The sequence below is a fragment of the Anser cygnoides genome, chromosome 1, assembly GCF_040182565.1.
Source record: "Anser cygnoides isolate HZ-2024a breed goose chromosome 1, Taihu_goose_T2T_genome, whole genome shotgun sequence".
Taxonomy (NCBI): domain Eukaryota; kingdom Metazoa; phylum Chordata; class Aves; order Anseriformes; family Anatidae; genus Anser; species Anser cygnoides.
In genome coordinates, this window is record NC_089873.1 from 93902241 (window position 1) to 94046419 (window position 144179).

Here is a 144179-nt window from a genome sequence, read left to right on the forward strand (position 1 = left end):
ATATTATCTATACATTAATAGCTTGCTGATGTGACAAATCACTGACAAAGCCAGCGTGTCTACCCATACAAAGCTCCATTTTCCTCATGACGCAACAATGAAGTAAATTCAGTCAATCGGGTGATATTAGTCCTTTCTGTCTGTCATATTAGTTAATCAGCAATTGCAGGATAAATTCTGCAGAACAGAAATACTTTCTAATAAAATTTATTTAATCGCATATAGAGCACCTATATACTTCAAGTTCTGGAGGCTTTGAGTTTTGAAAGTCTTTAATAATTCATGCAGTAAGTAGGGCTTTCTTTTTAATCCAAACAGAAACGTACTAAAAATGTTTCAGAAGCAAATGATAGTATTATCAAACCCAATATGTATTTACTCATTTTTTGAATTATAATACCACTCAAAAGCCCCAGCCGTACCATACTTTGTTAGGGGTTGTGCAATAAAAAAGACGTTTCCTTGACACAATACATGGGAAATAATATTTTCTATGAATGAGAGACAGTCACCAAATTTCACAGAACATATACATTCAGATACTCAAGTTGGCTTTTAAGCATTCAGGTTACGGTGAAATTCTGGCCTGAAGCCAACAACAACAAAAACATAAAAATAATAGTAAGGAAGCTCAACAAAAGAAGGATCTCGTACTTTTTTCTGTCCTAATCCTACTTTTCACTTCATAATACAGCTCTAGAACGTCTTACAAAGGCACCCGGGGTCAGAAGATTAAGGCTGTTGAATTTTCTAAATCATGGAATACACCCCAGAGTTAAGCCACAGGAAAGCATTAAGATGACATCTGCAGAGTCTACAAAGAGACTTCTTGGAACAACAACTGCAACAATTGCCTCTTCAACAGTCTCCCAGCCACGTTAGCGAACAAGGGCAAAACCTTCATCCCCTGACATTTAAAGGAACTTGAACAAAGGCCAGATGAATGTGTAAAACCTATGTAGTGTACAGTTTGGATCTATCCCACCTGATACACCTCAGTGTACCCTGGTTTAATGCACTTCCATGAAACAGTTAGCAAATATGATGAATGAGCTCTGGAAAACAAGAGTCTGCAGTTTGCTTCTGAAGACATTTACTGACTACCTGCTCTTAATGAGAGTAACCAGCAGTAAAGAAAAAAAAAAACTTTCATGTATTTACATTCACAATGCTAGTTTCTCATCTTTCAATCCCATAGCATTATAATCAATAATGGTACTTGATGACTGTGTCAAAATTCCAACCCAGCAAAAGATTTTCAAAGACATGTAGATAACCAAGAATGAAAAAAAGTCACACAGGACTTTTTCAATGGCATTTAAGGCAGACAAATTTCCTAATTTAGCTGGGTTTACAACACGTCTATGTGATACTCTGGAGAACGTCATACACCCAAACAAGTTTATGGCTGTAAAGAGTTGCTCTGTACACAAAAGCAAAATAGCTACTTCAAGTAGCATAAGACAGTACCATTAATTACCCTTAACAGATTTCTATTTCATAGCTCTCACTGAATTGCTACTGAAAGAGTCCTTGCCATCCTAACAGGCATCTACTTAGACCTTCAAGCAACTTAGCGTTTTTTAAATTCTACCCCTTAGAGATCAAGGAATGGAAGCTTTGGCATTTTTGGCTCACATATTTAAAAATAACGTGTATTTGGTGTTTATATTACCAGAAATAAACATTGTCTCAAACTTTTATTAATAACTTCTCTAGTTTGAGATTTTGCAAAGAAAATTGTAAACAAATAAATAAATAAAGCACAATGAATTGACATGAAATAAAACCCAGCTTAAATTGAGTTTTATCTGCTATTTTAGCCTAACATTTTTACTTAAGGAAAAGAACTTCAGACGCTGTCAATAGAAATGATTTTAGTTGCAAATTTTGAACAAACAAATTGTACAGGAACTTTAATTATTTCTCTATTAATTATTTCTCTAATGGTTTACTGAATATTTTAAAAAGGAAGCTAAGAAAGGAAGAAATAAAAAAAGATTTACTAGTTCCAAACTGTGATGAAGAAAGTACAATAAATACAAGAATTTAAGACTTGCAATCCTAATGTTGCACATATGCTGGCCCCATAGTGAACTCCTCTGGGGAAGAGATAATAGGAAAACATGCATAATCTTGAACACTGACATTCCCGGTGATCCAAATATCTTTAGTTAGAGGATTTTAAACTCACACCAAACATTAATAAATAACAAAATTCTTCCAAAAGCCTGTACAATTGCCAGAAATTCAGTTTCGGGGATTGTAAGGGTGCATACACAGCCTTCACTTTGAAGGGACTGAGATCCAAGTTTATGCTTTTTATGCCTCTCCTGTTCGCAAACCATCAGTTCTGTGTGTCTGTGGCTTGTCAGTACCTCTAAAAATTAGATCACTTAGAATTCAGTGCCTAGATATGAATTTAGAAGTCCAGCATTAAGCCCACAGATATGAACATTCTGGCCAACATCCCCATAAATGTTTTTTGATTTCTCCTTTGTGCTTGACATAACATATTGCAAACAATGAACCCATTTCAAATTGATCAGCATAAGATATTCACTGCAGAGGCCAACTCTCGACACGCTACCCGGTCTGTTTTTTCTTGTACAAATTCAAAAGCTCACTCTCAGGTCAAAATAAGGATTGCCAACATAACCTGGATCCCCAGGTGGGGAGAGCTCTTGGATGATTTCTCATTTCACATAATTAAGAAACTGATAGATTGCAGCTGTAAGTCTCTGTCTAAGACAAAAAATTTGTGGAGTGCAGAAGCACAATACCCACATCTTTGCAGTAAATCCAAGAAGATAAAGGGCCCAAGAATCTCCTTATTTCCTATTTTAGCAATAGAGAATGCAGTTGTCTTTTTAGCTACATTATCACCCACCTGTAACAGTATTCCTTTGGTAATCATCTACTTAAAGAGATGAACGAATGATGCTAAAGAACATCACTGCGCATCAAGGCTATACTAATACCTTCAAACTCTACTTGCTTCATACTTCATCAATCAATATTGCTGGACATCACCGCTGTCATTTGCTTCCAGTTCCCTTGAACTCTCCAGTTTACCAGAATAGTCAATAGTACTGCTAGCCTCAGTAATTTATGAATATAGCTCTGTATTACTGACAGCAGCCAATAATACTATTCAATTGCAATATGTTGCCATGGTAAAGCAAGGGTATCCAAACATCTTATACACAATAAACACATTAATATGCAGCTATTGCCGTTTTTACCTCTTTATCCTGACAGAGAAAAGCAAGACTGCTAAAAGCAATCATGCCTTATTCCAAAAGAGTGACAGATATGTTAAGGGACAGAAGTGTCAGAATAGTAACTGGAACTCCAGAAGGCCATGATATATATACCCTTATATATTGTGTATGCATACATGTGTATATACACACACACGCATGTATATATATATACACACACTTTCTACTGAGATCGCTGTATCTCAAAGTTAAAAAACTTATTCTTTCTTTTTTTAAATGCAGTGTACGTACATGTATGTAATGTATAAAAATAGTCTACCCTGTTTTAATCCCATGTAATTAGACAAAGCAATAATTAGTATCAATATGTGACACTGAACTGTTTAATTTTTATGAATTTTTTCATGCAGGTTTTACAACAATCACATTTCAGTGGTGGTGACCTTGGACCACAAGACCTTGGCAGGGGAGCAACACTCCATAAATTAAAAAACAAATAATTCAACTTTGAAACTCTATTCAAGTCCTAACATCAAGCAGAATTTTTCCCCTCCTCTCTGTGCCATTTTCTTGCTCTACTCAAAGAATGCATTTCAAAAATCCTGTTTCATCAAACATTTTGTTCCATTGATAGTTAAAAAAAAAAAAAAAAGCCACACAGAGAACTAACAAATATATTAGGGGAAAAAAAATAAATTCACGCATTAATAGCAGCTGCCTCTACTTCAACATGCAGTAATTCTTCCTACACTGACATCCAAAGCCAACAGTTTGCCCTCTTGCACTGCCTCAATAACAAGGCTCTTACAAAGATAATTACATACACTTAACACATTTCTTTAAATGCCATTAATCCTTCCTTTATTTATCTGCCACAACTTGAGTTTATTAGAATTTTTTTCCCATTATTATTACTGCAACATTCCAGAGCAGAGTAAAACCTTTTACTGACATCTCTTAGTTTAACAGCTTCTCTACAAACTGACTTATTCAGAGGTAACAGTTCAGAAAGAACCGTTCAAGACTGAGTACTGGGGAGTCTCTTACTCTCAACAATCCATTTGAAAGCAGACTGAACTAATTTGGAGCATGGAACTGGCACTTCATATTTCACAGAGTCAGTGTCTTATCCTTAAAAATCACAGTAAGAGCATCCATCGAAAGAGCTATTTCAAAATAAGTTTTTGGTTTTCCATTCATACCCTTCAAAGTCAGAGCCTTTTCAGCACCTTGTTTAATAACCAGAAAAAGTTGGTGGATATGGGAGGGCAAAAATTAGATAAATAAATAAATTAAGCATGACATTTAATATGGTAAAACTTTCAAAAATTTAATAGCGTTGGAAAGTATGACATATGGCTTTCATAATACAGTACAAAGAAGGAATACAAATAAAAAAAAAAACACAGGCAGCTGAAAATTTCTCAACAAAATAATCTGATGTTCCAAAATCATGTTTTTCCTTTTACATAGAATATCATTGTTTCAACCTTTTTTTCCTCCCTCAAACTAGATGAGATATATTTTGAAAGCTCATGCTTAGTTAGAAATACTGTCCCCACATTTGAAAGCATACAGGCAGACCAGACTTGGAATTCTTCATAAGCTATTAATATCAATAATGGCAAGTGCTCTGTAAGCTTTCAGAGAAAATCCATACACCCTTGATTTTAGTTATGCCTATATATATATATAATATATATATATATGAAGGGCATTTTAAAATCATATTAAAATATTCTATTTACAGGATAGCTTTTATTATATTTTACATAAGAGAACAATCTGATAAATTGTACTTTACTTGTGACAGTGAAAGTGGCTAACCCTTTTATTTCCAAGTTTTTCTAGAAGAGAGAACTGACTCAAACTTTATATATATTATATATATATACACACTTATGTATATTCCTTTCACCTTTCAAATGTGTAGCCAGTTTTTCTAAGTGCATTTATGCCAAAAGTCAACATACTACCAATCAACACTTGGTAGCAATCATTATTGCTGTTGACAATGGAAGAAAAATACTTTGTTTTTAGACTGACTGATTTTCAATTATTCCAGCTCCAAGCAACCGCTTTTATTTTCAAAAAATATATCATGGGGGGAAGATACTACTACTATTATTATACTGTAAAAATAAATTCAGTCGACAACACTGAAAAGTAAATCTTTTTATATTTGAATTTTGAAGTTTCGTTTTCAATAGTTTACCTGTATACACCGGTCACGAGTGGTGTCACCCAGGGTCCAGTATTAGGGCCACTTCTCTTCAATATCTTTATCGATGATCTGGATGAGGGGATCAAGTGCACCCTCAGTAAGCTCTGCAGGAGGATCTGGATAGGCTGGACCGATGGGCTGAGGCCAGCTGTATGAAGTTCAACAAGGCCAAGTGCCGGGTCCTGCATTTGGCCACAACAACCACAAGCAGTGCTACAGGCTGGGAGATGAGTGGATGGAAAGCTGCCTGGCAGAAAAGGACCTGGAAGTACTGGTTGATAGTCAGCTGAATATGAGCCAGCGGTATGCTCAGGTGGCCAAGAAAGCCAACAGCATCCTGGCTCATATAAGAAAGTGTGGCCAGCAGGTCTAGGGAAGTGATTGTCCCCCTGTACTCGGCTCTGGTGAGGCCGCACCTCGAGTACTGTGTTCAGTTTTGGGCCCCTCGCTACAAGAAGGACATGGAGGTGCTCGAGAGAGTCCAGAGAAGGGCAACGAAGCTGGTGAGGGGTCTGGAGAACAAGTCCTGCGAGGAGCGGCTGAGGGAGCTGGGCTTGTTCAGCCTGGAGAAGAGGAGGCTCAGGGGTGACCTTATCGCTCTCTATAGGTACCTTAAAGGAGGCTGTAGAGAGGTGGGGGTTGGTCTATTCTCCCACGTACCTAGTGACAGGACAAGGGGGAATGGACTAAAGTTATGCCAGGGGAGGTTTAGTTTGAATATTAGTAAGAACTTCTTTACAGAAAGAGTTGTTAGGCATTGAAATGGGCTGCCCAGGGAAGTGATTGAGTCACCATCCCTGGAGGTCTTTAAAAGACGTTTAGATGTTGAGCTTAGTGATTTGGTTTAGTGGAGGACTTGTTAGTGTTAGGTCAGAGGTTGGACTAGGTGATCTTGGAGGTCTCTTCCAACCTAAATGATTTTGTGATTCTGTGACCAAATCCTTAAATGATACTGGCAAATTATGTTTAAGTAGTATGATTTTTCAGAGTTGTGTTGTGCTGTTAACATCAGCTAAAACAGCTGTTTTCCATGAAAATTGATACCAGATCTGGTATTTGTAATGCACGATAAACCAATTCTGTATTTTAAACCCTGGCCCCAGCAGGGACAGCACTTAAGCATAACACATACATGAACATAAGCCACCTGAAGATTTTGGTTTTTATTTTGTTGAATTGACAGTGTAGCTGGACCTAAAATTGTCAGAAAACAAAGATTTGCTCAAGTTAAAGACTGTGATAAAGCATACAAGAACACATACGTGTGCATTATTTACTCCAGTCTCCACATTCACCTTTCCTCTGTGTGGGACAGCACAGGCTCATACAGAAAGCTCTAGCATTGCTTCAGTTTTAATGAAAATCAGCTAGTCCACACAGATAAAACACTGCCTTCCTTTCAAGAAGAACACATCTAATTTTCATTTTTTCATAAAATAACCCTATTTTCCTTTTTGCCAGTATGATGGATCCCCAGCCACCTCACTGTAGGATTCTGGCACTGGAGCTGATGTGAGGGGTGCCCAGCTAGGCCCTCCATGTCTGGCTGCGGCACTTAGGGGTGCCACACCCAGACATGAATGGGGGCAGCAACAGGGTCCCATGAGGGCCTTGAGATGATGCCCAGGGCATCCAGTGACAGCAGCAGGACACAGACACCCCCAGTGCTGCTCAGAGCAGGTCTGTGGGCACAGTGAAGCCAAAATGGTGCCCTCAGGCCTGGGGGTGGGGCCACAGCCTGTCAGTGCCAGCAGGGCCTGGCTCCCAGGGAGACCCAAATCCACTCAGGGTGGAGGTAACCTACATGCGCAAGGAAAACAGGCCATAAAATTAACATATGTCAGCAGCATAAAATGGCTTTCCAGAAAGGACCTGGCCTGGGTTGGGCCCACAACTACAGAAAGGGCGTTCTCCAGTCAGAAAGCCATGGCAGGTTGCGGGCTGTGGAGGAGGAAGCCATGAAGCGCTTGCCATGCACCATATACAGCATGGCATACCCCGGAACACCCAGCTAAGCTCCCTTACTGCTTTCCTAAATCATGCGCTCTCCTCCTTTGCTTTGACCCTCACCATTGAGAAGCCGCTTGTAAAAGTTAACATTTTAAAGACAGCCCGACAGTTCCTCCACCTAGCAATGGCTCCATAGAGCCCCTCATGGGCTGTGCATGCAGCACACAGCCAGGCAATGGCCAGGTCTCTTCCCTGGTAAACATCACACAGGTGAAAACATGCTCCAATGATTTTTGGAAGCATTGTCACATCCCTCACATGTAGACCTCAGAAAACAAACAATCCATATATTAGGTAATGCTGTTTAAAAGTATCCACTAGTAGATTTTGATGGAAAAATCTAGTTTCCAATGATTTTTGAGTAAATTTTCAAAACCACTTTTTCCAAAACTGTTTGTTTCAAAAAGTATCTGCCTTCACTGATTTTTCCTCAAAAGGACAGTCACTGAACTCTGAAGTATTCAGACATTTAAATGCCACCCAGATGTTTCTCCAGGAATTAGTTTTGAATACCTTCTGCCACCATTCACATTTCTAATAGAGTTCATTTTCTGTCATTAACTGCAGATGGATGATTGTTTTAATGGCAGAAAGATGAGCTGCCTCTTGTGGGTTGGAAAGCCCATTCAGAGACCCAACTATAGAGAAGTGGTTGAAGAATTACTAGGAATGTGCTCTGATCTGATATTTCACTGGCCTGCAACCTGTATAATCACTCAAACAAGCATAAAAAGGAGTTGTTGTTTTTAATTCTCTACCATATTTTTCCCACTTTTATCACAAGAAACATCTGTTTTATTTACGTGGCTGAATTGGCTGTAGTCTCAAATTTTGATGCAATTTTGTTGTTGTATTTTAATGAAAATTACCTTTTTCATTTCCCTTTCAAGACTATAGCTTTCTCTGAGATTGCCAATAACAAATGTCTCCTGCAGTGACAAGAAAATGAACTGGAGTGCTTGGGAACTACACTTGCAGGTATTACAACATTTCAAAATTGTATTTTTTCTAAATCAGAACAGATGCACAAGTTTAGAGATTACCTGAAACAAGAATACTCTTAAAAACCCACAATAACCCTATTATTTCAACTTTTACATTCTGTCTCATTACAATAAAACTTTAGTGAATGTTGCTGCGTAAGAATTTAACACACAAAATAATGGATTTATGAAGACAGTTTTAGTCACTAGTATTTACTGATCATCTGTACAGTTTTCTCCTAATAATACCAAATAAAACAGAGGTATTCAGTGTTAACAGACAGTCATAAACAGAACATATCCAGATAAAACCAATAAGATAAAAACTTCAAAGAAATTGAGTTGTTTCTTCCAATTAAAAAAAAAAAAAAGATTTGAAGTTTGTAGCTACTACGCCACCTTCCACCCCACATCCACTTTTTTGGTTTTTAAACCATCAAAATGAGCTTTTATTTTGACCTCATTGCAGTGCTTTATCACCCCTTCATCTGTTCAACCTGAATATATAAAGTCAGGTCATTTTGATTTACTGTTAATCATACCATTATTTGTACTAAAAAGCCAAATGATTAAGTCAAAAACATTGTCTTAATCATTCTTTATCAGCAACTGGAAGAGAGGTGCATGCCTAAAACAGTCTAGATTAATTCAATCATCTTTTTTTTTTTTTTCCCCCTCCCTGAAACAGAAGCATTTCATCAGGCTAAATTAGCCCAATTTTAACTAGTGTGAAAACAGAAATATAACTGTTTCTTCTGTTTCATGGTCAGTTGTTTTCCCCATATGATCAGTTACTGCCTGCAGAATGAGAAATGTGACCTTATGTTTATCTTTCTGTACTTAATAAATGCTGTTTGATATTTTCAAATCCATGTTGGGGATTAGAATATGCATTAATTCTGGTTTTAAATATAGCCTATAGCTCTTCATCACTTTGAAAACATTTGCTATTTGTAGTAGCAAACACCATTTTGTTTTCTTATACAAGTACGTATTCTCATACATTGTCCATTTTAAATTCTCATGCGGTGCACATTTTAAATTTTGTCTTTGAAAGTAAAGCATGCTTTTAAAAAAGAAATCAGCATATATTGGATATTTCTTTTGTCTGTAGCTGAAAATTTAAATTAACGCAGTCTTTCATTTTTGATTAACTCCATTCTGACATCACTTTTTTTTCTAAACAAGTCCTTATATGTTACCAACATTTGCTCTGTTAAAAAGTGTGCACGTGTATTTGCATCCTATATGAAGATATCTTTCCAATCCAGATTTAATCACTATGCAGTCTTCAACTGATATAGCTAGATATGATGAGAATGATAACTAGCAACACAAAACTTGTAAACCACTAAATATTATGCATTAGAAAGAATATCAGTAAGTCCACAGAAGGTTAGCCATTAGGTTGACAATGTCGCCATGGATTTTTTTGTCGTTGTTTGCTTTGTTGTTGTTTTTGGGGAAAAAAAAAAAAGGCAACATTATTTATTTTAAGAGCAATCAGAGTTGCACTAGCTCACCTTAGCGTAAAGGCAATATTTCCAACTCAGAGTTGCAACCTGAGAATGCCATTAGAATCCATTTTGGCCCAGCTGTTATGACTGACAAAAATTGTGAAGGAATTGGCTATGTCACAAACTTGGAATGCAACACGTTGCAAGTTTCATGGATTTCCAAAAGGAATCATATGTTGAGGTAGGTGTGCACAGCAGCACAAAGAATAAGTAGAGGAAAATGAAGACTCCTAACTAGATTCAATAAGAAGACAACAGAATGTAATTGGAAGTATTCTCGATGGCAAGGAAATGACAGAAAACTCTGAAATGCATTGTCAATTTTATATCCTATGAGAGGAAAACCAGCAACTGAACACGGATTCAAACTTTTGAATACCTGGTAACATTTTGGTGATAATTTCAACAAATATGTAAATAAGCATAACTTTAGCAAAGAGGAGCTACTAAAGTATCTTTTATTTTGAGTTGCCCTGCAAAATCTGACCTTCATAGACCCTAGGCCTGATTCTACTTAGCTTGCACAACATGAAGCAATCACTGCCCAAAATAGCAAGACAATAAACTGGTCCACAACTAACATCTTTTCCACCATGACTTTGAACACCACACATATATTTTTGTTCTGTGTTGGAAACAAAACAAAGACCAGAGTAAACTGCTTGTAGAGACCATAGACGACTTCAAAACTTTCTGAACAGGTTGTGCAACATCTGTCAGGAATTGTAAGCTTTTAGTTAACCTTGCCTTAGAACTCAGAAAAAAGATGGAACAAGATGAACACACGCTTAAATGTAGATTATATGTGCATATGATATTAAGTGTACCAATAGCTGATATTAAAATTTTAAGTCAAAAGAAAATGAATCAGTCTTGTCAAAACCTAACATTTCAACTTTTTCCTATCAAAGTTTGTCAGAATCAATACATTTCCTCCAACATTTCAACTTCAATAACAGTACATTTTTGATGAAAAACTGTCAAAAATTTCATACTGTTCTTACAAAGATTATTACGTAGCACAGTTCACACCTGGAACATTTTCCCTGTCAGCCAAAGTGCAAATTTCCTCACCGATACACATTCAACAATATCGTGGCAATTTATAAAAAGAAAGTAATTATAATCAGAAGAAGAGAGCATATGGCTGATCTCAACGAAGGGATTAACATCTCCATCTCAAAAGTGGCATTACCAAGAAATCCATGATGAAGGAAGATGGAGAAAAGTTGGTAATCATCCCTAATAATTGGGATAATTACTAGGGATGCTGAGCGTCCCAAATATTTTAATGCAAAGGCAAAATACATTGAAATCATGCATTTCTTTAGTTAAAGTTAAGACCACAATAAAGCGGCCACAAGCACATGGTAAGGAATCTGATACTTAGGGACAGAGAGAATAGCAAAGTTTGCAGAGTGTTCCAAATTAAACACTCAAAAGATGAATTTAAATGAAAACTGCATCCCCACGACAGACAAACCATAATTTACATGAACCATAAAGACACTAGTTGGGAAGCAGCCTTCTTGGCTGCAAGGACTGTGTGTGTATTCAGGCATGGAGCAGCTAACACCAGCAAATTCAACCCGTTGGTCAGGATGGAGATAATGTTGCTACAGGATACTCATACCAACTATGTGGCTATAGAAGGTTTTTAAACATACTCTGAAAATATACTCAGAACTCCATACATATAGATGAGAGTCCACATGTAAGAAAGAGAGAAGGGTAAATACAGATCTTGAGTCGGAGCACTTGCATGATTCAAAATAGGAAGAACCAAAAAAGAGCAGAAATTCAACTAATGCCTTTGCAAGTGGCATTTACCTTTAAAGTGCAAAATTCAGAAAGATGTTTTATTTTCATTCTGCCTTTTTTTTTTTTCTCCACATTTCAAAGTTGGACATTTTAATGAGATTTGAAATAATCAGAGATGAGTATTTGTGTGCAAGTACGTATGTTATGAGTGGCTCATGCCAGGAAGTGTTTACAAAATGGTAGAATTTACTTTGAAAGAGTTTCAGCAGAGGCCACATTTAACTGAAATGCAACAGCAAGACAAATAGTTGAAACTACACTTTCCAAAATGATAGAAAACTCTGGTTCTGTAGCTATACAAAGTGTGTAATAATGAAGACACTGAACAGGGAAGTCCAGGCAATATTTTCAGTAAAGATTAGACTGTAGCCTCATCACAAGAGCAGATGATATGATCTGCACAAAAAGCAAGCGTTTTGAGAGACTTATCAATATCTCATCTTTTTAAAGATCTAACTAAATGTAGTCTGGAAAGATAATGGAGAGGACTGACATTTAAGTTGGGATAATGTCATTAAAAGAAAGAGAGAAAAAATCATGTAGTACTACCTGACAGGCACAAAGCAGGTAGAGTCATTTTACTCACAATGAAAAAGGAACGAAAATTCACTTCTCCCTGCCCCCCTCCCCCCCCCCCCCCCAACAGAAATCTGTCATCAAGGAAAAGAATCAGCCTATTCAGTCTCTCATGTAAGCTACAGAAAACAGAATGACCTTACGGATTTATCCAGCTTAGCCTGATACTATGGCTCACCTCAGAAGGAGTTATAACTTCTCAGTTAAGCAATGAATGAGAGGAAGACAATAAAAAAAAAAAAAAGTGAACCACAAAAAGACATGGTTTTAACCTGCAGAAAGTCTGTAAGTAATATTCCTCCGAGGGCCAACACATACTATGCAGTAGAGCAAAGCAAGATTAACTTCTCCAGCAAACATAGATTAAAATTGTCCACATGCAGTCTGAACATTAGATATGCATTAAAGAAACAATGGTTTAGCTTGATTACAAAGAAGCTTTCTGCCCTTCTATCCTTTCTGAGCTCAAGTATTCATTGTAACAGATGACAGAAGTTCATCATCTTGTCTCCAGCCTCCAGCTGAGCCAAAAACAAGAATTGGCCTTTTGCCTTCCAGAATCATTCCTACCAATGCAATGCAACTGTTTCTTGCTATAGTTGGAGGTATTTTGGCATTCAGGATGTAGACAAGCACCCAACATATCTCATTGTTAGTTTGTTTCTAAAGTAGATGAATAATATGCATACCTTGCCATTGTATTTTCCAGTCCTTGATTAAAATTTTTAACAAAATGTGCCTTTGACAACAACCTTCTGAAAATGCCCAGGCATCCAGATTAGTTTCCATATCAGTCAGGATCAAGTGACCAAATTCTTCACAGGGAGAATGAAACAATGAGGAATAAATGGAGTGGAAAAAAAGTCATGTGAAAGTTCAAATAAATATTCCTGGATAATGTCCTGCCTTCCTCTGCCACTTCTAATGACAAGTAATTCTCAGCTTCACAATGCTGCTGGCCACCATCATTTTCACTTCTGAAAGCAGCTGACAGCAAGTAGTAAGAGCTGCTTTGATTAGGAAGTGATAGGATAATAGCTGATGTCCTTACAATCTGCCAGGCTTGTCTAGGTGGATAAGGAGGTGCAGAATGAAAGAGGTGTCACAAGGTGCTAGAAAATCTACGCCAGCTTGAGACAAGTGCATTAATGTGCTCCCATGCACTCTTTTTTTTTTTTTTTTTAGAATTTTTTTAACAAAATACATCTCAGAAATGAATGAAAGGTTCTAACTGAGGCAGTTTATGCTTAGAAATCCCTGAAACTGCTACTCAGACTGTAAACTGGACCTCAACCCTCTACTACAAAGCATTAACAACACACCCTTCAAGCCTAAAATAGTTTGCAACAGTGTACTCCTAAATTACAAAAGCTGACCCCATTTCTATAACCTAAACACTGCGGGTTTATTTATGCTAATTTCAGTTGATGGCAAAATCTCTCATATGCACACCAGTGCTTTACAGAGGTAGGATTAGCCCAGATATTTTCCAGGATCCAATAAATACTTGTAGTGAAGAGTCACAATGAACAGTTCTTTATGTCCATCTAGGCAATACATTTTCACAGAAATATTCACATACTACATCCACTGAAATCCTTCATAAGATATTAGTAGTACCTCTGCCAGAGGAAAAAAAGAATCCATATACACACAGTGTTGCCTGCACTGGCAGAAAGGAACTTAATTGTTCCTGATGAGTTACGACTGTGGATCAACTAATAGATATCATGGACCTAAGTGCCACAATCTTTCCTTAAAATAGCAAGTTTATGGAATTTCATATTTGAATGATGGAAAAGTTAGGAGGATTAATAACAATGGTCTATTTTTCCATTCTCTCTGCAATGATTTACACAAGTCTTACAATTTTACCTGCTCTGTAGGGAATTCCTGCTGGGCAAATTCCTTTTTCACTTGATTTGCTTGTTACCCTATTCTTATCTAGCCCCACAACACATAACTTATGGCAGCTCAGAATGTGCCTTTGCATGTCAATGCAAGCTGACAATTTGCACAACTTGACTCACTTGGGAACCCATAATTTGTCTTGCTACATGCACCCTTAAATTGCAGTTTGGAAAACATTAGCCTTTCAAACATAAATAAACTGGAGAATTAAATCACATCACTAATGTATACACTATTTGAATATGAAATTATCACTGAATGGAAAGGGGACTTATCTGCAATAAGCAAAGACTCAAATATGATGTGCTAATAATATATTTCATGGGAGAAAATGAATGAAAATAAACACCCTATGGATTTACAACCAGTGATGAGTTTAGCTCATTTGAATTAAGGATGAGGTGTAATACAATCAAAATTAATCGAAAACTGGTACAAGACTATTTTTCTTTTAATAATACTTGGAACTTCATTGCCTTTCCAAATTCCCAGAGTCTTTTCAGCTTGAAAAGTCATTCAAACAATGGCTTTATTCTGAGTAAACCAGTGTGGTTTGAGGCTATAAATACATCTGCTTAGACACATGGTTTGATTCTGCCAAGTCTTCTGCATGTGTTTACATTTTGAAGACAAATACTTTGACTCCACAGACCTTAGAAATTAAGCACCTGCCTACATATAGACATCTTTGCAAGAATCAACAGACATGGGTATTATTATTCATTTTCATGTCCTTAGTGAGAAGGAAATGACACAAATGAGCTTCAGCATATGTGCTTAATTTTACATGAATAATCCAGTTAACTTCACTGTTAACATTCATGTGCATAAAGTTAAGTACACAGATATTTGCCAGATGGGGACCTCTGTGACTGGCTTTCATCTGGATCCATTTGTATTTAACTTTTAAATGTTGGTATATCTGCACCAGTGCTCTGAGGAAATTCATCTCAAAAGGCTGTGATGCACATTGGTTCACAACACTGAGAAGCATGTTTTAGATTTAACTAATGTCCCTCCAATTTAAGTGATTTGTTTTACAAAACACATGGTTTAAGTGGAGACCAGGCTGAGATGCATACCAAGATCAATTTGGCCCTTTTATTTTCGTAAAGAAAATTAATCCTGCATAATACTAATTTAAATCATACTAAAGTTCAACTACTTAACACAGTCTGTATAACATCTTGAAATTATCTAAAAAAAAAAATAACAATTTTTCCAGCCCCCTCCCTCCCCCCAAAAATTAAAAATGAGCCAGTAGTTATCTGGGGATACTGTGAGGATTTGTCTCTAAGACATCTATACAGTTAAACTTGAAGCATCAATGCAATACAAACATCATCATAACAACTCTGCTGATACAAGACTTCTCGACATATTTTTTTTTTTCTGCTCTAGCCTAGGAACATTTTCTTTGACAAGAAAATTCAAACCTTTTTGTTACACTGGAAACTAAATTATATTCAAGCCTCAGCTAAAAACAAACAAACAAAAAAAGGATCCAAAATCCTTACTCCATCTCATAGAAACAATTTAGTTTGCTCAACACCCTGTCAAACTCCATTTGACATGAAATTCCAGGATACTTAAAAGTGCTTTTTCCTCTAATTTGTTTCTGTTTATTTTTACAGTACTAACTGTTTCGATCCCTCTTTAAAGTACTTGGGAGGTAAGATCCTCTACTTCATAGTTGAAGGAAAAATACCAACTTTGAGAAGTATTTTAATGACTCACATACACTGTTGAAAGAAAACACTTTCATCTTCAGAATTCCATGCACACGCAAAATCTCTAGATTATTTCCCTCTTGCAAATTTCCCAGAATATAAGACCTCAGTCTATCTACACAATGTAGATGAAACATTTTACCCAAACCAACTCATTTCTAAAGGGTTGAAAATGTACCTAAAACCAGACAACCTGAAAAAAAACGGATTTATTTTTCAGTGCTAAAGGCAGAAATATACCTAAGTGGCACAAATCATTGTAAGTATCAAGTGATACACCCATAAGGGAAAACACTTTTTCAAGAACCTGTTTTGTCAATGTAAAGACAGTAAGAGTAGAAACTTAAACGTTGTAGGTCAGAGCTCCAGTCCTACAACAATATTGTGATCTTATTATGGTCTGCTGATGGCTGACTGCAAGTGGAAATGAAAACAATCATCACAGCAGAGCTACTGCAGCACACCTTCTAATCTGCAGTCTACCTGTTTGAGACAAAAACACAGGAACAAGAAGCCCAATAGCTTATACAGCCCAATGGTAAGGAAAATATTGTTTTTTTTCTTTCCTTCTGGTAAGCACTAGCCTTTTCTGTTACAAAGTCGTGGTGCTCCTCCTCCCCATCCCAAAGACAGTCTCAGAGCTCTCTTCGATGCTGCAAGAGAAAGTGTTCCGAGATTACTTCTGAACCTATTAAATCTTTTGCTTCTCATTTGCCTTTCTCATGGTATCAAAAATAACAACATATGAACATCATTAGCCCAAGTTCATATTGCTGCCAGAGTGGCAACACATTCACTACTAGGAAAACCTCAGAAATCCCAGAGCAGCAGTGACAAGTTTGGACAGAACAACAAACTTAGGCTGGCTGCAAAAGGCTCTCTGCCCCTTAAAGAAAGAACTAGTAGAAAAGAACTAGTTATAGGAATCAGTATGAACCTTACTAATTACATGATCACAAATACCCACCCCACATAAAAACAAAAAAACTACATAGGCAAGAATGCATAAGTTGTTTCTTAAATTTCAGGGTTGTCGTATTATGGAACATTCTCTATTTATGTGCATGCAGATAATTATGCATACACTAACTTTGACCATGAAGACTCACGTTTAAAATAAGAGAAAACAAATGTATAATCACAATCATTGTAAACCTGTTTCATGCTGTCTGAAAAATGTAATCCTCTGAGAGGAACTCTTTAAAATGTTTCAAATAGAAAATCCAAAACCATTACTCGTTTGGTATCAACATGACAAGCATTTTTTTTTTGGTGAAGTTAATTTTTTAAACAAAACCAGAAGTGTTTGATGGGTTACCTGTAATCTGTAATGCAACATGTGCTTTTCTAGAGAAAAACGGTGTATACATAAAATAAATTAGGTATAAAATACGTTCAACTCTTCATTTGTTAATTTACGCAAATGTACAAAGATTTTCTTTTTTTTTTTTTTCTCCCATTTTCTATCCTCTAACATACCCTAAGGCAAAAGTTCATTTATTTGACAAGGGTATATAAGTACTTCCAAGCAGGAAGGAAGGGAGGAAAATGGAAATATTTAGGCACTTTAAAAACAGAACAGCACATCCATTTTGAAACTGACCTAATTTTAAAAGCTTTAAATACTTTCAAAAGATAATTACTTTAATTTTGTACTGAGCATTTTGTGCTGCCATAGCATTTGTATCTGAACAGAAAGGCATGCTACAGATCTTTGCTTTCCCTGAAAACAAACAAGTAAAACCCCCCACAAACCTCAGAACCTTACGCTTTGAGTCAACATGAACCCCCACCACAAAACACACGCACACACACAGCGTAAGCTCAGACAGTAGACTTGTGTAGTTCTATTCCCCTGTAACATCACAGTGGGTTCTAGTTTCTGCCTCAAGAATGTCTGGATACGCTCCCGCTGAGTTACATATTGTGCCTAAACTTGGATCTTTGTAATTCCTAGTGTTTTGACCTGTTATCTATTGCCATTTGTTGGTATTAGTTCTTGTTCACTAAGTCTATGTCTCATTCCTGCAATCCTAGCAATAGTGTAGGAAAAGGATGTTGCTTCACAGAAATTGCATCTCCTCCCTTTTCTTGTCCAGGATAATTTTGTCCCAATATGTCCTTAAGTTAAGAAAGTACAAGAAACCCTCTTGTGAAAAGCAAACGCTTCTTCCAACAGGTGGAAAGATGTCATCAGTACTATCATCTTAAGTTCAGTCTTCAAACATCAAAAGAAAACAAGCGTGCCATGTGCCCACATCATGTCATATTCTGCACATACATTTATAAAAGCAAATAGGAATTCTACAGGCACAAAGTAAGTTTTATATACCACAGAACTAGAGGGCTTCTGGTGAATACATAAGAAAGCTTGTTTGAGAAGGACCACCTATTGTGGAAACGAAGTCTCAGTCACCTCAGGATTAGGAAGGACAGAAGGGAAAAGCCATATCAAACTCAGAGATCCAAGCCAACCTAAATTTAGGGATTCAAAGAAACACCCAGCAAATCCCACTAAGTTGCACATGAGCAAGACTGAGGAAGAGACAGATGGGAGAGACTTTATTTTTTGTCTCAGTGGTGCTGCCAATCTGCTACTCTTCAGATTTCTCAAATCATATTCTTTGTCCTGTAGTTGCTACTCCAGTTCTGTTAAAATTTACATGGTTGAACATTTGGAGAAGCAGAGGCAAGCTTTTTTAGAAAACTAACCTTCTGCATCACAAGCACTTATTCAGTATTTACTCTCTGCCACTGAGTGAAACTTAAGGGTTGTGAAATTACATTTTTTTAAACTGATTTGTCACTGAAGTTGGACAAGACACTGCAGATAACTTAATATTTGTTTACATTTTAGCAGTGTCCATTTTTGTAATAGGAATTTGAAAGAGTAAATGTAAAGAGTGCAAAGCAAATCTTTCTATTATTACAATTTTCATGCTTCCCTGGACATAACAGTCAGGCAAGACACACAGTTTGCAAGAATATTTTATTAAGAAAGGAACAATTTCAGCCGTAACTTGTGATGTGGAATAGATGCAGAAAACTGCTAATGTAAAGTCTTGAGAAGGGAGAGGTCACTGAGAAGGTAAACTATCAATTTAGGTTTTAAGAAAGTGGAGAAAGAGGAGGTCACATTATTTTGAGTAAGTTTATTCTCTTTTGAGATAACGCTTTCGGAGACTATCTTCATTTTGAATTAAAATTGTATTCTGAATAGTTTAATGGATAAAAAGCAGTGATTTAACAAAGCTTTCATGATTTAACAAAAGATTTGATGATGGCAAGGTACACTTGATTATTTACTGCATACAGGGCAAGGTAAGCCAGATGCACCAGAAAGGCCCTCCTGATGAGTCACAAGGTTCATAGAGGACCCTCTTTCTTTCTAAATTCCTACTTTGAGGAGTGTAGGTGAGGCTGGACCCAATTTCTTTCCCAAACTTGGTCAACAGTTTGTGTTTGAAGGGTTACATGTGCACAGTTAAAGATATAACCTTAGCGAAGATTACAAAGTTCAACAAGATATTAATCTTTCACCAGGGATCTACTGCAGCAAGGAATCTCTCAACAGCAAGGAGCAAAGGACCTCTGCAGCAGGCATAACCTTGAGAGGCATCATGACTCAAGGGGAGATCCTGCTGTGTAGCCTGCTGCTGTGTAGGAGAGCTAAAAGGGCTCTTGGGCTGCTCACGATTTATGGGGTAAGATGATTTACGTAGTCATATTTGCATACCAACTGCAGACGTTAGTTTCTGCCAAATTTGGCTTGAGTGGGACATTGACCAGCACTGTGGTTAGGTGTGTGCATTGCCCTTGGCTATTGTGTTGTCATCTGTCTCCCTCAATTCCACTTTGAGCCAAATGCAGCCATCACAACCAGATGCAGCCCTTAGGACCACCATTGAAGGTTAATGCTTGAGCAGGGTTATGGGAAATAAAGGTCAGTTTGGAGGGATGGTGAGAGGAGGGAGGAAGTACAGTCATATCCCACCTGGAGCCCTGCATTTCACTTTAGGGCCTGCAGCATAAGGAGAACATGGACTTGCTATTGTGTGTCCAGAGGAGATGATCAGAGAGCTCGAGCACCTCTCCTATGAAGACAGGCTAAGAAAGTTGGGGTTATTTAGCCTAGAGTAGGCTCCAGAGAGACCTTAGAGCTGCCTTTCAGTATTTGAAGGGTGCCTATAGAAAAGATGGGGAGGGAGTCAAGAGATAATGGTTTTAAACTAAAAGAGGGTAGGTTTTGATTAGATGTTGGGAAGAAATTCTCTACTATGAGGGCTGTGCAGCACTGCAACGTGTTGTCCAGAATGACACCTCTCTCTGGAAGTGTTCAAGGCCAGGTTGGATGGGGCTTTGAGCACCTAATGCAGTGAAAATTGTCCCTTGCAGGTTGGAACTAAATGACCTCTTAGGTCCCTTCCAACCTAAGCCATTCTATTATTCAGCATCAACTAAAGACAACAGAACGTCAACCATCGTAGAAAATAAAAATCTGAAAAATAAACTTTTGTCAGAGGACAAAGTTGTCCCTCTCACTCATCCACTGCTCCTGTAGGCAGTTCTGGGAAAAGTGTAAATTGGGAGTGGGGATGGTGGTGTCATGGGATGGGAGGAAGAGCAAGAATTACATGTACCCCTTATTTTCTTGGACATTTATGCTGTGCTAACTATGGTATAAGGAGCATTTATATGAAGTTCAAGTTTATTTTAATTCATTGATCTCTGTCCTTCCTCTTCTGAGGCTGAAATAGAACTTAGTTTTTTTTAAACACCTGTTACTAATGCTTTCAACTTCACAGCTTACACATGTAGCTGTTATGAATGTTCACAGAAAGCAAGAGTTCCATGTAGAGGCAGGATTATCAAAAATATTGTATATCACAGTATCACAGATTTCTAGGTTGGAAGAGACCTCAAGATCATCGAGTCCAACCTCCGACCTAACACTAAGTACTCCACTAAACCATATCGCTAAGCTCTACATCTAAACGTCTTTTAAAGACCTCCAGGGATGGTGACTCCACCACCTCCCTGGGCAGCCCGTTCCAATGCTTAATAACCCTTTTGGTAAAGAAGTACTTCCTAACATCCAACCTAAAACTCCCCTGTCGCAACTTTCGCCCATTCCCCCTCGTCCTGTCACCAGGCACATGGGAGAACAGACCAACCCCCACCTCTTTACAGCCTCCTTTAAGGTACCTGTAGAGAGCGATGAGGTCGCCCCTGAGCCTCCTCTTCTCCAGGCTGAACAAGCCCAGCTCCCTCAGCCGCTCCTCGTAAGACTTGTTCTCCAGACCCCTCACCAGCTTGGTCGCCCTTCTCTGGACTCGCTCGAGCACGTCCATGTCCTTCCTGTAGCGAGGGGCCCAAAACTGAACACAGTACTCGAGGTGCGGCCTCACCAGAGCCGAGTACAGGGGGACAATCACTTCCCTAGCCCTGCTGGCCACACTGCTTCTTATGCAAGCCAGGATGTTGTTGGCCTTCTTGGCCACCTGGGCACACTGCTGGCTCATATTCAGCCGACTATCAACCAATACTCCCAGGTCCCTCTCGGCCAGGCAGCTTTCCATCCACTCATCTCCCAGCCTGTAGCTCTGCTTGGGGTTGTTGCGCCCCAGGTGCAGGACCCGGCACTTGGCCTTGTTGAACTTCATACAGTTGGCCTCAGCCCATCAGTCCAGCCTATCCAGATCCTCCTGCAGAGCCTTCCTGCCCTCGAGCAGATCGGCACACGCACTTAGCTTGGTGTCATCTGCAAACTTACTGAGGGTGCACTGGACGCCCTCATCCAGGTCATCGATAAAGATATTAAAGAGGACCGGCCCCAGTACCGAGCCCTGGGGGACACCACTAGTGACCAGCCTCCAACCAGATTTGACTCCATTCACCACAACTCTCTGGGCCCAGCTATCCAGCCAGTTTCTAACCCAGCGAAGCGTACGCCAGTCCAAGCCCCGAGCAGCCAGTTTCTTGAGGAGAATGTTGTGGGGAACGGTGTCAAAAGCCTTACTGAGGTCAAGGTAAACCACATCCACAGCCTTTCCCTCATCCACCAAGCACGTCACTTTGTCATAGAAGGAGATCAGGTTCGTCAAGCAGGACCTGCCTTTCATAAACCCATGCTGACTGGGCCTGATCGCCTGCTTGCCCTGCAAGTGCCGCATGATGACCCTCAAGATAATCTGCTCCGTGAGCTTTCCTGGCACTGAGGTCAAACTGACAGGCCTATAGTTCCCCGGGTCTACCCTCCGGCCCTTCTTATAGATGGGCGTCACATTGGCTAGCCGCCAGTCAACTGGGACCTCCCCCGATAGCCAGGACTGCCGATAAATGATGGAAAGCGGCTCGGCCAGCTCCTCCGCCAGTTCTTTCAGTACCCTCGGGTGCATCCCATCCGGCCCCATCGACTTGCGCACATCCAAGCTCCGTAGCAGGTCGCCAACCATTTCCTCATGGATAGCGAAGGCCACATCCTGCTCCCCACCCCCTTCCACCAGCTCAGGGCACTGATTAAATCAGAATCACTTTGGTATAAATGCTCTGTGTATGCCAGACCTAGAGAACTCATACAGACTGCTTGTGCATCCCTAGGGAGGTTATGGTCATCACATATAGATTTTATTGGCATCACCATGTTTCTTCACTGATCCACGAACACATACGTTGTGGCCCAGACACTTGTCATTTCAGATTCAGAGGTTTCTGTGCTAATTCTCCAAAGATTACTTATTCTCATACTTAATTCTCCAAAGATTAATTTTAACAAGACTTCCTTGGAGAGCCCTCAATAGAAGATTAAAACCCACACAATTTATTACAAGTATCTGACAGGGTCTCAGGGGAGGGGTTTTTTTTTTTTCCTCTTTTTTTTTTCTCCAGTTATCACAAACAACAGCATTTTGCTTATGCAAAACAACGTGTATTTGCTCAGAAAGGATCTGTACACCCATCCATGCAATGAAAGAGCAGAAATTGTCTAAATAAGCTAACACAACCACATGAACTAGCCACTATTTGAAAAGGAGTTTGTCAACAGTGCTTTACATCATTTCACCATTTCTAGCCATAACAGTACTGACAAAAGACGAGACCCTTAAATACATTCAGCTCCCTTTGTGGAAAGAACAGGATACAGGGTATAGTCCTCACCTGTATATTTTCCTCCAAAGTGTGTATTTGTGTGCCCAGTGGGATGACATTTTTTGATTTAGCTGTCAGCAAATAGAACTTCATATTGCACTCCTGTCTTTTTGCTTTCTTAGCTGACAGACTGCAGTGAATAAGGGTCATTCTGTCCTTTTTAAAAGCTGTTTGTTTGAATCAAGGTATTTTTCATAAAACCAGACCTGTTCATTATTCATAGGAAGCATATTATAAAGTCTGGCATCATGTTTTGGGACCATCGGTCTTAGGGCAAGCAGATTCATCTCTGCCTCTCATCCTGCCTCTGTACCTCTTCATATCCCTCAAAGCAGAGCAAGGTGCCACTGCTGAAAGAGTGGGAGTTAATAGGGTGGGTCAGTTAAAGGACTGCTGTTGACAAACCTGTTCTTCATTTTTAGCAGTCATCTCTAGTTGCTAAAAAAAGTACCCTGCACTGAATCAGGAGGAAAAAGTATACACTAGAAATGAAAGCTACCCATTAAAAAAATATAACTCAAATCCTTGCCTGTAGAGCATCCAGACATATATTTCTCTGTACCTGAGAGCCAATCTATTGCTTTTTCACAACTTGTCAACAGTGCTCCACACAAAGAGGAGACACGAGAGGAACTTCAGAACATCCAGTCCTGATGGATGCTGTGAATACACAGCCACCCCACATGCACTGTTTAAAAACCTCTTGGATGTGAACTTCAGCAACACTGCAGCAGCTAAGACTGCTTCTGAGGAAAGTTCAAGTTCTTAACAATTTTCCCTTGTAAAATATGTATTATCAGGATTGATTTCAAAAGACTTGTGAAGTCTGGTAATTTCAGTATTTGTGCTGTACATTTTTTGAAATATTGTAAATTTCCTTGGGGGCAATTATTTTCATTTACTTACACTTAAAGATACTCCACTTTTCTGTAAAAATAAAGGAACAGTATTTATCTTAATCTTGCAAAATGTAGTTTGAGCAGGATGATTCTGTTGAGACACTGATAACAATCATAATTCTTAAGATATACGTACATCTGTAAACCTGCAGATAAACATCTATCCACATGTTCTTATATATCAATGTTCATTTTTCCAGTACAGTAGTTTTCTTTATTGCTGAAAAAAAGCTTCACAGCATTTTAAAATGGTTTGTGATAGTTCAATTTACTTTGTTACTTTTTATGTGACCTGCTAGTTTTCATGGGTGCATGTACACGCACATGTGATAATCTCCCTAAGGTTTTCTAAGGGCACTGTCTGTAGAAAAACACTGCTCAGAAGTCCAGGCTTAAAAAGCCATAAACATCCAGCTTTATCATTTTCCTTCTTGCCCAAGGGCTTCCCTTGTGGTTGATCAAAGCAGTAAAGATCACAGAATTTAACAACCAGTCTAGTCAGGCCTTAAAGAACAAGAACAAAACTTTCAAATAAACAGATCCAGACCATCATCGCACAGACCATGCTACCTGTTCAGAAAGGAAGCCCTGCAGGCAGCTTATATTCAACACATCATCCTTGGAATAGAGAGGATTTAGTATGGAAACGCTTGGAGAGTGTTAATCCCAGACCTGACATGCAAAGAAAAAAATCTCTAGGTGTAACTAGAATTATTTGGACTATATTCAGTCACAAGAGTTCCCATCAGAAATGTGAATGGAATAAAAAGAACCCATCAAATTCCTGGGCTGAAGAAATGTAGAAACAATATGCTTTGATTTGGTATTACCCTGGGAAATCCTTCTTCATGCCAGTAATGTGGCACAAACTGCCCGCAGTATGGTGTGGATCCTCAATCACCATTTTCAACAAGTCCATAAGCTAAGTTAGCAAGGAAACAGTGAACTTGGAAAAACAACAACAAAAAATTGTCAAAGGACAAGTTTTCAACACGTCAACAAGTTAGTTACAGAGTTGCTGTTTATCAGACCTTTAGAAGCCATTCTACAAAATAATTCTTGAGCTTTTTCCAATCAATCGCAGATTGGGAAAAATACCAATTAATATTCCAAAAATATTAGAAAAGTTCAAATATACCTTGAAGGTATCCCTCTACCTTGCCAGTCTCCCAGGTTTTTCTTTTTAAATCACGATGCACTTTTTGCAGAAACAGGTTTAATTCTTGTGCCATGCAGCCTTGACTCCATCTCTTGAAACAGTAAGAAGATAAGAAAGTTTGACTTTTAATCAGCTATTTTTCCCTAGACAGGATACATCAAAAATATATTCTAGCTTTTTTATTCATTCTCCCTGCTTTATATTTCCTCATGAACTATGCTAGATTGTCTGCCTTCTGTCTTTCTCCCCTCACTTATATTGCATTTGCTCTTTTTTCACACACAAATCTCATCTTTCCCAGTCTAGCTGATGTATAGAGTTCCAAAAGAAAGGCAAGTAGGACTAGAAAGAGAGCGATAAGCTTCAGAAAGCAAAAAGGGGAGATGGAGTCTCTTCTAAACTGCATGTTCAGTTTCCTATAAGAGACATAAAAAAACCCTACAGCCAGAAGAGTTCTTCAGGCATATATGTAAAAAGATTTGCAAGTCCATGTCCATGGCGCACTATATCATAAGAAGCACCACAGCTTTGTAGTTGCATGACAAAGGCAAATCTTTTAATGTTTCTGACACAGCAACCTTCATGTTTCAAAGGCACCTATTGGTGGTACCTGTACTGGGGAAGGAAATAGAAAAACCCACTGCCTGGAGCTAAATCACCTCCCCTTCCTTCTTATTCACCTCCTCCTCATGTCATCTAGATCTGAATCACTGTACAAACAGCCTGTCTGCCAAGGCAGCACTGATACAAATGTTTTTGCCACCATCTCAGATGCACTCATTCTAACATTTCATCAGCCTCCTGCTACGAGAGTTCCCCGCGTCTTTCACTACCTCCCACCACATTGGCTTCTCCAGGGTCTGAATTCACATCTTCTTACGTGTCTGCCAGCAGAGCGGTGCTTCCTGTATCTTGTCAGTTACCTCGCAAAATTTGACTTCCTGCTTAGTCCCTTTTCTTAAAAAAAAAAAAATCCTTCAGATTATAGCACAGCCTGCCTTGTTGGCATACTGTCTTTTGCATCCTGGGCGTTATGCCATGCCATACCCCCACTGGTAGGGAATTATTTCCCGGAATCTAGAACAAGTTCAACAAGCTAAGAGAATTACAAAGCTGATATCATTTTTCTTAAGGTACATGTAGCAAAGACAACTGAATAAGTTGCAGGAGACACTTCTACTTACAAACATATACATATTGATTCAGTCTTGATCTGAGACAGACATGATTTTGAACAGGTAAAACTCCACTGTCACAGTATTTATCCTGACTGATTATAATGAAAGCTGACAAGAAAAATAAATACCAGAGGCCACAGGTGTAACTTTATTGCATCATCAAATGGTTCTTATCTCACTTGCTCTACTTTCATATTCATGCAAATGGACCAGCTCCTGTAGACTACCCATGATTTACACCTGAACAAACATCAAAATCAGGCCCAATAGGAGGACAAATTGCCTCTTAAAAGGTGATTTGAAGCTGTCACAGGAGCTAACACTTTTAGCAAACACAGCTCTTTCTATGACTCTTCAATCACAAACTGAAGAAATAACAAGGGAATGTTTCCTGTTGAGCTTAAAAAAATAGTACCTTTAGCTTTTACTCACAAGCAATCTGTTCACAATCCCCTCCCTTGCAGAACACCGCTAAAGGTAAATAACATGAATTGAAAAGCATATAAAAGCACTGCATTATCCAGAAAAAAAAATGCAAAATGTGTTTTAATGATGCCAGTACAATGGATACATGACAAAATTCAACTTTTTTTTTGTACCTAGTACCATCAGCTTGCTTCTTATCTTCAGAATATTGCTGTAATAGCAATCTCTCATTTTACTCTCCAGTACTTGCTTGCAGATCTCTGCTCACCAAGGTTTGGCTCCACCTGCCTGTACACAAGGGTCACAGATGTGCGAGCCTTTGAGAGAAATGAGGGAACTACACAAACTGTAGAGTGCTTGTTTACATCCATGATTTTTGTTTAAGCTTTGCAAGCCCGTAAGAGCTCCACACGGATCATCAAGACTTGTGGTTGATTCATGATTGATACAATTTCCTTACTGGGACAGAAAGGCAAGCTAAAGCCTGCAGGAATTTCATGCTGAGTCTTGACAGGTCTGCAAAATGTCTGATAAAATCCTCCACGGAAAATTAAAGCCTGAAGAAGGATGACCTCAGAAATACAGCAATGGAGCCTGAAAGTTATAAGACCTGTACAAAACACCCTTGCCGAAGTCCACAACAGTGGGGGGAAAAAAAAAAGTGCAAGAAAAAAAAAAGGCTAAACATTTCTCCAACATGCCAGAGGGTATACGTACAACAGATAAGCCATTTGAATCATTAAGAAGAAAGAAAGGTGTGTTAAGACTTGCCATAAACAAGCGGGTTAATTAAAGCATAAAAAACGTGGAAGAATGGGGCAGTAAGGAAGAATGAAGTAAGTGATGAAGATGATGAAGCCTACACCACAAGACAAATCTTGAAAAATTTCATATATAGAACTTTGTATGAACTGATGCACCTTTGGGTTTCACCTATCAATAGTAATTTCTGTGCTGATATAACTCAAATTAAACTTTTATTAAATGTGTTCAGAACTTTCTATTTTTGCACATACCAGGCACATCAGACTTTCCATAACTGTCATCTAAAGAAGTCTCAGTCCTGAAGTACAATGGGAGAAAAATGCGCACTGTCTGTAGATATATAATACATGATAGCTGATCCCTGTTATAAGATTTATCTTGGACTTCTGGTGACAAGAACAAACCACTTGAGTTTTACTTTTGTGGGTTTTTAAGGTCAATGCATTCCCCTCTGACAATGGATACAGACTTGCTAAGGATAACACAAACTATCAACCTTCTTTTGCCCTTGAATAGATTATGGTTACCTGCCAACTTGTGAATGAACACAAAGTACCCTTCACAGCACACACAGCCAGTATGCTGAACACATGCCCTCTAAAAAAAAACAACTCATTCTAAAACATCAAGTAATTTTATGTCAATATAACCAAGAGATTCGACCATAAATTGAATTTTTGGAACTCTGTCCATAGCTATTTGATATAGATAACTGATTTCATATAGGGAGAGAGAAAGCATTTATATAATGTTTCACAGAAGATGCAAAATACCACACTATATGTATATACACATATTTTTGAAAATGACTTAAAATGTCTAGTTATGAGCACATACCGAAAATTCTGTGCAAGTCCAGAGTTTTTCATTCCTTTTATGTTTTCAGTTACAACATAGTTGTGGCCAAATACCAAATAATCAGGATTGGAATCCTAAGAATTTGGTTTCATGTATTAATTCACCTGAACTAGGTAACCAGTGCAATTTAGATTTTTGACCACTGCTAGGAGTATCATACATCAAATCCCAATTTATCAAAACATTGCAATGCAGATTTCAAAAATCCTGTGGATAATGTATATTTGACAAGCATGTCTTTGAAAGTACTTTAATCATACTTAAATATCTTTAGACGTTGTGCATTTATAGGCCAAATACCTTTTTCTGTGTGTATTTTCTTTCAGATAATACTGAAAGCATATGTTGTGAAGATTTAGCTCATATTTCTACCTTTTAAAAACACTTTTCTAGAGCCTTTTTTTTTTCCATTATAATTTATACTAAAAATTGAGCTCTCTGCTTAAAAGAAGTAGGTAGGAGGTGGGACTGAGCATTAGGTTAAGTCAGAATGAAAGATCAGCTTTCCACATTGTAAGGAGAACTGAATAAAGGAAATTATTATAAATTATTTACATTACAATCGCCCCACAGAGCCAGCATGACTGAGAAAACATCGTTCAAAGTTGGCTTTTAGGATTAGAAAACAAAATCATAAGAAACAAATAATTCACAGGATTTGTATATAACATAAAACAAGCTGATGGAATCCCACTTACTCCATTTGCCAGTCACCAACAAGGCTTATATATGTAAAATCACTCCTTAAACAAGGCCTCAATCAGTTGACTTGCTTGTTAATTTTTGAGGAAGGTCAAAAAATGACGTTCAGAAGCAAATATGGTGAGCCTGCAGAGGAACCTAAGTGAAAAAAACATAGGATCAAAGTATTTCAAACTGCAGAAACTCACACACACACCCTGGTTGGAAAGGAACAAAATGGACTAGTTGGTGATAGCAGAATCAGGACAGCCCCAATGTGCAATATAGATCTGTCTGAATGCCAAAAAAAAAACCAAAAAACACTCAAGTCATTTATTTAACAGCCAACAAGAAAGCTTGAAGAGATTTTCTATGATGAATATTATTGAGCCAAATATAAAACTAGTCAAATAATGAAAAAAACATTACAGATAATTTCATCATCAATTGATTAAAACAGCTTAGACTGATTTTGTTCATAATTTTTTTTCTGTTCAACAGTTTTGCTGTTCCTTTCATTCTTTGAGCCATGTGTCTTCTACCAAGAATCAAGCAAAACAAGGCAAAATCATTCCCAAACTCTAAAGCTAACATACTAAAAAATGTTAGGAGGTATTTGTGAAAACTGATATAAATCAACTAGTACAAAATCCCACAAGGATGCAGGGCCATACAATTCCTTTCAGTGCATGGGGTAACAAACGTACTTTTAAACTCAACCTCTGTGGAGTTAACACATGTCCTGGATTTTGGAAAAATAAAAATAAAAAAAAAAGGAGAAAAAAGTTCCTAAATTCACAACTTTCATATCTGTGGCACAAAGAAATGTAAAGACTCTTGCTGCAAAGGCTTTTAAAGCTCACAAAATGAGGTGCCACACAGTTTCTACCACAAGAAGACATAAAAGTCATTCATGAGTGACTGTCGCGCCTTGTGAGAAAGTACAAAGCACTACAGACTTCAAACCAGAAAACGAAACAGAGACCAAACACTCAAAATATTTTTTGCCAGTTAACAGAGACCCAGTGTGACCCAATGCTTGCAAACAGCGTTCAGCTGGCTGCTGGACCTACTATTAGTGCTACAGGATTTTCAGGAATAAGTAGGTGTTCAACAACTTCAGGAGGAATCTGGTCCCAATGATAGAAAGAGTTGCCAATTACTCCTTTCCTTCAGGGGACCAACTGAAAGCTTGCAGAGACACAAAAGCATTGGGCTGACAGGTGCTGAATACTCAGGAACAAGGGAGAGGCTTGAGAGGCTTACCACCCATTTTGGAGAGATCCACATCACTCTCAGCCAACCCTGTGCTCCAGTTCTGGTGGCTCACAGCAGCCCACCCTGCCTCCCAGACCCTGCGTTAGGCTCTGCAGCCTATCAGAGGGACTGCCCCCAGTGCAACAACTACTGTCTGGCATCGGCTCCGTGTGTCCTCATTCTCTACATCCTCTGATTTATTTAGAAAGTTAGTTGGAAGGAGCTACATCACACCAAGTATTGACCATTAAAGGGTTATCTAGGCTCCATCTATAGCTAAACGAGGAGACAAATTTAACACAAATGATAGGTGACTTGCTCCTGGAAGTATTTCTTGCTTTCTCTAGACTAATAGAGGGTTGCTGAATGATTAACTTCTCAATAAAGTCAAGTGAATTGAATGGGAAGTGTCCTTTTGATTTTTTTATTTTATTTTTTTTTAACCCAAGGTGGGGAGAAGTAAATTAGTTTTCAAATTAGAAACACAGCAACACAGGTATCCTCATTGTTCAGACAAAAAGGTTTATACACATACATGGAGACAACACACACACACACACACACACACACACACACAGATAGACCCACACACAGAGAAGCCTTTTGGTTCAGGGCAGCTTTGTAAAACTCCTATGTAGCAGCATTGGTTAGATATACAATTTCTGGCAATATTCCTGCATCATCAACAGCTCTTGTTTAGATGCAGTTATAGCAATCTAACTGAGTTTTTGATGGCGTCACTGCCTTTGTTTAGCAATCAAACATAAATGACTTTAATAGTAGGGGTTTTGGCAGGTATAAAGTGCTTTTGCTACACAGTGCTGACACTACTGCTATGCTGGTATGTATTTTATCCTGAGATTATAAAAGACAGAACCAAAGAAGTAGGATGAAAAACTGTATCACAGTAGGGGGAAGCGGATCTGGACTCATTCATGGGACTAATTCCTTCTATTTTTCTTTTGTGACTTACATTTAATGATAAGATTTCTTTCTGAGGAGTGTCTTCTACTCCCTTTCTTTTCTTTGATTCTGGGAGAAAATCACAACCACACATCTCTTGTATGAAACTCTGAAAGAACATTTTAAAGTTATTCAAAATAAAAGGGAGTTGCTAAAACAGCCAGATTGACAGTGTTAGTTTTCAAAGACTTTATTTTTTATTTCATTTTTGCCCTTGAACAGACAGTGATTCAAGTTCCTCAGCACTAGCTTACAAATTCAAAGATCTGCCTGGGCCAATTGAAGGAGTAAAAGACAACTGTCTGTTTTGCAGCAGCTTTTACTGCTGGTGCAATATGAACAAGAAGGAACTGGAAAACCACCACCACACACCCTGCCTCACACACCAGCCTGGACACTGTTCAACCACAAGACCTCATCCTGGAAAATGTCATCGTCCTATTCTCAAGTGTCTTACTAGCAACAACCCTGGCACACACTAGGCCTCTTGCTGGTCATTCAAAGACATTACACGTACACCAAAATACTTTCCTTGGGAACGTCAACACAACAAGAGCGGGCAGGAGTGAGGAGGGACTAGGCACTCTCCTCCCACCTGGAACAGGGCTGCCTGTGCCACATCAAAACCTGAGAAGTATCAAGAATGTGGGGTTGGGGGGCGGGGGGGGGGGGGGGCGGGAACAGCAACCTACTACAAAGACATTACACAATGAAAATTCAGTCCAGAGATGCCAGGAGACAGTTGCTGTTAGGAAGAAACTTAATGCCTCACTTTCCGGAAAACCAATGGTAAAGTGTTTGTCATCTTCCTTATCTTTGCAAGTGGGTTCCCATGGGATTCATTTCAGTGGCTAATATGTAGGATAAACTGAACCAAACCAAAGTTTAGGTCACAAGACCCACAACCAATGGACTTTTGTTTTCCAGATAGTTTCCCAGTTTCATCTGTGAGTAAAACAGGCACTCTGCAGAGCACAGCTGGCAAAGGACTACTTAATAATGTACGTAATTAATAAAAGTGCAATAAAAGGCCCATGGCTGTTTTCACTAATGAAAGTAGTCCAGCTTGCTTCAAGAGCAAGAGGCCGTCTTCAAGAGACAAAAACATCCCCTAAAGATACCAAATACAATTCTGGCTGTCTGTTTCGTTTGCACACAAATGGATGAAAGATAAAGGGGTTGTTCATTCAGCCATGAATTATACACCCCCCACCCTTCACAGAACTTTAAATATTTTTATTAAATTGACTTTCAAACAATGCAACAAGGACTTAAAAATACCCTTTTTCTGAAGGTTTGCACCAAAAAAAACCAAAATTAAAAATAAAAAAAATTGGAGAAGCAATCAATCTAGGCATCTGCTAGAAGAGCAGCAATGAAGAGCCTAGCAGATATTAAAGATCCAGGTAATCTAGTCCCTGCTTTTGTGAGCCCTGCAAGGTACAGAGAACACTGCTGAAATCAATTCTTTATTCAACAGATGTTTTTAAATCACAAAATAAGTGGTGATTATATATACTATGTCCTTTTCAGAAAGAAGTTGATTTTTTTCCTCCTTATTTCCTTTTTACAAAGTGGGTACAAAAAGCCTAGCTCCATCCAGTTTTTAATATGACACATCTGTGTACTCAGAAAGCTGAAAACATTTCTTGCAAAGCTACACAAAGAAAAAGCACAGAATCAAACAAACCCAAGCTGAAACAACATAACAGTTTAAAACTCAGTTTTGATTTATTTTTCCTGATTGCTCAGGCACTGAGACGTCAGCACAGAGACAGATTTCTGGTGGAAACTCGTTCACCATTAGACAAATGTTTCTAAATGCATATAATCAAGATTTTCCACAAAGGGAGTACTTGCTGGACTTACAGGAGACTATTTTAGCAGTCTCTCCATTTACAGTCAAAGAAAAAAGAGCAAAAGTCAGCTCCCACATTTTTACTCAGAATCCTGCATTTTACTTTGGAGTTTGTCTTCCTTTTGTGCACCTAATCTGCAAATGATTTCCATTCTAATGAACAAGCTTGGTCTTCAGGGTATCTTCATCTACAACTTGTGGTACCTGCTAGAGTGGAAAACATGGATTATTATCAATAAGCCTGTATTTTGCTATATTCCTGGCTGTGACCCTCACCTATAACTTTATATGCCATGAGAAGCTTGTGAAATCCTGTGCAGAAAGGATGGGACATGCATTTTAAATTGTATGGTAATTAGTTCGTAATACCCTCCTTTGGCTCTTCTCAGTCATTGTTTCCTTCCAGTCTGCTACCGTTGTAAGTGCTCATCTATTAAAATTCAAATTAGTGAAAATTGCTTCATGAATATGTTTTTTGTTGTTGCTGGGTTTTGTTTTTAGTATAGAGAGTTTCCTTCACTGCCACACTTTCCAGTAAAGCATGGTTATGCACAGTACCGCACATATTTGGAGTTCACAGGAACTGTGCTGTTCACAGGAGAGGTGGGTGCACTTTTGTGTTTGAAAAATATCACACCACGTGCCTTTTTCCTCGGTGCATTAATCAGGGGCCTACAATCAAATTCCAATTTGGTCACTAAATCAAAACACACTTTGCTGGGACTCTGGGCAACAGAGATTTGAAAGGTCAAGCACAGAAATTCACCTGCCAGGGTTGACCTGATGAGCTACATGTAATGGGTATACCCAAACCACTGTCTTTGCGTCCCCTTTACCGTCTTATCCACTGACAATTATTTACAGATTAGTTATAGGTTTGTCAACTGGCTACAAAGAAGAATCCTAGATAATAAGTGAAGAGAAAACACTGATCAACAAATTTAAAATAATTTTTAAAGGAGGAGACAAACCTTTAATCAGCAGTCAGACCCTCCTGTATTGACTTACTAACATTCTTTATACTCCTGAAAAGAAACATTTTTATTTCTCTAGTAGATCATAAAGCTAGAAAAGTAGCAAATTGTTATGGCTGGAAAACAGTAGAGGAGGAGGCAAGAAAGGATTATTCCCCCCCATCCCTCCTTCTTTTAGACATCTTCAAAGGAAAACTGAATAAACTTTGAAGGGAAGGGTACTCTGAATATCCTGTAACAAGAATACTTCCAATTCTTTTGGTATGTAAATATTTCCAGTATCAAACAACATTTTCTCACAGGTGTTATTAGACTCTTTTCCAAAAGACAAATTGTAATTCTTAATCTAACACCAGAATAGTCAACTTTAAGATTAAAGCATTTGCTTTGCTGTCATAGAGGCACACTTGGCCCCATTTTTGCTTATGCAGTATTTTCTCCACTACGCATAATGGAATTCTGATTTATTTTACACTAAGTGGGAAGAGAATAAGAGCAATTAAATAAAAATGCAGCTTGGGTCTGTCCCTCAAAACATGGTCTTACCTGGACCAGGAAGATGCAGGAAAAAAAAAATCAATTGAAAAACCGTTTCAGAAGATCAAAAACTATCTTTGAATGTTATTAAGACAAACTTTCAAAACTCTCCTGCACTTCATCCTACTCAGGGAGCAACCAGATAGGATATTTTGTAATACCAGTGATCTTTACTATGGGTCAAACTCAGAACTAAACTTTCTGATTTTTAGAGAAAAGGGATGTTGTGGGAAAAAAATGAGGTAAACATACAAAGGGGTGGAAGTGCAAAGAAGGAGGGAACACATGGCAGAAAGACAAAAGAGGAAAACAATTTTAAGTAATTTTAATTTAAAGACAATGTCAATTTTAAGACATCAAGTGGTAAAATCAAGGTGAGCCCCAAAATCTCCAAAGCAAGATTCTCGATCTATCAAAGACTTACTAAGAATAAAATAAATTAAACCACTCTTCTCCCACCTCTCCCCTCTGATTTAATCCTTCTTTGCTCACTTCACAGCATCTCAAAAAATTAAATAACCAAATAAAGATCCCTGTCAGAGCAAGGCTCTGTCTTCAGTCGTAGTCTAGCACAACTGTGATTGATTCAGGCCAGCTCCCTACCACTCCTGCCATAAACGAGGAAGAGACGGGAATGGCTCAAGGTGCATCTTAGAGCAGTTCTTGTTCACTATGTTCTTTCATGACTTTTAGGCCAGCTAATGAGATATTCAAGAGGCTGGTAAAGAACCTCATGCTGTATAATGTGAGGCTAAGATGGAAATTAAAATTGTGCTGTAGAACAAACTTACAACATTATTAGTGAAACTCATCTGAGCTTTGGCACTTTATTTCTAATCCTGGAGGTTAAAATAAGTTTTCTGATTTCTAGAGGGAGCAGGTTAGGGAGGATTTTTGTTGTTGGTTGGTTTTCTTCTGGTTATGATTTTTTTTTTTTACTGTTACAACAGGAGGTAGTATCTGATAGACGAACTGGGGGAGGATATTACTTTAAACTACGCCCACAACTGCCAGGAAGAAACGCAAAGGCTGATTCCATCTGGCAGGGTCCTCATCAGCCTACTTTTAACTTGGTTTATAATTAGCTTTAAGCAGATTTCACAAATTAGTCATAATTTTAACTCCTGCTATCCTGATAACAGAAGGCAGACACAGGGAGTAACATGGGCACCATCTAGCTGTATCAAAGTACTTAATTACAGCAATTCTTGGAGCCAACCTGCCATTCAAAGGACCTTCCCAAAGCCCAGTCCCACAGCTGTATCAGCCTGGGGCTGCACTGAAAGCAGAGGTTTTTGCCTATAGATTTTACCTTTCAATTCAGAGATTCCACATGTAATCATAGGAATTAAAGTGGCAATGGATTGAATGTATATTAAAACAATGCTGATAAAACACGTAGCTCCTGCTGAGCATCTGATGCTGTTGTTTAGAGTATAATAGTACAAGAGCATCTATGAGCCACAGTTGCTTCAGAAGACAACACAATGAACACCCAAGTGAGCAGGTATCAACTTGTAAGAAATTAAATATTTATTTTCATTTCAAAATGAAGAACACAAAAGAAAGGAAGAAAGGCATCTTGAGGCTGAAGAGAAAGAACACTTCTTCCTCTTAAATTTAGTATTTCACTAAGGTTTCATTTATATGGTTTCTATGAGCTGTACCTTCTGCCCCAATATTATAAAAAGAAGTGAGAAATGTTTTTAAAGTGTGTGCAATGAGTAAAAAAAGGCCAAGGTGAATAATTTTTATAAGATTTTTGATTTCTGTGTCACAAAACAGGAAAAATGAGGGAAATCTATTATTTTATATCACTTAAAACCCATTCAACTTATGAAGTAGAGAGATTCTTGACCTAAAGCACTGCAGGGAGCTGACAACATAACACCACTATGCTTACTGAGGTGGTCCTTGAGTCATATAACAGGTATAGCATCTTGCAGAGTCTACAACATAAAATGAAAATGGAGAAACTCAGATGTCATTAAAAAAAAAAAAAACAACTATCAGTTCTCTACATCTTCATGCCTCAATTTACATACTTTAATTTCACAAAGCCAAAGAACTCCCAAGAGACTGGCTTCACTGTATCAAATGCAAAAGAGATTCAATCTTCAGATTTTGGGGAAATTTAAAGTTACAAACACCATTAAGCATAGGTCTGCATGCTGTCTTGTATTTATATGTTTGCTCATTGATACAGAAAGTTCCAAACCAGAACTGCTTTACTTTATTTAAATGAAAGGTAGATTGGTATAATCCAATTTATAATTCTTTTATTTTCTCTACTCCTATGCCCCATATTCATGTACGTTACTTTTATACAAGCTTGCAGTGCTGTTTAGATGTCTAGTGTTCTCCAAGAACATTTCAGGGCTGCATGTTTACATCTCTCAGCAGCAAGCATCTGAAGAACTTGCAGAGCAAAAATACAGGGAATACAGGGAGTCTGCAGCCTTCTTTTCCACAACAAAACTTGAATCTTCTCAGCCCTACAATAGGCCATACTTAACCCCTGAAATGTACACAACCAACATGAAGAAGCACTTCACCTAGGGAATGACTATTGTATATTATAGAACTTTTTCCCTGGGCCAATTCACAGGCAAAGTTGAGACCGATGAACATGCTAAATCTGTCCATCTTCAATATACACAGCATGGTCCTGGGCCTCTTTGAATACCTCATCACCTGCAGCACTCAAAAGGGTAAGGGTAAGCCACATACCAAAAATGATATTGTATGGAGCAGACAATTTACATTCTTGTTCAGTAAACATCATAAATATGTTTACAGCAAGTGACTCTCACCACTCTAGCCATGCTTGCAAACTCAAGTTTAAACATAGGAGAAAAACACACCAACCATTAAGACTTAAGCATGGCAATAGAACTCTACAGGTGTCTGTATGAATCAGAGCCATATGTCTCAACACTGAAGCCAAAAATTCACTCTGCTAGTGAAGACACTTACACCCTCTGCTTCTACTCAAGTTCTTTATGTGCAGAAATTCTTCCCTCCCCAGTTCCTCAACAAGAGGGTGGTCAGGCAATGGAACAGGCTCTCCAGGGTAGTAGTCATGACAGCAAGCCTCACAGAGTTCAAGAAGCATTTGGACAATGCTCTCAGACATACGGTTTTTAGGTGGTCTTGTGTGAAACCAAGAGTTCGGCTTGATGATCCTTGTGGATCTCTTCCAACTCGGGATATTCAACGTATTTACAGTGACAATAGCTATTCGTTTCCTTTGCTTTTATTCAAAGTGTGCATAAAAATGTGTTTACTGTTGTGTCAGATAAGTGGGGGAGGAAGGGAGGAGAGAGGAGTCAGACTGAAAGAATATTCCCCCCCCCCCCCCCCCCATTTAGTTTTCTTTCAGATCAACTGTCAGACTTGGAAAAAAAAATTAACACTATCATTCATATAATCATATATATAAATATAAAAAATGCAAAAAATAAAACAGATACAATACATAACAGGAAAAAAAGATAAAGGTCTGGGACTAAGGCACAATGTCCAAGGCAATCAAGGACATACAGAACACACAAAAGGTTGTGTGACTTTAAAGACATTTAACTTCTCCTTCACTTAGCTTCTCTGTATGCAACATAGAAATACAACAATTTGTCCCTACTATCCCAATTGTTCCCCTGATTAACACAAACAGTTAGTAGCAACAAAACTGGTGTACTAGTTCTGGCTTCTTTTTCATATATCATTTCATAGAGATTTCTGTTGTGTATATCCATACTTAATCATTGTCAACTCTTTGTTGTACAAGACGAAATATCACTACAAAATTTTCCACAAAAACTGTCTTTTGTCCAGTCCTTTGTATGTGGGGATTCAAACTACCAAACAATCCTTAGAAATCATGGAGTGCTGCCACATGCAATGGCCTCATGACATCTGGCCATTTAATCTGAGATTCAACACAAACAAGGTGCTGCCAAAGTATATTGAGCTTTCTGCAGGACTACATAATACCTTAATTTCAACTCCAGCTGCCATATCTTCATCTCGCCTTTCCCACTCTGTTTCTAGAGCTTGGGAGAGGAGACAAAGAATCTTGGTGTGAGGTTGGGAAGAAAAGGAAATTGAGAAGAAATGAAGAAAGATGCCAGCAGAACTCCATCAAGTCCCAAACATTTTTCCCCTCCCCTAATTGTTCGACAGCTATTTACAAAACATACAACTTGATTTTTCACATACTTGATACATAAAACATCCTGGTGTAGGTGCCTTGCTGAGGTCAAATATAATGGGTTGCGTGACAAGGGACCCACCAGCACAAGGGCAGAAGCAGTGGCTGCACAAAACATTCACGTGGCCAAAGAGCCCTGGCCACATTTGTTTCTGCCAGCACCACTGTGTCTGCACCCCAAGGAGAGCTGTGCGGCTGCCCTGGCAGCTAGGTCTGCACGTGGCCACAACTGCACCCCAATACACCAAGCCTCCATCCCTGGCAGAGAACCTGTCACATGGCAAAGCAGAAGTGGTAATTAGGGCACATCAGGCTGAGGGTGACCCGAAAACTTGCCCTAAGACCCAAATAAGACGGATGCAGAGACCCACAGTAAAGAGCTCAGCTACTGAGACCTCAGGGATGTCACTCTCAACCCTTTCATTTTGGAGTCTTACAATAAGAAAAGTCAATACAGTCTTTCTACTTGTTTCAGATTACTGATTCCAATAATCCTTCCACTTAGTCCACAGAAGGGATTGCCACAAGCAACCTCCTCAGCATCTCCATCCCTTTCAGAACAAAATAAAATATTTATGCCCTACCATTGCAGGTCATGAAGGAGAAGGGGAACAGGAAAGAATCAGCTCAGGTGTTTGTCCTGCTACCATTAAAGTCAACAGCAGCCCTGGGAACTGGCATCAATAAAAAGCAGGAGAAATGAGACAACGATGGTTGTTGCATTGCTTTGAGTAAAGGGAATTGAAATCTAAATATTGATCAGGAGCAGCTCATAGCATTCTACAGGAAGTAATCAAACTACCCTAAAAATTCAGAATGACAAGCGTGCTAAAACTTCCCCAGTTTGAATGAGGATATTTGGAAGTGAAACTCAGACCTCTGCAAGTTAAACAAATTGCTACCTTTAGACGTTAGTGGTGATAAAATTGTATCCTCTACCCACCAGCCAACACATTAGGACAATACAATATTCTTTCCGAGCTCAATAAATTCAAAGTACCAATAGGTAACTGAGGGTCTCAAATTTTTCTTCATAAATAAGATGAACACACATAGTGAAAGCATACTTAGGTTTGAGACTTTTTTCTACGAATCTAAAGTAATCTCAACTCACAGAAGGTCTACCTGTATACGTTATTGCTAGTATGTTTTGCCAGTATGAAAAGCAAGAGAAAAATATCTTCATGCACTAATAGCTTTTGTTTCACCCATATCCCAACATGTTTTTCCTTTTTTCCCCACTCAGTATTTATGAGAATATTGGCGAAAGTCTGTAATAAAACATTAAATTTTATCATTTTCATTTCATTGAATGCAAAGATTTTATTTGTACAAAAGCTCGTTTCCCCAGTCGCTCCCTGTAAAGCAAGAGTTACAATACCGTCCATATGTATAAAATCATGTGCATGAAGAACATCTGAAAAAAATCAGAATCTCCAGGACAGATGTAACAAGGGTTTTGCAGTAAAAGCTATCAACATTAACATACTAGTTCTAATTTACTTTACTTCATGCATTTAAATTTATTAACTTCAGGCCATATGTTGGCTCTGGAGTTTGGCTCTGCATTCATGAATCAGTTGACAATGAACAGTTAAGTTCCAGTAAATTGGAAAGGTGAAATAGGGTGAGTCTAACTAATGGAAGAAAATGATACAAGCGTAAATCCAATACACCATAGGAGAACAGCAGCAGCACAAAAATATTCCACCATATGTTTCAAGTGCTGGCTAAAGCCTCAATGCAGAAGGCTTTGATGTTGCAACTGTAATTGAGAATGTCAATACTTCCAGGGTAGAAAACTCATCTTCACTGATTAAATACTTGATTTCTAGCCTCCACGTTGGAAGAGTATCAGCTTCCTCAAATTCACTTTGGTAAATGTTGTGGAAGATTTAAGAGCATGAGAGACAGAGCCCTCGCCACTGTTTCATGGTTTTAGAACAGTGTAGTTTTAGGCTGAAGGGCAAAGTGGGTATTCTGCAGTTCTCTAATTCAGAAGCCATCTGTGCTCTCTTTTCATCAACACAAGTGGAAGAGTTGCTTAAGATTCAGATGGATCCCAAACATTTTGGCAAACAAAACAGAGTGTATAACTAATCCAAAATAAGCACAAAATAAGGCTCTTGCTGTGGTGAAGCAGCAGCACACCATATAGTAAATGCTGACTCACAAGACTAACAGGAAAACATGAGCCATAGCTGCTAAAGAGAAAATATACTCCTGGGGTTGGTGGCTACTCTTCCACTTGGACTTCCTTTGGTCCAACAAACACTATCGGCCTGCACGCCTTGGGGATAGCATGCTCTTCTTCAGAGGAGCAGAAGGGAAGAGTTGACGATTCATGAATACCAGAAAATACACAGCTCTAACATTCTCTGCTCACACTACCACTTGAAGAACTATGCAAAAATTAAGCTGCACAGAAGCTGCCTGCAGTACTTCAGGCATCAGGAGCAGAAGTGAGGAGATGAGCATGGGGAAGGTCAAAACCTTGGTTACTTAAATGTGAAGTGACTCAGGATTGAAAGTATTTTGGAGCTCTATTGCTTTTAAGAACTTGGGACGTAAATACACATTCAGGTACTGAAACTAAAAGCAGCTTCATTTCTCAGAAGCTGCTAAGCACATAGGTCTTCCTCAATGAAAGAGGGGATGACTGCATCCTACTGTTGGGTAACGCTTAATAGGCAGACATGTTTTGTGGGAGTCCAAATGCTTGGACACCTGCTTGAAAAGCTTGGAGCGTCCCACACGGCATACATAAGGCCTTACAATGACTCTGTTTTCTGTCAGGGCACTACAGGGGCTGGGACAGCAGGGCACAGCCTAGCAGCCAGGGCCCATCCCCTCACTCAGCCAGGACCAGGGCAATGAGGGGGTACCAGGCACCTCCCCTGGGACAGGCCCAGACCAGGATGTAGGCCTAGGGGTGGGCCCAGCTGGAAGACCCAAGGCCAGGCAGGGCCATGAGGCTGTGTTCACAGGGCCCAGGCATTTCATTTGGGTGCACCTAGTGTGTGTTTGTTTTGTTTTTAAATTCAGGAGGAGTGTACTTTGGAAGCAGATCCAATCCCCACTTTGGTCTGCATTATTGAGCAGTATAACCATGAGATCCTTTCCCCAGTGAAGTCAAGCTCAGAGACACATCTACATCACATCAATACACTGCTGCTGCAAATGGCCTTTCAGTGTGTGGGCCTAGACCAAAGGCAGAATGGGACAAGCACCCCTGCAGACATGTACAACCTACATAATATGCCTTCAACACTGTTTGGATCCATAGATCCTCCCGTTTGTTTATACCACAAACCACCCACAGTAAACCTCTGCACAGTGCACAGCCCTTCCTTTCCCTTCTGCTTCCCACGAAGTGATGGATAGGATGTGTCCTAATTTTACAGCTTCTTGACAGATGGGAAAAGCCTGAATTAAAGTCCATAAAGATCTGTAGCTAATGCTTGTGATATTAAAGACAAAACTACCGCCTGCATATGTTAACATAGTTTTACTTTGCATAGTTAAAAATAGAAGTTAGTCTGACTTTAGGGATCTGAACTTGGCCGTATTGTGTGCACACACTAATTTCTATTTTTGTTAAATTAAAAAGTAGTTAATCTGCGCTACTACATTTCAATCATAAAAGATACAGGGACAGCTATAGTGGAAGGATTAAAGGTAAAAACCATCTTGAGGCAGAAGTCCATTATTATTAAGACAGTCCAACTTCAATCAGAGGCTCCCAGGACCCCGATGCAACACAGAGAGAACAAGAGAGTCCTGCCTCAACACCTCACAACATAAACAGATATCCATGAAAACTGAGAATCAATCCAGTAAAAGGGAGGATAAAAACAAACAAACAACAACAACAACAAAAAACACTGATACAGCCATAAGAGCATGAGGAGTGCCCAGAGTATTTCTCAGTGCTGGTCCAAGAGCTGTGGTCAATATGCCTCATAAACCACAGCATATGAAGGCACATGTGTATGCCCACTCTTCTCCCTACCCACATTCTCTTCCCACCCCTCCATTCCCACCCATCCTAGTGCAAGAAAATTACACATGTATGACTGCCACAAACGAATATGGTAGTGGCCAGTTTTGCAGCTAATCAAAAATAGTGTCTTCCTGCTAAATTTACAGCCCCATCCTCTGCTTTCCTTTGCAGGGTTTGGGACTAGCAACAAATACCTACTTCACTTCACAGGATCTGACAAGCTGAACAACACCCACATGCGACTCACCAACAAAACTAACTTTTCAGTTAGGTTTCACATCCATTGCGCCCTCAGTTGAATTTTACACAAAACCAAACTGGTATTTAAATAACAGACAACTCACCAGGATTTGTTGTTCCCATATCATGAAACAATGTATTAAGAGAGAAAAGTTAACTGCCAGGATAACTATCATTGCTGCAAACAATCTTCTGCAAGATTAAGTTAGCAAGGAAAAAACACAGCTCATTTCCATGTCATGGCTATAATTTTCGCAACACAGAAAAATGTCAGTGTCAATTTAGCAAAGCCTATTACAAATGTGCAGTTGCATTAGGTCATACAGTTTGTACCATTTAGACTGCTCAAGTGCTTGCAAAGCCTAGTCTTTATTTTTTAGATTGTCAATATATAGGCAGCAAAACATAGAAAGCTAAGAACACAGAAAAATCCCAAACCAAGACTTGCATATTTTCCCACCCATTAAAAACTGTTAAGGTATTGGCATGTTGTGACCATCACTTAAACTTGCAATATTTGATCGGTTGTTTCTAAGAACTCCTGCTCTTAAGTGTTTTGTCAGACTCTGGTTTCATTAAAATGGAATTACAATTCCAGATCTCATGGCTGCAAATAAACACAGGAAAACTCTACATAAACCTCAGACACAGAAAAATCTTGATTTAAATCTACATTTTCACAATTTCACATGATTTTTAGTGGCAAAATATTCAATAGTTGGCCAATAATTCTGTTCATATATTGAAAATAATCTAGAAAGGAAATTAGGCATAGATTCTTAAGAAAACTAAGAGAATTTTGAATTGCCTGTGGGTATATACACATGCACACATGTATATTTTATACCCAGACATAGGTTTTTACATCAATTTCATTCTTGCTAATTTTTGCCATAAACAGGGTACTCCATATAATTCTGAAAAATCCCAGGTGCTAAAACAGTCTAAAAATGGGAGAAATAAAGAAACATGAGTTAGAAAGCCTGCAAGTTACATACCGGTTATGCATACTTATTTATATATATATATATATCTATTTTCTTTTATAGAGATTAATGTTGTGTTATTTGAACACTGTAGCATATTTTAAAAAATTAAGGCTAGAAGCCTCTTACTTTGATGCTAGGAACAACATTTCTTACAAGCCAGTCCATGAAGAAACACTTTTCCATAAGATCATTATGTGAGGAGCATGCTTCCTTTAGCTTTGGTGAGCATCCTGACATTAGATAGACAAGTCAAAGGTTACTTTTGATGAGTTTTTTCCTTGTTAACAACATATTTGAAGCCAGATCTAGCCCACTAACGTATTTCAGATCAGGCAAAACAAGGTTCTGAAGAGAAGGACTTTCAGTAACTTCTAACTTAAGCTGCAAATGAATCAAAGTAGACTGGAGAGTTGGTGGCTAGACAGCTTGACTCCTCTACAAGACTTTTGCATGCTTTAATTTTGCAAAAATTAAGGGATGATTAATACAAGAACTATCAGACGAACTATGCACTTCGTTTTAGATATATGTGTCAGCCTTGATGGGAGTAAGGATTTCTTGTTTTGTCTTTGGAACCAAAACCAGAGATGGACATACATACCACGCAGCCTCACATAGTACACTACTAAAACAGTCATTTTTAATTTCACTATCATGCCAAACAATCACCAAACAAAATAGCTTTAGCATACAACTTGATTTGAACAGTTGATTCAATGTAATACGTAAATACCAAAAAGAATTCTAAAAATGGCAGATTTTTATTGGATATGTTATAAACAAATTCACATACAGAGAGACGCAACCTGTCGGTTCACTTAAAATGTGACTACTTTATTTGTCCAGTGTTCAAGAATGTGCAGTCAATATTCTTTTGTTTCATGCCTCTTGACATATTAAGGAAAGAAAATGAAGAAAGGGAGAAGAGTAATTTTGGGCTGAAACCCAGAAAATATCACATTGCCCTACTTGACTAACCATAGCTGCCACAACGAATTCTACCCTACAGAGACATTTTAGTACCTGCAATCTGGAGAATGACTAGAAACAAGGTGGGTCAGGAGCACCATTGCAGGAGATGGACTGTAGGAAGGGCAAGTGCTGATGACTTCTGGCTTAAGAAATCACAAGACTCCAAAACACCTCTGTGCAGTTTCTCTGCAAACCCAGGTCACAATATAAAGGACAGGCAGTAAATCCTGATGACCCACAGATATGGTACAAGATGGAGAGACTGATAAGTACCTGCTCTTAAATGATACAAAAACAGCATATTGAGGTGTTAGCAAGGATCCAGTAACTGGTGTCCCATGTTTTATGTGTCATCACACAAAGCCCCGCACAGATGACTTGAACACATGCGTCCACATGCCAGCTGGGTGGACAGGCTACTTGGTCTCACACTCCTCTCACAAACTCAAGTCCAAGTGTGCAAATGGATGTCCAAGTGTTAAAAAAAAAAAAAAAGTTTTGTTTTAAAAATAAAACCATCTTTCCTTCCTGCAAAGTCTCTGAGATTTGCTACATTGACGCAATAGGGAAACATTTTCTCAGTCTTGAAGAGCAAAACAGATTTTGCAGGCTCTGAATTTGGCTTGGACATAGAGTCATCAACAAAAGCCTATCAGAAAGAATTAGATGTGACATGAGGAAAACTTCACACAGCATATGTTTGAATGTGCTAATACCTGATCTCCCAGAAGAGAAAAAAGCAAAACACCACTCAAAATTCCCCAAGTAGTTTAGAACTCTAAAGCATTGAAGAAACTCCAGTAGACTTATTAGGGACTCTGCCCTGTCTTATGCTCCCTACAAATAGGTTTCCAAATCAGAGAAGAATGTAGCCTAGAAACTTCAGACAACATTATTTGTAAATTCTGGTGAGATAAAATTTACCCATTCCTAATTAAAACAAAAGGATATGTTAATAGAACAGTATTCAAATCTGTCTTGTAGATCAATCACGCTTGTACTTTTTCTTAATGTTTCTAGTGATCTTAGTCCCTAGATCTAATGTTAAACTTAGTATCTTCTATTTACTGCAATGTCTAATTTTACGTACAGCTTTTTTTTTTTTTTTTGAAGAACTTAGAGTTTTCTGTTTGTTATGGGTAGAGAAACAAAACTTTCTGTTCTGGGCTGCTTTCAAAAATTATATGAACCATTGTCAAATCTGCTTTAAAAAGATTGATTTTTTTTCCAGTTTTCAGAACATCATCATAGAGAATTGATTAGACCTAGATTTCCGACTTATTAAAACAAACTTTACAGTTTGATATTTTTCATTATAGAAGTAAAAAAACAAACAAAAAAAACAATTCCTCACAAAGTCAGATAAAGGAGAAAGGAGGGAATAATAAAGTACAAAAAATATTTTCTTGCACAAGTGTTTTACTTCAATTTATTTTTTTGCACACATTTCAATGTATTCAATATGAACACCTCACACATCTTCATTTCAATTTCTTACACTTCCTCCAAAAAGGAAGAAAAGAAATTAACAGAAATTAAATTTTGACAAAAACACTTTCCCAAATTAGAATTGCTACAAGGTAGCTGATTGTTAACACAGGGCAAATTAAGTGAGGTGAAACCAGGAACACAGTCCATAAGCACATACTAAAGTCATGTTGCTCAAAAAAAATAATTCTGAGGTCTAATATTAAGATTTTTTTTTTTGTAATGTTTTTTTTTGCTATAGGAATACTACTAAATAAAAAGAAAGTTTAGCATAACTGATTACCAAGCAAGAAGCTATTTCTCACTATAAACCATTTAGTTCACCAGGTAAAATACATATAAATAATACATAAAATAATATAAAATTTTTAAAATCTGTAAACACCGCATTTAGAATTAAACAGAAAAATAGATGCAAAATGCAAGTAAAACCAAAAGAACTGAAGAAGGTCACAGAAGAACTAGGTCAACCAACAGCCAAGGACAAAAAACGGGCAGAAGTTTCTGCTCTTCTACCGATTTTGTATAACCAGTTACTACATTTTTTTTTAATATATAACCATGTTTGCAATGTGCATGAGAATCTGTTGGGGTGAAGCTTTATATGATTTCTGCTGAAACAGGGGACATTCTGCCCTTCATCTGCAGTCACCTGTGGCACGTTTCTACTTACTTCATTGCTTTAGCACAGATGCTTACATGGCCCCCTGCAAGCTGGGCAGAGAAAAACCCCTGCTGAAAACCACCCATTCCATTGGAATAGTGTTAATTTTCCTCCAGTTTAGAGACCTTAGGTAAGTGTACTGCACTGTTAGGCCACACATAGCTGGCAGATATGAACTAAATCCTCCTTTCCATAGGCAGCCTACAATCACTTTGGCACAGTGGTGCTACCATAGTGCAGCCTGCAGGGCTGGCATCCTCCACCTCCTCATCCTGCTGGTGAGGCTGTGACCTTCATCGTGCCCCAGCTTTTCTCCAACACTGCTGCTGACATGACTGCAAAAGCCCTGATGTCAGTCAAGAGCAGTCAGATTAATTAGTAGGCTTACAATTACCCCATTTATTTCGCACAAAATTACTTAGGGAATTTCTCACACAAAGGCTTCCTGGCTGTTTGGTGGGAATGGTAACCTTTAATGCTAATTTAGCAGTGAGATTAAGGTGTGTAAGAGATTTTACTTCAAGTCATCATATCTTCAGTCTTGAAGAAACAGAGACATAAATAAGAGACCCGTAAAAAGAAGAATGTCTTTCCACCCGTTCTTTCAGAGGTGTTGTGAGGATAAACGCATTAAGGATTATGAGGTGCTTAGATACTACGGTAATGGGGGGGACATAGAAGTATCTAAGATAAACTGCTATAAAAAATGCAGAGAGACTTTAAAAGGAAACAAAATCCAGCTATGTACAAAGCACAGTACTTTTGTAGTTACTATTTATGTGCCATCTGTGAACAAGGAAAGTACTTAAATCAGCTTTGTTCATGCTTGAGCTGGGCAAATAATGTAAAATAGCTACTTGTAAACCCTTGTCCAAATGTAAATTCTCCTTGATTGCCTGCCTGTTCTGTTGACCCACTTCACACAAACATTGAAGTACAGGTGTATTTCTGTCAGTCAAAAGAGTCAACTGTATGGAGGGAACAGATTTCCCAAATATTTGATAGCTCCTTTGTAGGTCTGGGAGTCAGACAGTGTGGGTGGGAAGGGAGGAAGCAATACCACCTGACACGAGACACCAATCACAGAGTGTAAATAGCAAGTCAGGTATAGGAAATAACTAACAATAGTTATTGCTTCAGACAGCTACGTACATCTAGTCAGACAGTCAGCCAAAGCGTTATTTCTAAACTATTCTCATTATTTTTAGCAACAAAGACTTGTTTATGTGAGTTTCTACATAGATAATTCATTATTGGGATAAGAGGACCATATTCATTGAGCTGCTTGCTTTAAATAGATTTTTCTCCAGCTCCAGTTCAGAAACAATACCACCTACAATACGGAGAGATCATAAAGAGACAGTAAAACGCTATAAACCAAGGCTTGATTTGCTTGTGTTGTTGCTGTGCTGTTCATACAGCTTAAGCAGCTCAATGACAGGGTGTCTTGTGGGAAATAGGAAACAGTTAAGCTGAAGAGAGATACAAATCCTGTTCATTTAAATGACATGGGTATTTTTTACAGAGGGTGTTGAGTCAGAAAGCATCCCTGCTGTTTGGGAGGGAATTCTCAGAGGCCTGCTCTCTACCAAGCAAAATAAAGCTGGAGTGACAAAACTAAGAGATTACAATCACTTAATAAGACACAGTAAAAGCCAATACAATTTACTTTTCAATAATGAGCTAGGAATGTTTAGATCCCAGGAAACTTTTCTTTTGTTTGGCATTTCTGTTCTCAGACTACACAGAAGTACACACAGAGCCCCAGGAGCTCTATTTCTGCCCTCTGGACATCACAGCCACCATCTTCACAAAGGAGAATAGTACCAGTTTTGCGTGCAGGAAGAATGTTTTTACAGAAAAACAAGAAGTCTCTCCACCTGATCTTTGTGAGATACCCTATATCAAGTGCCATTCTCTCATTAAATGACCAGACCAACATCTTTCAAGACAATCATGTGGGGAACAGTGTTGTTTTTTTTTTTCCCCCTCCATTGAAATTTTGAACAATTACCAATGGCTCAGGTGGATAAGTTAAACAGAAAGTGCCTTTAAACACTCACATTGTCTCTCTCTTCTCTTCCCCCCACAGCTTGATTAGGTTGGTAAGTGCTTCTTTGTAATTCCCATTTTGTCAGCACTACAATATCACTGCAGTATCTGCCAGGCAGAGACAAAAAATGAGTAGGAAGGAGAGGAAGGAGCTGTCAAATAAAAAAGGATCTTAAAGACTGTAAATCACTATAGTATGAAGCGTATGGTGAGGGTAATCATTAAAAACATATCAATCAGTGGGAGCGGTTTCGTTAAAGAGAGAAAAAAAGGAAGAAAGCAGCAGTGAAGAGAAGATCTGAAGACCCTGAACACTCTAGTGCCAGATTCCTCTGAAAACAGACCTGACTACACTGGGCAAGGTAGCCCAAGGGCCTAGCCCAGCACAGATTTCTTCAAACACCACACATTTAGGCTTTTTCTTCGCTGTAAAAGCAAGACACTGATTCAGAGTTCTGGCTCACGTGGCACAAGAAAGATTTTTATAGTATTATGCACTTGTTGGACTAGAAACGCTCTAGGGTGTGTGCGCCTTCTAGATAGATGGCATGTCCTCCACGCGTTGTTTAGTCTGGAGAAAGGGAGGCCCACAGGAGACCTTATTGCTCTCTACAACTACCAGAAAAGAAGGTGTGGGGAGCTGGGGGTCAGCCTCTTCTCACAGATAACTAGTGATATGACTAGAGGGAATGGCCTCAAGTTGTGCCAGGGGAGGTTTAGGTTGGAAATTAGGAGACATTTCTTCTCAGAAAGAGCAGTTAGGCATTAGAATGGGTTTGCCCATAGAGGTAGTGGAGTCACCGTCCCTGGTGGTGTTTAAGGAAAGGTTGGATATGGTACTTAGGAACATAGTTTAGTGGGTGACAGTGGTGGTAGGGGGATGGTTGGACCACATGGTCTTGGAGGTCTTTTCCAACGTTAATGATACTGTGATTCTGTATTTCTCCAGCTCTTCTAAAAGCTGCCTGTCAGTGTTGTTCAGTCAGGAAGTTTCAGTTCATCTGAGCACGAATGTAGAAAGTTTTAACTTGGAAATACAGAGTCTGTATATAAGGCAGAAAAATTATTTATTCAGAGAGGACTATTCTTACGATTCATGCAAAAGCTACAGTACAGGAATAGAGCTGGTAATCTGAAATGAAGTTGGGGACAGAGGGGCAAGAAGGGGAGATACGTAACCATTGTGTTTGGACACTTTTTTTCCAGCAAGCATTTAAGATTTTATTCTAAATTTAGGTAACTGGAAGCTAACATGGCCAACCTGTTCCTCAGTACAACGGTGTCACAAAGAGAAAAGAGGAGAATATTTTCCCTGAAGGGGCTCAGGGAACTCCCGCAGCCCCTGATTCAAAAGGAAAGAAAAACAAAACACAACAAGTTTATTCAGAACTAGAGACCAGCAGCTTGCAGCTGATTCCTATCGAGTCTACCCCATAGCTGTATGGGCATCCCTTCACACTGCTATGAAAGTTCTAATGCAAGACGTTTTGAAGACTGGCTAAATTAGAAACATTGTTCCATTATTCAGATTTTCCTAAGTAGGATACAAGACAGTGTTAAGCAACTCACTGAAGTGTTTTATGTCAAAAATGATACAGGAAGGAACAATATCCAAATGCAAGCTACTGGAGTCGGTCAATTTAAAATAGCATAGATTTATTCATAAATATCCATGAATCCTTGTTTATTTCTGTAACTGTCCAGTTTATTTGCTGCATTATCATATAAACAGTCAAAACGTCCATGAAATTCTGGCTTCCTGGAGAGGGAAGATGCAATCTTTTCTATAAAGAGAGCTAATACATGATGCCAGTAGTGATACTTGCAGCATCTAAAACTGAGCAATGAATATGCTCATCCTGATCAAATTATACAGAATATCAAATAGCTTCAGCAATAACCTTCTTATTCAATAATAACCTTCTTCAATAACCTCTAAGTGTTCCTCCTTATCCTTCTATATTTTATTGTACAGTTATGTACAAACTGTAAAGAAAAATTAGAAATACAGAATAAAGTACAAGAATTGCCAGCAAGGAAAATGCCTTTTTTTTTTTGTGTTGTGTTGCAAATCTTTACCAATATTTACAAACTTGCTGGAAAAGGAAAATGGAAGACAAGATGTGGGTTACATGGTTTGGTTGGAGCCTGCTAAAAGATGAAGGCAAAAGTGAATGTGCACTGAAGTTAGAAAGACTACAATATATGTTACTCTGTTCAGAGTTACAGGACAGTAGTAAGTGAAGCAAAATTACTAAATGCATTAACGCTAGTCACAGGTGAACAGAAACTGGCTTTATAAAAATATTTAGTCCATTAAATAAACAGCAGGAAACAATCAGTGGCAACTACAAACAGCTTATTTAAGTAGTCCTTAGTAAGCTCAGTGGCCTGGGCAGAAGTTTCTTTAGAAGTGATAAAAACCAACCTCTCTGTTGGGTGACTTAGTTAATAACCATCTATAAAAACCCTGAGGAACAATTCAGTCCCACTGAAGTAAGATTTTATCAGTGACTTAAATTTCACCCTCTAAGTATCAGCTAATATTCATCCACTTCTGAAGGAGAAGTCATAGACCCCAATAGAGAATTTTGTTTTTCATCCTGCAGTTATTATCCTGGGGAGGTTAGTGCCTGGTCCACTTCTGCTGGAATCTGTGAACTCACGAGGCTCTCAGTGAAGACTTGCCATGACACGCAAACTGCTCGAAGTGAACTACTATGAACAGAACAGTCACAGATCTTGCCATTCTCTTGGTCCTGAGATTAGCTCTGTAAAGCACAGAGCTATTCGAACCGCCCAGTTTAAAAGGTAAGAAATCTAACTGGGCACTAAGCATCCTACCACCTCTGCGTACCCACAGACTTTGTTGCACCTCTAATAAAAATATGATGCAGTTGATGCTGTAACTAGTAAGAAAACTGGTCTCAAAAATGCAAAGGGCACTACCTATTGATGACTAGACCAAGCATTTGGACATTTTTACAACATTTGATGCTTGCAACTTTTGAGACCTTAAAAAAGGCACCACATGCCTTCAGTTGAACTTGGATCAATCCAGTCCTCAGAGAAGCACCCAACAAATGTATGGATCAGTAAACTCACTTCTCAGAAAAAGTCACAGAAGAAGGGCCAAGAGGGGAGAGATGGGAAATGTTATTCTATTAAACACTATATGCTATTAACTGAATACAGAACATCTTTCATACGGTAAGAGACAGTGGTGGTGGAAAACCATATTTTAAGTTTCCATATTTTAAGTTTTAAAATAGGAAAGGATATCAGAGAACCAAAGCTGGATATCCTCCATCAAAACTTTTCCTGCTTCCCTTATTATGTTACCCCATTACATAGAAAACTCCAAGGAAAAGCTTCCCTAAGCCATTCTTAAGGATGCTTCCACATACACACCAGAAAAAATGATCACAACTGTTGCTGTCTTTACTGCTTGTCATTTCATACAAGCATTTCACTTATGCTGTGTACCACAATGAATAAATTGCACTCTCACTTGCTGTTTACACTTTGGCATGTTTCCTCTGTTCTCTCTCATACATCTACCTGTCGGCCTGTCTCTCCCACGTACGAGAGAGTTAGATCAGAGCGGGCTATCGCAGATAAGCATCAGGAGTGCAAACAGGCTCAGACCACCAGCTGGGAAGAGAGTGCCTGTAACAAACCACCAGGCACTGTGAAGCAAAACCCTTGGCATCCCATCACTCAGCCTGACCTACCTCCTTATTTCCAGCCCATCTGCAACCTGTTTTCTGCTGATTGCTCCCTTTGCATTCACCCCCCACCCCACCTCACACACAAGACTCAGAGAAATGCACTCAGTCCAATTCTGGATGATACAGGAGAAGAAAATTTGAAAAAAGAGTAAGTTAAAAGTATTATGGCATACAGCTCTTGCTTTAACTCTTGTGCTGGAAATCAGCTGTCAGAGCTAGAGACAGGGTATCTGCCTCTCTGGCCTGCCCTCCCAAGATGACTAGGTTTCCCTTTCTGAATAGCCTGCATAACTCTCTCCCCCAACATAATTCCAACTCTGGCAAACCTAGCAACATGGCAAACATTTTTCAGTAACAAGCTGGAAAGAGCAGGGAAGAAAAACAGAAGTGTCCCATGACTTCTACCAGGGTTCCAGGCTGAGGACAGACTGTCAGGGTTACTCCTAAGTGTTTTTTCTTCCAACCTTCCATAAAATTCCTGTCACAATACTGTCCAACACGTGATTTCTCCAAAAAATCTTTTTCTAGCTGCATACAGTTTCAGCATACTGATCCGCTCCTTTCTTATGAGTGATATCATAATATCAGACATTAAAATAACTTTCGCCAAGAAACCAAATTGTGTCAGTTAATTAAGATGGAATAAAACCTGATGGGCATTGTACCTGACCAACAGAGAGTAACCTGTATGAAGAATATCCCATGACAACCCCCTTCCAAATGCTAACCAAACTCACTGTGATATTCCAAACAGTGGCTAGAAATACCAGCAGCTGGCAAGAAGAAACTGAAATCCAACACTGAGGGTAGAACAGCTTAAGGGGAAGAGTTCCTCCTAGTCAAAGCCAGGAGAGTCATTTTAATGGTTTCAACACCCCCTATGCCTTCAAATACAGCCCTCTCACCCCACCTGGATGCTCAAATTGTCAATATGAACCGGAGGGGCACAGCTCCTGGAAACAAGCAACATTATTTTTACAGCCTGCCTCATTAATTCTGTCTTCTCGCCTTTTCTTCACAAGCCCAGGCAGCGAGCTGATGCTCAGGGGTCGCTCCCCCCTCTTGCACACCAGACATGGCAGTGTGCACTTACTGCTTCCTCTCTAAAACTCTGCCTCCCGCTTCAAAGTCTCCAGGTAGTCAGACAGCAGAAGGAATGAAACCACAACTGAAACCGCAGACTCAGGGAGAAATGTGTCAGAGAAAGCAGGAGGGAAAAGAAAACAACACCAAAGAGGAAAGCACTGACAGAGCTCAGAGAAGGCTTTGATTAAATGTGGTATCTGGATTTGGAAACCCCAGACAAAAACCTGGCCAAAAGGGTCACCCTTTATCTGGTTCAATTTAAGTACTGTGCTGTGAGAAGGTTGTATTCCTTCTTTATTAGTGAGGAAAAGGTTCAATGAACACTCCAGAGGAAGTGCTTTGTAACACCTCAGTTCTTTGCTCCTTTTACATCCTTTTTCATTACTTGCAGTACCAGGCACTCCTCTTCTGCCCAGTGAAGAATTTGTTACATCCTCTACTGAGCTCTTCCACCCCCAAACACCATGATTCTGGGTACCCTCCCACTACGCCACATGCCATGAACTCCCATGGGTCACATCCCCTAGCAAGGGCCACTGATACATTCAAGAGCTATCTGGCCATATCCCTCAGCACATCCCCCCTCTCCCTCCCAGCATGGAGGAGAGCAGTGCTTTCCTCCTAAATGCCTTTCACCCAGATTATCTGAAAGGATCCAAGTCGCCCAGTTAGAGAAAGACAAGCAAGGAAAGGAGGGTGCAAAATATTGCCATGTGACAAGGCTGGTAGGTGTGGGTGTTGAGGAGGACTGACAGGAAGGGGTAATTGGGCACATCACAGCTGAGCAAAGGTACAGCTCTGAGAAGAATTAACCTGCAATACCAATACAATGAACACAATTTACATTCTTTCTTTAGATCAATTTAACCAGAGCAGACACTGGTGTAATTATACTGTGACTGTTGTACTCCTCAAGGTAGGAGCTTGTACCTTGAAAAAAACAGTAGGAAAATGAAACAAGTGAGCAGATGTCACTGGAGGAAAAGATGGAAATAGAACAGCAAGTTCTGCTCCATATTTAAACTCTACAGTCTCTTCTTGCATATCTTTATTTAAACTGGTTGTAACAAATATCTTGATGCATTTAGGAAAATTGCAGCAATTTTTCCATACTATTGTTGTATAACTATTTGTCTTCTTTTACTAATGCTGGCAGGCTTACATAAAACTCTGAAGAAAGGAAAAAACTTGTTCTGAGAAACACCAGCGGAAAATCCATTTACTTCAAGTGATGTTTCTATGGGCTGATACCACTATAGCCACAGGACAAATTTGTATCAGGCAGCAAGGCAAAAGAGGAAAGAGGAGGAAAGAAGTAGGGAAGAGCAGGTGCTTCCGTATCCACTCTGCATAACAGCATCAAACCTTGCTGTACCTCTGGCTCGTATTGCACACTCCTCTTCTCACTGGAAAATGTAGAGACGTAAAAATATCTGATTTCTGGTTTTTCAGCAATTCTCTAAGTTCAGAGCTACCATAGTGCTGTCCACAACACCAGTGCATCGCCATAATAAATGAATTTCTTAATGTCCCTTCCACAGCTTCTCGCAATGTCTTGATGACAAATAGGGTGACGGTAGACATTATCCATTATCACCTGTTTAATTATTCACACACCACCTACAAGGACTTAGTAAATATAGATCATGAAGAATGTGGAGATTGAAGAGATGGAAGTCAGACATGTAAGTTCACTAGACACGGCTAGTACTCCTACTCAGACAAATTAGACCCTATTGTGAAAAAAAATGTTGTTCAAAATCTAAAAGAATGGAGACATCATGAAGTAATGCTGCGATAGTCCAATGCCATGCAAAATAATGAAAAAGAAATGAAAGAATTAGTTATCAAAAAAGCTATGCATGAATTCTCTCTGCATGGATTATGCATAGGGCCATAGGTAGTGGGATGACATTTAAAGTGGCCTATAAGAATGGCATCATGGAAATTTAATGCCTCCTCCACTACATTAGATGCTGAGCCTTTTCCTGGTCAGGAGGTATTGTTTTCCCTAAAACATTCCTGGTTCTGTCCCTCAGAAAGGAGGCTCAGGGCCTATTCTAAATAAAAGGTTTCATCAGCAACTCATTGATAAAGGGTTAAATGGAGAAGTAGTTAATGAATATTAGAGTGCAGTCTCTGCTTTGCTTTCCTAGCCAAAAACATAACAGTTTTGTGTGCTTACACTTCATACCTTTGTTCAACATTTTCTAAAGCTTTCCTAAATCATTTAAAAAAGCTTCTGTATACAAAGTGCACACAATAAGTTACAGACTCAGTTCCAGTTCTGACAGTAAAAGTGGAGAAATTTCTGCAATCAGTTAACAGCAAAAAGAACAGATCCTTAAGTTGTAATTATTACAGAAGTCTTGCTGAGGCACAAGACATGCTCTGTCAAATGAGACTATTGTGTTAACTAGATAAAAATTCTCAGGAGTGCTCTACCTTAAACCTGACTTCAAGAAACTCTGAAAGTGTTACTATTAATAGTATCATCACCTTCATAAAGCACAAATATTCTACCCTCCACAGTCAGATAATCAAATATACAATATTTAAACCAGCATTTGGATTAGGCATAGACAAGTATGAGTTCAACAGCAGCAAATCACCCAAAGCAATGGGTCTCTGGACATTATTTAATTGACACTGGGGAAAACATCACATTCCCAGTGTTTTCCTCCAGCCACACATGGTAAGCAGGCTGGCCTATCTCCTTCCCTAAGGGTAATTTTTTTTTTTTTTAATTTTATTACTTCATTTCTAAATCAGGCTGAAAGCTGTATGGAGATGGAGAAAGTAATTTAAATAACACCTGCCAATTTTCCACAGCTAAAATACCTGTGCTCTTGAAGAAAAACTGAAATCCTTCAGAATTATTAGCTAGAATGTGGAATCTGGTATCAAGCAGAAAGAAAAGTGCTGCATTTATTTACATAATGTATCATTTTATAATATATAAATGTACTCTTACTGCAACATTATATCAATTATTTACCAAAAAAGCTTTAATAAATTTAACTGTTTCTCCCACTTATCAACCACTTTAGAATAATTTAAAGCTCATTTCCTGATGCACTGAAATTATTCTCAACTGTGCGTGCTGGCAAACACAAAAACCTTTTTACTTCACATTTGCAGAATGACATCTGCTTTATTTCCATCTTTGTTTTCAGATGCAAGATTACTTGAGCATTTATTTCTTAATCTGTCAAATAGCATTGTCAAAAAACAGGGAGTACACATACTCCTCAAACCCCCATAGATTCAAAGTTACAAAAGCTACATTCAACATTTTTCTGAACTTGCCTATCAGATAGAAATCATATTGACTTACTTCTATAAAAGTGTCCCCTCCGCTAAAAAGTCTGCAAACGTTTACAACACTGAGAAGGGAGAAACCTTAAGATTTATTATTACAGAGTGACTGCTACATAGCTAAAGTGGAAGGTAGTTTTCCATTATTAGCTGAATTTTCAACCAACCCCATCTTTTGTTTAGTGTAGGGTCAAGTCGTATTCCAGCCTCAGACACAAAGAATCAAACTCAAAATTTCTGACACCTCCTCTAGCACCAGAAGTTTTAGCAGTCCAAAGTTAACAACCAAAACATAGTGGAGAAAAAGATGTTTTATTTACTTCCTTTATAGTCATGCTACACATCAGAAGCAAGGACAAAAAAGAGGCCTTGGAGAATGCCTAAAAAAGTATGTGAATACAGACCCACTGCATTTATTTCATCATCTTGCATGGTCTTGCTGCCACAGCTTCACACTTTGCCTTTCTACACTGATCTTTTAAAGGCTTATTCACCTGTTTGTCTTAGAGTCTAAAGGAATATGCTGCACACAAAATTAAATATGTACAGCTAAGATAAGAAGTCAAGGTGGTTGGTTTTGTCTGTTAAACATAAGCAAGGTCAATAAAACACATTAGTAAGGTGAAGTACAATGTCTTTTCCTAGATAAGTGATTATACCCAGGGAACCTAGCTTTCTTTATTTTTAAGTGATATCCTTCTAATCGTTATTCATTTGGTTGAGATTTGCATAGATTTTTCTTTGTGGTTGCTGTTGCAAAACCTGAAGGGGCAAACATCAAGAAAGAAAAAAAAACAGATCTTAACACATGAGAAGAAGGGCAAGAAAGTTAGCATAGAGGGTTGTGTGTGGAGGCAAAGGATGGGTGTGGGAGTTCAATGCAGATGTGTATGACAGCAGACAGAACCAGGATCTGTATGCAAAGAAACTAGGACAAAGGGACTCTGTCAGGGTACCAGAGCCTGCATAAAAAGTTTGGGCAGAGTTGATAGTAGAGGATTGAGATGGCCAGAACCCCAAAAGAAGATGGAGACGGACTGGGAACATGAACCAAAGACAGCAGAAAGAAAATGTTAGCACAACAGTATTGTATCACTGGCCAAATGGTCACAGGAAGCAGTGAAAGAGGAAGGTGGTGAGAAACAGTCTATGATGGGGAAATCAAGTGACAGTGACAGACAGCAGAAGGAGCCAACTCAAGAAAATTCACATTTCTTTAAAAAGATCAGTTTGATCCACGAATATAAAAAGCAAAATACATATTTTGTAATGGCATGGTTACCATATGGCATCAACTCCTCAGCAGAAGTATTCATATACCTTGTGAGAATGGTTCCACAGTTTAAAATAGCTGTGTTTCTTTAACTTCTGTTCTGGATTTCCTGGTACTTACAAAATTCTGGCTTGAGACAACTACACCACACCTGTAACACAAATTTCTACCATCACCCACTACTTCTGTTGGTGATACTTTTTTTCATCAGAAGATCTCAGGGCTCATTTACAAAACAGGTCAGCATCATTATCCCCATTTTACAGATGAAAAATGAAGGTGCTGTAGATCAGCCTGCATTATTAATATGAACTCTCAACCCTAAATTCATTTTACTGTCATTTTCCTTGAAATATTCATTTGTACTTTTGCACTAAGGGTATTTTTGTCATGTACTTCTGAATTTTGACAAAAATACCTGGAGCATATTATGGGGCATTTTTAGCATTCTCAGGACTCTAAATAATATAGCACAGACCCAGACTCCCACACTACTCAAGAGAAATCCATTCCCTCAAACCAACCCCACAGTCTGAACAGGTTCTACCTTCACTCCAGCATCTCTAGGGAAAGATCCTGTTTCCCCATGCTTCAGCCTAATATCATGCTCCAACTCCCTTCAAGTTTTAGTCACATCTTGCATTCGAAACTTCTGATCTTCAGTGCCTAGAGGAAGCATTAGTTACAATTGTTTGGGATGTCTGCTGTGTTCTGTAACCCTTTCAGAAGAAAGTCTGGGATCTCTCACCTGCTTCTTTAGATATTTGTACAGGCTTTTAAGTTTTCTGTGAAGTTACTAAGCAGGGCAGAATGTCAGCAGCTGCCTTAAAATCAAAAATGAGTTAGAGTACAACACTGATCTCCCTTCTGGTTCCCTATTTTTCCCCACCTCCAAATGTTAACTCTTAAAATGAGGCTTCTTTTCTGAAATAAGAGAGTTCAGACTCCATGGCCTACAAGCAACAAAAGCAGGGTGCTTTAGCACCCTGTTGGATGATCAGCTGAACTTTCTCTTGTGAGGACCTTGAGGCCTGGTTCCCTCCCCCTTTTCCACCCTCTCCAAAGGAAGAGCATCTACACTCTTCCACTTGGCACACAGGTGCCTAATTTTACTACCTCTGGAGAGTATACAATTCCTATCCTCATTCCTAAAATGAGCATCAGTGAGCTTCCATAAATTATCCAAGATACTAACCAAATGCCAACAGGGAAGATTTAATGCTGGCCAGAATGATTTCATAATATCAGTCTGATGTCAGAGTTAAACCGTGGAAGACCTGAAATTCAATCCCATCTTTCTTGCACAGGACCAAAAAGACGTGCAGTAGCTTCAATTGCTGCTTTTGCTAGAAGAACAGTGAGGCTTGGCTCTACACCTATTTAACTTATTATGAAAAAGGATGCTCACTGCTAGTTCCTCTGCACACTGGGGTGTGCCTGATTCTTCTGAGACAAGATCAGCCCACCTTCAGATACCAATACCCTGCTCGTACACAAACTCACATGAAAAATTAAAGTTATGATGCCCTTCTTTTCAGTGATTGCATGGGAGACCAGGATGTTGTTACTGGAGAGCATCATCCCGCATGGAAGCAGTGAAAGGATGGAGGTTATAAACAGCACACAGAACACTTAAAAATATTATCCAACAACTATAACATTTTGACAGGTCACAGAAAAGCTGTGATTTTCCACAAGCTTCTTGCCAAGCTACACTTCAGTAGAGTTTCATAGGATGGCAGAGGCAGAACACTAACAAAAGTCACCTTCTTTTAAATATCAAGTCCCTTCTTCAAGGCCTGACCATACTAGAGAATTAAGCTGAAGATTTTTTTTTCTACTAGCATCATTCTTAAACAGATTAATTTGTCTGAGATTCTCAATGGTACAAAAACTAGATTTCAACCTGAAGTTCAGCCTGGGGTTTACCCACCCTTGCAGTAAATGTTTAGCCTAATGGAAATCAAAGTCATACTGCATCAAGAAACTGGTGATTCTAACAGAGTGCTTCTTTACAGTGTGTGGTTGTATGACTGTTTGAGGAGAAAAGCAAAGGTCATTTAATTATATTGTCTCCCTCCCTCATCTCTACCATTTATTGTCTCTCATCTAATCTCAGTCTACGTCTACTACAGAAACAGATGCTAGCCTTTCAGTATCCTTGTTTTTAAGAACCTTCATTCCAGGAGAATTTTCTGAAAACATATGGTGAGCTATATATACTGAAGATTTTCTCAGCTGGCTTCGTTTACACAGGAACATACCCCTCAGGTGAGCTGATCAGAATACCCAGCATTCAAATCAACTGGGTAAAACCCCCAGGCAAAAGGTACCTCATACCCCAGAAAGTGGGATAGGATTTTCCTTATTGGAAATTCTCCTTACTTGTCAGTCCTAGAAGTCTGATTGCAATTCATTCCTCATTGATTTTATAGTGATACACCACTGCACTCATTGCAGCTCATTCTATTATCTGACACATTCATTTAAATCATGCAAATCCTGACACAGGCTGCAGAACACTCCATGTTTAAGAACCACAGCGTTTAACAGATGACCTAAAGTCAACAAGCCTTCTGTGACATCAAGAGACACCAGAATTCAAAGAGTTTGACCGCAGTTCCTTTCAGCAAAAGTAAATAAATCTAACCTCTCAGAGCAACAATGCCCCACAATGGTATTCAGCCTCTCTCCTGACAGTGGTTCTAGAGAACAGAACATTTCCCCTTCCAAGGAGCATCCTCTACAGATCATCTAACCATAAGAAGGAGATCTCTGATCCTTAACTACTGAATAAATATTGAATTATTTTTGCAGCAGCAAGCTAAACATAAAAGCAAAGGATGCCTTAAGTAGGTGGGATCAAATACTCCATGTTGTCTTTGGTTCTCAGTCTTAACAAAAGGATTTTAGCAGATGACTAAGCACACTAAGTGGCACAGTCAGTTGGATAAAATTAAACAAGTAGAGTTGCGTCAGCAACATTAGGCCCTTAGCTATGTGTGAAGCACAGTATTAGAAGTGACAGGGAAAAGTGTTCCAAATAACAAGTGAAATCTGTTAAGCCTGCCTTTCTGCTGCATCCTTAAGGGAGCAGGAATAAGGACCCAAACATATACCTCCTAATTGTTTCACTCCATCCCTTAAGGAGAAACCACCTTGGATGCTACAATCCTGAGCAACAAGCTAGAAGAAAGCCATACATTACCACTCAGAACAAAAATGCAGAATAAAATTCTGCTTGCAGCATCTTGTTTGTACAGACTGAAATAACCATACTGTTCTGAATGGAGATGACACAGGAAAAGCTTCAGAGACAAAAAATAAAGCGAATTCATTGGAGAACATCAGGTATGGGTAGTTCAAATCCCTTGGCCTTGGGCCTTTTTCTCCACAACTTTCACAATTCCATCAGAGTAGCCACAGTGCACTCCTTTTTCCTAAAGGAATGGTAAAAGGCTTATTAAAACACTGGAACATATACAGACCAGTTGAATGTTATATACCAAGAGCAAGGCAGAATGCAATACTGTCCCAGTCCTCTCTGACCAGACTTCTTGAAGTAGTTTCTGGCTCCATTTGCCACTGTAATTGCTGGGCTGACTTGCTGACCAGAAGCTACTGCAAAGGGTTTTAAGAGAGGTAGCGCCTCAGAGTATGTTTTCACCTAGCAGAGCCCCATCCTCAAAGACATCCACTAACCAGCTCCGTCCCCAGAAGTCAGCAGCACCTGCCTCATCACATACCACCACATGCATCACACATTAAGCCATCTGAGAGGCCTGCCCCTGCCCTCAGATCTGGTGTATTTTCTCTCACTGACATACCCATGTCTTTCTAAGAGAGAAACACCAACCCAAACAAATTGTGACTGTGAAGCAAAAGTGAGTTTATTAAATCATTAGGCTTGTCCTACATTGCAGATCACACTAGATTCAAGCTAAAAAGTCTAATTCTGCAAGTCTCATTTTTTAATTCCTGTAGTCTTGATGCTTTTGGTAGTGAAAGTACAGGTATTACACTGCATGTATTTCATACATCTAAACTATCATTATGTTTTACCTTCCTTTTCCAATTACAGCACTAAATTTCATTTTATCGGCTCAGAAGAGGTAGAAAAAGGATGGGGGAGAGGGAAATGGTAACCTGGTGATAGTCACCAACCAGCAACTCATTTTCCCTCCTGGCAAGCTCAGCACTTGGAAAAGGCCACATTCTCTGCAGCTAACTAAGGTTTTCAAAAAAAAGTTGTAGGGGAGGAAGGTAGGCAGGCACATAGAACTTTCTGCTCTTTTGCTTTTAAGTTTAAACACTCATGAGGGAGAGAAGGAAGAATTAAAAGTGATCAGAATTTTTCTTTCCTTCAATATTTCCTGACATTATTCTGTTGCTTTATTAGGTCAAAGAGGGTCAAAGGAGCTAGGATAAGAAATAAGTAAACAAAGCTTAAGATACTTTTTTAATTTAAGCAAAAGCAGTTTAATTCTTACCACTTACAAAACTGATGATCCTAAAACCCATGGAGTTTCCACAGGCCACATTAAGTAGAACAAGGTTATAACCCTAAATTCACTTAATCTGAGATCAATACCTTACCTCCTGTAAAATGCAGTCTTTAAATTTCAAGAGATCACCTCTTTGTTTCCTGAGATATTTCCAGTTTTCTCCACCCACCAGAGACCAATATACTCTTTTGCAGCTAGCTGGAATTTCCTGTTTTGAAGTTCAAGTGTAGAAGCGTTTGGTGTTACAAACATTGTCAGAAAATTAAAAATTATTCTGACATTTTTACAAACCAAGCTTGATCATTTTATGTTCAGCTCTAAAGATAACCAGGCAAAACAGTCAATTTCTTTGTGATCAATTCAAAAACAATTGAAGCACAACTAAAATGATCAATGCAAAGAATATACTTTAATACAATTACTAAAGAATGCAATTATGGATCACTAAACCCATTAAAGGAAGTTCAATCTGAGTTAGGCAACTCCATAGCTGTAAGTGTATCTCCATATTAATCTTATTTACAGCCTGGTAGACCTCATAAACACAAATCAAACTGCAGCAATTTTAAGAGCAGTATTACACAGCTGAGCAGAAAAAAAAGCTCCATCTAGGCACAGCTCTGAACGGGATTGTGTGCATGGGGGGGGGGGAAAGAAAGCTTTTGTTGTAGGAAGATATTTTATTTTTTTTTAAACCATGAGAACCTGGAAGGCTGTGGAATAGATTCAGTAGGTGCATGCAGATCCTCCATCACAGCAATGATGACAGCTTTGATTTCTCATACTTTGGCCCAGAGTTTATATTTCTATGCTTAAAGTCATAGAATGACAGAACAGTTGAGGTTGGAAGGGACCTCTGTAGATCATCTATTTTAGCCCTCTCGCTCAAAGCAGAGTCACCCAAAGCTGGCTGTCCAGGACTATGTCCAGTTAAGCTCTGAATACCTTCAGTGACTGAGACTCCATAACTTCTCTAGGTAGCCTATTAGTGTTCAATCACCATTACAGCAAAAATGTTCTTATGTTCAGAGTGTTGTGTTTGTTTGTGCCTCTCTCCTCTTGTCCTGTCACTGAGCATGACTGAATAGCCAGGCTGTTTTCCTTACTCCCTGCCACAGATACTTATAAATATTGATGAGATACCCAAAAACCTTCTCCTCTAGAGGCTGAGAGTCTCAGATCTCCTAACATTTCCCCATGTGAGATGGGCTGACCCTTTAGTCATCTGTTTAGCCCTTCACTCAACTTGCTCCAGTAGCTCCATGTCTTTCACTGGACAGCTCAGAGCTAGACATAGCACTCCAGATTATGGCCTCACCAGTGCTGATTAGAGGGAACAGAGCACCTCCTCAGTCCTGTGGTGACTTTTTTTCTAAAAGAAACCAAGAATTTTGTTAGCCTTTTTGGCCATAAGGACACATTGCTGCATGTTGACCATCAAGGCCCATCAGTTCCTTTCTGCAAGGCTGCTTTCCAGCCAGCCAGCCCTAGCCCATACTTGCACATGAAGTTCCCTGTATGCAGGACTCTGTGCTTCCCTTCACTGAACTTAAGATGATCTTCCCCACCAAGGTTAAGTTTTTCTTGCTACGGACTTTTTTCTGCTCTCAGAGGCCTGGGATTCCTGAAGGTAACTCTTACATGTGAAGACTAAGATGACGATAACATGGAGCATCTTTGGCTTTTTTCATGTTCTTTGCCACCAGAGCCCCTTCCCATCTAAACAACAGGTCCACATTATTACTTGGCTTCCTCTTACTGCCAAGATATACTGGTAGAAGCCCTTTATGTCACCCTTCAAATCCCTCACCAGACTCAGTTCTAGATAGACTACAGCTTTCCTATCTAGCCCTCTCCCTGCAAACTTGGACAGTTTCTCTATGTTCCATCTGGGGCACCTGACCCGGCTTCCACCTTTTTGTGCTTGAGTTTTGTCAGGAAGTCTCTGCTCAACTATGCAGACCTGCTGCTGCCTGTGCTCAGTTTGCTGCTCACTGGGATAGACTGCTCTTGAGCTTATTGAGTCCATTTTCTCCTGCTTGGTGGAGGTTTAAAAAAAAAAAAAGGTTTTCAAGGAGCTAGAGCAGCCATCCTGACAACAAGATGGAGTGGAAGCGGGCCAAACAGAGCATGCAAGCTATGAGGACCCTATGCTATAGTCCCTCTACAACTGGCATAGATTGCAAAGCTCAGTGCAATTTCAAAATGCTCTGAAGCTGCTCTAATATTTTATCTAAGAGCCGTCAGTTGTTCCAGAATACAAAGGTAGATTGCAGCTATCCTTCTTTCTTGTTAACTTGTATTCTTGTTCAAAGAAAGCAACTGAGAATTGGGGGTCTCAGGAGCCAAAAGTCACACTTCCTTTTTCTGACCCAGGGCTCAGGGAGGCTCTCCTCATACTTTTAAGCTATTCACCATCTCTCTTCCTAAATTACTGAGACTTTACTACCTGATCCTTGAGAGAAACCTCTGCTGTTTCTCACTTTAGTATCTCTGACCTGCCGTACATTACTCTCTCACTGCAGCTTATTTCATTAAAGTTAGAAATGTCTAACTTTGCTTCACTATCTCTTCAAGCTTGATTTTCTCAACTCTAAAAAAATGTCAAAGGTGTCATCAAGGTCTGTCCAAAGAACACCTCAAAGATTAATGGTAATGAAGCTACAGCAGCTTAATGAAGTTGCTTAACAAGTCAGATAGCATTATAGGTTGTTTAGCGCTAGCAAGGTTATGCCTGGCAAAAGTTTAAACAGGAGCTTGCTTTGTTGGCCTGTGAAAAAGTACTTAGTGAACTCACCAAGTCTGATGCTGCAGGACACCTCCTGCTCACTTATCAGCTCTCTGCAGCTGTATTCCAGGTCACACTTGCTGCTGGAGAGAGGCCAACCACAGCAAAAGCTGTGCCACTAACTGAGGTCCTGACACCCACCAAGCCTCCAGTGGAGCACAGGCACAGGACCCCCGCACACTGCCTGCCACATGCCTGGGGAGGCACATCCTGCTCTAGGTTCATCACTCCCAAAAACAGTTAGTGAGCCTCCCTCTACCAACTGACCTAAAACCTGGATTTCCACTCATCAGCATCCAGATAACCTGGGCAATCTGATGTCTGTGGCTCTTTGGCCCAAGCAGCTGGCTAATACTCAGAGTTCTATGTGCATCAGAACACAATTCAGTCACTGAAATCAAATTAACAGCTGCAAATTGGTTTATTAAATGTAAACATGCTCAGAAAAAATCTACCTATCTTTCAAACATCAGGAGTAAAGAATTGGCAGTTTCCTACTTCAGAAACTTCAAGTGTCTCAAACTCTGGAGGAGCTACCTCTCCAGCTACTGTCAAGGCACAAGTCTCTTGTTGCTTCTACATGTGCAGCCTGAAAGTGAGAAACACTTCTGTTTTTGCAACCAAGGCTACCCCTCAGTGCATATACCTTGGATGTACCTGCCACCTTAGGCAGGCATGTTATCCACAGCTAATTTCATTACAGCTAAAACAGCTTTCTTACTTTTCTGGAATCATTAAAAGATTATCTTCAGGCTCTTTAGAGATATCTACCACCTCCAGCTGCCAGTTCAACAATAGGTTGTCTGGATTACTTCCATAAAGAGGTCAATTAAGTAAATGTATGTATACAGATCATATTTATATCAGAATTTGTCAACAAGGAAGCAAAGGCCTTGCTTGTTTGGGTGTTATATACAGCTAGAGTTTGTCCTTCTGTTATCTGAACACTTGGAAAAAAAAATCAAAATGAGACTTTTAATCAATGTTACCTTAGTCAATCCTGCAATAAAACCAACCCACAGAAGACTACATCTGAAATGACTGAAAATTAAGTCTCCTAAGAGATGAAAGGCTACACAAGACTTGAGTTTTGCAAGCACAAAATTGACACTGCTGTTTGTTTTTTTTTTAATCAAAAACACTAGAACCACCCTACCGCTGAGCAACTACATTGGTTTCAAGTCACCAATGCCCTGCTCCACGCTGCATTCTGGGTCTGCACCCCAGTCAGCTTACCTCAAGTCCATCACCAGTGGAAGTAACTCCATATCCCTGCTGATCTCAGGTTCAGCAGACCTTTACCAGGGAGGCCTTTACCAGGAAGGCTTTACTTTCACATCAGTCCCACTATGCTGGGTTGGAATCCTACAGAAAGTCTACCCACAAAACAGCCAAAGCCCTGACCAGGTGCTCGCTTCACTACAGAGAAGCTATCACACCAAGGACTCATTTCTCCCACATGCCTTGAGAATTTAATCCTATAAGATCCAATGCACCCTGAAATAAATCCTGCTCTCTCCCAACACCTGTCTCCTGCTTTTTGCATTAGACACAGCTGCAATACAAATTCCATGTGAAATTACCACTACCTGATTGCTTGATTCTCCTCTTGCACTCAAGGAAAGGAATCCACCCACTGCATGCAGTATCATCAAGATACTGCTAGTTAGAGAGGATGCAGTTCAGTGGTCAGTCACAGGGATAGCTCACATGCATAATGCAAACCATTCAGCAAGGGAAAAAAAAAGGATGTTTTTGCAACACAGATTAACCAAATAGAGAGGGAGGGAGGAGAAGGTAATGTGAAGAACACAATCATCATAAATCAGTTTCCTGTTTCCATTTTATTTTGGGTCTGCTTTCCATTTCTTAAATGAGTGTTTTTTACTGAATGGGCAGACGCAGATGTTTCCCAAGTTTTTATCTTAAGAATTGACAAGGTGCCAATTGTGCACACATATGGCACATGCAAGAAGGATACTTCTTCAGGAATGAACAGCTAGAATAAAAGATGCATCTATATCCTAGTTTCCTACAGATGTTAGGAGACATGTTAATTCACCTTGTACAGATTTAAATCCTAGGAAAACTATTGCTTTTGCTCCATTTTTTCCTGAGATTAGGATTTCTATCAAAACAATAACAGAATAAAGCACCTTAACTCACTGATTTTTCTACAAGTTTTTGTAAATTAATAGACTATTTTTCTTTTGTCTCCATTTACTTTTGTTTTAAGAATGCAGTTTTAGAAATACTCTTGGTTTCCAGAAAGTTCCATGCTTCTCCTCCAAAAAGCTCTGTCCTTAACGTATTTAGAATTAGGCACGTAAGATCTTTGTCTCCTCAAAACCATTCCCTCCTACTTGAAATGGTGGTTACACTATTATAAAAAACATCTAACATCTAAACCCAAGTTTAGGGGAATTTACTCTCAGGAATTTACACCATTTTACTAACAGCCAAAGGCAAACTCTACCTGTGAAAGCTACCAGCAAGTTCTACCTACAGCCACTGATGCTTCAGGAGTCATTCCTAGGTTTTGTTAAATGCCATTATCTTGACACAAATCCTGCACAGAAGATCACCAGAACAGCAAGGGTCTGCTTACTAGCATACTTATACGAACCAGACTTGAAACTGATAAGCTTCCTAACTTCTAAGAGACTTCTCCAGTGCTGGCAAGTATCATAACATTCAATATGCCCTACAGCCTCACAATTAACTTCTGCCACCAGCACCAACTTCTTATCTATGCAATAAAAAACACCAAACAAAGCAGAAAACTTGCAGGCACCATCAGAGGACATGCACATGTACCACGGCACCAAACAATCGACCTCTGCCTTGGATGTAAAGCACTACAAGAGGTGTACTCTCACTCCATGATCAGAAATCAAGCTAGAGAGTCTCTTGAGAAAGACGCCACAGCTTTGGAGTTTGTGAAGGATCTACTGGCCCATTTTAAAATGGGCTACAGAGAAATACAACAGTGATACTCCCTTACACTTCCTGTGCAGGAGCAACTTTAATTCATGATCAGTGAACTCCTTAGCAGTGACAACACAAATCTGGAGTATTCAAAATAGCAAATAAAAGAAATCATGTTATCTCAGAAGCAAACGAGCATCTGAACTGCATCCTCTGCTGAAGGAGAAAAGCCTACCAAACACCAAGCTAGTTACCCAAGCAGAGGATATACATTGTGAGCTGTAGCACAGGCTCCCAAGGCAGAGAGATGTTTGATGCGGAAGAATGTAAGTGAAGAGCAATGCTTCATCCATGTTTCAAGGGCAAAGCTGAAATCAGTTCCACACAGGGCAAACAGATCACTGAAGGGTACTCATACCTTCTGGTGAAGGAAATCAGCCAGTTACAATCTTGCCTTTCCAAGGGCAGGTCTCCACATCTACCCTGTTCTCTGGTAAACATGAAGAGTAGAAGAGTAGTTTAACAAAGATCGCCACCTTTCATTGTCTTAACAGGATACTAATAAGAGCAAACCAGAGAAAGCTTAATTTTTTTTGAGTGCTTTCTGCATCAAACCAACTCAATTAAAAACATACATAACCTTAACTTGCCACAGACTCAGGCGAGCATATTTGCTCAATGATCAGTACTGATCTGTTCAAAGGGAAATAGTCTTTTTTCTAGGAAAAGTGTGACCTAGTTCTTAATGTCTTATTTCTATACCTAAGGTTTCCTTAACACTCAGTTCATCTGTTTTGAAGTGAGAGCAGCTACTGCATAGTACTGCATAGGCAAAAACGAAGCATCTTGACTCGATGCAGGTCAGAAAAACATATCTACCAAGCCACGAGAAAACAACTCCAGGAAATGCTTTGTGAAAGCAGGATAGATACACAAAGATGGAAGTTCAGCGCCTCTGGTAGCCAGATATCAATGGTCTAATTCTTACAGCTCTTAAGCCCTCACTTCACCCTGCTAAAAGCTCTGGGCGCTAAATTTTTCTAAGAAAAAAACGGGTCAGGTCCAAAGCAAATATAAATTCCAGTAAGTCCTGCAAATACCAGTGTGGTGCCTGAGGAGCATCAGCTGCATGGTCTGCTGCTGTAACATGCACAAGGACGCTACACAAGCACTTAAAGTAGAAATAACACCCCTGCAACAACCTTGCAGTATTTAACAGGAGTCCGTTTATTTTTCACCCCTTTGGAAAACAGTGAGATGTGTTTCACTAAGACCGATGATCTCAGAGCTCACCCAGAAGGGCTTAAAGTGAGGGCAGAATTGGGAAAGAGGTAACTAAGGGCACGTACAATAGAAACACATACAATTGTGTATACCACAAAGATAAAATGATTAACAGCTTCCAGATAAAAAAAGTAAGGAGTGGGGAAGACATGCAGCATCAAGAGAAACTTGGAGGTACAAGTATCAAGCCTAGGGAGGCATTTCTTGAAGTAAAAAGAAATTAAGCTATAGAGCTCCTTGTTCCAGAATACCGCAGATAAATTTTCATAGGTCAGAAATAGACTGGATGGAGTTACAGAAGAAGAGTCTACTGAGGGCTGTTAATTACAAATCACTATTTTGGGGTGCCCCTGTCACAAATTGTTCTGTCTAGGAGAGCATTCTGGAAAAATATTGCCAAGTGCTAGACCAGTTCCCATGCCTCTTACAAAACGTTATTGGCCATTATCAGAAAGGTAATACTACACTACATGTTCTGTCTGATCTGGTAGGATCATTCTTGTGAAAGCACAGACTGCTTGGGTCATGGGTCTGGACTAATTACAAACTATGGTTATGGTACAGTGACATGGGCACATACAGCCCTGGCTCTCTATGACAGAGCATCCAGCATTGATGAAGATTTGTTACTAAAAGAAAAAATGTTATCAAAGAGATTCATACTCAAATAACATAGGGAGCTGAATTATCAATCTCAAAACAACATCTCATCCATTTTGATTATCACCACTCCTCTTAACAGTACAAAGAGACAGTGAGGAAGAAAGGCAGTATAAAGGACAGAGTACGACAGAGGACATGCCTTGCCTGTTAACACCAACTACCCAGTAAAAGGGAAAAGCATAACCCAATTACAGGAAGAAAGGCCACAGAGATGTACTAAAGCTTTGGTCAGGAAAAATCTACTGATATGAGTGGAAAAAGTGAGGAATAGGAGAAGTCCAATAACTTTTGGGTCATGCAAATTTATGCAAGTAGATATTTTTAAAGAGACTCCATCTCAAAACATCTAATTCATTAATTCCTTTTGGAAGCACACCAACTATTTACGATATATTGGACAAGACAAATACCTAATAATTGCAAGAGCGACAAGTCCAAGACGGTAAAGATTATTTGTTTTTATGATCTGTTCCCACCACTTCTCACCTTTTTATTTCATCATACAGTGATGATACAGATAAGACAGGCTACTTTTGTAAACAGAAAAATGTGTTTTCACCCAGGTATTTTAACCTTTTCCACCTAAGGGACAATTAAAAAAATAATTTAGCTTTCTATTCTTAGCTCTTAATACAAATAAGCTTAGGAACAAACAGGGTGCAGCCTTCAAACATGACTACACAAAGTCAGGCACTAAAATCCACACGTACATACCACTTAAATATGAATTGCAGCATGTGACCAAAAAGCATCTCATCTTTACTCAACTGTCCTTAGAAAATAAGCCTCCTTAGTCAGAGGAACAGAAGTCTGAAATGCTCATCTCAGTATTTACTTCCTACTTTCTAACACACGTCAGCTGTTTTCCGTGTTGTTTTCACATTGGATTGGGCTTTTATTCTTTAGTTATGATAAAAAACTCCGTGATCACTTGCTATGAACTCAATCCAAGCAAATTCGGGCAACTGGCAGGTAACAAATGCAGCTTGGCTACTCAAGAGAGTATAAATCAGTTTTGCTAGACAGTGTGAAGCCAGAGAAAATATGGTTTTAATACATTTATATGATTATTTCCCTGCATTGGAAGAATGGACTTAATTATCCCAGGCTTTTCCAGTTCTATGTTCCTACAGCCTAAAGTTAGCATATGGATGACCAAATTCACTATGAAACCACAGAACTGCAGAAAGCTTATCCAAGACCATCCATCATGTTGATTCTTTCAATAGCTTCATTTTTTCATCCCTACTTCCTTCACAAACACTATTAACCTGCCTTCATAGGATAGCTACACTTATATTTGCTTTGCCTTTACAAACACAGGAGTAGCTCATGCAAAGCCTGAGTGGTGCATATTGTACTATTCCCAGAATTTTCAGAACAACTTATGTGAGAAAAATAAGGATGACATTGTGACACAAGGTCTTAACTTGCCACCCTTTGGTATATGTAATTACTATATTTTAAGGAAAACAAGTTCTCACAAGCCAACGTTGCTGATGTTGCTAGACCTAAAGCAGAGTAGTGCAAGTGTTTTATTTTTTGAAGTTGACAGATATATAGACACTCACATGTAAGATAGTCAAAACATTTGTGTAAATTAAAGGATTTTTTTTTTTTTAAATAACAGGTCTACCATCATCTACATAAGGTAAAAAAATCTACTTGCAAAACAAAGAATATCACAAATCTATTTCTTAAGTCACTAGAAACACAAACAAAAAATCAATTAGCAGATAATGGGCCAGAATCTGACCACAGAATGCAGCAGTCTCTGCTGCTTCCTCTTCACCAAAGCAAAAAAACACACAAGGTGGAGGCATTTGGGTTATCTGCTCTCAGCATGGGTACAGGGGGCTTGGAGGGGAAGAGCTTGTGGACTCAAGTTTTTCTCTGTCCACCTATGGCAACAGCAAGGTCTTGTGAACTGACCAAGCAGTGATGTTTCCGCAGTACACCCCCTTTTGTTCCAGCAACCTGCAGCCCAGGGATCTCCTGTGCTGGGTCCAGTATTTTGACATTTCTGCCCCAAACAGATTTCTTCTTGAACTGATCCAACCATTTCTGTAACCATGTGAACTGTGGCACCACCTAGGGCTCTAGGAGCGTGCTGTGTGAAGTGCCTCTTACTGCTTCAGTTTTGTCATCAGTGAGTTGTATTCACTGCCCTGATTCTTTGAGACACTGAACAATCCCTCCTCATTCACTATTTCTGCACATCTTACAGTAAGCCTGTTACACACCCCCCAGTCACCTCAGAGCCCTGGTTTACCTGTAACACCTAATTGTCACCATCTACCTCCCATACCCTTACTTACCAGGAGAAGCACTAGAGGAAAAGGGACTAAATCTGTGCCTGTGACAGCAGGAAGGACACCGTCCATGGAGGGCTCCTGGCTTTGAGTAGCCACCCTTGACACATACACAATTGGTGCACAATATTTCATTCCCATTGGCATCCATGGTCTAAGATCAAGTTCTTAGCTCAGCCAAAATTGCAATGACCTTGGCTACAGCAAAATCAAATAAGGTTTTGTTTACGTGGTATTTTTTGAACAAAAAGTTTTGATTAGAGTGCCACTAGCCCTCTTTTTGCACTAGAGACTACGTGTTCACAGAGGAATGAGAACAGTAAACAGACTGAAGCATATCTCCAACCTTGTTTTGCTGTAGCGAAACCATCATGTATCCCTTGAAATACAGGGTCACCACGAGTAGTTTCTACTGTCAATCATTTTCAGAGACAAGTCAGGAGCTCCCACAACACCAGTGCTCTTCAGCACCTTACTCCTACTGGACAAAGAACAGGAGAAGGGTAGGAGGTATAATAAAACTCCAATGGGTAATACTGAAGAGCAAACGTTATTTCTATGTTTTCAAAGATGGGAATTCGAACCTTCAGAAATCTGTCTACATCTTTCCTACAGCTAAATCAGATTCCTGGGTCGTAGTCTTGTTAGACCTGCTTCTAGAAGAAGTTTAAAAGGAGATGGTTTTTCCATCTTCCTACATTTAAGAACCTGTTGTCTACATGGATAGCCAGAAGTCTCCATAACTGCATGTCAGCCTTACACAACTCATCTTCAGTTGTCTGTCCTTACAGAGGACAAATAAAACCTCATGCTACTAGCCAGTGTAAACAAGAAGCATCCTTCAGTGTAATGTGATACAACTTGAAGAGATGGTATGTACAGTAGCATATCAGCCTCCATCTCATCTGCAATGACTTTTTCCTCAACTTGTTCTTCACTTTTACTGTCATTACTTTTTTTTTCCCCCCTCTTCCCCTTTACCCTCTCAGATCACTAGAGTCACTTTGGGTTCACTTTGAAATGCCTTACAGCTCTGAGTAAACTGGGTGGACTCAGTCATCTTTGACCATGCAAATCAGAGGTAAGCAGAACTAGATGGTGTTAGAGCCAACCAGAGAAGACTATGCTGAACTGATGCCTCTGAATCAAATTTTCTCCTCTGTAAAGATTTATCACTCCTTTCCCCTTACTTAACAGAAGGCACGTAATCTGGAATGGTGTTGAGTTGTGTCTGGCTGAAAATAAAGAAAAGAAAGCTAACATTGTTTTTGTGAAAGTGCTTCTGCCAGCATTTGGACCACAGCCAGCCTATCAAGTGCAAGTTTACAGAGGGTTACAGTGCTTTGCCCAGGCATTTGATGAAAACTGTATAGCCTCAGAACACAAGCTTTTAGGTGTGAATGTTGTATACAGAATTACAATGAGGAGTTGCACTGACTAACAGTGCAGAAAAATGGAATTTCTCAGAATTTTCTTTCCCCATTCTCACCCCTCCAAAACATGGATCTTCGGATGTCCCATTAATATTCTGCTCCTTGAAAAATTACATATGTAAGAAAGATTAATGTTATATATTCACTCTTCTGTAATAGTTATTTTCTCACTTTGGGAGAAAAATCCTGTCTTGAAAATAAAGAGTTCATTCTTTTCTCTAATTCAGTGTTAAAATATATAGGCATCGTTATCATTTGAACTACACCTACTAGTGCATGAGGAATTTCCCAAAACCTCTCAGATATAAACGCATTTTTCGCCTCTTGAGGAGTTATAAATAGAAAATAATTCTCTCCTACTACTTCTAGCATAAAAGCTTTCAGGACTGATGTTAGATGGAAAGAACTGCAAACCAGCCACAGACAAAGCATACTGTGGCTAGCAACTGCCTTGGGAGACTAATAATACACGACTTTCCACTTCAGAGTCCCTCAGGTTTGAACCTGCCCTAGGTACAGGACACACTTCAGTGAAACAGAAGTGTTGCAATACATTTAACAAGGAAGAAAAGATAGAAAACAGTTGATCTACACAGAAATAACAGACACAAAGCCTGAATATCTGGACAGAATTGATGTCAGAATTTAAGTGTTTAATAGACAGAAATCAAGTTTCATTTGGCATTCAAATAATATTCATCTTTGCAAACTAAAGTACCTCCAACAGTAAAGTGCCATATGTGAGCACTTAAGGGAAGCCTAGGTTTAAGGAGTGAGTCAGTAGGGCCAGGTGATAAGGCGGGTAAACTACGCTGGTAAGAATTCCAAGAAATATGGTGTCCTTGTAGCCCAGGCTGATTTAGATTCAGGAGGCAAAGAGGAACACAGTACAGATTATAACAGAAATACACACAGATAACTGCATTTCTGATGCATCAATGAATCAAAGATCACCATTATCAAAGCAATAGGATGTGTTTGAATACACACTGTACAGCAACTGTAAGCAAAGGGGACAATCCTGGGATGAAGATTACCATGCTTCAGAGAGAAGCAAAGTTGTCACACTGTATAGCAGATACTCCAGACCCAAAACTTAAGAGAAACAAGATGACTGAACCACTGCTGTTCATTTGCATAGCCCAGACTCCAATGGGAATCAGAGGCTTCTCCAAATCAAATGTTCTGTGTGGAAAAGGTTTCTCAAAGCAAGGAGTGTGCATAAAGGAGCACCGTCTAGTCCCTCATCTGACTGGAATGCTGGGAGTAAGCCATTTTGTCCTTTGAAGTTTAAGGGGGCTGTTTCTTTGTATACTAGGAGTCCAGAAAAAAAAAAGTATCGTTAGAGAATTAAGCCTCCTAGTGATTAAAATTGAATAGCTAGAACTCAAGATAGTTTTCACGTCACATCTAGTTACATACAGTAATTTCAAAAAAAAAGAATAGTTACTGTGCTGTATGAGTGAGATTCATCTTTTCAGCATAGGACAGTTTTTCAGAAGTATTGTAGCCCATGGCTATTGGCGCCTACTTAAGTCACCAAATGGAAGTTGTTTGACACTACTGACCTAGATCTCAATGTCAAGAAAGGGTTTACAAGTTAGAACTGAAGTCTATCTAGAGTTTCTAATAGACTGGAGGGATCAATACTGATCAGAGAATGATTTCAGCTCTCAAACGTACACCTAACAACACTGCAATTCAGGTAGCATCTAGCAACTTAAAACAATCTCATTAAGTGTATCACAGAGCCAGTACATGTGCTGGAAGAGGCACAAGATGCCTATTACATCAGCTGTAAACATAAGCAACAAGTACAATTTTGGGGTTTAAGATTGCTGTGTTTCAATCACTAATGTTCTTTTTCTGCCTAGGTACAGGAGATGAAGTATTCCAAAACCATAAAGCAGGAGAAAATCATTAAGATGATACAAAAAATCTGTGAGGAATAGAATGAGGTTAAGCAATTGCAGAACGTGCAGCTAAAACTCAAGTGCGGTTAAAAACTATTCTAAAATTGTTAGACTCAAAGTCAATATTTTGAGGAAGAATTAAAAAGTCATATTAGAGGTCATGAAAAACATCCTGCTTTACAGTAGGGCTTCTTCCATCAACACCTAGATGCAGCCCAGAAATCTTGTAATATTTAGATGTCTTTCAATTTTGCAAATATAACACAAGACTTTTATTCAAATATTACATGCTGCTAGAGAAGAGAACCAACTGGAAATTTCTCATTTAAAATATACTGTTTGGAAAATGCACATTCATTGACATAGCCGTAGTGTCAGACTTCCATCAGATTTGGGAAATCTAACCAAGCCCCTCAACAATTTAGAAATTCAAACAGTGATTTCCACTAGATATTTCAGTTGATCTATTAAAAATGTCCAAGTCAAAACAGACTGGTATGACCCAGTTTTATTTTTTAGTGCAACTCCCTTTACGGCCAACATAACGCTCTGACTCAGGACAGGAAAAATCCCAACTATCCAAAGTTGGGATGGAAGTGAAAGCAATTCCCTACTGTCAGAAAAAGGAACACATTTCCACTGACTGAAATCTATTTCAATTTTCAAGTGTCAATATGTTCCCTGTTGGTATTTTTCGCTTCAAGTGGAATTTGAGATTTCAGGCTTGGACAGGACTAGGTTTCTACAGAAGACAGAAACATACCCAACCAGGGAAAGAGACTGGCATCCCTTTTCTAGAAAGATAATTACAGTAGAAGTTTCCAGGACTGTTAGCAGTTGTGTCTGAGCAAACTTGTATGCCTTCTCTTCCCCCCCGCCCCAACTTTCCTATGTTTATACATTTCTCATCTCCTGACAATTTTATAGTTCTTTTAGTACAGTTCAATTGCAGAAGAATATAAGCACCATCACAAAGGAGATAAAGTCCTGATACTTCTGGCTCATCTCTCTGGCAAGGCAGAACTGCTCTGAACAACACATTTAAGACAATCATCCTACAGCCTCATCTATGCCTGTGGAAAATGCATGCTAACAAAATATTTTATTTACATGCTGGGGTTGCTGGGGTACAGCCGGAGTTTTACATGCAGTGAGTAGAAGCACTAAGAACAGCTGAACCTATTCTGGACTCTTGTCACACTCTGACCTCCCCTCCCTTACTAATCATTATAATCATGACTTCTATCAGATCTTACCAACTGGAAGGCAATAGCCCAAAATCTCCAGTGAGCTTTGCCTTTGGTTGTGAAGGAAGGAATATAAAAGTACAGCTAATACAAAAGCAAAAATGGCCTAAAAGAAAAGATGCACATTCTCATTCCTCAAAGCAAATCCCTACAGATTTGCAGGTCTCATGGAGCTTCAAGCAAAACTGAAGTGCAGCCCTTTTTTTCCCTTGCAGCACCACACCCTCCACCAGATAGCAAGGACGATTGGTTCTACACGTGGCATTAGCAAGTTTGCCAGATATGACTACAAGTAACTGGAGAATCATTTGCATTAGTGATCTAAGCACCAACATAGCTCAGCTTTTCAGAACCAGGTGATATCAGCAGGGTGGCAGTAAGGAATATAAGAAGCATAACAGGAGCTAGAAACAGAAACTGACACAAGAGATGAAGAGAATGACCTACTGGGGTTCTCTAGTTACTCATCTCTGCAGAGCTGATCTTTCCTGATTTAAAAAATAAACCTCAAACCAGTCAGCTAACCTTCAGCAGCTTGTTCCCAGAAAATACTCTAAAAACAGCTATCTAAAGGGAAAACAAATGAGATGTACACAGACAGTGCAATCAGTTTATCCTTGTTGCCCAGAAGGAGAGTTACAATACCTCAGATTCATTTCTTAAAAATGAAAATCTTTTCATAAGCATTGTTGAAGATAGACCCTAGTCTGTGTCTTCACCAAAATATACCTTAAGTTGTGTTCTCCTTGCTGCCTCAACATTGGTTGCTCAAGACTGTTGCTTAACAGAAAACTTGCCCTGTACATTGCAGGTAGGGTTATTGCCAATCTCTCCTTACAAGAAAAAAGCTGAAGAAGAGCAGAAGTCTATGCACATGAAAGTATAAATCCTATTTCCTCATTAAAACCCATATTAGACAGAAATTATCACCTTAAAAAGTTCTGTCACCATAAGGAAGTCTCAGCATGCTCTGTCTAGCATAAGTAAATTCATACTTAAAACAGATTCTGATCTCCAATTATTACTGGTTTTGTTTTTGTTTGTTTGTTTGTTTTTAATTCAACAGCCAACAAACTACTTTTCTTACTGGTGTTCATCCGCCACTAGAAAGCATGCAGATGAGCCAGCAGGTTGCTGTTTGGCAGCTATGATACCATAAGGAAACTACCATATATAAAAATTATCTTTATATAAAGATAAATATTTTCTGGCTCTTCTGTGGATTTCAAGAGCATTTTCTAAATAAGATAAGGATTTTCATTTTGTACAGATGGAAAAAAACAGACATGAATTGAAAGCCTAGGCGTGGAGTCAACAGTAGCATTGGGCACAAGAATATTTGACCCTTAATTCCTAGATACTGAATCTATGCTGCCTTGGTTTTGCTGAATTAAATACTTTGTGGCAAAATAAGGAAATATATATTATTTTCATTCAGTTTTTCAGCTTCTGTGTACAAGGGTAAAAACAGATAACTCATGCTTAAGTGGGATGCAGGAAGACTTTTCAGATTGAGCAAACAGATCCACTTTTATCAAAAAATGTTCTTACTGAAAGTAATGATAGCACATGAACTAGTGAAGCTTCATTGGGCATGTTACAGTTCTGTTCTTGTCTTCTACACACCAAATAAATTGCTCCTTGATCTTCTTAAACTCTTCCACTGAGCCTTTCCCATTCCCTGACCTTTGGGCAAATTGTCCACAACACCAACACATCAGAAGACGAAAAACCCATTTTAACCAAAAAGAAAGCAGCTTTCAAGCACAACTGCAAAGATACAACACAGGATAACTATCTTCCTCTGAACTCTGATTGACCTGGTATTTTAACCCTCTCTGCATAAGGAAAGCCAAAGACTTAGGAGTTTTATGCCTACTTTCAGCCCTTTGGTGAAACCCCTACAAGAAGCTATGCTTGGCAGACAGAACCACTTCTCAGCAGCACCATTCAAGTAACAAAACCTATAGCTGAAGGCCATTTTGGTAAGCAGTGTTTCAAGTGTGTGATGTTAGGTGCTCATTTCTTAAAATTAACCAACACTGGCAGTTCTCCCAAATCTTGAATGCATGAATTGCAACCCTCAGCTCAGTACCAGAGCTGCTTTCCATGAAGCCTGCTTCAGTGGTTTTAGCAAGTTGAAGACCATCATATGGTAGACGCGCTGTCCTGCTTTAGCTGCCTGCTCTGCGCTTTCAAGGTTGCTCTAACAGACTGTATGAGAAAAATAGGGGCTGCTGAGAAGCAACAGTTAACTGATGTCAAGACCAAAGGATTTTATTTTCAACTTTGTCTTGCCCTTCCTGGTTTAGATTTTGGCCTAGAACAAGCCTGAATTTCTACCATTTGGTAGAAAAATTTCTACCATTTGGTAGAAAAGCAGAAAGCTTGCTTCCAAAAGGAGTGATGGGTATTAGCTAGCTGTGACTCAGGTAAGCCCCAGACAACAAGTTTAATAGCTACACCATCTATTCAAGAACATGAGGCGGCATGATCAGTCTTGGTCTTACCAAATACTGAAGACTTGTCATTTGTTGTCCCCCTCTGGAGCAGCTCAACATTTTTTTTCCCCCTACACTAAAGTCAGAGGCATCAAACTCTAGACTACCCCCAATGTCCTCCACTATTCTTTACTTTCTTCTTTATGAGAAAGATTACTTAGCATGTCTTTAAGGGTGCATTCTTCATCTCCAGAAATAAGATAATTCAGTCAGACTTGGTCAATATTCCCTCAAAACTCACAAAACAGTTTGTCAAAGGTTATGTTACCTCTAGCTTATTTTCCTTGTGAAATAGGGACTAGATATAGAATAAACTGTATGGTTTTTAATATCTCACCACAATGAGATACACACAATACACACAGAATCTGTGTATAGTTATAGCTACTCCTACATATCTAGTAACTGAAGTCTTATTCTTTGTAAGATGAGCAAATACACACCCAGAGACATTTTCCCCCTTATCTTCCACTTGGCTGTAGATGGTGCATGATAAAATGAGAATTCAGTAACCTCTACATAGCCCTGCTACTCTATGAGCATGGCTTGTAAATTCTTTCACTACAAAGAAAAGGACTGTTTGTCTATTTAAGTTAAAACCCAAGAAAGCACAAAGAACCAGACTTTAACACAAATCAACACTTTGCTCTTGAGATGCTGTATAAAAAGTTTAAACAACTTTGCAAAAAAAGTATCTAGCAATTTCTCCCACGGTTTTGAACTAATGCCTGCCAAAAGGTTTTTAAGACATTACTCAGATTTGCTCATACTTGAGCAAATACTTGTTCTAAGAACATACAAGTTTGAAGCAAGTATTTATTCAGGTTTGACAGTATTGTCACCACTTTGACACAAACTGCAAAATGAAATCAGAGGCATCCTTATTTCAGTTGCAAAGAAAAAACAAACGGCAGCGTCCCCTCCCATGAAGTCCCCTTTGCTGAAAAAAGCACTTCTGAAATGCTAGAGAACATGAATAGGAGAGTGGCTGTTGGGCTTTTGCTTACAGCTCCAAGCTCCTCTCAGCCAGCTCCTCGACTCTGCAGTGTTGGGCTGCCAGTGCTCATTCAGCCCACATTCTTGCTTCCTGCTCCTTCCTGGATCTGCTCTTCTATGGCATGTTCTCATTTCCCATCTGGATCCACTCAAGCCAATATTCATGAAAACCTTTGTTTGGGAATGATGGCAAGCTTGCAGTTTATGATGTAGACACCATTTTTCTGCCTTACATTTGTCCATGGCAGGTAAACATTACACTCTGTTTTAAGCAAAAGGTTAAACTTCACCAACAATAACAAAGTTACTTAGACTTAACTGCACACAAATTAATCTAAAGAAAAAGCCTTTTACCACATCCTGCCTTTGATTTAAGTAATGTTGTTTCTGTATTGTGTATTTATAATACTGTTGATACCAGATGAATGAATCCTTGCCACTCAGATTTTCTCCATAATTAATACTCCTAATGGAAGATTGAATGAATAAAGAATAAAGCACCTTGATGGAAAGATGCTTACATTTTTAAATAATGCGTACCATATATGTAAATGTTAACCTCTGATGTAGCCAGAAAATAAAGTGCTTCAGAACACCGCTGAGCAAATTAGTACACATCTACTGAATTTAGTGCAGCATGAACCCACTCTCTGGCTAGCTTTAACTTTTTGAATACAAGAGCCCTTGCAGCAGTACTTCAGACAGCAAAGAAAACAGTCACTTCAGGGAAGAGTATGAACCGAGTTGGCTTATTTAGTTCGTGCAACTCTAAAAATGCAACAGCTATCTGAAACTAACAAAAGGTAGAGGTTTCTACATTGATTAGAAACTTCCTCCTCATCTGTCAATGTTCAGCATTGTCACCAGCAATAAGAGAAGTTCATGTTGTCCCACGTTGTTCTCTGTGCAGAGAGGTGTGCTCTCACCTCTTTTTAAACACAATAACTGATAAGTGCTCCAGCCTTGACGTTCTGCAACCTGATCGCAGGTTAATCGAAATACTAAGCAGTAACCCCAGAATATGCTCCAGCATCTGCCACTACATTTCAAAATGGAAATTCCTCTGCTGTCCTCATGTGAGCATTATTCCACTATATTGGTTTGTTTGTTTAATCTGTTCTTTTATTCTCCAACTAGTTTTGAGGTTGAAGAATGGTCTCTGGAATTACTCCCCTAGGGACAATGGCTGACCCTTGCAATCTGACAACCATCTGCTGAAATTAAATTTCAGAAAAAAATGCCCATGCAATCCTGACTGCCAAAAAACCACACTGAATATAAGTGATTCAAACCAAACTGAAATATTGAGCAAGGAGCCATTGCATCACCTTGCTTTATAGCAAGGACTTCGCTACACAACAACAAAACTCCAATAAAATTCTGATTTCTAATGTGGGAAACATAAAACAAAGCAATATTATTCCCAGATTTTCATTCTAAAATGAAACACCATGCCATTTCTGCTATCATTTCATTTAAAATGGATGTCATTAGAATCAGTCAAGTCCTGACCACCGTAACTGCACCCAAGGGAACTGCAGAGGATCATTGAGGGAAGTAGCAAGACAGAAGGTCGAACCAGCACCACATTACTCTCCCTTGACATCTGATGGAGTCATGACAGCAGTTTGGATGCTAGATGGCATGAATATTCATCTGTATGATTTTAAAATTACATCATGACATTGGAATGATACTTCTTATGTACCCTTGTTGTACCTTGGTGACACTGTAGTGAAGATGCAATGTCAAAACACTGACTTTCAAACGAGTGTCACCTGCTTTTCTTTTATTACCACCACTTTTTTTTTTGTTGTTGGAAAAAAACAATAAGCAGCAGCAGACTTGGATAGTGAAGTATATTAGCAAATTTATTAAGGAAATCAAAAGAACGCTACTAACCCCCAAGATTTTCCTAAAGAAACTGTGGCCTTGCAGTATACAGCTCCAGTAACAAACCCCCCAGTTTCTATGAAGAACATTTACATCAAAGTTTCTTTCCTCTGGAGGAATCACATTCCAGTTCTTCCAAAAAAAGAACAAAAGTAGTATGTGTCCTGAAATTGTAAGAGAAGAGAAAACACCCTCACAGGCCAATTGAGCCAGCAGGGACCTGAGCTATTGTTGCAAATACTCTCAGAAACTGTTTGGCCTGGATTTTTCCCTTGAATAATAAACAGCAAATAAATTAAAATTAAGACTAAACAGAATGCCAAGTGTCTAGCGAGACTGAGCACTTCCATTCTGTATGGATGTCTAGGTTTCAGTACTGCACAGGGACTGCTTTCAACAAGAGTTCAGAACTTTCTCTGGAAAAAAAAAAAAACAACAACTACTCAAGCTGTGGACAGAGATCTCAGACTAACTTGTCCTCTTGCTCCAAAGAAAGAAGGAGCATAGGAAAAAACACCCTCAATCAGGCACCACTAGTTCCAGTTTCTGACAATAGAGAAGTATCAAAGAGTTACACTAATATAATGAACCAAATATTTGGTAGGAAATTTTAGTTACGTACAGTTATAAATGGAAGGCAAAGACCATCTGTAATACTGCAATACTTCAGGTTCAATGCCAATTAAAAGTACCACCTAAGAATGTGCTCTGAAGCAAAAGATATTTAATGTTCCATGAAAAAGTTTAGAAGTTTTGCTGAGTGTCCTTCCTGCCTACACGTTTCTCTTCCTCTTGCATTTTAGATTATTTCCCTCTCCTTGAAAAACCCTTTCCCCTTGTTCCCTACGCTCTGATCCCCCACTTTTATGTTCACCACCTCCCACAGTTCCTTCCCCAGGCCTATTGCTACAACCCCGGATGGGCCAGGCCAGGCTGAGCTCCTCAAGCCACGAGCCCACACCATGCTGACACTATTGCCTTTTACTGTCACCCCGTCTCCTCTGCAGCCCACCCCTCGGGCAGTTCTTCTCTAGCCCCCAGCCTCTTCAGAGCCATGGCAGAAGGGACCTGCAGGCATCGCCTCAGCAGAGCAGGGAGAACCAGAGCAGGCCGCCCAGGGCCACAGCAGTCGGGTTTGGAGCATCTCCAACTACAGCAGCTCCCCGCTCTCTGGGCAGCCTGTTCCAGTGACCACCCTCACGGCAAAAATATGTTCTCTTAACTTTCAGGGGCTACTTTCTACACATGGATTTGCCCCTAGGTTACCATGAACTGGCTCCCACTGCCTTCCCTCCCTCCAGCGGGGGGTGTAGGGGCTCGGGGACAGTCCCCTCAGCCTCTCCCCGTCCGACGGGCTCCAGCCTGCGGCCGTTCCTGCTCGCCCAGCACAGCCGCGTCTCCCCACAGGGCAGAGCTGAGGCCAAGAGACGCCCGGCGCTGAGCTCTGCCCCATGCACCCAGCTCGGTGACCAAAACAGATCTGGCCCGTACGGGGATCGAACCCGCGACCTTGGCGTTATTAGCACCACGCTCTAACCAACTGAGCTAACCGGCCACGCTACGAGTCCGTAGTGCCGGAAGTGCCCTGTCAGCGCCAAAGGCAGCGCGTCCCTCCCGCCCTGCCCCCGGCCTCGGTGCCCCCCCGAGCCTAACGCCCACGGAGCAGCCCCCATGGGGCGAGCACCGCTGGTTGCAGGCTGCGAACCCCGCGGGGCCGCCCGCACTGCCCCCACAGCCACACACCCAGCCCTGCACAACAGCTGGGGCAAGGACAAGCACGCAGCCTGTCCCCAGGGCGAGGGCAGCAGGGCCACCACCCAAGGCCCTGACGGTTCCTTCCTCCTCAGAGGCTTTCTAGGCACCTGGATCAAGCCCTGAGCAGCCCCCTGGTCTGCCCTCAGCGCAGATGGTGCTCAGAGCAGGAGGTTTGGGAGAGATGTCTCTGCCAGGGCCCCAGAGTTGCCCTACAGACCTAGCAAAGCTCAGGGCAGGCTTCAATGGAACAGAGCAGACTCATGGTCGGGCCTCTGATGAGGGAGGAAAGCTTCTCGGGGCCTGGGCAGAGTTGACCAGCATCTGCCAAAATTCATCCAGCAGTAGACTGGAGTGAAACCACCTGGAAGCAAAGAGCTTCCCTGGGAGGACAAAGTGGCACAGGAAAGAGTCACAATTCCATTTTATCCTCCCCCCCCCCCCCCCCCACATTTTAAAACAGAAACCTTTGACTTTGTTAATTTTCCTGGCCTGCCCTATAATAAAAACAGTTTTTGAAGTGTTTGGTCTTCCCAGCAAATCTCATTACAGAGAAAAAGACCAAGTTAACCTACAACCTGCACCACAGCTCTGGACAAAACAATGGCTGAGAATAACAGGAATGACAGCACTCTTTTCTAGCTCATACATATCCTTGTGGTCAGCTCCTACACACACATTTCCTTTGCCTCACTTGCACACCACCAGTTCACAGCCTTTCAGTATTTAAAGGGGGCTTATAAAAGGGATGGAGAAGGACTCTTTACTCAGGTAGATAATATGACAAGGGGGGGTGGTCTTAAACTAAAAGAGGATAGATTTAGATTAGACATTAGGAGAAAGTTCTTCAATGTAAGGGTGGTGAGGCACTGTCATGGGTTGCCTGGAGAAGCTGTGAATGCCCCATCCCTGGCGGCGTTCAAGGCCAGGCTGGATGGGGCCTTGGCCAACCTCATCTAGGGGGTGGCATCCCTGCTTATGGCAGGGTGGTTGGAGTTAGATGATCTTTAAGGTCCCTTCCAACCCAAGCCATCCTATGATTCACCAGTTAGCCTGTCTGCTACCAACGCTTCCTTCAAGTTCCCCCAGCTTCATTTTTGCCCTGCCTTATGATGCTGTCCTGTGTCCCTAGGAGCAAAATGAAAGCATATCCATTCCATCTCGGCTGTTCCAGCCCTCACATCTCTGCCTCCCAATCCTGCCATCTTCCTCCTCAGCACCATCAGTTCATACTTAGTTGCTTCTTCATGTGTATGGAAAAGCATCTTCTATGTCTGCATCCTTCTCCAACTGCAGCTATATTTGGTTTTTGCAACACCATTGTCTCATTACCACACCTGAGCACCAGCCCTTCATGTTTTGCATGCTGCTGCTCCTTGCCTAATTGAATCTCCTGTTTAAACCATTATCTCTCATCCAACTTGTATAACTTGTCAGCCCTCCAGGAGGACAGCAGTTCATTTTATGAAACAAAAATAAATTAAGAGGGGTCCAGATTACAGGACATAGGCAGCAGTAGTCAAACAAGATGTTGCTGTCCAAGACAGACCTTCAGAGACTCCCATGGAGTATATGCCATCACTTTCATTCTTCAGGGTATTGTTTTATCAGCCCAGTAAACTCTCCTGCAGGCTGCCTGGGGCTTTCAGACAAGCAGATGAGGGAACATGTGGGGAGCTGGGGAGGGAGAGACTTCAAACTCTCATTTCTTTACCCTTCCTATCCCACCTCCATGAAGCAGCAGCCAGGCAACTGCCAGGAAGCATGTACTTTCTGGTATCTTGAAAGCTACCTATATTTTCTGGAACATGTCGCTTTGTGTTAGGCTAAACTAATTCAAACATTCAACAGCAAGGCCACGTGGAATCTAAACACCAAAGTGAAAAATGAACGGGCGGAAAGGAAAGATACTTCCAAACAAGCTGCAGCATGGGGCTGTGTATGGATCCTGGTCATTCTCCCGACTCATAGCCAGAAGAAGAGTGGCAGATACCAGAATTGCAGGCCTTCATTTGCGTGCATCTGGCACACAGATCTTCAATCTGCTTTTCAATAAGAAACACTCACCTAATCTTTTTGGTCAGTTGCTATGCAGAGAGCAAGGGAGAGGGGGCAAGGGGATATTAATCATCTCTCCAGCTTTTCTGTCCAGAATATCACCAGAAATAGCTCAAAGCAGTAATATATTGTGTTCTAATTCACAACTGCTCATCGTTAGTTCATAATCAAATCTAGTCCAATCTTTCACACTAATACAGAACAACCATATGCCTTTTGGATCTATTCTTTCCACTCCCTAGATAGGCTAAGCATGCCTTCTTCCTCAGAGTTCCATCAGTCACATCGCATATGCCAACCACTATCACTCTGAAACCCTCTTCCACACAGAAATAACTTTTTTTTTCCAAGAGTCTCATTTGGGCTCTGCTTTGCAGCTTTCCCCATGCAAGCAACAGATTGTGATTAGACAGTGACAGATAACTTAGCAGTCAATGAGATCAATGCTGTCTCCAAGAAAACAAGGCTTTCTAATTGAACAGTAAATGTTGGTTTCTCTACAGTGAGTGGGATCCACTCCCTTAAGCAAAAAAAAAGGCTATACATAGCCAATATCTGTAACATGATGGAATTTACAGGTTGTACGTGCAAAGTGATTACAAGTGTCTTTCAACACCACTGATGTTAGTGAATTACATTCACAAGTGGTTTAGTTGGCAGAAACCAATCTCCAAGGGTTTTGCTAATTCAGAGCTTCAGCTAGACATCTCAACAACTTGAGACTTTAATGGCACATTTAAGGAGACCTTCCATAATATTCCCTTCCCCTCCTAACCTTATTATAAGAAGAGTATTTCTGAAGACTGAAGAGTTTACTTTTAAACAGAGGACAGACAGCAGGCAAAGCTGAAGAAGGAACAAGGTTCAGCTGCCTAAGCTCAGATCTTGTCTCCAGTTTCCCATTACCTCCCTCCCACAAATTGCCTAGCATCCCCCTCCACTCTGCACCAGTTCCCCTGACCTCTCTCTCTTGCTTCCCCCACCTCCCCCCCAAAAAATCAAGAGCCATATTACCAGCACCTGCAGCAAGCAGCATGCTCCACTGAGCACAGGGCCTGCTTGGTGCCCTTGGCTGTTCCCACCACAACCTTCACTTATGCCTCAGTACATTGTCTACAGGCAAAAGCTACTTTTCCTCAGACCTTCCTTTGTTCAGGATTGCAAAGATAGTCCTGCTTCTTTGCCAATCAAATCATTCCTTCTCCTTTTTGATGGCAATAGATTGCCAAGTGGTGCAATCTCTCAGTGCGGAGCACCAATTCTCTGCAAGCCTTCCCACAACCCATGCTCCAAACCAACCATGTGCTGTGACAGGACCTGCCATTGTGAGTTCTGGCTGTGCACAGAAACAAAGCCACCTTCCAGAGGAGACAAGACATTTAGGCAGAAAGTAGAACATGGCGTGCTCAAGGGTTTCTCTCCTCAGCCCCTTCCTGAGGGCCTGCACTTGCAGGACACATTAAGGTCTTACTTCATGTAGACCATTAAGTCACCTAACAAGGTGATCTTCAGTCACTGCTCACTATTCAGTCCCAAATGGATCCGAACCAGCAATTTACAGCAAAGCATAGCCTTGGGCATTCCGCACCCATCTCCTGTTTGTTCCTAAACTTTTATCAGTCCAGGATTGACAACTGTGGAAAAAAATTGTTAGCTGCCTGAATAGAAGGGTACATGGAACTAACGCTATCAGCCTGAGTACTACCAAGGGATTTGTTAAGCTTGCCAATGAAATCTCACTCAAAACTACTAATGCAAGCTATTTGCATATGTCCGTGCATCAAACAAAATGGAACAGAGACACAAAGTTACATTTAATAAGATTGTTATTGCCTAAAGTAAATGTTTGGAAGTCATTAAATGTGTATTGAAGTGGTGCATAAATGTGCATCCCGCATTTACAGCATTTTAATAATAGCTACTGTGAGTTTTTAAAACAGTCAGGAGGACCATTGTTGTTTAGCTATTTTCAGTGTTTTGAACTACAAACCTGCAGGTTCAAGAACTGGAATGAGAAATGGGACATAATACTCAGTGCAACCAACAACAGCACAATTCACTTCACAGCTTCTTTGTGATAGCCAGCAACAACTAGGACAATCCCAGGGTCCCGCGAAGAGGAAAAACCCTTCCATTCAGCGATCCAAAAGTGAGAATCCAACTGTGGATGGTTCCCAGCCAAGCAGAAGTTTGCATTTAAATCTTGATGACGTTGTAGTGCCCAGGCACTTCTACTGTAGTAGAAGATAAAACATGAAGATACTTTGCTAGCTTGCCTACCATGCTTCCTGGATCTAGTCTGTTCCCTGGGAAAGTATTTTGAGATGCTCTGCAACTCTCAGCCTCAAGCTAACTCCAGGCATCAGTCTGTCATTTAACATGCCACATTAAGCCTACAGGTAGCATTACAGGGATCACCACTGAGTTGCATAAATACCATTTCATTATTAGCACCAAAATTGTTGGCAGATTTTCCATTTTAAGTACTGAATATTTTATTCCTGCTATGGAGGAATACAATGGATTAGTTGACATAAGCTTCACAGCAAGTTCAAGTGATGCTCTTTCACACAGAAACTTCATGCAATTTCTCTCTATTTTTACTCAAAAAAAAAAAGTAAATTTAACCCAGGCCAAACAAAATTCATCCCTTAACATTTTGAGAGTGAGTTTGAAGACTATTTAAGTGTTGCCCCAGAGTGGTTTGAAACCTCATTCTAGAAGTTGTTTTATAAAGCTGGTTTCCTGATAGCTTTCAAAAAATTAAACTTGTAAACAGGCAAAGTACCATGTGATTTTACTAAAATCTGCTTGCAGATGAGCATTTCTGTTTTGTTTAATCAAAAAGTGCAGAGGAGCCCTACAACATTCTATTCTCTTGGAAGTTGCTCAATGCAGTTTTCAAACTTTACTACTCAAGGTGAATATATTTCACAAGGTGTATCATTCCAATTAGAATCAAATCTCATGAAATATTTTAACTAAATACAGTCATTTTCCCTCCCCAAAAGGAAATCAGAATAACTTTTAGTCAAGTTTCTATTATTTCCTTCCTTCTTCTTGAGTCACAAACACCCAAATACAGAGCTTCCACAGAAAATTACAGTAAAAAAAAAATATATTACATTAGAGCAAAAACCACCTTCAGCTCAGTGAAGGTTTACAGAGCACTTTTTTCTCCCAATATGCCAGGCACTCCATGCCCTTAACATACGTTGTATTATTAAATGTTTTCAGTAGGGTTTGCAATATTTTCCTGTGGAAAAACTGATTTGTGATCAAGCAGATGTCAATTAGACTTTGTTTAAAGCCACTGCCATTAGGATCATTCTTGTCAGACCTGTTAAACCTGCAGTTTCTGGCACTCCTATTTCTTCAGTCCATGTAGGCAGCCCTCTCTTTGCTTGGTTCTGTAAGATACCCAGTGTCATTAAGGTTCCATTTGAAAAAAATTAAAGATGACTATAATTTATATGTGATTAAATTGCACCAATTATTTCTTGAAGCCACAAGCATATAATTTCCTATAAGCACTGAAATAAAATCAATATCCCAAGTTCATAAATTATTTATGACTCCGACAGACTGCTGTTTGTTAATGTAACAGAAGGACACCTTTCTGGACCTGGACAAGAATTTCAGCTTTCATTCATATAAATAAGAACGCACACTCAAACGCACTAACGCCAGCCCAAAGAACAGAAGTTCCCTCAAATTTCTATGTCTGTGGTTGCTGAAGACAGCTATCACCAAATAAGAAACACTGGCATACAAAATGAATGTTACTAAAATACTGCAAGTTCTTGCCATAGTTGACATTTGAATCTTCTGGAGAGTTTCTTACAAGGTTTAGAATGTTCCACACGAGACCTAAATTAGATGTAGTGCTTATGAAACTAAGTTTCTGAATGCTAGAAACAGCTTACCTGCTACTTTCATGTGTTTCAAGAGAACTGCCATAATATTTTTATACTTCTTAGTATTCATATCATGCTCTAGCCATGAAAGATGTAGCAGTACACAGTTGATCCTCAGATATTTTTTAAACGTAGAATCCGTTCTCTACATGTTCTCCACTTACTTCACAACATGTACATCATTGTCATTGTTGAGTACAAATATGGCTTTCTTACCTTCAAATATATTAGCAATTAATTTTTGCAACAACCATATACAAACCTCCTATTTTCATTTACACAGAGGAATAGATTAAGTATTCAGAGAATCAAAGATTCAACCAAGGGAAAGTGCTGTCACTCCACAGTTCATGTCCTGATACAGGTCTGTCAAACAATTACATCTCTTCAAAGAAGCATTTGAGTCACGTTAGGAAAGAAACAACAACACCTGTTATCCCCAAAAACACAGGGGTCTCATTACCAGAAGAGCAGTACCTGGGCATGAAAACACAACCAGATCAAGTTCCAGCAGGGTCAGCTCCCTTTTCTATCCTCCTGACATAGATAAATTGAACACCACAGTTTATTCTGTATGTACCTTTGTGACAACCTTGAAAAAAGAGTGCCTGTCTAATCTGAGTAGATAGGGAAGTTGCCGTGTCACTTCTCAAATAAAAGGAGGTTTGGTCCAATGTTATTAGGTCAAACGTTAATTTATCCTGTGAAAGCCTACCCTGACCAGAGTCAACAGCAATTTTTGACCGCACAGAGCTGCACCTAGCTCTCTGGTTGGTTTCAGAGTTAGAAACTAGCATTCCCAGAGGGGACATAGTGCTTTAAGTTAGTTATTTGAAATACTGTTCCTTGCAGCCTGAGAAATTATTTCTTTACCCTATGTGCACCTGTGCATGTATACACCATTTCATCCAGTCCATCAACTGGGAACACAAGCTGTAGAATGATGTGTACTGTATTTTGCATGTCTACATGTTGCCCAAAGCTATTTGGATCTAGCCATTCAAAAATTATACATCTCCTCAGAGAGCTTTCACTTGCCTTTCAAAAAAGAACAAACACACATAGCAAACAAGTCTTCCTTATTATGGACAGTTCCTTCTCCTCCATATACCACACAATTCTCCAGTCAGCTAAAAGGGGACCTTAACACATTTTTTTAACCTATGATCAAATATTAAGAATTCCTAACATAAGGAACTTTTTTTTTTACCTGAAAAACATATCTATAGCTACACATTATCTATGAATTCAATCTTGCTCACAATTCCAAGTCTTCTATATTTCAATAATTTTGACAAAGGAGTAAATGACAGTCATTCATTTCTTACAAGTATTAGGAAAAGCAGTATTTAGATAAGGGATATCTTGGTAGAAGGAAGGCCCAAAAAAACATAAGATTTCTTCATAAGGCAGAGAAAGGGAAGGAAAGGATTCCCATGTTTCACTCGTTACAGAACAACTCATTGCATATCAAATCATACAGATCTGATAAATTGAAAAATAAAAATTAATCCAGTTTCCTAGATGCTCTCTTCCATAACAGCAAGGTCCAAAATCTGGCCAAATAGGTTAATTTTGTGAAAGGTACTTTCCTGATAAGTGAAGACAAAACTAGTATCATCCACTTTTAAAACATCTTTGATACATGGAAGAAAAGGGTGTAACTACCACAAGCTCATAGCAGCCTCATCTTTTCTTGGGCTAGCTCTTCACTTGCTTGACAATGGGAACAGTGCTCTCAGTCACGACCAAGGAATTCAGAAGCACGACTTTCAGTGCCCTCCATGCTGCCAAGTCACTTTGGTACGAACAGTTCATGTTCAGAGCAACACAGCACAGCAAGACAGGAGCTCGGACCTGCTGTTACCGATGAGATGGTTGTTACCATGTTGGAGCAGTCTGTTCTCAGGGCATGGTTTTAACAGATATCAGCATTATCAAACCAGGAATCTCTTTGATTCATGCACACCAAGAAGTATGAGGCAACACAGCACAGCTAGAGTGCAGGCTGAAAGCTTAGTAAGGATTTCTGTACAAAGCCGGACCCTGTTGGACAGGATCAATTCAAACAGAGGAAAGGAAAAAGAGCAAAAAGCCTTTTAGGCAACACTCGAAGGAGGATGACCTTCTAGAACCCTGCTGATTACTTACATGATTTCTTGCCAAGTAACAAGGGCTACATTGCTCTCCAGCCTCAGCAGTCAGCATTATAGATCTCTGCACATTGGTACACTTACTTCCAGCCCCAGGCTCAACTTCAGTTGTTGAATATGGTGACAAACTATAAAGCATGGGACTGAGACACATACAAAGTTTTATTTGTTATGTTTTAAGAAAAGCAATCAGTATTAAAGATATTTGTTTTTAATTTCATTTTGAAGCTCTAGAAAATTTAGTCTCCTTTTGTTAATAATCCTTACCTCTACCACCAGCCTAGAGCTGAATACAAGTTAAAATCCCTTAAGTTAAAGCCTCTTAACTACACCCTGATCCAGAAAGCTACATCAGCACAAGTGTAAAGCAAAGAATGATACAAAAAAAATAATTATATGAATCAAGTTCCAAACAATGAAATCCTCTCCAAAGGTTTAGCATCATTTTTGGGGTTTATTTCATACAATGGCTTGGGTTGGAAGGGACCTCAAGAGATCATCTACTTCTAACCCCCCACCATAGGCAGGGATTTCTGCCTTCCCCATCCTCCAAGGCATTTGATTCAGACTGCCCCCAAGGCAGATTTAGACTGAGCACATCTCGACATGGTTAGGGTTTTATAAAAATAATCAAAGCATGAAACAAGCTATTTTCCTTGACCTCTATCCTGAACCGATTTCCAAGAACGATTAATACGCTTGCCAATGACCAAGTTTCTCTATATTCTTGTTCTCAAAATTTTTGTTTCCCCCAGAAAGACAGACCCACTCCAGGAGCAAGAGGCTGCCACCTGCTATCCTGTATTCTCTTTAACTTGGTCTTTCACATGCCAAGAGGTAACCTGTTCGTTGAGATTGACCAGATAAATTACCAGACACTGTAGGTGAATGTCCACCAAGTACAGAATCAAGGCAGAGTCTGAAGTTTTAAAATACTTGATGTTTTAGTATGGTTTGTTTGGGGAAAAAAATGAAAGCCTGCCACCAGAAGCTCACATCTTGATGTATACATCTTTTTCTAACTGCAGTATTGCTGTAAAATTGGAGTGCACAAGGCTTAGCACTCTTTACCCTCAGAGATGTGAGTACAGGAAGGAGATTCCACATGCAAGTGTCATTCCCAATAAGAGCACCCAAGGGATCCTTTGCACAAGATATTTTCCTGTTATAAATCCAGCTGCCAGTTCTGTGCATCCTACCATCTCCTTTACTGCCAGCGAGCAGAATACTGATGCTGCCCTGCTACACCAGTGGATTTGTGGATTTTTTTTCCTCTTACATCCATTGTCCTCTGGGTATCCTGCTCACTCCCACTAATATTAGAGAATCCTAGTAGAAAGGACAGGAAGAGAGAATAAACTAGTAAAATTAGAAACCAACTGAATTTAAAGCAGAAGACAGGTGTGAGCTGGGTACCTGCTGGTTTCTTCCTCCAGCAGAAATTAATGATATGCAATATCAAACAAGGATAAGAGAAAAATAACCCCCTTTCCTCCAAATAATAACACAACAATAGCTAACCTCTTGCTTTATTCTGCAGGACTGTTATTTGGAAGTATTTCTCTTTTAAAAGAAGATTTGAAAGTGATTTGAAGGAGAGAGGTAATAGAAGGGATTTTAAGCCTTCACAGTACTTAGAAGCATCCTGCAGGGACAGCACTAAAGTTTATTTTGGAAGTGTTTACCCCCCTATTACCTACATTCTTGCAAAATTCTGTCTTCAAAGCTGATTTTTATTACAAAAACAAAACAAGCCAGCTTATTAACGAGAATTCATTCACTACAATTCAGACAGTGATTTACTATTCATATATGCACCAGACATCCTGGGTAGTGTCTGGAAGCCCCAGATCCTATGAATTTTAACAGAACCCCAAACAATTTTTTGTAGACATAATTATTTGCTTGCTCAGAGTATTTTAGTTACCCAGCTGGAATTGCAGAGACAAAGGGGGAGAACAACATTTAAACAATACCACACAGCTTGGATGACCACACAAATGTCACGAAGAGCTATTGTGCACTAGACCTTCCTCTAAATAGTAAGGACTTAAATCAAACCCATCAAAATAAAATGCCCTAAAGAATGGTTATCAGTGTAGTACACTCCAGAATGCACAACAAATGCCTAAAGACCTTATGCAAATCAACCAAAGTGCGACGCTCACCTTAGTGCTCACAAACAATATAAACACATGCATGTATCCAGGCCCATTAAAAAAACATTACAGAAGCATCAGTAAAACAGAACAAGAACACTTTTAGAGCAGACCTCCTATAGGATTTAACAGACTTATCCTACACTCACACTAGCAAATACTACAGCTCAGCGTGGGTATACCTGTGGGCCAAGCAGCGGGTTTTGAGTGCAGCGTTCACTCTATACCCACTGCTGGAGCTTTACTATATGCTAGGTCTACTGTAGTCCTACAAAGTGAGCAACCATTCACCTTTGAAGTGCTTCAGGTGCATCTCTGGCACCTTTTTGCATAGTTTCATCTTGCAGGAGTATGGTTCACTCATTCCAAACTGATTCTCCAACATGGACAATTAGGAGACGCCTCCGGAAGTGCCATACTTATCCAATCTAAGACACTACAGTAAATAGTCATACACATTTTGTTACCTGACATTTAGTCAAAACTTACTCCCACACCACCAGATTTACCTCAGACTTCATAACCACAGGGAGGGAAGTCAGGACTGAAGTAACCACCTCCAATGGCACAGCTGAAGCATTAACAAGAAAAATGGAATCAGTTGGGACTTAAGTAACCACCTCCAACGATACAGTTGAAGCATTAATAAGAAAAATGGAATCAAAGATAATACAATAAGAGCATAAGGCTAGGTTGCAGGGGATCTACCACCAGTTTCCTGTGTGACCTGATTAAGTAATTTACCTTCCTAGTGTCTCATCCCCATCTGCAAGGACACGAGAATAAGTACTGGAAGACTGGGAGCTACTCAGATATTAACATGAATCACACAGCTACAGAGGGATAGCACTTAAGATTAAGAGTGTTGGATTTAAAAGCAGAGAGGTCAACTGCATAATTTCCATCTAAACTCACAGTGGAAACACCTTGCTCCCAGAGGTATATGGCCACAAAACCTGAAGTTAAGCTTCTCTCTTCGGGCATCCATCTCATTCTTTCTCTGCTTTTCTCTATTTAAAGATTCAGGTTTTGCCTAGAAAACCATCAAAATAAGAAACATTCCCACCCCCCACTTAAGCGTAAGAACTTCAGATAAAATCTCTAAAAGGCATGGGTCATAATGAGTGGTGCCTGAACACTCTCAAAAGCACATTATATTGAACAAGTAGGAGTGGCAACTTTTAAAGGCTAGTGTTATCACAGCAAGATTTGAGTTAAAAACAGAACTAAAAAGACAAGACATTCTGACATTTGCAGGAAGCAAAGGGTAGAGCAGAAAAATAAACAAAGAATTGAAATTCTAAGATCTACTAACAACAGGAGATGCAGATAAAAATCACAATCTCAAGTGAAGTGAGAAGTGCAAATGATTCCTCTCCGGGAACCCAATGATTGATCAAGGGCATATTAATCTACTATTTTACTTATAATTCAGTCCGATATTTGATTTAAAACAGAAAAACAGGCATCTTGGAAAAAGTGAGGCATGTGAACATAACAGACACAGATAATTTTGTGAAGAAAAAATTCAAGGCAGAGGTACAACAGGCTTGATTTAATTGCAGAGGGAAAAGAGTGACCACTTCCTGGCAGAGAACTTGGATGCACTTGTGAAAGAACCTGTGTTTAAAATAATCATATGCATCATGAGAAGAGCAACAGCTGCACAGCAGTGACTTGACATGCAAATTTCTGCCTTTATTCAATCCGCATATGCACATGCTGATAATAGATATAAGCAGAGGGGATTGTCAAAAATTGCTCCAGAGTTCAACTAATGATCATTGTGAAAATTAATTTTAATATATTCGTCTTGCATCATCACAAGCGAAAGGAATATAGTTGCTGGCTTTGAAAACAACACTTCAAAGAATTGTTGCATTCAATCAACAAAATACTAGAATTTTCATTGCTATTTTAGCCTTTTGAATAGAAATAGGCTCAAGTATACTGAACTGATCATAATCTGACATAAAAGGCGTTAGCTGGAAAGATTTCTGGAGAACTGTAATATGCACTAACCTGCAAAACAAACACCTAGTTTTAATATTTCATTATGAAGAGAGAAATCCAGCTAACCTGTCTCCCCCACTAAAGCAAAGGGGAGTTTGGTTGGATGTGGCACCTACTGCATTAGCCACACACTTGCTTACCAGCTTTTAGCACTTAGAACTGACCACACCAACAGCAGAGGGCATTCACCTATTCCTGGATGGATTTGTTCTGGTTGTTCACTGCTGGGTCTATTTTTACTTATGTGGTTACTAAACAAGAGCTTTGTGTTCAGGGCAATATACAAAACGTGAATCATTCAAGTGAGATATGTAGCAGACCTACCTTATATGCATCATGGTAAAGCTGTTGAGAACGATCTCTGCATACAAAGTAACAGACATTCTCTGAAGGTATTAACTGCACTCATTAGGTATGCCCCCAGTAAAAACATATGAGAAACTCCAACATCTCCCCATTCTGATCCTGCCTTTTTTTTTTTGTTCCACCCACCTTTGCTCCCCTAAATCTTCTAAAGGCCTCAGGATCATAACTCCTAATGAGACTTTTAAGACTTTTTTCAACTTAAGTTTTTTTCCCCAAAAGCATCCTTATCCTGAAGTTCCCTTATCCTAAAGTTCCAGTAGATCCTAACCATAATATTCTGTGCCCAGAGATTCTCAAATCATCTCCTAGGGAATGTGATCATAAACACCTAAAGAGAAAAAATAAGAACAGTCATAACCAACTCACCCATGTAGTGGATTGAAAAAGAATGCAAGATAACATGAAAGTCTTAAAGAAAAAAAAAACCTTTAAGCTCCAAAAAGCTTTCCTTACATTAACCACAGGAATTACAAAGACTTGTCACTCTGAATGATAATCAGAAGAAATATTAAAGAAAAATAGTACAATTTAAGAAAATACAAAAGCAGATGCCTCCATGCAAAAAATCCATTAAAAATGAGTACCACAAAATATATCTGAAGGAAAAATCCCAGACTTTTTAAAAATTATCAACAAGTATATATACAATTGTTATTTAGAGTTTTTCCAACTAGTGTCAGGACTAACATGTGGAAGTATGGGACACACATGCCTAGGATGGTCTAAGAGTAACTGCCTCTCACAGTACAGGCAACTGCAAAACTACCAATAGCTACTGTCATCAGCATTAAGCATGCTGGCCACAGGGGAAAAGAAGGAACCTGAACCCCTTCCCTACCAGAAAAAGCTGTGGCAACAAAACATTTATCCTACGTGAAGACGGACCCAAACAGTCTGAGCCAGGAATTCCAGGTCCATCTTTTAAGTCAAACCTTAAGCAACTCTTTCCAAAAAAAAAAAAACACCACAGGAGGAAGACACAGCTGAAGAAAAAAGGGGAAAAAACCACACTGCAACATGAAGACCTTGGCAAACAAAAGCAAAGGAGGAGATGAAATGAACTGCAAAATCCGCATTATACTACCTACAGTAAAATCACCTCTAACAAGTCAAAGCCACAATGTTGGCATTCTATTAAATTGTAAGTGTCTCAGTGGACTAGACACACAACTGGGAATAAATTAAAGTAGGATTATACACATCTACAAAGCCATAGAAATCCTAACACATACACAGCTTGTATAGCCAACCACTTTTCCATTCCAAAGTCAGTTTGCACCTGGCTACCAGAGGTTGCTCGAATGACTGCAGAATGGAAAAGATCATTGCCAAGAAAACAGCTACCACTCCTTCAACTTTTCTGACTTAACCCATCTCTTTCACAGCATCTCCAATTCCCATAAAGATGAACAGCAGCATTTATGAATTTGTTCCTCAAATAAAAATGTCAGAGGCCACTACTACCAGAACAGTATTGGAGAAACATCTCTAATCAGTTGCTTTAACAAGACCTGAATTTCCTCAAGATCTTTCGATTTATTTGTGGAAAAAACCTCAACCATAGAATATCCTGAGTTGGAAGGGACCCACAAGGATCATCGAGTCCAACTCCTGGCACCACACAGGTCTACCCAAAAATTCAGTCCATATGACCAAGTGCACAGTCCAAACATTTCTTAAACTCCGACAGGCTTGCTGCCGTGACTACGTCCCTGGGGAGCCTGTTCCAGTGTGCTACCTCCCTCTCAGTGAAGAACCTTTTCCTGATATCCAGCCTGAATCTCCCCTGTTGCAACTTAACTTCATTTCCTCAGGTCCTATTGCTGATCACCAGAGAGAATAGATCAGCACCTGTCCCTCTGCTCCCCCTTGTGAGGAAGGTGTAGGCCATGATGAGGTCCCCCCTCAGCCTCCTCTTCTCCAGGCTGAACAGGCCAAGAGACCTCAGCCACTCCTCATACGTCTTCACCTCTAGGCCCTTCACCATCTTTGTAGCCCTCCTCTGCACACTCCAATAGTTTCATGTCCTTTTTGTACCATGGTGCCCAGAACTGCACACAGTGCTCGAGGTGAGGCCGCACCAGCGCAGAGTAGAGCGGGACAATCCCTTCCCTCGACCGACTAGCAATGCTGTGCTTGATGCACCCCAGGGTACGGTTGGCCCTCCTGGCTGCCAGGGCACACTGCTGGCTCATATTCAGCTTGCTATCAACCACAACCCCCAAATCCCTCTCTGCTGGGCTACTGTCTTGTATCTCATCCCCCAGTCTGTACATATAGCCAGGGTTGCCCCATCCCAGGTGCAGGACCCGGCACCTGCTCTTGTTAAACTTCATGCAGATGGTGATCGCCCAGATCTCCAGTTTGTCTAGATCTCTCTGCAAGGCCTTTCCACCTTCAACAGAGTCAACAATTCCTCCCAGTTTTGTATCATCAGCAAAACTTACTCAAAACACTATCTAGTCCTACTTCCAAATCATTTATGAAAACATTGAAAAGAACTGGCCCTAAAATGGAGCCCTGGGGGACCCCACTGGTGACCAGCTGCCAGCCTGATGTAACCCCATTTACCATAACCCTTTGAGCCCTGCCCATCAGCCCATTGTTCACCCATTGTGCGATGTTTTTATGTAGCTGTATGCTGGACATGTGTGTTCTCCAGATCTATGGAATCATTTCCATGAATTACCATTTACTTGTACATTCTGCCTGAATAGATAGTTGCTCTTATTCTGTGTTGGTAATTTCATCTGTTTTGACTGGCATGTAGCTCACAGCACACCTCTGCTCCTCCCCTGAGGAGGAGTAGCTCTATAAAATTTGTGACTGGAATTCACGCAATCTCACAACTGATTCAGTGGATTGTTTTTGTGAATGTGATAGATCATTTCCTTGCAAGCAGGAAACATTCATGCTATCAGTGCAAGCCATATTGACAGAGCTCTAGACAGAGTCACTGGCTGCTGGCCAAAGCAGGTGATCACCTCTCAGTGCTCAAGTAGAGCTTGCATCAAAAAGAAGAGCAATAAAAATCTTGCTCAGAAGCCACTAACAGCAAATGACAAGTGGTGCTGTAAAGGGTCCAGGTATTATTAAACTCATGCAAGGGAATAGTTACAAAACTGCAAGCATTCATTAAAGTTTTTAGTGTCATATTAATGCCAAATATTCAGTTTTTCTTCCTCCTACCAAATACGTTGTTCCATAAAACATATATAAAACTCTTCTGCCCTTGTACGAATAAAGTAGACTTTGAAAAAAAGTCTAGATTACCTGTGTAGAGGATTGGACAGTCCAGAGGAGGGTCACAATGCTGTTTCTAACACTGCAGTACAACAGACGTCAGTAAACTCTTGAAAAAATCTCATTTTTATGCTTTGAGGCTTTTTTATTTTAAAAGTTCTCCTCTGTTTAGTCAGATACTTACTTCTCTCATTTACACAAAAACATTCTTGTCAAGCATATGGTCTGCACTTCTTAAAACTTTTATCTCCAGATGTGGTGCTTCCAATCTGCTGTCAGTAATCTCCAAAGGAAGACTTAGAAATTAATTCTTATGCAGGATCCTAGTTCAGAAAAGCCTTTGGTTTTTATATTAGGAACACGAGAAGCCTCCCAGCTCCCTGTTTGTTTTTGGAAGAAAGACAATTCCCCCTTACAGAAAACCATTAGGTTATGGTGTGCAAGGAGAACTGCTGGGCTGAAATATAGTTCAGATTATCCTCTGTTCAAATCAATAGTCATTCTCCTGCAGTGTCAATCCCACAGTTATCTTGAGAATATTCAAAAAAAATTGAGGAAACGTTTTGTCACAAAACATTTTGTTAAGAGCCAAAACATTTTTAAAATAAGGTATTTCTTTTATATGAGAAAAATGGAACTAACTTGGACAGCATTTTAATATTTTGTTTACTTTAATATCAAGGAAGTGTATTGCAGCTTTCACAGTATTTTCTTCCACAATTTCAGTTGTGCACAAGAAAAATTAAAACAAGAGTGAAAAGGCATCACTTAGTTTCAACTCCACCAACAGAAATGTTTGTGATCTCAGACTGAAATTTGGAAGAATAGATGATTACTTGACGTTTCAAAATTCAGATCAACTTTCCAACAGCATCATGAAAAGCAAAAACTTCCTGAACAAACTCTGATCCAAAAACTTATCTAGATGACAGTTCTGATACCCATCACAGTCTTAAAAAATATAAAAGCATCTGATTGTAAGTGGATAAACTGAGCACCAGAACAGACAAATCCAAATAGAAGCCTATATAGTCCAATATTTAGTTGTGGACAATAAGTACTTTGTGTCCCACTTCTAAGCAGTCTTGACAATTAAACCTGAACATCAGGCTCATCCCCATTAAAGTGCCATAGCAATTTCAGGATGAATGTGAAGGAGCTAAGTGATCCAAGGCCAGTTTTTAAAGGTCAAGTGCCTGTTGCTGAAATAGTACACTTGTCAGCAGCCTCAGCTGATGCAAAAGATTGCACCAGCACTGCAATTTGACTGCTACCCATCAGTACTAGTATGGCTCTCAAGAATAGTGCTGAAGTACATTAATAGGGCAATGTGGAATAAATATTATTAAAATATGAAGCTGTATTTCTGCCAAAGCAATTCACAGGCACTCAAGCAAACCAATCACACTTCTTTGCATGCAGAAGTTTTCTATGAACTGCTAAGGAACATCCCCATGACTATTCTCATAGAGTAGCATCTAACAGAATAACAATGGTCAAAAACATCCTCTTTGATGCAAAGGACATTTTAAATCATACCGAGAAGTTGTAGTATCACACATTGCCAGCATCTTTTCCAGTTGCAAACATCCAAACACTTTACAATGAGTACTTATTTCAAGTTGTTATCCAGTTTCACCAGAAGAAACAAAACCACCACAGTACCACAAAGGCGTTGGGTAATTTGCTCAAGAATATTCAAGGTCAGGTAAGAACAGCTCAGCACCAGTAGCGTGAACAGACTCCTGCTCATCTGATTTACAGTTCCCCATCCCAACAAATGGGCCAGCAGCACCCCTCTGGAGCGACAGCACGTGTTAGCCTGTCCATTAAGGGCTGCCTCTCCACACAAGATAGCAAGATCTACATACACTCCAGCAAACACATCCACACAGTAGTGAGAGGATGGCTGCATCATTCTTGCTAAGCAAGACCCCACTGAAGTGAGTGATGCTAATATCTCATCTTTTCTAAAAGGCTAGGCTACATATTTAAAGTATTTGGAAGTGTAAATACTGCCTGTGCATTTTATGACACAATAAAAAGTGGTTTAATGCAGCAATAAAAACTCAAATATGCCTTGGCAAAGTTATTTTAAACACAGTTCTAAAGCTGATAGCTACTAAGTTTTAGACAGATAATTTCTGAAAGGCCTTGGCACAATACCATTTAAAATGAAAGTAAAATATTCTGCATATCAAGGCTTGCTAAATAAATCTCAAAGTTTTTATGGCACTAATGAGTGAGCATGAGCAGATTGGGACTGTTCAGTAATTCAAATTAAAGCTATATATATTGTAGATTAAAAAAAGGAAAAAAAAAACAAAACAGAACATTTCATATTCCTTAGTCCTAAAACCTTTTCCTGACCTATCTGGAGGTAACAGGGCTGCAAATGGGGAATTCTTTGGGTTCAGACAAGAATATTCAAAACAGTAATAGAGCACAAGCAAGATTAAAGCATTTGCAGAACTAGAAGCACCACACACTAACCACACACTATATCCTGCCCACCAAAACCTTACAGCTGAAGAGATGAAGTCACACAGTAAATTAAACTTGACTCACAATGGTCAGTGCTTCAAAATGACTAACCTTCAGTGGTGTACCTGAGCAATCTCTCACCCACTACGAAGAGGAGGGTTTCACCTCCACCATTTCCAAACCATCAGGGTGGAAGACCCACGGCCACCCCAACCCAAATTCACAGCATTAGCTATGGCCTGCAACAAGCAAGGGGGGCCAGCCTTCCACTGCAGGCATCAGGTACATCCCCAAGGTGAGGGGACATGCCAGCAGTGTTGCCAGCAAACATGCTGCAGACACAGCTGGAGCACATCCCAACCTGTCTGGGCAAACATCTATGCAAGATCTGCCTCCAGGGAGGCCATGGAAGTTTTGGCAAAAGTAAAAGCACAAGCTTGATGTGGAGAACTTGTGAGAATTAAAACAACATTTCTTCCCAGTCTGCCTACTCAGCTCAGGAGCTGGGTTTGCAAAGCTTTGATTTTCACACAGTTTATTCCAAATGGATGCTTTTCTTTTCAACAGAAATGAGTCAGGCATTGCTCTCAAAGGTGGTTGGTCTAACAGGATTGTGGTGTCCATTTGGGGCAGTAGTTGCCTTGTCTGGTACCAACAGCCCTAAAGTATGTGACTCTCCCCACAAAGAGCCCTACTCCCCGCCTTACAGCAGCCGCTGCAGCACAGGGCAGGAAAGAGGAAGACATTTTCTTCTAAGCCATCACAGTCCACTCCAGGACTGCTAGACCTACAGGTCACGAGCCACAAAGGATCCTTACTTTAAACATATACAGTACGTACAATAGAGCAGGGTAGGTTCGACCTTTGTCAAGTAGCTCAGTTTGACTTTGAGAAACGCGATTGAATAGAAGATAATGCACTGAAAAGTTGCAGGTTTTTCCACTGTCCATTATTTGCACCATGATTTGAACTTCTATTTGCCTTTGAAGTTGTTTTTTTTTAAATAAGGATATATTAAAAGGTGCTTATCTCATGTTAGTCAGAATTATTTGGGTGTTCTGTCAGAGAAGCCTGGTACAGCCTGCTCCTGTTACAGCAAAACAAAAATGAACATACACAACATCACCAAATCATATGCAAGTAATTTGCAGAAACAGTACTTAGCATTCTGATTTAGATACTGTGGACCCCTCTTGTTAATTAAAAAGACTAGGTGAATGATTTAAACAAATTTCAGAAGAAATATGAACATACCTAAGCCTTTGTTCAAAATAAGAGCTGAAATTTCTGGAGACTCATAAAAAGCTAACTCTGGTCAAACATAGGCTTGTGCATGCACACACAAGCACTGAGCTTTCCACTTTCTCCTATATTTCCCACGTTTAACAAGCAGTAAATATGTCAGAATAATTTTGAAAAATAACGCCTGCATCAATAGACAATTTTCTACTCCATACAACCTTCATTATGAAAGTGCATTATTCAGAGCAAGAATTCTGGAAACACTTTTTGAAGTTATCATAGATATAAGGTGATAAAAGTAATAAGGAATAAAATTGTTGTCAGCCAAAAATATTTTGACAAAGTTCATTTTGTGCTTGACTTTTTAAAATGACATTTAGTCTGACTTAGAGTTTATAAAATAAAAAATAAAAATAGCCTCAAGTGCTTTTTTGCACTCTACATAAACACCTTTAGCCACACAATTATTTAACACCTGAATGTGAAAGAATGTCTGCTTTGAAGACACCACTCAAAAATAAGGTTAATGCTAAGGAAGAACAAATAAGGGTTACTTATTCACAGAAATGCAGCTGGAACTGGCTCACTGCTGATCTTCCTGATGTGCACAGGGGACTGTTGCTCTGCCCATACATATCCACAAAGATGTCTGTACCAAGAACCCAGCCAAACATACCTTAAGAACTTAGCTACCCAGGAAAGTAAATGCAAGTCAGCTGAAGGCATGGAGTTAAAGCCAGGAACTTGGAGCATCATTGGATGCAAGTTACAACTAAGAGGGAATACTGAGATGGTATTTAAGACATTTTAAGGCAATATATCCTGACTTCAGAGTAGACTGATCTACCTTCTATTTTTAAAGCAAGGTATGTGAATAGCAGCAAGAGAACAAAACAGCAAAGCCAGCTTTCCACAAAGTGCAAGCCTTCAATTTGTTTCAATGATACATAAATACTCACATATGACACATATGAATACACACAATGATACATAAATACTCACATTTAAACTTCATCAGGAGAAAAACAATAAAGATATTGGAACACTTCACAATTCAGGAGGAACAGATTGTTTCATCTTGAGGCAGCACAAGTTCTTTCCAAGACCAAAGACCAAAAAAAAAACCAAACAATTTTGGGAGCTAAACACTCAGAAATCTTCATGGTACTCCAGAACACTCTCAGTTCTAGCACCTCTCATTACTGTGCTAGGTCTAGGTTCTTTTCCTAAAAACAGGGTTAGAAAAATTATAATCCCAATGCAATTTCCTGCTGGTAGCTCCAGCAGGTCACACCTCAGCACAGCATCAGCAGTTGTCTTTTCAATCCAAGACAGCAGCAGCATGAATTAGTGACTAGACAAAGTGTCATTTAGTTTAAAATGTTTAGTTATTTTTTTAAAAAAAGCAGTGTCATTTAGTTTAAGAAAAAATCACAGCCAAGAAATTTATATCTTGAAAGTAAAGAGAACAAAACGTGCACAATCATCAAATATGTATCAATTACATGGGACCTTGGGCATGGATGGAAACAACTTGATCCAGCTCTGTTCATACATCACCCTCACAAGAAATTCCTAAACTCATTCCCAAGTCATTTTATTTCATTCTTACATCTCTTGATGCTCAGCTTCTTCACCTATGCTTACAGAAAATTGTCTAGAGAAATCCTTGTCGTGAACAAAGAAGAAAGTCAGTGTCATTTAACCTTTGAGGTTTCGCATTATTTAACCACCTCTGAGCACAAAGACATCTTTAAGGAATCCCTCTGAACCTTCCAGATTCTGTTCCTCACGGCAAAAGCAACCTGGACATACCAGAATATAACCTGAGTTTCTTCTCTTGAGAACTTAGAATTTCAAAAATAAACTAGCTATTTTTTGTCCAAAGCATCCTTAAATCAGCTTCAAGGAAGAAGTGAAGAAAAAATTCAAACTGCATGGTGCAAAGGCTGGCTTCTTCATAAGTTCCATTTAGTTCAACTTTTTGTTGACTAACTTAAAGTTCATACACCATATTGTGTGGAATGGGACTTCAGCATAAGGTACTGAAGTGGTACATAAATTTAAGGTTATGTATCAGCTGAAGCTCCTCAATGAACTTGGCTCCTCTACATGATTCTTTTAAGGCTATAAATATCACAGACTTCGACTTAAAAGAATTCCCACATCCCCCAAATAAAACATGGGGGCAAGAACATGACAAAAGTATAGAAACAATCCTGGCTAAGGGACTATTTTGCATTTTAAAAAAATGCTTTGATCAATTTGGACTATTTTGGACTGTATATTTTACCTGCATAAAAACACAAAAATTAACCTGTCCATAACTGCACAGATGAAAGACAAGTTCTAATTAATGAAGCAATCTAAACAGCACTTGAACTACTGTTTTTACAATATAAGGCTTACATTTTTCCCCCCTTCCTTCCCAAAAGGCTACATAATCCTTACTTTCTCATCTGCAGGAATTTACAGGTGTTTAATTAGCAATAGTAAGCCTTAGTTTTTGCTCCCTGAATGCTATCAAAACATACTGAGAGCTACAATAAAAACATGAGAACAACAGACAATGTTAATTAAAAGTTTGAATATAAGGACTAGAAAGTTCAAAAAAGATTTTTCACTAGTTCATACCAAGATTTGGTGGCATGAATAATTATACATAAATCAGAATAACTTTCTATGCTTTGCTTCTTCAATTAAGAAAATAAGCTGCCCCACCATTTAACTGAACATTTATTCATAACCAGGGCTTCTACTATAGAATATCTCGTACATGTGATGTTAAAGTGATAAGATATACACAAAGGGACCAAAAAAGTTCCAACAATTTGTACTGCTGGGGCAGCATGTCATGCTCCCATCTAAGTCCACCCTATGAATAAAGGTATTCTGGTGTAAAAAAAAGTTTTCCAAGTATCCACTCTAGTTTAAAGACAAGTTCCTTCAATTTCAGCTTTCCATAAATATAAATGATTGAGTTTCACTCATGTCATCTGAAAGCAAATTTGAAGATTGCCTCCTCCAATATTCATACCAAAATAGCAGGTTTTATGTTAAAGGCCACTGTTTGACATAGTTAGAACATTTCCCTTCCCTCTCCTCCCCACCTCCTCCTTTCTCACTAAAGCCTCAGCACACAAGGACTTAATGTAAATAGGCAAGGATCTAACTATACTCTTTTCAGAAAAACATTATCACAAAGTTTTTGAAAATTTATTTGACAGTAACTAAAACTTAAAGCTATCTGTACATCTCAAATCCCAACATAGCATAATTTTCCTCTCAAGCAAGCTGTTAGCAACAACAGTAGAAGTGATGTTAAAGGGAAGTCAAGCAGACAAGACAAGAGACAAGTCAGAGACATCAGGATGCACACTAGTATAATAAGCACAGGTCTATTTTGCGTCAGCAGACTTGGAAACCTTGGAACTCCCCCATTCCAGTCCCTCCCACACATTGGATAACCCTATGACTGATATGGGGCAAAAGCATTACTTGGCACAGTATGCTTTCAGCCTTAGAAAAAAGACTATGCTGTCACTGCCATTAGTTTTCTACCTAGTTTCCTTGAGACAGATTTGATAAAGCATCACTGGAGAGCACTCCTGACTTCAGTTACTGTGACTAGTCTGAGTAGTTTAGTGCTTTGTGCACCAGCACAGATTTAATACAGGCTCTGGGACAGTACTTCTTCCAACGTACAGTTGGCATGAGAGAAAAGGAAGAAGAGTAGTAGTAGTGATGTAGCTGTGACACTGTATGAATTGAGAGGGAAGACGAGCAAGAAAGGGTAATGGCTTCTATTTAATCCTAATTATATCCTGAAAAACTCATTCATAGAAGCCCTGGCCATCATATTATCCTGACCTAGATCCAGCACAGATTTCACAAGTGTTACTTGTGAGGTTCTGCCTCCAAAGGCATTATCCCAGAATCTGTGCTCTTTGCCTTCGCATCTCTGTCCAGCTTTGCAAAACACCAATTCCAAGCATACAGCCTTCTTGTACCATGTGAAAACATACTACATTTCAGTAATGTGAAACCCAGCAACACGTTCCATGGTAGCAACAAATACTTCCCTCCTGCAACAGCCTGAGATGTTTTACACATGCGCTTTCATCACATGCATCCCCTGCTCCCTGGAAAGAACTAAGCAACCACTAGACAAGCTGCTAACTCATACAGACCTATCTACAAAAGACAAGCAGTCAAAAGTCAGCACAACACTTCTCTCAGTCTCACTACTTTGAGAGAAGACTACAAGAGTCACATGAAGAAAATAAGATTCACATCTCTTTTTACTATGAGTATGTAGTATCTACTAAAGAATTTAGAGAGCTCTTGTTGCACGTTTGGATTTTCCCACTTTCTACCCCAAGGTAACCGCAGTGAAGAAAGTGGCTACCCACCACACAGATGAGCAGATCTCCTAAGAACGCAAGATACACATGCACATGAAATGTTTGTGGAACAGTTCAGTATAAAAAAAAATCCCTGCACTTTATCTTCTACTAGTCTGCAAGCGATTTAAAGACTTGCTTCTGAAAGGGTTATCAATAGGAGAAATGCAGCTCAGAAGCTGGATATCAAATAAACTGCTCAGTTTCCATCCATACGTTTAAGAGAGATAAAATAATTGTGCAAATTCTGAACAGATAATAAATTTGAGAAAAGCACAGACTGCTTCTGGCTATTTTATGACCTAAAGGACAATAAACTCATTAGATTGCTCTTTACTAATAATATAATCAGTTAGAACTATAGATAGAAATAGGCATGAGTTGGGTTGTTTATCCCTCTCCCTCCTTCTAAATTATACTACACAGCTCTTTGTTCTGAAAGGTGGACATATGATGCAGCATACAAGGTGCATTTCAAGCAAAAAAAAAAAAGGCACAAAAATTCAAATTCAAAGAAGGGCACAAAAAATTCAAATTTAGAAATATATTCTGGAAGTCCCAGTCCCATGGAGACCTCAGACTTCTGACTAACATCATGAACCTATGTCAAAAACAAACACAACAGAAGACTCAAGTGACCTAAAGCATACAGGAATGCAACATAGCCTAGTCTAACAAGGACTAACTTTACATACATCTCTGAAAACAGAGCTAATCACAATACATTTTTTAATATCCAATATACATACTAACATGGAGACTTACTATATAAAAAATCCAATGTCACTACTATGTTATCAAGCATACTCTTAGTAATATAAGCACTACCACCACACAGATATCCTGCCTTTTCTGAAAGCGCATCTACCCCGACCAGCACAGAAACAACATTAGAAAGAGCACTGACTTCCAAACAAAAGATGGACTGTTCCTTTCCTTGAAGCAAGGTAGAAGAAACCTCATCAGCCTGAAAGAGAGGGAGTAATAAGTGCACCACAAGTTCATCCAGCTCTAGCAGATGCACAGCTTGGCTAAGGCAACCAAGACCAGACATAGATATCTCTGGCATGCCAAGCCCAGAAAGTGTTTGCAATAATATGTATATGTGAAAACAGAGAATTATTTTATTTTATTAAGACACACAGAACACTTGATTAGCTTCTGAATATTTGCCTTTAACCTTCTTTCCGTTCCTCCTAAACCTTATGCTGAGGGCTAAGATGATTTTCAGCACCTAGAAGTCGTAGCAGCCTTCAATGAGTAAACAATAGAGCAGCAGACTCTGCTCAAAGTGTTTTCCAAATACATTTGAAAGGTGCCAATAGAAGTTATTTCTGTGAAAATATATAGAAGCATTTAAACATGTGCAGCATATTGCTTTTACTAATAGAACTGTACTTTTAAAAGCAATAAAGCTCAGCACTCTTACCTTCCTTTAGTTGTATTAGAAGCAACTGTTTGAGGTTGACTGAAGCTCCTGTTAATGGAATTTGAAGGGAATGCATTTTCTCCACCTCCTCTTTAAGAAGCCTCTCATCCTGTTTCAACATACATCTCATACCTGAAACAGGCTAGGAGTTGCTCTCCTGCACACTGGTTAACTTATCACATGGGGAGTTATCTTTGCCTTAGCAGGGCTCTCCTCAATCTTGAGCTGGATTCAAATTACAATTCCAGTGCTGCTTCCAAACAAAGTCACTTATTTGGCAGAAAACAGAGCACACCAGCTTCTTCATCGTGTCCATTGGTGGTGCTTCTGTAGCAGCACTTCATAACAGTTGGAAAAACAGCCATTATTTGCTCCTAGGACATTAGGCAATTATATCCAGCTGATCCAGCTCTACATTTTAGTGCTTCAAACAGGTGTAGGGTTTTTTCCATGAGTTCAGCAGCCACAGACTTTACAGAAAGTTAACATATACATGAAAGAGCCATAGGAGATCCTCACCATTCTCATTAGAGGAGATTTTTTTCCCCCTCATTCTCTCACTGCACCCTGGCTGCATATCCCCTCTGGCAGGGCATCACAGGCTTGCCTTTGATATGATATCCTCTGCATTGCTTGAAGGCCTCACAAGGATATCTATGCACATAAAGGTATGAGCAAGAACAGGCTAGGCAGTAGCACCACGGAAAACTCACAGCAAGAAAGAAAGGAGGCTCACCAACCAAGGTCCAGTCCCATAGCATCTAAGTAATGAGGGTCCAGAGGTGACCAGCTCCAACTAATAGCCTATCTCATCAGGCAGACTCCTAGTGATGAGGCAGGTCCGAGGTCAATCTAGGAAATCAATCCACAGATCAACATTAAGATCAGGGCCAGCATTTACTAAGCAGGTCTGTAGTAAAGGTAAAGGTCAAGCCAGAAAACAGTCTTCAGGTTAAAAAACTCCACAGCCATAGAAACATACAGATCAACCCTCTCACCAGGAAGCTCAAAGAAGAAAAAAAGAAGAGAAGAGAGGGGACCCAGAGCTCGGCTTAAATAAAGCTTCTGGGCTCATATGTGTGGATGGAGAACCAGGTGAGACTGTTTAGAGTCATGAAGGCTTATTAGTGCTGTCAGGGCCTTAACAACATGTACCTGAGAGCAACTGCAAATTGCAGTTTCTCTCATAGGGCATATTAACACAGAGTGAGTTGTGATTACATCATTGAGATGGTTTTTAATTTCTTCTGTTAGCTGGGTGGTTTCCTTCCTCACCTATCTCCAACCAAGACCTGCCTCATCTATGTGTCTGAATAAGATAAAATCAAGGAAATACTTTATTTTTCTATGCTCTGGTATATTGTTTTGGTGACTTTATGATTCTATTTCCATTCTGAGAGACTTCTGAAAACTAACTACATAAATATTGCTCCCAGTGATGCACACACCATGCTCAATGGCTGCGGAGGTCATAGTAGGGCCTGTAGTATTTATTTTCTATTAATTTTACCCTACAAGGAATTTAAGCATCAAATTGCCATTCAGGTCTGTGTGAAACTTGTATGCCATTGCAAAGTCATTTTAGGGAGAAAACTTTGCTATTACATTACTTGGAATTGTGAAAGTAACAATAGAAAGGCGTAGAATCATTAAGGTTGGAAAAGACCTCCAGGATCATCTGGTCCAACCATTCCCCTACCACCAATGTCACCCACTAAACCATGTCCCTGAGTGCCGGGTCCAACCTCTCCTTGAACACCCCCAGGGATGGTGACTCCACCACTTCCCTGGGTGACCCATTCCCATGTCTGACTACTCTTTCTGAGAAGAAATGTCTCCTCATTTCTAATGTAAACCTCCCCTTGCACAACTTGAGCCCATTCCCTCTAGTCCTGTTTACCTATTTTATTAGCTAGTTGCCTGTGAGAACAGGCCAACCCCCAGCCCCCCGCTCCTTCCTTTCAGGTAGCTGTAGAGAGCAATAAGGTCTCCCCTGGGCCTCCTCTTCTCCAGACTAAATAACCCCAGTTCCCTCAGCCGCTCCTCACAGGACTTGTGGTCCAGGCCCTTCACCAGCTTTGTAGCCTTTCTCTGGATACGCTCCAAGGCCTCGATGTCCTTCTTGTAGTGGGGGGCCCAAAGCTGAACACAGCACTCGAGGTGCAGCCTCACCAGAGCAGAGTACAGGGGGACGATCACCTCCCTGGTCCTGCTGGCTACACTATTCCTGATACAACCCAGGATGCCATTGGCCTTCTTGGCCACCAGGGCACACTGCCAGCTCCTGTTCAGGTGAGCATCAGTCAGTACCCCCAGATCCTTTTCCTCTGCACAGCTTTTGAGCCACTCTCCCCCAAGCCTGTAGCGCTGCATGGGGTTGTTGCAGCCAAAATGCAGGACCCGGCACTCAGCCATGCTGAACCTCATCCCATTGGCCTCTGCCCATTGACCCAGCCTGTCCAGGTCCCTCTGCAGGGACTTCCCACCCTCTGGCAGATCAACACTTCCTCCCAGCTTGGTGTCATCTGCAAACTTACTGAGGGTGCACTCAATTCCCTCATCCAAGTCAACAGTAAAGATATTAAAGAGGATGGGTCCCAACACTGACCTCTGGGGAACACCACTGGTGACTGGTCGCCAGCTGGATTTCATTCCGTTCACCACCACTCTCTGGGCCTGGTCATCCAGACAGTTATTAACCCAGCAAAGCGTGTACCTGTCAAAGCCATGGGCTGCCAGCTTCTCCAGGAGGATACGGTGGGACACCGTGTCAAAGGCCTTGCTGAAGTCAACAGGCTTTCCCTCATCCACCAGGCAGGTCACCTGGTCATAGAAGGAGATGAGGTTGGTAAGGCAGGACTTGACTTTCATGAACCCATGCTGACTGGGCCTGATCCCCCAGTTGTCCCACATATGCTGCATGATTGCATTCAAGATGACCTGTTCCATCACCTTTCCTGGCACTGAGGTCAGGCTGACAAGCCTGTAGTTTCCCAGGTCCTCCTTACCACCCTTCTTACAGATGGGCATCACATTAACAAGTCTCCAGTCATCCAGGATCTCTCTGGATGACCATGACTGCTGATAGATGATAGAAGGCAGCCCAGCAATCACATCCACCAACTCCTTCAGCACCCTTGGGTGGATCCCATCTGGCCCCGTGGAAGTGTGACAGTCCAGGTGGAGCAGCAGGTCTCTGTTTCCACCTGAACTGTAGAGGGGTTCTTCTTCTCCTCATCCCAGACTTTCAGGTCCGGAGGTTGAGTACCCCCGAGGATAAGTGGTCTGGCTAAAGACAGATGCAAAGAAGGCATTAAGAACCTCAACCTTAATAAACCTCAGCCAGATAAAAATCCTTCACCAGGGTTTTGAGCCTGTCCCACCATGGTTAAAGCTTCAGTATTTTACCCACGTGCTCTGTGCTGGTATGATCCATCATTTGCAGAAAGGAGTTACATGTTACACACAGATGGTTAATCAGGTGGTGACAAATGTCCCATCCTATCTTTCAGTAGTCCCATTTTCTCTAATCCATTGTCACTGTGAGCTTTGCATTTTTTTTATTTTTTTTTTCCCCGTGCAGGTTCCTCAGGTATCTTTTGGGGAAATCAACTGGACAATATGAGCAATTAGCATAGTGATGCAAAAGCTGATTGCACTAATTACTTGCTGGATAGCCAAGAAGGGAGGTTAAGAGACCAAGGCCACTTAATAAAGAAAGGACAGACAAAAACAGGTCTCTTAAGGTGTTAAAAGAAAGGGAACTCATACACGTACAGTGTAGCTGGTGGCTGAAGCCATTACGCTTATTTTTTTATCTGATTTTCAGGTAGCAGGTTTGGCAGTGTTCTTTGGTGTTCTGCCTGGTTTACAAAACCCACTGGCACCGTGACACTTCTCTATTTAAAGGAGAAAGAGCAATGTGTTTCTCATGCATGCACCAGTGGAGATGACCAGCTAGGAGTCACCTCTTCTTTCACTGAAAAATCCTATTCAATTGTCTGAGAAAAGGCTATGAGTCCATGAGGAGACTGTGCTTCAGTACAGCTCCCAGCAAGGGCCACTAAGCAATATGTAAACAGTGACTCCCAGTTGCAGCGGTCTGCAATTGGAAAAAAAAAAAGCAATTAAATGTCTTCCTGAGGTATAGAAATGTATTAATCCACTATTCCCCCCTCTACATGCAAGCAGACCACATCATTCAAAAAGACAACAGCCAGAAGAAAAAATATGGTAATAGCTGGTTCTAAATAAATAAATAAAATAATAAATTGTAATAGTTTTCAGTTAACTGAAGCAAATGAGGCTAATTTGAAAAGGATAATACTAGTCATAAAAGTGAAATAGTTCAGAGAGAAGTTTTAAGCAAACAGAAGGTGAAAATCTAGAAGAGTTTGTGACTGATTTAAGGTTAAAGAGCTAATCTTGCAATTGCAGTTAGCAATCACAGTAATTGAGCTCTTGATAAGAGACCAGATGGTGATTACAACTTGCAAAAAACATCCAGTGAGACTTATTTCTAGAAGTTTGGGATTAATAATTAAACTGAAAAAGAAATAAATACAGAACATATCAAACAAAGTAATTTGTCTACTCTAAGTTGATATAGGGGATTGTCCAAAGTGTTTGATGCCAATGCCACTACAGAGAATGTAAAATAACATAATGACATAAACAGAACAGCTCAAATGTCTCCAAGAAAGAACTCAGAAACCTAGCACAAAGAGCTGCACACAATACACTCATAAGATAGTGAGTCCTAAGTCCCTTAAGACTGGGAACATAAAACTGTTTCCTATAAATGCTGTCAAGCAAGGAAGTGTTACAGTCCTTCTAAAGTGATGAAACCAAACCTGGATACCAGTGAATTATAACTCACAGGTTGAAGAATAGACTATCACTCAAGCTATATAAGGTGACTAGGACTCTGTCCACATGTGTAAAAGTTTAAGTCATTATATGATGCCCAGATGAGGTGAAACAGCCATAAATGATGTAATGACTTTGTCAAAACGGGTTTGACAAATAGTCTCCTTCCCTAAAAAGGGAAGATGTGTTTTTGTTTGTTTCTTTCTTTCTTTTGGAGGGGTTCATAATCTGCAATGTACGAATTATAAAATTCATGCAAAGTTTAAAAAGATTTAATAGCTACAGACACCACACTTCCTCTTTGACAAAAATCTAAGGAGCTGAGTTTAGACCTGCGATACATACACATCACTGGGCATTCTTTTCTTTCAGTTCAATCTCAAAAGGAGTGTGAATTGTAACTGTCAGGTCATCTTTCAAAGCTGAAGATACCTACAGAAAAAGTTACCAATGTTATCATCATAGTTTGATCAAATAATAATAATAATAATCATCATCATCATCATAAAAACTGAAGTAACAGGAATACTGAAAGGGGAAGGGGAGGGAAAGGGGAAGAGCAAGGTGGCTGGAGAATAACTAATGTCCTAGAGCAACACAGACACAGATATGTGAAAGCTTGAAGAACAGAACAACTGCCCTAGACAATTGCCATTTCCAATTCAGCCCCTCTGAAAGATTCTACAAATAAAGAGTTGCTTGTCAAATCCTATTTTCATTAGACACAGTTGTGCTACTCGTACAATCTAATTTCAGGTATTCAAAGTGAGTATCTGGTCATAGATAGTTATTTAGGTTCCTTCTACAGTAAGTGAAGAAAATGAGGTACTCTGAGAGGATTTTTCTTTTCCATGTTGTTCTATGATAGTTAGCTAAGATAGAAATAATTGCTCTCTGGAGCAATTGATCTTCATTTTATCTCTATTGACTACAGACAAAGTCTAAACATTTACCTTTAATGAGATGCTTCATTTTTTGATGGCTAAAATTGGATAGGAAAACTCCCACTTGTTATGCCCAAGAAAGTAATCTTTGATCATGGGCCACAGTTTAATAGGTGGGAATTTTAGCAGTTTTCAGTGCAGTGTAAGTTAAAAGATAGCACCTTTGTCCCCTTCTCCCTACCACTCCTATTATCCTCAAGAGTACGGTGAAAAACATTAAAATACACATTAGATGTATTTTAGAAGCACATGTTAGATAGGGAATGCAGATTCAGATTCTGATGTCTCTCCATCACTATTAAATTTTGGGATGGCACCAAAGAACACAGAGCAGCAACTAGCAGCTTGGATCAACTTCCTTTTGACAAGGAACTGTGAAGAGGACTTCTCTGAGGAGAATGCGCCAATGTACCAAGAAATCAGTGTGGTCATAATTAAGGATGGCACAGGTTTTAAGGTTTAACCCTGCAGTTTTAAGAGGTTGCCTCTCCATCTAAACAAGAAGGAATAGGTAAGACGTGAAATAAATACTGAAATAAAGTAGAATAAAGTACAACAGTACAACATAAAATGGAGATAAAGAGAATGCAGGTAGTCCTCTTATGCAGTGGGACACCTAAAACTAAAAGTTAAGCTCCCAAGACAGGACAGGACAAAATTAAATGGAATTACAACCTCACAAATGGTGGTGTACTGAGTCAGAACAGATCTCAAGGACCATCTTAAGGCCCTGGGTCATTAAGAAGCTACTTAGATGGCATTAATTATCATGTGTTTAAAATCCTGTTAAATTAAGGGAAATTGTTACTTGAAGTGATTTTTAATACTAGAAGGGAAAAGGAAAAAGGAGGGAACACTGCTTGTTAGAGGCTATAGAAAGACCAGATGCTATATAAAATCATAGTATCATTTAGGTTTGAAAAGATCTCTAAGATCATCAAGTCCAACCATTAACCTAGCACTGTCAAGCCTACCACTAAACCTTGTCAATAAGTCCTACTTCTGCACGTCTTTTGAATACCTTCAGAGACAGTGATTCAACCAGTTCCCTGGGCAGCCTGTTCCAATGCTTCACAACCCTTTCAGTGAAGAAATTTCTCCTAATATCCAACCTAAACCTCCCCTGGTGCAGCTTGAGGCCATTTCCTCTTGTCCTATCGCTTGTTGTGTGGGAGAGGAGAGCAATCCCCAATCCGCTACAGCCTCCTTTGAGGTAGTTGTAGAGAGTGATAAGGTCTCCCCTGAGCCTCCTTTTCTCTAGGCTACATAACCCCAGTTCCCTCAACTGCTCCATGTAAGACTTGTTCTCTAGACCCTTCACCAGCTTCATTGCCCTTCCTTGGACATGCTCTAGCACCTCAAAGTCCTTCTTGTAGTGAGGGTACCAGGAGTGAACAGAGTATTCAAGGTGTAGCCTCATCAGAGCCAAGTACAGATTGCACAGATGTTTCCACTACACTTTGCTGACTCGGAAGATTCCAGTAAGACAGGGCTCTGTAGGCTCTGAGTAGTTGTTAAACAATGCATGCAAGGTTTAATTTACATCCAGTTGTGTAGGAAGGTCACCAGTTGTGAACACCAGTAAAATTAAAATGGGTGAATATTTGTTATTGTAAGTTTAATCATCTTCTGACCAGAACTCTCCCTGATGACTTTACTCACATAAAAAAAAAAAAAAAAAAAAAAAAAAGAAAAAAGTTGCTCTATTCTCAAGAGTCTAGTAAAGTTGAAGGACATTTTAAAAATAACTCACACAGTAGGCAGACCTTTAGCCTCTAACATTGCTTTATTAAATCACAAAATGATATATTCAGATAACATTAAGGTTCTGACCTTGGATGCACAAAAGTAAGGAAATTCAGAGGAAAGTTTGAACCTCTCTCTGTATCTAACATCAGACTTTTGCCTACTGTTTGCATTGAGGGCTTATGGCACCTACTGTAGCTACGAAAGATCTCCTGGTGGTTTGGTGACCCTTTCACAATTTGTAGGCACAATAGATTAAGGATATGACTTTAAACTGGACATGAATTATCTTGTGCTTCAAGGTTGAATTCAGATCTTTAGCCAAGTTTGGAGACTTTTTGAGTTCAAATGTTCCTGTGTTTTAAAGGCTTCAAGACAAAGCAAAGAAAGACCCCTTATCGACAGCATGCTGTGGTGGTTAATGTAGAAATACAAAGTCTTTATAACCAAGCTGTATGAAGATTGAAAAAGTCTCCTCTTGCCTGAGAATCAGCAGGAGAAATTTCAGGACACAAGAAGGGATTTTTCCTTAGGTTGCAAAAGATTCCAAAACTGGGGTTTAATATAAAATTACGGTTTAATCAACCATTCCATTATTCTCTAATGAACTAAATTGAAAAAGTCTCAATTAGATATATTTTCCTTCCAACACTTCATTGGAGGGGGATTATGAAGGAGTTAATTTCCTAATTTACAAACAAAAAAAAAGACACAATAATAATTATTATCCCTCATTTAAGAATGTAATTCAAAATGCTATCGCTAAGTATGCCATTACAGTGCATACATAATTTCTTTTGCAAAATTATGTTTATGCTAAGAAAAATTTAAAATTAAAAATGAAAAAGAAGAAAAACACCTTGAAGAGCTATTTCCTAAAATAGAAAGCAATGCAGAGTAACATAGGATAGTAGCATAGTCAGCAAGCTCTATGAGCGGGAGAATAACAACACTTTATTTCCTACGGCTCTGTATTCCCAATACCTTTGTGTTCCTCACACTCTAATTCCCTCCACCACAGGCACCTCTGTTTCACTCAATCTTTCGGCACTGCTTGAGCTCCCACCACGCTGCGCTCAGCTCCCACCGATCCTCACCTTTCTCCATGGGTCTCTCCAGAGGCCAAGGGAGAGAGCATGGGGTGATGAGTGCATGTGTCCTTGGTGAGCTTCATAGGCCACCTCCTGGCTGCGGGACCCAAGGGTCCCACAGGCTCCACATGCCCCCTAGCCAATGTATCTTGCAGGCCTTTGTGGCCTCTGCCTATCTGACAAATTTGATTGAAATTTAGCAAGAGATGACAGATTGAGAGTGGGAGGATTGATGACTGATACATACACAGCGATCCACCAATCTTCTCTTCCTTAGCAAACCAGATATTTAAGGTTTCTGAAAGAGGAAATCACACCCTGACTTGAGCTCCACACTACTTTGCTCTGCATTACTTAACTCTACATTACTTACCAAGCCATATGAGTACTCAGCAGGTGCCACCTTCTCTTTAAAAGTGTGTTCACACCTGGGGGCCTTCCATCTCTCCCAGCCCTGACACTACCTCACAACTACATGTGCAATAAGCTGCACATCTCGCCAGGTGAAGAAGTACCTTTGTTTCCCGCATAGTCCCCTCAGGGTAAATTGTGGAAAACTGCCCAGTGCCACAGACCACACCAGCGGGGACATTGGGAAAACAATATACAGTGATGAAAATAAGAGTTGCAACATTTTAAAGGGCTCTGCTTTAATCCCTGTTCATTTCCTAAATGATGCTGTTCTCATTAGTTCCACGTAATAACTACTTCTTAACTGTATTGTTGATTACCAATGCTAGACAGGTGCCATAGATTTTGTTCTAATTTTTTAACACAAGGTAATGTATTAAAAGGAAACAAAGCAAAACAAATCAAAAAAAAAAAAAAGGAAAAACAACAACAACAACAATTCTAGGGATTCTAGAAAAAAATATTGCATTTTCAGCCTAACAGCTTTAATAAATTCTTCTTAGCTACAACAGGAAATGTTAGGTGATAGGGTTGTGTCTGTACATTTAATTTAGGCTCTTGCATGTAGGTTCTTCAAGATTTTAATTTTATGCTGTGTACCATTTCAGGTCTGTCTGGGATATTCGGAAATGTGTTTCTAATTGCTTTCTTCATGCAAAAGAGATGCCTTGAATTACCAACAGCAGACCTATTAATCATTAATCTAAGTGCATCTAGTCTTCTGCATATAATATTTATAAGTGTTTATATACCTCTGGCTAATGCTCACAATCAATGACTGCTTGACAAGGCACACAAGAGAGTTATCAAATGCCTAAATCTTTCCAGGAGATTTAGTCTATAGTTGACCTTTTTTCTAGACTACATTTGTGATAAAAGGATTTTTAAAAAGAAATTATTTTTTAAAACATCTACTTTCACGGGGAAATAAAAAACTCACTTACTACATATTTCATGTAGATCTGGGTGATTTTTTATTGCTGCCTTTCTGGCCTTTCAAATCATCATCAGTTTCTTAATGAGAAAGTATGATTTCTCTCTTGTCTTTGTAGTTTCAGAAGGTATCACTATGAAATAAGCCTTATGCGGACTGTGAAAAGTGTGGGGAAAATCCAATTACTATATTAGTTTAATTGTGACTCCCCACACCCTATGAGACCAAGCAGAAGTCTAATCAATTTGAAAATAGAGTCTATTCGCATTTTAAATAGTTCTGGTTGTTGGAAAAATACTATTTACATTCTAAAGAGTACATTCATCAGCTGCTGGTCAAACATCTAAGCATTCACTTTTTCCTTTACAGTCAAGCTCAAAAAACTGTTGTAATTCAGCAATAAGAACTACAGAGTCCTCTTTCATTTCAGTTGAGTTTTAATGTTGAGAAACAGAGCTGGTCAAATGATTTATTTTGTTTATTTATTTATTTTGCAAATAAACTGTGTGATGATATTCATCCTTTTTTTTTCTCCCTGCTTGCAAATCATCTGTGAACCAATGCAAATGCTGTGACTGTATATCTTATTTACCACCATTTCCAGAAACCTATTCCAGTCTTAGAAACATCTGCAACCTCCTTGCTTTGAATATGTATTATTTGTTCTTGCTGGTGTGCAACTGGTTGCATGACAGATACTAAGGTACAAACACTAAAATCAATCCATAAATAATTTTGCTTGCAAGAAAAGGAATGCTCCAACCATTTGCAGAAGACAAAACCTGTGTGAACAGTTATAAATGTGTGGGGAAAAGCTCCAAAACCCAGCTGTTTGGAATTCTCCACATAATACCTATACCTGACCTCTCCTCTCCTTTTTGCTATGTAAGAGTTGCTCCTCTTCCTACTGGTTTTAAGAAGCTTTAAGACCTTTGCTTTTCCTCATAGACCTCTGCCATTCAGACAGATTCCCACATTACTGAAGCACCAGGCTCTACGCATGGCAGAGTTGCAACATTGCTCTGGAAAGTGCTTGGTCTCATGTTTGTCTGCAGTCACCAGCCACAAATATGAAAAGCAACTTAAGGCTAGGAAGCTGACAATAGACATCTGTGGGCATCTCATGAGGAAAAGAAGGGAAATAAAACATTGGCCAATGGCTTCCTAGGGTGCATTAGAAAGAGTGTGGTTAGTAGGTCGAGAGAGGTTCTCCTCCCTCTCTACTCTGCCCTGGTGGGACCGCATCTGGAGTATTGCATCCAGTTCTGGGCCCCTCAGTTCAAGAAGGACAGGGAACTGCTTGAGAGAGTCCAGCGCAGAACCACAAGGATGATTAAGGGAGTGGAGCATCTCCCTTATGAGGAAAGGCTGAGGGAGCTAGGTGTCTTTAGCTTGGAGAAGGGGAGACTGAGGGGTGACCTCATTAATGTTTATAAACATGTAAAAGGTGAGTATCAGGAGAACAGAGCCTGGCTCTTCTCGGTGACACCCAATGACAGAACAAGGGGCAATGGGTGCAAGCTGGAACACAGGAGGTTCTACTTAAATATGAGAAGAAACTTTTTCACGGTGAGGGTGACAGAACACTGAAACAGGCTGCCCAGGAGGGGTGTGGAGTCTCCTTCTCTGGAGATATTCAAAACCCACCTGAACACGTTCCTGTGTGACCTGATCTAGGTGTTCCTGCTCCGGCAGGGGGACTGGATTAGATGATCTTTCAAGGTCCCTTCCAATCCCTAACATTCTGTGATTCTGTGTGAAATATTTCTGGAGGTTACCAAGCCACGGACAAGAGCTTTGAAATGCTGTACAGTATGCTATGCTTCTGTGCTGGATGCTAAACTCATATCAATGGCATTTGCTGCTGTAACACTTGATTAGGCTTAAACTCTGCTGGATTTCTGCTTCCAGAAGGTTGGGCTTTGGGTTTTTTTTGTTTTTGTTTGTTTGTTTGTTTGTTTGTTTGTTTTTTGTCCTTCTTCCCATGGTCTACCTCAGAAAAGGTAGGTAGGTAATTCACTGAATTTATCCTATATGTCTTTTACCATCCAGTGACAGCAAAATTATAATTGCATGAAAAGAGGCTAATGTTCAGCAGCAAGCTGTGCATTTCCTTTTGATCCTGAGGTAACTCATGGCAGTGACAGGTAAAATGACTTTTCAAACATAGACAGAAAAGCCCCTGAGGAAGAAATATGTTGTACAATTGTGAGAGGAAACACAGCCAGGCACTGAGCACGTTTTCTTAAGAACACTGCCTCTCTACTCAGCACAGACACAAAAGCCTCTCTCAAAGGAGACGTAACCAATGTGTTTTAAATTTTCTGGTTCCACGTGTCAAAACTGGACGAGATTCACAAGGATCCAGGGTCTTACTGCCAAAGAACTTGCTGTCTGGAAGGTAGCAATACATTTCTCCAAGAGAGTTTTTACTTGTGTGCCCATGGGAACGCAGCCCCAGGCCTCGGCACAGCCATCCGACAGCCCCAAAGCGTAACACCACGCCGTTCAGGCCGGCGTGCCACAGGCTCCACAGGGTGAGCAGCTGAGAAAGGTGCTCCGTACACACACCTATGACCCAGTCAGACAGCTGCGCTTTCAAACCCCTAACTAAACACAAAATTAAGCACATCTGTAACTGAAAGATGTAGGTATGGAAATTAACAGTGTTCCCCATCTGCTTGAAGCGAAGGGCCCATTTGAGTCCCCATGAGAGTCCCTTACAGCCCAGCGCCCGTCCCCTCAGCAAGCCCCAGTTTGCACTGAAGTCAACTGCAGGACACTGTTGGCAGGACAGACAGACACAGGATGGCAGACTGGCATGGGACACCCACAACCCACACCCCAGAACAACACGTTGCTCTGACAGTCAGTGCCATGAACTTGGTACATAACCTGGCCCAAGGCTGCCTGACATTTTGTCTGCACACGTGAGAGTCACAGATTTGCCCTTGTGACTATTTCAAGCTATGTGTGCCAAAACACCCAGGTTCATGCCACAGTGTGTGATGTTTTATGTAGTGTTGACTCTTTTAGGACTGCTTCCTTTTCTCAGACCGCAAAATGAAACACCTCATGCCTATTTTTCCAGTTATGCTGAACACTGCCAGATTCAGTTCATGCTTTGAAGGAAGGAGAAAGTAATACCTCAAAAAAAAATAAAAATAAAAAACAAAGTAAAACCCCACACTTGCCCCCCTAGAAATTACATGTTTCCAGTGGGCATCAAAATATCAAAGCATAATTATTTTATTCACTGGTTTTCGTGTAATGCCCTCATAAGAACATGTATTCACAGCTTTCTTGCTGAAGGGAGCATTGGGACCTTACAAAAATCAAAAGAGAACATCTTGCCCCCATTTCCCGTAAATGCATTCCTTGTAAACTAGTTTAATTTGTTTCAGCTTCAGAATCTCCCATTGTGTTCACCAGCAGAATCTGTGCATACACAGATTGAGCTAAATGACAAGAGCCTTTTCCATCAAGATACTCTTCTCTCAGTCTATATACATTTGTTCAGTTTTGTTGCCAGGCACCTATCCACTCTAATGGAACACAATTATGCCCAGAACATTATTTTTGTAATGTTTTAGAAGTACCATTTAGCACAAACCTGCTATCTTTTCCCCACATGCACGCTATTTACAATTTCAGTGGACCATTTCAATGCTCGCTTCAGATTTCATCTCTGGAATTAGAAAGAGAGAATATTAATCATTAAGCTATTTTTGCTTGAACATATTTTACAAAAAAAAAAAAAGGGGGGGGGGAATTTTTTAATGCTTCTTGAGCAATTAGGTCCATTAGGTATACTGCTTCCCTAAAGCTAACCTAATTGGATGGCCATATACAATATTTTATTCAGAAGACATTCTGGAATTTAGCACTGATAGCATTTATGGAGAAGGGGCCATTGCTTAGTGAATCTGTTAAAATAGTCCAAACAGACTATTTATCATCTCCTGTAGTCTATGAATGGCTGTTTATGTTTCACTTAGACTTAAGTAAGGTGACTGCTTTCTGGCCACTGAGCAATTTTTAACGTACCCTTCGATAATACTTTCTCAAAAGCTGTTCCCAGCCTGTGTGCATATAGAAAGATTGTCATCAGTGTATAGGGAAACATCAAAATGTAAACATATCTTGAGAGAGAGATGTGCTAAAATTATGTCAAGGGACGGGTGAATATTGCTTCAGGAAAAGTGGCTTTTTTGAGACTACCGCCTATAAATTTCGTCAAAGCTATGGGTGGAGAATATCCAGAGTGAAAACCAGGCTCTTTTAATTTAGTCTGCATGTTCTGAGGTAGTCATCAAGCTACTGGTAAAGTGCTTTTTCAATTAATTTTGAAGGCAAGGTAGGATTGATACCAGCTCTGCATTTCCCAGATGCACTATAGAGTCCTCGTTAAATCAAGGACATGACCTTGTCAATCTTAAACTGGATGAAGAAGAACTTGGACACTGAGGTAACTTTCCTGACTGTGCTAAAGGGTCTGCAAAGGACTGCAGTGCTGCTGAGTTCGTAAGATGACTCAAAAGAGGAAGGGGAAGGGAGAGGAGAGGAGGAAATCCTATCATTTGTGGATTAGAGGAGAAAAGAGATCTTGTTCTCTGTGGCTGTAAATCAGGAGCCCCAATTTCTCATAGATGCTTAAATCTGTTTGGATGTTTGGTATATTGTGTAAAATGCTACAGTGCAAAACAAAGTATAAATGCCTAAAGGATGATTTAATATATAGTGGTACATTCCCAGCTGCATTTGAGGCATCCACTTCAGGTGATATAAATGATAACCTTAATGGTACTCAAAGATATTTCTGTTCAATTCAGTGGTAGTGCATTAATTTGCACCCACCAAAGATGTGTCTTCAAAGATCCACTTTCAAATACATTTTAACTTAAAAAAAAAGGGGGGGGGGGGGGAGGAAGGTTAAATTGCAAGCTTTTGTCTCTAATATTCTTGAGCTGCTAAGTTTTGGAGTCAAAGCAGTACTGAGTATTAAGCTTCTGCCAAGAGTTTGTCTATTGTGCTGAAAAACAAGCTGAGCACACTGAACTCTCCAAAGCATATTCCTTGTATTTTCTGTACACACTAACTAACCGTAGCCTCATGATCAAAAACGTTTCCACAAAGATGCCATAAGGTTAGCACAACAAGTAGCAGAGGACTCTGCCTGATTGACCAAATCACTGCAGATTTCTTCCTGAGAGATTCACAAGTCCAAATGGTATCATGGCTAGATGAACAATGACAACTGTATGGGGTTTACGTAGCAAGGTTTTGGTAGTAGGGCGCTGCAGGGGTGGCTTTTGTGAGCAGAGCCAAGCAGCTGCCCCATGTTAGACCAGAGCCAGCTCCAGCTGGCTCCAAAAGGGATCTGCTTAATATATATGGATCTGACTCTTAATAGATGCTAGTCTGTACAGGTGAGGAGGAAGACACTCTCTTCAAGCTGCTGAACCTGTTGGTTCAGAAGCCCTCCAGCAATGCCACAGACGTTAGCCCCACACCCTGACTTCTGCAAAAAGATGATACCAGCCAATGACCCTTATTCTCAGCAGGTGTCAACCAGTTACCATTGTTACCCAGTTTATACAGGTGAAAATATTATTTTGCAATATGTACTCTTGTAGAGTCACAAAGATCAAGAGTCAAACTCAGGGTCTTCAGCACCAAAATGCACAGATTTATACATTGAAAACTCAATAATATTCTCTCAGCTGTAACTAGGCAATAGACTGTTCCCGTCAGTGAACCAGCTGCAGCAGGAAGGTTTCATTACATGTACAAGGCACTGCATTTACATTTTGACCCACTTTAAAGATAGCTGAGGGGGAGTGACAACTCAGTCAGAAATCCTAATATTTTGGCAGAGTTCATTCCAGACTCCTAACGGGAAGCAAACATCAGTCTAGATTTAAATACTGGAGCTTATTCGTCTGTTTTCTATATGGCAATCATTTAATTAGCAGTTGCTTTGCCTCTACACCATTCCCCACTTCTTTTGAAATGTTCTGGCCATACAACATGGTTCAAAGAGCATGCATACCCTCCAGAAAAAATCAGAATGGGCACTGGGCTTTCTGCTCAAAGCTGGCTTGGTGATAGTTTTAGTTCAGCACAGGAAAGCCACTTTTCATAATGTTCCCACATCTTCCATTTGAGTTCACACTGGGCTGCAAACTCTGCAAACTGAGGTCAAACCTTCAAATGAGGTCAAACCGAAAGATGCACCCCTGGGGTGCACCTGTCTTGGCGTAGCTGTGAGTAGGCATTGGGTTGATGGACAGTCTGCAGCTAGCCTGAGGTCAAAGCCACCAACAGGCATGTAGTGGGGGTCTTGGGTACACAAAAGCAAGTGTTAAACTCTACACATCTGCTCCCGTTGTACCACACTACCCTCTGATGCAGGCATATTTTCATGTAATCCTTTTTCCACACTTTAATAATAGACAGAAATTTGATCATCAGGGTCCATTTGATTCTATGGTTTAAACTGCAGTTGCAAAGTCATAAAGTCCTGGAAAGCCACCTTCAAATCCTGAGAGGGCAAAGCTTTGTGTCACAGATCAGGCTGAGCTGTCTCCAACTGATTGAGGGAAATGGGAAAGTCATAAACACTTCTCTATAGCTCACTTCTTTATGGAGGTACACACAATTGTATTCATATTCCTGTCTTTCCTGCTTCCACCACAAAATGTAATGCATACATCTTGTCCCAGAATAAAAGAAAGTCCCCAGAATAGCATCACTCCCATCTTTTTTTTTAATCATCTTCTATTCCCCTCCTCAAAGACTTATCAGTTGGGAACTGTGGAATCACATACCCTTACTAGGAGTCCTAATCATTTAGCAATATTTTTAGGGATCTGTTAAAATACGTCTCAAGGTGAGGGGAGGGAAAATTGGAAGCCTGTTTCCCCAGAGCAAATCCATTTTACTGCAAGATTTATGCACACATATCAGCTTTTACAGTCTAATTCAACAGACATAGAAAACAACTGGACCAATAGTGAAAATAAGAATGCTGCATTCAAACCAGCCTGTCACGTAACCCTGATACACATAGCAGAGCCTCTAATTTCAGAGATAAATCATAAGTTATACACATACAAATCTTCATTTCATCACATCTTCTAAGGCAGATAAGCTGAATTCCATATCAATCACTATGTTCTGATCTTCTAAGCCTTTCATCATTTTAACACAGCACTGAAATAATTGTGCCAAATACTGCAATTTCCAATGTTAGTGAAACTAGATAGTTTGGAGTTGTTTTTCTAAAATACTCATCTCCTTTATCGATATGTAAGATTTGATGTTAAATTACAAAAGGTTCTGCTTAGGTTTATTAATGGTGGTGTGGATATTTTATAACTACAAAGTGTTGAATAAAGTGTCTTAATAAGTGCTTTATTTGAAGTCAGATACTGTATGTAACCCACAAATACAGTTATGGATATAAATCCTTGAATTTGAACTGTTTTGTACTTTGCAGACTGTATTAGCCCAGGCACTGAATAACGGACAGAGAGGCAGTCAGTTCCAGGTCACCAATTGCAAGACAGAGCAGGGGCACTTTGTTGTCTGTTTTGAATGGCAAAGGCTGGATTCAGACATCAGTTGAGCTGAAAACACTTCTTGCCCAATTCTCTTTGCATGCCTTCCCTATTCTGAGCTTCATGAAACAAATGACTTTAAAAAGATGACTATTCACTAATACCACCTTCCGGAGCAGGGTGTGTTGTCTCTTGCCTCAGCTCCCTCAGCACATTAGACTACCAAAAAAGCCTGGAGGAGTTGAGTGACCACTGCAAGATCCCACCTAGGCAGGAGCACAGATCTCAGCAGGAAGTTCCACTGGAAGCCACCTTCTTCCTGGAAAAGCATATGTTAACTCATTCCACGTGGGAGCAGTACAATGTCCCTTACCGTCTTGCTCAATTTATTACATTTGCATTCCTCTGCTTCTTACCACTGGGAATGTCTTAGCTGGTACTTACTGTTTGGGGTTATTTAAATTGGATCCAAGTCTTATTTATCTAAGTCTATTAGAATTCCCCTTCTGTTTTTGCACTTTTCCTGAGTTTCAGCTTCAAAGCCATCCTTCTCCCTCCTTGTTTGGTTTGGTCTTTTTCCTTATAGGCCCATTTCTTGCCAGACCAAATATTTGCATACTTTTTTTAAAAAAAAAAATATATATATATAAACACAAGCATACAAATGGGGGTACCTAACACCAAAATCTTGCAGTCTGAGTGCATCAGCACATCCAGTCTCTCTCGGTCTCCCTCCCAGCACTGCCTTTTTCGGAAACAATGCTTCCGAGTGCAAAGCTGAAATCCCTGGGGGACCCTGCAGTGTGCTGTCTCATAACTGACAGCCCTCTGCACTCACATGTACAGATATTTTAAAAGGAGAAACCAGAAAAGGCCAGTGGTGAGGTCAGACAAATGTAGGAAACAAAATATCTTGTTATCTTGAAAAGGGCTTGCATGGTAGTCATATCTTTTCTTACTTGGCCACATAATGGTAGATTCCCCCTCAGGTGAAAACAAATTGAAAGAAAATGGAAAATGACCTATAATTCCTCTGTCCCTGCAAACATTCCACACCAACCAAAACACACAAACCTAATGGAGTTTATAAGGTGAGGGACTTACTAAGAGTAAAGGCTTATATAAAGTTAATGAGGATTTCAATCAAATAAGTGACTGCCTTCATCCATACCCTCAGCCACACTCACCTTCAAAATATTTATCTTGAATAAATGAGTTTTCTTATGTGTGCACATATGTGCATATATATATATATATAATTTGTATTCTTAGTGAGAGGGATAGCCCATGCAGACTGAAAAGCTGGATTAAGAGTAGCTCTGATCTCCAGCCAGAATCAAATCCACAACCTTAGCTGGGAATTAGTCAAGGAAAACATGCCTGTGGGACACTGAGAAGTACCTGGGGGTCCCCATTGGAATAGATATGACTCCACTCTAAGACCCTTTTGAGAGGCAGCCTTTTCCCATTCTGAAGTCTGCTTACAGCAGCAAATCCCATACTATTAGAGGAACCTGAAACACAAGGAGCATAGGGAATGCCCTGTTGGGCCAGACCTTCAAGCCCGGTACTCTCCAACAGCAGCAAAGAAGCCGCTACTTAGCTATTTGTCTCCTCACATTCCTGTAACTTCCACAAATCTTGGACTGAAGACATCAAGGGACACATCCCTGCCTATTTCCATTAGCATCAGTTTGTGGACCCAACTAAATGTCCATGAATTTGTCTAATTCCCTCTTGAGCCTCCTAATGTAGTTTGCCTCCGCAGCACCCTATTGCCAGAGATTCAGAAATTACTTCTCTGCTGTGTGAAAAGTACCTTCTTTTATAAGGTTTAAATCAACTTCAGCTAGTTTCAATTCATACTCCCTGTTCTAGACTTGCACTTGGCAAGGTCTAGTCTAGGTTAGCAGTCTAGAAACAGAGACCTAGATCTCAGACTAGACCATTTAGGTCTGCTCTTCATGACTAAGTTTTACATTACCTTATCCACTAATTCTTGATGTCATAAACAACCATCATATTCCCCTCAGCCCTTTCACCAACCTGAGATATATTGCCCTTTTTAGTTTCTCTTCATCAAGAAGTTTCTTCATCTTAGTCTGGTTGCCCTTCCCAGTATCTTTTCTATAGCCACCAGGTCCTTCTTAAATTGTGGAGAACAGGATAGCACAAAGCACTCAAAAATGCGTCAAGGTTTAAAATAGGAGCAAAACAATCCTTTCTGTTTTGCTCTAGATACATTCCTAATGATGCCTAACACAGTGCTGACCTTTTTTGGCTGCCACCACACCTAAGCAATGATTTTAGAGGACTGTCAAGACAACTCCAAGATCTCTTTCCTGAGTTGTGAGTGCCAATTTCAAGCTCAGCATCATGCAAACATAATTTAGATTGCTTTTCTCCATCACCTACATTGATCTACAGTGAAGCTCATCTGCCACATTTTTTTTTTTTTTTTTAACACATTCAGCTCTGTGGGAAATGCTTTCTGGAGTTCCTTATCCCCAGCACAGAATTTGACTAACCAAAAAATCTTGGTATCATTGGCAGACACAGAGGTGTCAGTGCTCATTCTCTTGTCAGTCAGCTGAAATCTGAGCAGCCTGATTTGCCTTCCCTATTCCTTACAATTATACTGGCCTTTTTGGAGAAGAACTGGGTGTTGTATTAGTCATGCACCTGTAGGATCTTCTCTGCATTCTAGTTTTAATATATCTGTGGCTTTAATTAACATTACCAGCATTCCAGCAACATCCCTTGCCAAAGGACATCCTCCACAGTGGCACAGAGAAAAGCTTATATTGGTTGGCTTCTCCCTTGGTTGGGCAGCCAGGTAATCTGTTATGCACCTCTACCCTTGTTAAGGTAGTTAGAAGCAAAGTGAGATGTGGCCTAGCTGAGATGTATCAGTCTAACACACTCTCTAGGGAATGGTTCTATTTCACACGCACACACACCTTTCTCAGCCAAAGTGCCATGAAAACTTTCCTGTCTGTGGTCTGCTGTTCACTATGCTTACACTTCTGCAAGTCTAACTTCTGCGGGTTGTTTTTATTTGTGTAAGAATCCCCAATAAATATCAGCACATGCTAAGCCCAGTGTGTAAAAGCCTTGAACTGGAATTGCTTTATAGACCTGCAGCCTCTTGATTGTCGAGCATTACTTTTTAATAGCTCTATCAAGTACCATAAGGCCAATACCTAGAAAATACAGTGCTTGTGTGTAAGAAGAGTTTAGCCAGGAGGAGAGAAGGAATAGGGATAACTACAGTCCTTGAATTCTGACTTCAGTGGTATGCAAACCTTCCGAGCAACTTCTAAGTTAAAACATAATTAAAGACATGAAGGTCAACCGAAAATGGCATAAAATACAGCATGAGCTTACCAAAAGAAGATTGTACCAGATTAATCTCATACATTTCTTTGACAAGATAACCTACATTCTAGACAAAGGACATGTGATTGATCTCATCTGTATTAACTTTAGTGAAGTCTATGATAACACACAGGGAATTATTAGTACAACAGGAAGAGATGGGGATTAGCAGAGAAATTCTAAGGATGAGAAGCTGTCTCAAGTCAGACACAAAGTGCACTTTTTGAAAGGGAAGGTTTATGGCTAAAAGGAGATTATAAATGAGTTCCTCAAGAATCAGCTATGCCCCATTTTGTATAAATTTATATAGGTTTATGAAAGTCACTAAAAGAAATATTATCAAAATACTGATGAAAGAATGACTCAAAGTGTTTTCACTGCAGGGAAAAAATGGACTACAGTACACACACACACACACACAAAAAAGAGAACATTGAAGTCTTGGATAATAAAATGGGAAATCTAGAAGTACAAACTGAAAGATCGCAATATTTGGAACGAAGAGAAAAAAAATCTCTTACAGACTGAATGCTTCTGCGTTGAAAATGCCTAAGGAGCAGAAGAACTTGCTTCCACTTGTTCATTTGTAGGAGAGCTATGTGCCAGGAACATGAGAAGGTTGTGAAAAAAGCAAATGCCATTTTAAACAAGAGCCATTTCTATTGAGAGAAAGAAATGGGGAACAATTCTTACTATTCAGAGAAAGAAATATTCAAATGGAAGAGGCACAAGGAAGAATTACAGAGATAACCAAAGAACAAATTTTTGGTGAGAAGTGTAGGAGAGACTTGGAATAGGAAAACTGAAAGAAGAATTATTTTTATACACTAAATTACTTAGACTAAAGTCAACGTTTGCCCAAGAACAAATGGTAGACGTTTTAAATGAGGACACTTGAGTTCAATGAACTCAAGGAATAGATGATTTTTTTGATGGGAGTAAGAGGCACACGAAAACTCATTTTAACATACAGTCTTAAAGTGAAGAGGATCATGTAACACAGTTTTTGCACTAGCTGGGAATTGCACTTACTTAACTATGAGATCTTTCCAGTCCTGTATGCTACCTTTAGCAGAAGTGGTAATCCAAATTTACAACTTAAAAGGAGCGGTTAGAGGACAAATTTCTCCAGTGCAGAAGCTCATTCCCTAGAAGGTTTTTTGTTTTATTTTTAGCCACAAAAATTTAACCTGACACAGTCTTGACAGTCAGGAGAAGCCCATGACTTTCTCTTGCAGTGGCCACCCCTCGTTCGAGCAGTGCAGAGAATATGAAGTAGTGCCATCCTGTGCGGGTCCATGGATGGCTGTGACTTGTGACTGTCACCCACCTCGGTACACAGACCCTTAAATTTGCCAGGAAGGAGAAAGCCTATGAGCACAGTGATGGGGGTGGATGTGCATTTGCGTCTGGTAATAGGTTTCCTCCTGTTTTACATTCACAACATCTCTGTGTAGCTGGCAAAGGCAGGCTTGAGGCACAGGCTACGAACATATCTTGTGATAGACTTAATCTAGCTTGTGTAAATCACAGGAAGTGTGAAGATGTAGCAGCATGGACTCCAGTGGGACTGCGGCAATCTTGACAGGGATCGGGGGTACATGTACTCCAGTTTAATCAACGCCAGCAAAGCGTGCTTCCCACGCTGCCATTTTTATAATACACATATCCTCCAAAGCTAATAATCCTTTCTATCCAGAGGATTCCACATCTAGTTATACACCGCAGTTTAATTTGTACTAGATACTGAATGAAAACAAGCAGGGAGCTGAGTGCTAGCCTCTCCGGGTTTCTGTATCCTAATATAGACACATTTCATTACTTTTATCCAACTTATCAGGGTCTTTCTCAGTCCACTGATGGTCTCCTTTATTCACATATATGAAACTGGCAGGAGTGATATATTAGATAAAGACTGTTTATGATGGCCCAATTGAGACAGTGTTCAAGTGCTTCCTGGTCAAAGCACTACTGTAATTCTAGATGCAGAAAGAGTATTTTTTTCCAATCTGGTTTTTAATCCTCTCTCAATTCTTTAATGACCCACCTGGTTATATAAACACGGAAAACCATTTCAGCAAACGTCCTTCAGGGAAGTTTAACAGATCTGGGAAGTAGTATTTCACAAAAACCATCACTGTTATTGATGCAGGCAGTGGTAACTCAGATGTGATTTGAAATTTGACAAAACACACATGAAATAGGCTATAAATGAAAAAGGTTAAGCTTTCGGTATCAAGACAGAATATGAGAACAAAATCAACAACACTTCTTTTGCAGAATTAAATAATTTCATGTGAGATGGTTCTGTTTCATAGTGACCAGCCTCCTTCAGGATGTCAAAATACGATGATACTTCTAACGTCATGCTATGAAGTTCCTCATATATCATCAAAAAATTAAAATAAAAATCTATACTTCCCTAACCCACTTATGTTACTTCAAAATCACCTTTAGCAGCTGCTTCTGGTAGGGAAATTCTGAAACATACATGAGCTGGTTCGTAGATAACACATAATCTGCTATCCTCTTTTTAAATGGTTTGTGAGGCCCCAGATGGCCCCATTCTCATCAAGAAGCACTGGCCCAAATCCATGGAGCATTGTAGCTGCTTTGCACCAAGTTAGTAATATGAAGCATCAGGCTGGGTTTACCTGAGGAACAAACATAGCCTGCCATTTTCATGGTCAAAAAACAGGGGTTGCAGCAAGAAGGATTTCCTTTGAGTTATGGTATGTGTCTCACAAGATCTGTTGTCATGGTTGAAATTCATCATCCTTGAACTTGAATATTAGAATTGCTTTTGCCTCAAAAACAAACTAACATTAGCCTACAGCCACAGTGGAACGGTGCAGTGCTGCTTTGATTCTTCTCATGTTCAGGTGACGGCACCAACTGCCTTTTGGGGTCATGTTATCCAGCAGGACACTCTTCATATGTGAATTCAAATTTATTGGCCAACTTGAAAAAAAAAATCCTTTTTTTTTTGTGTGTGTGTGCTGCCAGCCTTTCTGCCATTGCTATACCACAGCAAAAGAGGAACAGACTTTTATCTCCTATGCTAGTATCCAAAAAAACAAGGTTGTAGGCTCAGTTGTCAATGGCAACAGCAATATCATTGTCTAGCCTCTAATTAATAGCATAGAGTGAGTGCAATTATCAGTAAGCTTATGTTTCCACAAATAGAAATTCTGCTTCCTTTCTGCACAAATATTACGCAGCACACAATCCTAATCCAACTGTCCAGAATGGGGTTTACCTGTGAAGTTTGTAGCAGATGAGTCACAACTTTGATGTTCAAGACCCTTCCTAAAGATAGACAGAAAAGACTTACACACACTGAAATTATTTTTAGTTGGGTTTCATCAAAGTTGTAGATTTCCAAATGGCAAATTCTAAGGCATTTTTTTTTCCCCCACCCTATTGTATTCCTGGCCTGGCTAGATAGGTCCACAGGGCTATTCTTGCAGCTAAGCTCCTACTGGGAACTGCCCTGGAGAAGCTTTTCTTTTCATTGATTAAAGATACCTCTCACTCTGCTACTTGCACTAGATAACTCAAGTTGGCCATCTGAAATACCCTGCTGACTGCTATTTGACTCTTTTTGTTCACCGTTTTATACATAGGTCTTGTAGGTCTTGAGAAGCCAGAGCTTCCATGCAGCCAGCCATAAATCCAAGTCACCTGAGCAGGTTCCCATAGAAATGAGAACCTCACCCTTTGCATGTGGAGGCAGAGCAACAGCTTTCACTTAAACATTTAGCCAAATGTTAAACATTTAGCAAACGTTACTTACATTTCTCCACTCTTTGCAAAACTCACCTTCCCTGTTTCCCTGCCTGCACATGCAAGGAGTTTTAGGATCATAGGAATGAATGTTAGCAACTCCAGCAACAAATTGCACTGGTGTTTAAATTTTACTTCCTTACTACTCCGTTATTGTACCTCCAGAAAGCTATATTTTGCTCTTGCAGTATGTATATTGATTGGATGATATAAGGAGGTAGTATCCTCAGATATAGAGTATGAATTAAAGCAAGGATGAACACCTTTTATCTGGGGAACAAAACCAGTTCACATTCTATTTCTTTCTTTTCTCTCAAAGGGAGGAAAGGTTCAGGCTCTGACCATGCTGGGAGGGGTGAGACCTTCTGAAGGATTGTTGGTTGTAGCCAAAGCGTTTTCTGGTCAGCCAGGTGAGGAACAGAAGAGCTTCCCCCAACTTTCAGTTTCCCTCTGGGCAAGTAAGCACAGCATATGATTCTAATATCTCAAACTCAATCTTAAAACCAAGAATTTTGACCTTGCACCTCTGTCTAGAAGGCTGCTCCATTGCTCTAATAGAAACCTTCTTCCACTTTTCAGCCTATATTTATTCATGTCCCTCTTACAGCTGTTTCCTCTTGCATCAACATTGTCCTCTACCTTAAATCTCTCTTTTCCTTTGTAGAGTTTACCTCCCTAATGCATTTATAGATAGCAATCATATCCTATTCTCAGCCTTCTCTCTGTTTGTCATAATAATACTAAGCATTTATATAGCATTTTTTATGTCTGAAGTTCTGCAGAGATGTTATGAGTTTCTCCTTACCTAGAAGACAGACAGATAAGCAATATGAGTGTTTTCATTTCGGGCTCTCTGTGCACATGTGTGATGAGATCATTCAGGCAGAAAGCTGAAGCTTTCACACTGCAGAGAGGCATCACATTACAGCCAGGAGAAGAGTCAGAATTCTCAAGCACCAAACACCATCCAGGCAACAGCCTGGACCAAAGCCTGTTTCAGGTTCATTTTGCTTTGCATCAGTTTTCCACTCCTCCTAAAAATAGTGTTTTTTTTAATAATCCATAGTCTGACCTAATTAAAGAAGTGATATATTAGTAGGAACAAAGTTATTAAATTTGCTAGTAACATATACAAGAAGAAATATATATATATTATTTTTGTATGATATTTCAACACTCTGGCTGCACTGTTGCTCACCAATCTAAGGGTCACAGCTGAGCATGCATTGTTCTGAAAATCTTGGAGGATCTGATATTTAGACATTTTTAAAATGTGGTAATAATAGCCTAGTATCTTGAAAAACAGAAGAATATACCTGGTGATATTGGAAGAATATATATTTAAAAGTAAAGAAGAAATGAGATATGTCCAAGTCTTCCAAAAAAATCTTACAAACATGAAAATCTAGCAGAATCTTTGGCTAGTTTTCAGATACAAAACAGGGAATATGTAAATCTTTAGTGCTCAAAGAGCTGAAAAAAAGAAAGCAAGGAATCAGATCTTATAGAGACAAAAGACAAAAGCTGAGCTTTCTGTTTCAAAAGTTATCCAATTCATGTAAATACAACCCAGTGAGTTTTCATTCAATAAGAGTCCAAGCAAAATCAAAGTGTTAGACATCAATTGCTCAGTAAAAGGGAATTTCAAATATCTGGATATCCTTGTATCTGATTAAAAAAAAAAAAAAAAAGACAAATTAAATCAATGGATAAGCATCACCCTTCTAACAAAGTCCCATTTTACACTCTAGATGATTTCCAGTAGGCAAGTTTCATTGCCTCCTCATGAAAACTGCAAAACAGCACAAAAACCTGGCTATGTCAACAGAAATGTTGATCACCATTACTGTATGTGTTTCAATGTGTTCTCCATCTTTTGCTAGTGATGAAAGTCAGTGGGGGAGGATAGAAGGGTTCTAAATTGGATAAGATGCAATATACCTAATATGAATTACAGCATCATTTTAAAAGCAAGGAAGACCAGATAAATCACTGTCTCACTTGAGATAAGAGGTAGACAATAACACAACTCCTTCAGTAGCCACAACTACTCTTGAGTTGCAGCAGTAGTTCCAGCTACTGCTTCCAGCACCCATCTTCAAAACTGTAAAACAAAATCACGGCAGCATGCAGTGCTGCAGCTCTTCCCAAGCTCTACCGGGGCAGCAAGCACTAGTAATTACGAGTGAGCTCAGAAGGGACTGCTTAAGGCCAAAACACAGTAATGGCTTTTAAATCTACCTGGGTGTCGAAAACAAACACATGGCCAGCAATTGTGTCTCCCACCCTACTTTTTTTTCTCTAGACCCTGAAGCATCCCAGAGTCAGACCCTGCGGCCAGGCCTGATACTTCTCTAGGCTCCCTTACACCTGTTAATTGCAAAAAGCAACCCAAATGCCAAGCCAATGACTGTACCTAAAGCATGTTGTCATTTTCACCAAGAATACCAGAGATGTGACAAATCAGCCAATAGCCAAATACATGTTGTACTAGCAGGCTGTTCTGCAAGCCTGGCCAAGAAAATTCCAGAAACAGGTCAAAAAGTAAGTCCTGTTCATCCAAGAAGGACCTAGACCTACCAGACTGGTAGGAAAGAAACTTTTTCACTCATTGGTCATCAACAAAAGACAATATAGTTTAGTCTGTTAAATGGTAAGGACATTATCAAACAGCAAACAGTAGAAAATGACTGCATGATATAAATAGGTTTAAATTAAGGGTGGGACAATCCTGGTTCCTAAATACAGCCTGTCATTTTGAGCAGGTCAAGTTTCAGACCTGCCTATGAAAGCCAATTGAACTGAAGGTTGCAGGGACCTAAATGAGAAGGCATACAAATTTTCCAATTCAAGTGGACAAAATCCTATCTGATATATGCATTCTAAATGAGGAGAAAAACTTCATAACCCTGCTGGACAGACATCTGCATTAACAGCATAGTGAGGATGCCTACAGAGATGAAGACTGACCAGCAAAGAAAACCACCTCTTAACTTTATCCTAAGACAACAGTAATCAATATTTTGCTATCAAAATGGAAAAATGTATTGAGTGCAGTTCCGCAGCTCTGTCCTCAGTATGAGACCATTCAATATTTTCATTAATGATGTGGATGATGGAATATAGCATATGCTTATTAAATTTATAGACAACCATTAAAGCTGTGAGGACATGCAGGACAGGACTGAAATTCAAATTGCGTTGGCAAATTGGATAAAAGAGTTTGCAAAACTGTGCTTTGATTCAACTGGGAAAACAAGTGTGGGGCACAACACAGGCAGGAGCAATCAGTTTGCACTAATACAAGATGGAAACAACTGATCAAGTAGCATTTCAACATAAAAGGGTATGATGACTATAGGGGATTATAAACTGCATTTCAGCAATGTGTGACTAACAAAAGACACAAAGACACGGTACCACAACACATAAGCAGAACAATAGTCTGTGAAATATATGAAGTAGGGCACTCTTGGTGCTGTGTAAAATCTTTAAGTACTGTGTCTACCATGGGTACTTCAGGGGAGGTGTAGACCACAATGCAAGGAGAAACAACTGGAATGGTCAGAGGTCTAAAATATATGACCTGCACAAATAAAAATAAAAAATAAAAAAATGGAGAGAAGACATGATGATAGTTATTGAAGGGATATATAAAGGATAAATCAAGAACTGTCATAAGGCAAGTGGAGAGTGTTCAAAGAAAAAGTAAGTGCACAGTAAACTTTTTTTTTTTTTAAGCTTGATACATAAATGGTAAAGAGAAGCAGAAAAGAGCAAGGTCATTAGACACTGAGGTTGGGATCGATATTAAACATAACCTTGGTAGGATCCATAAACTAAACAAGCACTCTAGCATATTTTCACTATAGACAACAGGACAGAATACTCAGATGTTGTAGAATATAGGCACAAATAATGGGTTACTATAAAACAGAGGCTGAAGTGAGGTAGAAGATAAAGTTGAAAGACCTTAACTCACACAACTGATGGGTCCAAATCACATCTATCCAAAAACTCTAGGAGAACTGTCATGAAATACACTGTGATAGCAGTAGCAAATATACTAACTGCACTTAAGGAAGAGTAAAAAATAATAAATTCCAGTGACACACCCAAATCAATTTTGAAAGAAGCAATAATCAGAGATTCAGAAGTAAGGGAAAACAGTGAAATAAAATTCAAAATAGATTAATCTGAATGGCTTGGACTAACCTAAGAACTTACTTTCACTACAGTATATTTGGGCTTTAGAAGAACATCTTTTATAGCACTACACGAGCACAAGAATTAGTACTGGGACTCACAGGAGGTAAATATGGGTATTCTCCAAGACCAATTTTGTAGCCAGACTTATTCAGTAATATTTTTGTTAGTGGACTCAGAGAAGAAAAAAAAAAGTATGAAGGCAGTTAAGTTATAACCTTATGAGCACTGTCATGCAAAAACCACGGATAATAGCAAGGAATTAGGTAGAAGAGAAAGGATGAAATACTGCAGTACAAGGAAGTAGTAGTTAGCAGTGTTTGAGAAATGCAGGCAGAAGATGGGAGGGCATCAGTTTGAGGAGGAGGAGGAGAAGTGAAATATCTGACCACAAGTGATATTAATCAACGGTAATTGCAGAAGGCACAGAGAACCACTAAAAACATGGCATCGGACACTCCTGAAATGTCCTTTGCAGCCCCACCAGGCAATCCCAGTGATCCATGTTCTAAAAAAAATGATGAATTTGTGCTACTTAAACTGAAGCAGGTGCACAAAATGGATTCTAGGATGATCAGGGAAATAGAAAGCTTATCTGAAAAGAAGAGCAACTGTTTAACAAATGAAGGCTGAGAGGGAATATAATTGTTCTCTATAAACATATCAAAGAGGTAAACACCAGGGAAGGAGAAGAGCTATTTAAGCTATAGGCCAGCGCTGGCACAAGAACAAACAGGTAGAAACTGGACATAAATAAGGTTAGACTGGCAGCATAATTTCTAACCATGAGAGGAATTAAATTCTGGAGAAGCACTAAGGAGCAGGAAATCTAACTATCTTACAGTGAGGTTTTATTGGTTTGCAGAGGTAACATGTAAGGGGGCTACCTGGGACCGCAGGGGGACTTAATTCAATAGCAGAGATCCTTTCAGTCCTGTATATCATAAGAACTAGAGAAGTCTCTCCAGAATAAGTTGAACATGCATGTTTAAATCAGATATGCTCATCACAGAAGAGTGTCTTTTAACATACGCATATTGCGTGGTTCTAACAACCATACTGAGGGGGCCTCCAGGACTCTGCTGTGATAAGACTTGTAGGAGAAAACTCTAACAGGGAACTTTCCTCTAAGAACTATCAAGACCCCTGCACTATATACATTCCAAAAAATCTGTACCAGCACACACAATGTTGACAGTGCACACGTAGTCCAACACAGCAATAACTTATCAAACCACATCAAGAAAATGGCTATGCATTTACAAGAGAGAGCAAAAAAAATGGATTTTGATGATCTGTTCAGGTTGAATCCTACCATTCCTATTCCACAATTACTACCTGAACAAAACCTGCAAAATAAAATCTTTTGCAATGCAGCACTTTTACATGCATAAGTTCTTCCAGAAGAAGCACACACAAAGGTACTTTGCAACAATTAGAACTGATCAAATACAAAATAAAATGAAATAAAATATAAAATCATTCTAAAGATTTTTCTGTATCTTAAGGCGTGTTTTGGACCAATTTTTGTTTATAAAGCTACTACATAAAATGCATTGCTTATAATGAAATCTTAGGAAAAAATCTGACTATATATAAAATGCTATAAACATTTCATCTACTAAAGCCTCTTTTTATAAAGTATTTTTATTTGAGTAATAGAATTCATGAAGTTTGATGAAATATTCCATTAAAATTAGTCAAATGACTGAGAAGTAATACATTAATTGAGAATTTGTAAAAATTGGTAGTTTATTAGCTGTCAAATGATCTTTTTGACAAAAGTTATATTTTAGTTAGAATTTACCAAGACCTGACATACATTATGTACTCAAAAATGCTATCTCACAGCACTTTGCCAAGGAGAACAGCTATAAGTCCTTTATTATGTTAGAAACGGGGGAGTTGGAACAGAAAGATAATTTGCCCAAAGGGAAAGCAGTGCATCATCAAAATATTGGATCTCAAGCTGCCATTCTCCAAATACCATCTCTGTTTAACAAACGGAGAACAATTTATTTCTGAAAGTACACATACAAATATATGAAAAATAGTAAAAATAATTTTGTGGCTGTGTAAAAAATTGCTGTATATATTTTTTGAAATTATGAAGCTTTTGACAGTTTTCCTTACCAAAGAATAAATTCCATTTCCCTAGGAGTGACACGGGTGTTATGACTGTGAGAAATGCTGTAAAATTAAGTTTCACTTCAAGATATAACTCCAGCAAACCCAAAAATTCACAATAGGCAACATCTCTGCACAGCAGATCTGTACAAGGCTCCAGGAATTACAAGAATTCTGGTCAAGTCCTGTGTTAAAACATAAAATTTCCTCCTGGGCAGAAAAATGGCATATGGTCAATGAATCACTTCGGTTCTCAAAATACAGCCTAAGTAAGAATTAAGTGCCGCAAAAGCTTACTTCTGGCTTCCTGCCTGGGGGTGACAGCTACTGTAAGGACTTTCACAATGCTGGATGGGCCCTCCATACTGGGGTGAACTGAAAGTGACGTTAGCCACATTTTGGTTAGTTTTAGGCAGCAGTCAGCATACAGCACACAGCTTTGCACTGAAATTAGCTGAGGTATGTCTGAAACCTCCTTCTAACCTGTTAGAAGATACCAAAGTATCAGAACGCCTCATCTGAATTCAAGGCTTATAATTAAACTTAAATCTACAATACTGAAAATCCTAATATTTATTTATTTATTTATTTTTATTTGCCACTGATGTGACAAAAATAAATCTCAACAGACCAGTGGTTGGACCCTGGATTTAAGGGAGCTTTAATGTTATAGTACTTGTCAACAACATGTTGTTACCTTTAAATACTATCATAAAAGAATAAATTAAGCCATCAAACAACCATTCTCCAGTGTGTTACAGCCAATGTATGCACAAAGAAAGGAAACCTTTTATTTAAAGGACTGAAGCAAGAATCTGGAGATCTGAGAATGCCTATAATAGGAAGAATCAAACGGAGTCAACAACCGATGCCCCTGCTAGTCAGGAGGGAGATGCCTTTGCTATATAAACCAGAGCTGTTAACACCATGACAGGTTTGCATTTAAAAGTCCTGGGAGGGATAATATGTCTATTTTGAAGATAACAATTAGGAATTCTTTTTTTGTTGTTATTATTCTATTTTGAGGTACTCAGTACTGGGCGACCTGTCTAAAAAGTGTTTAATTGTTTGTGGTATTTCAAACTTCACTTGTGCCTCAGTACTAAAACTTATGCCTAATGCTTGTGACTGATATTAAGTACATATGTTCAAAATCAGCATTTCTGAAAAATTCCTCAACTCTGATCTTCCCTTGGATCCTGATTTCCCATGTAATCTTGATCAAATCAAGCAAGCTCTTCAAAGCCTCCAAAAATCTTTTCCAACAGCAGCAAAGCAGACAAGCTTGATGTACACAGAATGCAACCAAAAACAACAAGTTTCATGACTGATTTCCAGGTGCAAATGGAATTTTATGGGCTGGGGATATTTTACTGCCAGATAGATTTTTTTTTTCCTTGCTTTGTGATCCCTAAAACTAAAAGTTGAGATATGAAGGAAATGCAAACGTACAACATTCCAATAAGAAAGACCAACATTGATCAGCTTCTGTGGTTATTTCTTGCTCATCAAAGGTGTTCAGAATTTCCTGCTGTGAAACTTTTTGGTGTCACAATACAGTGTGTGTGCTCACATTCTGCACATGCATCCAGGGACTGGAGTAAGAGAGTAATTTAAGTAAAGCATTTCAACCTCATTCAGACTTTCCTTACTTTGGTGAGTTTCAATCACAGAATTAGTGTTGTTTGTAGTAGCTTTTGCATACTATAACAGTCTAAGGGCTCCAGCCATCAGAATAAGGTCAAATGCACACAAAACCTTTGAAATCCAGGACTCAACAGACCTATATATATATATAATATATATATATAAATCCTACTCAGTTCAAAATGTTAATCTCTCTCCATTATTCACACTTTGTTGTCCTTCTGTAAAACACTGCCACTGACATAGCCATAAAAATATGTAGATATGAAGTGCAGCATAATGAACTTCCAGAAATTAAGCCATTTAACAAAAAGAAAGCCCAGACAAGTACTTCTACATTATGCATTTGTGACTTAGTTTGCTAATTAAAACAGATAATAAATATGTTCACATGAAAGGCATCCCATATGATTTTCTGTCTCAACTCAGTGACTTCTGTTTGCTCAGTGCTCTAAAGCAAAATCATATTTATCACAACTAATTATCCAGATAATTCCTTGAAATGGTCATATCGTTTAATTATCCTCTAACTTGGGGTCTTCCATAGCTAATAAGAAGCTAGCTTGAGAAACAGACAGTAACTTGCAATCCATACTTATCTAAGCTGATCAGCTATAAAGCTTTGAAAAGAAAACATTTTATTTTGTAATTGGGTACCTCAAAAAGAGGCCCACTGTGCAAGCATTTCAAAACTGTCATTTCCAGTAGTTTTGGGGTGTTTGTTTCAATGCTTCTTAATCACTGATTTTACTGGCAGTTGCTTTCTTTTATTTAATGCTGTGTTTTCTGCTTATACCAACTCACAAATTCTCTATACAGATAGGATAGATTTACAGACCTCACGTTCTGTGTAGGGCACTTAATGTTACACAAACAGCATTTTAGTCTGATTCATGTGTTTCTGCACCACATTAAGAACACCTTGCTTGGCTTCTGCTTCTATTACCTTAGTCAGTCCCTTTACATAAGTTAATCTTGCCCATCGTAACACATTTGTCTCAGGGTGACTATTTTCTTTATTTATCTTCTTTTCCTTGATTTACTTCTCTCAAAATGTACCAGGCCTGCAC

At 39.6% G+C, this 144179-nt stretch overlaps 1 long non-coding RNA gene and 1 other non-coding gene across 6 annotated transcripts; both read right to left on the reverse strand.

Annotated features, from left to right (window-relative positions):
- Positions 1-32978: 32978 nt before the first annotated feature.
- Positions 32979-111667, reverse strand: LOC106038837 (uncharacterized). Of its 5 annotated transcripts, XR_007161141.2 has the most exons (5): positions 111407-111667; positions 111145-111260; positions 110409-111062; positions 90340-90409; positions 89092-89233 (listed from the first exon to the last, which is right to left on the reverse strand). It is a non-coding gene; the product is annotated as an uncharacterized lncRNA (long non-coding RNA). The 5 variants fall into 5 exon arrangements; XR_010833753.1 differs by lacking the exons at positions 89092-89233; positions 90340-90409 and adding an exon at positions 32979-33396 and having other exon boundaries at positions 111407-111509; XR_010833759.1 differs by lacking the exon at positions 90340-90409 and having other exon boundaries at positions 89104-89233; positions 111407-111509.
- Positions 84671-84744, reverse strand: TRNAI-AAU (transfer RNA isoleucine (anticodon AAU)). The gene has a single exon. It is a non-coding gene; the product is annotated as a tRNA-Ile (tRNA).
- Positions 111668-144179: the final 32512 nt, after the last annotated feature.